General features: G+C 36.6%; 1 protein-coding gene and 1 pseudogene across 1 annotated transcript; one reads left to right on the top strand and one right to left on the bottom strand.

The window, feature by feature from the left end:
* Nucleotides 1-36,487: 36,487 nt before the first annotated feature.
* On the bottom strand, nt 36,488-99,321 carry LOC149197429 (uncharacterized; annotated as a pseudogene).
* Nucleotides 99,322-127,529: 28,208 nt separating this feature from the next.
* On the top strand, nt 127,530-127,955 carry LOC149197428 (B3 domain-containing protein Os02g0764100-like). The gene has a single exon (XM_089408685.1). The coding sequence runs from the start codon at nt 127,530-127,532 to the stop codon at nt 127,953-127,955; it is 426 nt and encodes a 141-aa protein (XP_089264811.1).
* Nucleotides 127,956-144,179: the final 16,224 nt, after the last annotated feature.

The raw sequence follows: 144,179 nt of genomic DNA, 5'->3' as shown, positions 1-144,179 counted from the left end.
TCTTTGTACTCGTATTCCTTAAAAGGTATGTGTTATACGAGATTTACAATTTCGGACAAAAGTATCTCCCCTAGTATCTCCCTCTCTATCTCTCTCCTTCCTATATTGCCTCCTACTCTCCTCTCTCCCTCACTTTCTCTCCATCGCTTCCTTGTCACCCCCCTCTCTCTCCACCTTTCTCCCTCTATGTTTTTATTGTTCCATCACTCTCCTGCCTCCTTCAATTCCATATCTATCTCCTCATCTTTCTCTTCCTTCTCCTCTCTACTCTCTCTCTCTCTCTCTCTCTCTCTCTCTCTCTCTCTCTCTCTTTTCTCCAACTCTATCACTATCTCCCTCCCCCTCTCCTTCTCTCTCTCCCCTCCATCTCTATGCCTCCATCTCTCTCCCTTCCCCTTCTCTCCCTATCTCTCAACTCTCCACTTTTATCTCTTCTCTCCTCTCCTCTCTCCCTCACTCTCTCTCCATCTCTCCCTTATCATCTCTCTATGTATTATGTTCCTCCCTCCCTCTCTCTCCCCCTCCAACCCCATGTCTCTCTCTTTGTGTCTCCATCTATCCTTCTCTCTTCCTTCCTCTCGCTCCCTCTCTCTCACCTCACTCTCTCTCTCTCTCTCTCTCTCTCTCTCTCTCTCTCTCTCTCTCTCTCTCTCAATTTTTTTCACTATATCCCTGCTCCCCTTGCCCTCCCCCTAAACCCGTCTTAAATTTTATCACATTGTAGTGTGTTTAAGAAATTATCTAAAAAAAAAAAAACTAAATTGTTTGTAAAATATTAAACCTATATTTTGGATCAATCATGTCAAACAAAATAAATAATGAAAAACTTAAAAAAAATCATGCATTATATTTACCCTATTATTGCTAGTCACTTTTCTTGTTCTCATCACTTGGATCCTTAGCTAAGATGGATATATGTTGGTTCTTTATATGTATTTAGCTAAGATGGATTTAGATGGTTCTTTAACTAGCATAGATCCATCTTAGCTTAATTTTATTAAAACCTTAATTTAATTTCTATGAGGATATTTTTAGTGGCCATGAGGATAGAGGGTCTAGATATATCTTAAATTGTAACATTTTCCCTTTTAGCTTCAATTAAAAAAATGTTATAAATTGAAATTAAAATAAAATATTTTTACTATGAAATAAGTTATGGTTTTTTGGCATGTGGTATTGATAAACCATGGTATTGTAACAACGCCTATTTACAACTTAATATCCATGGCAAAGTGAGGGTGAATATCCATGGTTAAGAATCTTGTCATCTTGTTATAAAATATTTTGATTGTGAAATAATTTATGCTTTTAGGGCATATGGTATTGATAATCCATGGTATTGACCCATGGTATTGTAACAAAGCTTATTCACAAGTTAATAACAAAATCAAAATATAATAAATTGAATTTTATTATTTTTATTAATTTAACTTTTTATTGTTAATTGAGTCAATATTTAAATGTTTACACTCATCCTCAATATCACTTTTAACTTCTTCTTCTTCTTTTTAATTTAGCCTCTAACACAAAAATAAAAATTCTTATTAAAAATAAATCATTTAACCCAATTACAATTTATATCTTTTATTTTTCTATTATAAATATTTCTTTTATTTCTTCCATTATAAATATTTCTTTCCTTTTTCATTTCAAGTTCAGTGTTGGGTTCAAATAAAATGTTCACGAGTTAGAACATCACATTATAGCACTGCATTTTTCTCTACCTTGTAGATATTGCGTGGGAATGCCATCACATACATATATATATATATATTTATATATTATATATATATATATATATATATATATATATAAAGTTTAGCATTGTGTTCAAATAAAATGTTCATAAGTTACGACTATCTTGATCTGGTTAGGAAGTATCTCGACAAGGTTTAAACGTTCACATATTTTGGGATCTACGAAAAACTTTTCGGTAATGGGGTAATTGGTGAAAGGCCACTAAAGTCCAAACTATGTGGATATCTGGAGATAGATCTATAAGGGTGGGATAAAGGAAATCTGGATCGGACTTCGTGAAGTCCTTTCTTGGAGGTTTCCTCCCTATGCTAGATCTCTCTCTCGCTCAAAACCCCAGATCCATCACCCTTATGAAATTTTCTTGTTTTAGTGTGCTTGAAAAATTTATGTGTGGAGAGATGGGTCTTCATTAGCATGAATATTCCCATTTTGATATATCACACTTTTGTAGTTGTAGATCTACAGTTAGCTCTATGCCTTTATATCCCATTTTGATATATCACACTTTTGTAGTTGTAGATCTACAGTTAACTCTATGCCTTTATAAACGTTAGTCGACTCAACCAAAAGTAGTGGGCACTCAGCTTGATTTAAATGGTAGTGGATTAAACATGTGAAAATATGTGGAGTTCTTGTAAGTGCTTTGGTTAAGGTTTCAGTTTCCTATACATATGTTAATTGTATAACTTCAGTCTCGGTAATTTTTTACCTTTAAAATTGTCAAATATGTAGAAGTTCCTTTACACGTAGTTTAGATGAGAAAAAATTGTCTTAATATAACATGTAAACTTTATATTACTTACAACTATGCTATTGTATCTTATTGTGCATATGTTAATTGTATAACTTCGGTTTCGGTAAATTTTTACATTTAAAATTGTTGAATATGTAGAAGTTGCATTACACGTAGCTTAGATGAGAAAACATTTGTCTTAATATAACATGTAAACTTCATATTACTTATAGTTGATGCATATCGTATATTATTGTGCTTATGTTGATCATATAACTTTAGTCTCGTTAATTCTTTACATTTATAAATTGTCAAATATGTAGAAGTTACATTACACGTAGCTTAGATGAGAAAAAGTTTGTCTTAATATAACATGTAAACTTCATATTACTTACATTTGATGCATATTGTATCTTATTGTGCATATGTTAATCATAAAACTTCAATGTGGGTAATTTTTTACATTTAAAATTGTCAAATATGTAGAAGTTAAATTATACGTAGCTTAGATGAGAAAAATTTTGTCTTAATATAACATATAAACTTCATATTACTTACAACTGATGCATATTATATCTTATTGTGCATATGTTAATAATACAAATTTAGTGTGGATAATTTCGTAAATTAAATTTGTCAAATATGTCGAAGTTACTTTACAGGTAGCTTAGATCCACACACAAATAAAATATTAGAAACATGGCAGGAGAATGAGTAAGAATTTTCACATTGGTTTAAAATTTCCCCTTGGTTGGTGAATAGAACCAATTCATAACTATTGCTATTTTTGGTGGAGTATTAAGTTGTTAACCCAACATAAAAAAGGTTAGTCTCTTAAATGATTGAAAAAGGTTATTTTGAATGTTATATAGAAGTTACATTTCAAGTAGTTATATATACCCTGACATAACTGTAATATTCCAATTCCATTTTTTCACACTTTTCAACATCTTAAAGGTTTGTCTAGTTTAGTGTGATTATGTAATTGAATAGTCGATATTGTTTAAGACATCTCCTATTTACAAAATTTTGAATTCTTAAGTGGGACCTTGGGTAGGTAGTTTTAACTAGATGGTGTTTTATAATTCAGGCAAGAGACTTTAGCAGCAATCTTGAATTGCATGCTTGTTTCCATTATGCATCTAATATTTGCAACTTTTTCCAGGTGAATAATCCAACATCCTGCATTGAACGTGAAGCAAGTACCTCAAAATTTGGGGAAGTTTAGTTATTCTATATCCAAAGGGGGATAGATCCAGAGAAGGCAATGACAACTATCATAAATCACTTTTGTTAAGTTGTATTTAATGAGATATCACTAGAATTTTCTACTGGAGTAAATCAATTAATGAGTTTGAAGCTTGAAGGTAGTGTTGAATAGGTGTTGCAATCTCTCTCTATAACACTATCTATCTACATGATTTTAATACCATGATATGGTGTTTCAATAACACTATTGTCCAATGTCAGGTGGTAGATGTAGATAGCTTTCTCATGTCCTACAGGTAAATCATATCATTATACCTTTTATGAGACCTCAGAATGTGTTCAAATTTTGTCTCAGATAAGGAAATATGTATGTACTCTTGAATTTATATATGTTGTAATAAGATCAAGAATAAAATTTTCATTGCAAATAATTGGGATCTACTATGTAAGTTTTTTTTACTACATGAAATTCTTGATTTGTTAGATCCCAACTAGTTAGGGTTGAATTTTTTTGGTTGTAGTGAGATTAAGAATAAAGTTGTCATTTCAATCACTCAAATCTACTTTCTAAGATTTATTCACTACATGAGATTTTTGATTTGTTAGAGCCCAACCTATTAGGATTATGAAGAGTCCTATTTCATGAGAATATTTATGAATTCTCTATTCTTTCTCAAAAAATTATAGATTAAAGAATGGTGGAAAATAAATGAGATGCAACTGAAGGGTTTATGTCTTAAATTTGTGGAGGGAGTGTAAAATAATTTTCAGTTTCCTTTAAATATTTTGGAGCACCTACTAAAGTGCTTCATTTTCCTCCCATTTAATTCCATTTCTACTATCACAATGCTTCTAGAATCCTTGATCTAAGGTGATCTCTTAACTATCTTGGAGGGAAAGTGATTACTTGATTAGAACCCACATATTACAACTTGATTAGGACCAAGTGATGATAAATCTTCATATTATTCGATCTCTTCACAATTTAAAATCATATCAAACAATTGCCTTATTGTTTAATTGATACGACAATCACTCCAGACATTTGTTAGGATTTTGAGACATTTTTCAATGAATTTGTTTCTTCTGAAAGTTGTGTTCTCAACTAAGGAAATTAAAGAAAATGTGAAAATGATGCAATGGAAGGATTTTTTGTTTTAGTGCCTAAGAATGCCTTGCTAATGTGAAGGGCTTGGTAATTTCTTGACTCAAGATCAGTCTCATTTGACTTCCTAGCATTCCTTTTAATTTCATTTTTGTCATATTTATATTGCTATCCTTGAAGTTCGTGGTCTACTATGTGTGTAATAGGAAGTATTAACTATTAAGAATTGTCAAAGGTGATATTGATGGATGACTAACTTTAAATGTCCCTACTTGACACTCTAGTATTACATGATCATGCAAAGAAATTATTAATCAATATTAAAGGGAAGATGATTGACGTGAAGTGTTTCTTGGCTTGGCATATAATTACTACATTTTGGTCCCCAATAATATATTTGAGGCTACTTATTGGTTGTTACTTGTTGAGCTTCCCTTTGGCTGAGAAAACCATCCAAGATAAATGTCTATTGCATTGGAATTGGAAATCATCAAAGAGGACTTCACCAAAAGTAGTAGAGGACATGGCATAAATTGGTACAATGAGCGGATAACCACTAGAGAAACATCGAGGCACCATAATTTATTGTGTATTTAGATTCACTCGAAATTAAATAGTCACAACATGTACTTTTTTTTGAATATTTTTGTGTATACATAAATACTCAAAACACAATTTGAGAACAATTACTAAAACTAATAATTATCTGATAGTCATAATTTTATAATTAAATAATATATTATGATTAATATTATAGGACACACTTATAAACTTTGACTATGAGGGGCATTATGACAACATATGTACACTTATCATTGTATTAGACAATAATATCTTAGAGTGTGATATCCATCCAATGAAATGTACTACTAGTGGCCATTGTGGGATTGAAATTTTTTCTTTTAGTGGACGTGGTGATATATTTTCTTGGGCCTTAGTGTCCTGCTTCCCTAAGGTTTTGACACCACTCATAGGTAGCACCTTCAGTCAACTATGTGTGGTACTCATCTTGGAAAGTTGAATCATTTTTTCTCCACAATCCAATATGATGTTTTATCAATCTCACGATCCTACAAGCATAATCATAATAGAAAAGAAATTTTACCGTGTGAAAAAGCATATCCAAATTTAAGGAACATGACTCTTTTAGGAAAACCAATAAGGATATTTTTTACACTGATTTTTTTTCCATTTGTTTTCACAAGTTATAATTACTGTCTGATCCGAATTGGATCCATCAGAGTTTCTATGACTGTTTCAAATTATGATAGACTTCAAAAACTTGTGAACAATGAGCCATCAAGAAATAACCTCTAGATAATGGTAACTTGAAGCCATCACAAAGAAACGAGGACCTTCGGTTAAAGCGCGCTGACCATTGGCCCATGAGGATTGTGCATGGCACAAAAATGGCAGTTAGGAGGCTCAAATTAGAAAATGGAGGCTGTTTTTGATGCACGATTAGCACAATCGCGCATCGTTGGGCAAAACCCTCAAGAAGGAAAAGCCTCGAGTGCACGGTCAAAAGGAAGCCAAAGAACTATGGAAAAAGAAATAAAATGATATGGGGGTCCTGCGCTCCAAAACTAGCAGAGTATCGAAGGTGTTTCAGGTGGTAAGCGGGTTTGTCAGAGGAGCCAGCGATTCCATATGTTGGATGATGCGTGTTCGGCGGATGAGAGAGAAAACAGCTCTCATCACAGGCTAACATTTGAGCAAGTCAACCATGTCATAAGAGCGATGATCATAAGATCTGGAGGCCCCAGATCTAACGGCGGAGATTGCACTCGATGGGAGACTGGATCTAGTGGAAGAATAAGCTGACGCACATGAAGGTTTGAAGTCTAATTTGAATGCTGAGTTGGCGAATGAATCATTTCGCAAAGTAACCGAAATAACAAACCATTTGAGGAAGAGCTGGCACTCATTTCATGAAGGGACAAGTGGCCACCTCCCTGGGAAACGTTACACAGTGGCGATGACACAGAATCAAGGAGTTCCAAGCGAACAGAGGTAGGCGAACCGAAGGGACGGAAGAGGAAGTGAACAATTAAGGGACAGATTGAATTTAAGCCATGCACAAACAGAAAACAAAAATAAAAGGAGACAGTGAGATAGAGGAGACAAAACAGAGAAGTGAAGAAAGAACCAGAGAATAGAGAGTCGAGCTGACCTACAAAGCTAAGGCAACATCGAGCAGACATAACCAAGCTTGAGAGGTTCAAGCAATCCATGCGAGGATATTTTTCGGGAACTGAGTACCATTGGACTCATCCCATCAGGACCATTTGAGGTTGAGACTTGGTAAGGGGGAGTTTGTGCACTCTGGTGACTTGGGGAATCCAAGTACCACCCTACTAAGCATCATCTGTTCCAGGAGAGTCAAATTGAGCTCCTCATTGTAAAAACTCTGCTTAAAGACACAATAAATAAGGCCACCATTGAAAGTTGTACCAGGAGACGTAGCCCAGAAGGATTGGGTGAACTCCTTATTAAATTGTTGTGCTTTTCTTTTACTTGCTGTGTTTCTCTTACTGTTTTCCAAGTGTCTGTGTATTTTGCAATCTTATTGATCCGTTGCCTAAGATAACATAGACACACACACCAACACATGAGTATGTAATACCTACATTAATTTATTAGCTGAGATCATTCATGAAGTGATTTTCAGATCAAGTGGTATCAAAGCTTTAGGCTGTTATGGTTAGACAAGCTTGTGTTGGATTTATCTGTTGAATGCTAACTAGATGAAAGCTCAAATCAGGACAAGGAGAGTTGGTCGAAACTAATCCTGAAATAGGAAGAGTCTACCCTTAGAAGACAATGTCAGAGGAAGGTTCTGTGGGGCCAAAACCTCAATTTATATATAGTTTCCTGGCCATAAGGTCCATGGTAGAGGAAATGTATAAGGACTTTATAAAACACAAGGATGATGATTCATCAGGCTCCAAACAAGATAAAGGAGAAGAAGAGTCTCTCCTCCATGACCACTCAAAAGGCAAAGGAAAAGAAGAAAGATTTCTCATGCCTCCTAATAGCCCTGAACATAAAAGGAAGACATCTTTGATTAAACTAGATGTTAAATTTGATTTACCAATATATGATGGAGAGTTGAATGCAGAAAAGTTGGACAATTGGATTAGATAAATTGATGTTTATTGCAGAGTGTAGAGTATTGATTCAGACAAGAGCAAGATTCAGCTGGCAAGCCTACACCTTGGAGGCACTACCTTGGTTTGGTGGGAAGGCAGGACCCAAGCTAACATAAAGAGACATGGTAAGACCATTTCTGTCTGGAGTGATTTTTTTTTTCAATCAAAATCAGTTCTATCCACTGGCCTACATGCAACAAGCCATGATGAGCTGGCAAACTCTTCGACAATTGAAAGGGAAAAGTGTACAAGGTTACACCCAAGAATTTAGGAAGAGAGCATTGATTCTAAGAATCTCATTAGACTCACCTGATACTTTGTCGAAGTACATTGGTGGTCTACACAGCTACATGAGACACACTATCCTCGTGTTTAATCCCACTAGTATATCTGAGGTATCTATTCAAGCTACTCATCTAGAAGCTAGAGGAAAGAATGGAAACCTAGAAGTTGGGGGATCATCCCAACCCACTGCAAGCAAGAATAAGGAGAAAAGAAAACAAAGATGGAAAGCAAGGAAGGCCAACACTGCACAGAAAAGTAAGGCTTCATGCACTTACTATAAGAAGGATGGGTATGATAATGAGCACTATTGGACTTTGCATCCAGAGCTGAGTGTCACATGGAAAGAGTCGTTCTTGTAGACAAGACCGACCTCACTAGTATCTAATGATATCTAGTGACAATCAAACCAATCAAACTCTATCTTTCACTAAATATGCAATTTATAAATAAAGGCAAACAAGTGTTTTAGGCCTACCTTGGGTCCAGAGCAAGTTTGTAGAAGCCAAGCTCCTTTGATCCAAATGAGCTCCTTTATGTAGAATCTGTAGACACAAACAAGAACACATATTAAATAGCACCTGAAAAGCCAATATAATAAAGCATATCCATCATAATGATCAAGGAATTTATGAAACAAATCACATAAGACAATTTGTTGAGAAAAATGAGTTTGATTGTATTAACTTAAATAAAGAAGAACTTTACAACCTGTGCCTTGATGCTGTACAAGTTCCTCCTAGGGTCCAGCAAAAAGTTTCCTCTACTTTGACAAGTTCACTCTCTTCCCAATGAAGCCAAAAGATATGTGATTCCTCCTCTCAAGCTTAACTAGGGAATCTCAATTCCACCAGCATTTACCCTTAAAAATGTTTAGCTTCTAACCTCTCTAGCAACCAACCCACTGCCTTAATTTATAGTGCAATGGAGGGAAGTTACTAGGTCCACCTTCAAAGGGATAAGCTCCTCCTTCAAAGGGATAACTCCTCTCATCAAGGGATTAGCTCCTTTAGTATTGGGATGCATGAACCAGCTAGGAGTGAAATCTGCACGTCAAGAATCCTTCTAGAATCATCCAGAATCAACCATAAGTAAGTTTTTTGAAGATAAACTTGCGCCTGTTTGACTTTTACAGGGGTCTGCACCCACCCCTTTAGAGACAGAGCGGGCAGGTTCGCAGGGAACACGAACAAGGGGTGCGGGACCGCAGACAATAGTAGGAGAAAATGCGGAACCAAAGATTTATTGTTTTTTAAAGGACTTTCTCTCTTTTTCAAAGCTTGACATGAAGAGCTGAGGTCTAAGACTTGCTAAGGAGGACAGTATGGATGATGATGGATCCGTACTGACTGCAAATAGTCATGGTGACAATATTTTGTGTAACAGATTGCCCCCTAAAGTGCGAAGTTTGTAGTAGATAAGGGTTTCATGTATCATCTAAATAGAGTGAAGTACTTTATCATTTCGAGGATTTTCTTGTGGAGATCCCGGTTGGAACCTTAAACATTCAATACAAAATATATATATGAGATCATATCATCGCTGAGGTAGGCGTTCCCATACTCAGATCAAACCTAACTAGCAAACTAACTACTGCTCCGATACAAGAATGATCTTGCAATACATCATAAGCATAGACACATGTAGACATAGTATGGATGCAGCCATCTGTTTGTAAATAGTCTATAGTATAATGAATACAAAATTCCTTGTAGCCTGGATGATGGAAACTAGATCCAGGGTCTTGATTTCTACTTCCCGAAATAGTACGATTCTATCCATGTGAATGAATGTGTCGAGGTCAAACATGGTAGAAACCACTTGATTACCAGTTGATGATGTAAACTGTTAATAAGTGTGAGAGAAACCTCCATTAATGTCAATGGCTCTCAAAGTACTCAGTACAATCCATGAGATGTGAATAGATGTGTTGATGTCGAATATGTCACAGAGTCCTTTGATCAAAGGTCAATGATGCAACCTGTTGTCGAATGTGAGAAACCTAGCATTAAGGCATGTAGATCCCAAGGTAATGACGATTTCTAGAGCATCTTTCTAGATAATGAACTGAAGTCGATAGAAAGCGATCCGTCATAGGTAAGCCCACAACATGAAATCATAGATCAAGTTTGAAGAAATATTGTTGCAAGGACTGACTCAAGGATGGTCAAGATGGATGACAGATATTTTGTAGATGAATGGCTTATTCGCACTAATCTCTTGAACACATAACGACACAGCAGATGGTTTGGTGATAATTGCCCAAATTTAATACCCAGAAACTGGCTGAAGACTTTCAATCATGGTTTGATCAACTGTTAGGCAAAGGATTTCCCAACCCAGGTGAATGAAAAGTGTCGTGTTTAAGAGTGGTTAAATGTTTTTCTGAGACATAAAGTATGAAAAACAGGTTCATTTTCCTCTCCTTTCCCCCACCATTTTTGGCAAGTACCTCTTTATTTTTTAACAAGCCTGAGGAGGATAACATTTGCTTGATTATAAGCTCATCCTTCGAATGAGTCCAACTTAGTTTAAATTCGAACCCTAAGAAGGAGTGGTCCGTTCCTGTTTGTAATTGAACATGTCCTTTACTCATAAATTTTAACGAGTCCAGTATAGGAGAAACTCGGTGTTTTTCAATTTTAGGGAGTCCGAAAAAACTTAAGAAAACTCCATGGTTGTCCTTTTTTGTAAATTTGTGTCTCCCAAGCTCGAAAAAGTATAAAATAATACTTGAGAGAATCGCTTGATCATTATGACGAAGGAGTACTTTTCATAATTAGTGTCTCTGATCTGAAAAAGTAAAAAAGTGATCAATGAAACGTCGTTTTATTACTAATATCGAATTTGAAACGACAAAAATCCGACAATATTTTCATGTTTTTATGGTTAGAAAAGGGTTGTAAGAGGACCGTCTTTTTAGTTCCATTTTAACGAGCTTAAAAAGCAAAACTCGGCAATCTTTTCATGTTTTAGGAGTCAGAAAAGAGCTTAAAGGTGACTCTAATGATTTTTCGTCAAAAATGATCAACTTTACCTGAAAAATCCGTTATCCTGCACAAAAGCCGAAACATTACTCATACCTGTTTGAAATAGATAAAAATGCTTCAAAAATTACCTTTTCAAAGTGAAAAATAAACAAATTAACAATTCATTTATCCAAAAAACTTATAAAAAGGGCTTTCATCAATTCATTTTTACCGTTTGACTTTTGAGGTGAGAAAAGAGGGCTTTTGGTCAGAAACTTCCCGTGAAGATTGCGGAAAATCCGACCATTGAAATCGAACATCGTCTCCTCTAGGTAATCCACATCATCCTACTCTTCAATTTCAACCATTTCAATTTGATTTTTAGGTCTTTAAATTGATTTTTTGGGAGTTTTTAGGTTTAAAAACCCGCGCGCGGGGGTCCGCAGGTGTAACACTGGGGACCCGCGGACCTCGACTTTTTCGCATATGGAAAAAAGTCGGGGGTCCGCACCTACCCTTAAGGCAGGGTGCGAAGCGTGCACAAAGGTTTTTAAAACCTAATAAACTCAAAATTCACCCAAAAATTTTAATTCTATATATTCTAATCCGCCTTTTTACTGAATGTAGGTTACACATCATGCTTGATTGGCGGGAACGAGAGCATGAGGACGTGGATTTGGCTGCCATTAATCATCAACCTTCGATTGATGCATTGAAGGCATGCGGGTTGTACAAATTCTGGGCCATACCTAGCATGAGGTCCCAGGTGGACTTCTTGCAGTCGCTGGTAGACAAATGGAACGTCCAGGACCAGTGCTTCTTTATAGGTGGTCACCAACTCGAAATGGAGCCGGAAGACATTTACTTCCTAATTGGTTTGCCCAAGAGAGGTGAACATTTGACTCTATTCGGTACTAGGCTAGGTGGCCAGTTGTCGATAGCCTCCAGCTAGAGTGGTGCAATGTCCAGACCAGAGACAAAGGGATAGATATCAAGACCATATCCCATCCTGAAACTATGGTTATTTCTTTTACAGTTACCAGGCTCTGCGGGAGCGCAACACTATATGTGGCCACTGGATCCCAGATGCGGATGGCAGTGGATTGCTCTCGAGGCACCATCTTCAACCAGTGTGTGGTTGTGTTGGCTAATATAAAAGGCCAACTGAACAGAGCCAAGAACGGACAACTAAAGACCTTTGGATATGGTGCTTTAGTCGTGAGCTTTGGTTTGGAGAGGGTCCCAATGTTGGTCCCGCGACATCTTACCATTGAGGTTGGGCTTCCTCGAGAGCCCAAACTGATGCGATGGGTCGCAGTTATGGCCTGTCATCCTGAGGAGGGAATGGAAGTTGTTCGATTTACTCCTGAGTACTTTCATTGGTTAGAGAACCAAATATTTGCTATTCAGGACTTTCCTTATGCCGGGGTAGATTTTCGAGGTGACCCAGACATGGCTCTTCCACCAGGAGAGCAATGGGATGACTCAGGTAACATCATTTTTGACATTTTCTAATTTAATAAATTTTTTTGTTTTTATTTCGTCCCAAAATTGATAGTAAAAATTTTCAAATGCAGATGTAGGTCCACAATGACCAGCCACTCTCCAGCCTTACGAGAGAAAACAACCAGTTGCAGCGGCACCAGCCCCACAGGATGAAGCCACAGAGACTTTGGCTGAGTTGGAGAGCCATCTAGAGCGACTGACAGGGACATTCCAAAGACCACTATAGATGACATTCCTCTCCGGCTGCAACGCTATGTGATCGGGGTCCCAGTACCTTTTAGGAGGTTCCTTTGTAGGGTGGCTCGTACAGTGGTGTCATATCGTGATCATCACCAGTGATAGGATGATCGCTTATTGTAGACACATATGACATTTTTTGCTTTTTGTACTATCATTTTTGCCGATCATAAGGTGTTTTTCAACCTATTATCGAAGACAATGTATATTTGAAACACTGCTATGGTATACTATATCATTATTACCGGCTTATCTTGCAAAACATGTTATGGAATGTTTTTAAATTTACTTGTAAGATTTATTGCAAATGTCTATTTAACATTCGAGAAGTAATTGCATATGCTAATGTGTTTAAATATCTAGGAATATGCTGGTATTCAATGTAATCAAACTCACGTTCCAAGAGACGAACTCTCAACAATAATCTCAATAATACTGGATTTCTAATGGCATATACTCTATTAAGCCGTAACACAACGAGTTCAGAATCTAACCTCATTATCAAACTCCGAATCCCAAATGAGATGTATTTGAATAATAACTCAATCACTGCACTATATTCTGCAATGTTGTTCGTTGTTTGACCGAGGCTTACCCCATGCATAGATACCAACTCATTAGAGGGCGAATAGATGACCCAAGCTGCGGAAGAAATGTTCCGTGTATTACGACAAGCACCATCAACGAAACCAATGCATGTTTGGAGAGACGTCGACATCTGCAATATCAAGAGTAAAATCAAGATAAGCAGGAATGATGACAAAAACATTCTCTAAGCTAAGCACACTTTTAATCTAAAACACACCAGCTATAAAGAAAACTAACCTAACTAAGATCTCCATACCCAAATTTACGCATAATATCTGTTCAGGTAAAGACAATTTCTGGGTTTACCTAAAGAGACCCCATCAAAGTCTACCAGTTCATAGGCCTCCTTTGCCAGCTTTCGCTTAACAACATAAGGACCATGCCACATGGGCACAAATTTTCCAGTGCCTAATTTATCATTTGCTTGATCGTACAATAAAACTAGGTCTCCTTCCGAAAAATTTCAAGGGGTAACATTTCGATCATACTGATCTTTAATACGTTTGGCATGAGCTTCGATTGCTAGTGCAGCATCTCGTCGACTCTCATCTAGCTGAGCTAAGTATAACAAATGCCTCTTCTCTTTGGAAGTGGTTGGAAGTAATTCGATGACCATTCGTGATGACGGGATTTCACATTCAATGGGTAACACAGCTTCCAAACCATAAAATAGTTGGAAAGGAGTGAAAACGGTTGACGTTTTTACTGAGGTTTGGTATGCCCAAAGCGCTGAAAATAGCATGTTAAGCCAATTCAACCTATGAATCCCAATGATTCGTCGGATCATGATAACTAAAACTTTGTTGATGGCTTCAACCAGACCATTAGCCCGTGGATAATATGGCGTTGAGCTATTGCGACACAAGCCAAGTTGGTCTGTAAGTTCAATCATCATAATATTTCAAAAATTACGCCCATGATTAGTGATAATTGGTTGTGGAACACCAAACCTAGCAATTATATGATTGAACAGGAAAATCGTAGCAGTTTTTCCGTCTGCCTCAAATGTATTCATCGCCTCGGCCCACTTGGTAAAATAATCTACCACAGGGATAATGTACGCATGCCCCCCGGCCGAGTGAGGGTTACATGTAATAAAATCGATACCCCATTTTGCAAAAGGACTGACAGCATTTATAGGGTGGAGAGAAGCAGGTGGAGTGTGCATCTTTCGATCAAAAATTTGGCAGATGTGGCATTTTCAGACCGCATTAAGACGATCTTTAAACAAAGACGGCCAAAAATAGCCAGTGCTCAATATCTTTTGCGCTGTGGAAAACCCAGACATATGACCGCCACATGCTCCAGAGTGGTAGTCATTTAGAACCCTTTCAGCTTCCTCATGAGTTAAGCAACGTTGGAAAATAGAGTACGCCCCACGACGATAAAGTGTATCTCCAATAATTTTGAATTGTTGGGACTGGAATCGTATTTTTTGATGCTCTGATCTTGAAATTTCAGGCTGAAAGGATTGGGTTTGGAGATAAACTATGATATCTCCATACCATGGATCTAAAGTGCTGATTAGAAATAAAGATTCATCCGCAATGGGTTCCTCTGCCACAATTTCCGTGTCAGCACGTGGGAAGTCACACATCAACTCTGCAAAAACTAAAGATTTCTTTGACTTAGACTTTTCAAATTCCAAGTCAAACTCCTGTAGGATGACAATCCATTTGGAGTACTTGCCCCCTAGCAATTGTTTAGTTAGAATATAAATCATAGGGTTGCAATCGGAAATTACTGTAGTTTTGTGTAGTAAAATGTAATGACGAAAACGTTGGACAGCTTGAACAACTGCCAGAGCCAATTTCTCCACATGTGAGTATTTTAGCTCAGTGGGATTTAAGGTCTGACTAAGGTAATATATCACATGTTCACTACCGAATTCATCTTCTTGAACTAGGACCATCTCGATGGTGGAATGCGAAGCAACGAGATATAAGAAGTAGTCCTGGTTACAGTTGGGACGATGCAACATGGTGCATGGGTTAACACGTGTTTTAAAGCATCAAAATATTTGTCAGCTATCTCATCCCAAAAGAATGGTGTATTCTGATTCAACAACTGGGTAAAACCCTTAGTGATCTCGGCATAGTTAGGAATGAATCGACGTAAAAAGTTTGCTTTCCCTTACAAACTTTGGAGTTGGCGAAGACTCGAAGGGGGAGGCAATTTGATAATAGCTTCAACCTTGGAGGGATCGACACGAATGTCGGCTTTTGAAACAGAAAACCCAAGTAACCGACTCGTTTCTATACAGAAAACACACTTATGTGGATTCAACCTATTTCGATAATGCCTACACCTCATAAAGATTGCTCGTAAATGGATGAGATGATCAGCTCAATGAATGAGCAGGTAAATGATCGAGATAGGGTTGCACAATGTGTTTAATGTCATGAAATGCGTAAGACATGGCTTTTTGAAAAGTTGCCCCAGCGTTCTTGAGCCCAAAAGGTAATTTGCAATAACCAAATGTCCCCCATGGACAAATGAAAGCCGTTTTTGGTTGATCAACAGGTAGAATATTTATTTGATTGTATCCGGAAAAACCATCCTTGAAGGAAAATAATTCACTATCAGCACAATCATCGATGATTTGATCGATATAGGGTGTTGGGTAATTGTCTTTTGGACAGGCTCGATTAATATCCCTATAATCGATACATATTCTTATTGTTCCTTGTTTTTTGTTAACAGGAACAATATTAAATACCCAATCCATTAACGGAATTGGATAAATGAACCCTGCTTTGAGTAATTTTTCAACTTCTGCTTTAATGGCAACAACCTTTCATGGGTGGATCTGACGCAAACGTTGCCGAACGGGTTTAGAATCCGGGTATGTTTTGATCTCATGAACAACAATTGCTAGGTCAATTCCTGGCATTTCCTCATATGACCAGGCAAACATGTCGCAAAATTCTTGAAATAGGGCCTTATATGTTTGAATTTCATCTTCCGTACAAGAGGCACCTATATGAACATTTTCAACAATTCCAGGTTTAACCGAAATGTCAATAGGAATGGTTCGAGAAATGTTTCCAAAATTTAGCTCAAAATCAGGATTTTTCATTGGATTCTGAGGTTCCTTGACATAATTGGTCGAAAAAATAGATGAAAAATCATTTTCAAAACGACCGATCTCAGGTAAACATGAAGATCGTTGATGAAGATATTCCCATGGTAAATCATCTACACACAGGATTTCACACATTTGCTCATCAGTGTGAACAGGTTCAGAAAACGTTATTGAATATGAGTTCGATGTTGAAAGTGATTCGTCATGGACCACATTCATTAAGTCATTTTTTGGTCGAAGAAGGGTCACAAAACAACTGTATAGCCTGATACGCAACTTCATATGGACTCAAAGGCATAGCATCACCGAATGAATCTATCTCAGATTCAGAGGGTATGATCCAAGGATCGTTATAAATAATAGTGTCCGATGAAATCATATGAATGGTTGCTATAGAAGATGATACATTTGGAGGAGGAAAGGAAAAAGTTCCCAGTAAACCGGAATCTTTAACTAGTCCTACTCCAACATCCTTATAAGGGATGGTTGTTTTACCGACATGTTGGATACTTTCAGAAGAGGCTGGGTCGGACGAAAAGTAAGTCAGCTGATCTATAGTTACGATCTTTCCATTATGAGGGAACTTTACAAGCCAGAAGACCGATGAAACAACAACTGTCATAGCGTAAGACCAACTACGACCCAAGAGAAGGTTGTAATCCAGAGGGGCATCGACCACTTCCACATCTAGATTAATAGTTTTGCCTTCAACCCCTATAGGTAAATCCTGTAGAATGCCAAAGGGATGGAACCCACGGCCATCGAAAGCCTTCAGAATCGTCGGGGATTGATTAAGTGTAGGAGAGCCAAGTGTCCTCCAACACTGAATCGACATAATACATGTTGAGGCTCCCTCATCAATCACAGTCCTATAGCAGGGCCTGTTTTTGACTAACACTGGAATCTGGAAAGCCATTTGATGAGGCAAGCAAGGTGTACTATTTTCTAGATCGAAAATTATAAGGTTAGAGTCCTGAACGTCAACAGCTCCTATAGCCAACAATAGCAATTTACGCTGTGCTAGACATGATTGCAGCACTTCCAAAGTTGATATTGCTGAAGGTGAAACAGCTAAATCTTCAACAATGTTATAGTTATGAGCCGCTCTCGCATGAGGATTGAAAGTTGACTTTCGAAGTATACCCTTGGTAGGTGGTTTGATTACTAAGTCTGGGTTAGGTTTCTCGCTTTGTAGTGGATCAGAACCGGGAGCTGAATTTGATGGATTCGAATTAGAAGATTCTTCTTCCTTACCACCAATAGGACTTTTACTTCCATAATCTTGTGATCAAGTCGCAATCCTAACATGGGACATCATCATTATGGGTTCTTCAGAGGCATTCAAGGAAGAACCTATCATCTTACTGTCTTGACTAGGAAAAGGATCCTTCAAAACAACAGGCGTTTGGGAACCTTTGACGATTTTCGCAACCTCAGCGCAATGAGGGAAGTCTCTTGTAAAATTCTCTTCTTCACAAGTGAGATAAGGATAACGAGGTTTGCGTTTCTCATCAGTTGATTCCATTTTTTCTGGTTTCTCTTTTGAATTTTTATCTGCTTTATTTTTCTTCTTCCCTTTCCTTTTACTGCCGGATTTTGATTTAGCTGTAGATGACTCTACAACATGAATATTGGCGGAAATTTTTGTGGAAGAATCTCCTGTCGGGGAATCTGGTAAGTTTATGATAGGAGAATAATTCTTGGAAGATTTCTTCTTACTTTTAGTGTTAACCGTACCAATCATACCATCAGCGGCATGAGACCCTGAAGGAGGCGCAACTATTTGATTTTGTTTGGGAAGATCAGGGATTTTCTCGTGTAACGTACCCGACTGAGTATAAACTAGGTCAAGGTACTAGGCTTGAGCAATTACTTGCTCTTCAGTAACTACTCCAGCCTTAGCTACATCTTCAGTAATTTTTGGTAATAACAATTTGACAAACCATTCAACTAAGATTTGATCCGGGATAAAAACTTTCACTAAATGCCATCAACATCTCCATTCATCAATGTGATCTGAAATTTCAGTGGATGTTGATTGTTTTAATGAAGTTAATAACTCTGTGCCATTGTCAGACTTGACTGGCAACTGAAAATGAGTTAAAAAAAAGTAGCTAACTGACTAAAGTTATAAAAAGTGGCTCGTGGTAACTCAATGTACCACTTGGCCACAAGACCAATTAGAGTGCGTTGAAAAAGCCTTAAACAGATTGAATCATCTGAAATGGAGTTAGAGGCACACCAGAGGTGATAGGTCATCACATGGTTTGATGGGTCCTCTCCTGATTTGCCTTCAAACTTAGGAATATCACTTGGCAACTTATTCGGCATTGGCGGCCAAAATGGAAGATAGTTCATTGGATCATTCGTAAGGCGCGACAAGTCAGGCAAGTCCAAAGTTGCGATAAATGGTAACTGACGATTAGGGTCCCTGAAACTGTGGGTCATTAGACCAGCCCCAGGAGGAGGATATCCAGGATAACTGGGAATTGGAATTGCATTTGGGATATTATATCCTCCCGAAAAACCAGGATTAACCAGACCATACTGGGGTTGTTGAGGTTGTTGATATGTATATCCAGGGTATGGTTGATACTGATAGACTGGTTGTTGCACAAAAGGACCGAATTGGTACTGTCCCTCGTACAGTTGATAAGTAAATTGAGGTTGACTTGTGACAACCGTACTTGGACCAAGTTGTCCTACAGGTATTTGAACCGAAGTCTGAATTATGGGGTCAGACTGAGGTAAAGATACTTGAGGAATTGATACAGGAACAGTAGAAACCGAGGTTGTAGATACTCCAGAAGTAGGTGGGGTAGATGGAACAGATGTTGCAGTAGTTGCAACAGTCGTTTGAGGCAGAGTTCGAGGTGAACTAGGCCTAGGCTGAGAAACTACAGAAGGTGCAGAAGTTTGAATAGTAGACTGGACAGGTTGCTGGACTGAACCAGATACTATGGGTTGTCTAGTTTGAGATGACAACTGCACTTGCAAGACCTGTTGAGATTGTGATGGATCCCACACTAAATTCATTCCGGGGTATGGACCCACAGTAGGTTGAGTATATTGAGGACCATAACCAGGTTGAGGGTAGGGTTGATAATTCAAAGGTACATTTCCAGTTCCTTGAACAAATGACTGACCGGAAGGTGGTTGGAAACCTTGGGTTTGGTACTAACCTTTGGGTTGATAACCCTAAGGCACGTACTGATACTGAGGTTGACCTCAAGGTACATATTGATACTGGGGTTGACCTTGAGGCACATACTGAGTCTGGGGTTGACCTTGAGGAATGTACTGTCCCATGGGTATGTATTGTCCTTGAGGTTGCCCCCCAGGGGCAATTGGGTACCTTGAGGTTGCCCCCCAGGCGATAATTGAGGACCTTGAGGCTACCCCCCAGGCGGTAACTGGCCACCTTGAGGTTGCGGATTAGGAGTAGTACCTGACATCATAAGAATATCTTCTACACTCAATGGTTTAGTTCCGTTATTACCAGTTAATAACCCTTGTTCAATAGGTTGAGGAGATGCTCCAGAAAAATTACCAGCAAGTGACTGATACCCAGAGGGAATAGAAGGACCGCCGTATAAAAAGGTTTCTGGAATTTGAGAAAACATGGACGACTGTCTCGACATATTTAATGGAAGATAATAACCCCTAGGTGTTGGGTGAAAAGGAATACAAGGTGGTGAAAAACTTAGTCTCGGGTTTTCCAAAAAATTGGTCAATGAAAGATACCAAGCATCACTCCTAGGTGGACTGTAAAAGATAGATTCACGCTCCCTAAGTTCTATAACTGGTTGATTTTCAGGGATAGGGATACCTTCCTCTTCTGGAGTAACAAGTTCTTCGATGGCAATAAGTCTAGAAGGAAGATTTTGGGTAATAACTCTTTCTACCCTAGGTGAACCAGGACCACTGGAAGCTGGAGAGGCTAACCCTGATGTTGGAGTAGCAGCAGGTTCAGTTTCAGGTTCAAATATTTCAGGTTCCTCGGCTAACTCACTAGTATATGAAAAACTACTAGTAACTTCGGAAAATGAAATAGACTGTGGATTATAATCTGCTACTAAAGCTTGGTAATCAGGATGTACAACCAAAGAAGACTCTCCTTCTTCAGGTGACCCTACTCTACTGTCACTAGGAGTCACAAGGGCTCGTATCCCTTCAAGCTGGCTCAGTGAAAACTCAGGAGGTTGGCCCCAAAGTCTACAGGACTTCCTCAGTAATTCAACCACGATTAAAAATTTTAACTACTTCACACGCAAACAAAGAAAAATTTCGATGAAACCCACCAAAAGCCTCTAAAGAACCAAACAATTTTGAAACAAACGTCCAAAGAATCTAAGAGGTCAAACCACACACAAACAATAACTTCCTGTACTGAAAACACTAGTTGGTGATGAAATCCAACATTGTAGAATTCAATACAGAAATGGCGGTTGGAATAGTTACCCCGACAACTTGCTTAATGAATAGACTGGCACAAGTTCCTCCAATAAACCGTCTCAAGTGAAGAGAACCCCCCAGAAAATCCAAGTGAGTCTAGCTGACGTCTACTCTAGGTACAGTGGGATCTTCCCTCCACCATCACCTCAGGAAAGAATCCTATAGAATATGGTCACTATGGTTACCAACAGAAACAAATATACCTTGGGGAATAATCTACGATCCGATATGCACGCAAGGTCTGAGTAACAAGCTCAATCCCCTTGAAGGCTCCTTGACATAATCCAAGGTTTACCAACAAGTGACCCCAGGCTTCTCGACAATGGTTAATCAGAGGTTTGCCATTTTTAATACATGAATATCTGGCGTCATTCCCAATGAAGAAGGATTGATTCCCTCACTGGTTCAGACACGATCTCGTGCTTCTCCTTTAAGAGGAGCTTTTCCAGAGCATAGATGTAACAATTAGATTTAATCCTACCACAAGATACAACTACTTGTTTGTTTTACTGTCTTGGAGTGTTAACTAAAACCTATTCCAAGACACTAGCCTAAGCTAGATTGGTGGAAAGAGCCCTAAAAAATAAAAAGATTACTAGATAGATTTTACTTTAAGCGTTAATTTTTATTGGTTTTTCTTTAAGTCAAGAGGTGCGGAGATGAAACTTGTGGTGTGAAGACTCGACTCGAAATCACTAAAAAATATGCACTTAAGATGAAAAGCAATCCTTTCCCTTCGATGAACTTCTAGCTAAGAGAGAGTTTGAGAATGCAAATACTTGTAAAAACAAATCTTTTCCTAACAACGAAATCAAAAGAAGAGCTTTTGTCTTTTCCAATGCACTCAAAATGAGACAACTAGTTATATTCACGAAAATTTCCTTTTTCTTGTCCAAAACTCAAATACTACAAAAACAAACTTTTTCTTCAAAAGAGATTTTTTTATATTTTTATAAAACACTCAAAACTATTAACAAATCTAATCTTGAGATCTATAAACCCTAAAAAATCTATTGAAGTAAAAGCTTTACAAGATATCTTTTCAAGGATGTTTTACTTAGCTATAAGCAAACTAAGGACTAATTTGTCCAGAATCACAAATCAGTCAAAAAACAATCAGCTGTTGTTTTCTTTTCTAAAAATGAAATCCAAACTTTGAACACAAGTTTTTCGAAGTTTCGCAAGGAGAAAAACAAGATGGATTCCTCAACAAGGGTAGACTTTACCAAATGGTCAAACTCATAAGAAAACCAGTAGAAACCAAGGTAATATGAGGTATTTAAGGCTTTCAAGCTACGAGCTACTACAAGACCAGGATGAAAATCAAAGCCCACACACAAAACTTCTAGGAATTTCACCTAAAACCCTAACGCCAATGGAATCAACCTAAGAAAAGTTCCTGACAAGTCATATGCAGGTCTGGGTAGTGGCTAAAAACATATAAACAAAACCTAAACTGACTGAAAGATAAAATTTCAAAATTTTCAAAATTTTGACAGGGTACGCAGGCACCCAGTTGACACAGGTGCGGTCCCGCTCTATGTGCAAAGCAAAAGTGCGGATAAGTCCACACTGTGCTACAAGCAGAGGGTGCGGTCCTCTCCCAAAAGTATGAAAAATAAAAAATAATTCAAGATCTACTAAATCTACCCAATTCCACACACATCAAGCCAAAAACTAGAAACAAAGACATAGTTTCTCAAGCCAAAGTACAAACAAGGAAAAAATCAAGTCCCCAGCGAAGTCACCATTTTGTCACACGAAATGAGTCGTTCTTGCGGACAGGACCGACCTCCCTAGCATCTAATGATATCTAGCGACAATCAAACCAATCAAACTCTATTTTTCACTAAATATGCAATTTATAAATAAAGGCAAACAAGTGTTTTAGGCCTACCTTGGGTCCAGTGCAAGTTTGTAGAAGCCAAGCTCCTTTGATCCAAATGAGCTCCTTTATGTAGAATCTGCAGACACAAACAAGCACACACATTAAATAGCACATGAAAAGCCAATATAATAAAGCATATCCATCATAATGATCAAGGAATTTATGAAACAAGTCACATAAGACAAATTGTTGAGAAAAATGAGTTTGATTGTATTAACTTAAATCAAGAAGAATTTTACAACCTGTGCCTTGATGCTGTACAAGTTCCTCCTAGGGTCCATCAAGAAGTTTCCTCTACTTTGACAAGTTCACTCTCTTCCCAATGAAGCCAAAAGGTATGTGATCTCTCCTCTCAAGCTTAACTAGGGAGTCTCAATTCCACCAGCATTTACCCTTAAAAATGTTCAGCTTCTAACCTCTCTAGCAACCAACCCACTACCTTAATTTATAGTGTAATGGAGGGAAGTTACTAGGTCCACCTTCAAAGGGATAAGCTCCTCATTCAAAGGGATAACTCCTCTTATCAAGGGATTATCTCATTTAGTGTTGGGATGCATGAACCTCCTAGGAGCAAACTATCCACGTCAATATTCCTTCTAGAATAATCCAGAATCAACCATAAGTAAGTTTTTTGAAGATAAACTTGCACCTTTTTTACTTTTATAGTGGTTCGCACCCACCCCTTTAGAGACAGAGTGGGCAGGTCCGCAGGTAACACGAACAAGGGGTGCGGGACTGCAGGCAATAGTAGGAGAAAGTGTGGAACCAGAGATTTATTGTTTTTTAAAGGACTTTCTCTCTTTTTTAAAGCTTGACATGAAGAGCTGAGGTCTGAGACTTGCCAAGGAGGACAGTATGGATGGTGATGGACCCATACTGACTACAAATAGTCATGGTGACAATATTTTATGTAACAGAAAAGTCTCTCCTCCATGACCACTAAAAAGGCAAAGGAAAAGAAGAAAGCTTTCTCACACCTCCTAATAGCCCTGAACATAAAAAGAAGACATCTTTGATTAAACTAGATGTTAAATTTGATTTACCAATATATGATGGAGAGTTGAATGCAGAAAAGATGGACAATTGGATTAGATAAATTGATGTTTATTACAGAGTGTAGAGTATTGATTCAGACAAGAGCAAGGTTCAGCTGGCAAGCCTACACCTTGGAGGCACTGCCTTGGTTTGGTGGGAAGGTAGGACCCAAATTGACATGAAGAGACATGGTAAGACCATTTCTGTCTGGAGTAAATTTCTTTTTTGCAATCAAAATTAGTTTTGTCCACTGGCCTACATGCAGCAAGCCATGATGAGCTGGAAAACTCTTCGACAGTTGAAAGGGCAAAGTGTACAAGGTTACGCCCAAGAATTTAGGAAGAGAGCATTGATTCTAAGAATCTCATTAGACTCACCTGATACTTTGTTGAAGTACATTGGTGGTCTACAAAGCTACATGAGGCACACTATCCTCATGTCTAATCCCACTAGTATATATGAGGTATCTGTTCAAGCTACTCATCTATAAGCTAGAGGAAATAATGGAAACCCAGAAGTTGGGGGATCATCCCAACCCACTGCAAGCAAGAATAAGGAGAAAAGAAAACAAAGATGGAAAGAAAGGAAGGCCAACACTGCATAGAAAAGCAAGGCTTCATGCACTTACTATAAGAAGGATGGGTATGATGATGAGCACTGTTGGATTCTGCATCCAGATCTGAGACCTAAGAAGTTTGAGGGAAAAAAGAAGAAGACTGCTACAACTATTCAGAAAGATTTGGGGTCAAACTCAGCAGATGAAACAACCATTGCAGCCATGGGTATAAAAGGTAAGAATTTCGAAGCATCTACTAGTAATTTTGCACAATCTACTATTGATGAAGAAAGTGAGAGAAAAAGACATGAGCTTTTCTATATTCAAGTTATTTCCAAACATAAAAAGATTGATATTTTGTTTGATAGTGGCTCACAAGTAAATTTAATTTCTAAAGCAATTGAAAAGAAGTTGGGATTATTGACTACACCTCACAAGAAACCATACCCATTAGAATGGTTAAATGATAAAGCACAACTACAAGTGACTAGACAATGTAAACTCAAGTTTTCTTTTGGGTCAACATTTGTAGATGAGGTTGAGTTAGACATAATTCCTTTGGATATATGTGGAATTGTTTTAGGAAGTCCTTACTTGTATGATAGAAAAGCTATTTTCTATAGAGCTGAGAACAAGTATCTACTTGTTAAATATGGAATCGAATACTTTGTAAGAGCTCATAAGCTCAAAAATAATTATACTCTCATAAACTCAGTTTATATGAAAAGAATGATAAATTCATGCAAACATTTTTTATTGATGGTTGTAAAGGAAAAGAAACCTGATAAAACCAATGTATTTGAGGGCTGTGATGCTAAACAAGAAGCTAATTTAGAAAAATTTGTTTCAGAGTATGATATACTTTTTCAAGAACCTAAAGGTCTGCCACCCAAAAAGGAAATAGTGCATGAAATTAATTTGCAGCAAGATGCTCCATTGCCTAACATTGGAATGTACAGGTTGTCCGCTTTAGAGAATGCAGAAATCAAGAAGCAGGTGTAGGAGTTGCTCGAGAAGGGGTTCATTTGTGAGTCAACAATCATTTTGGTGAGAAAGAAATATGGCTCGTGGAGAATGTGCATTGATTACCGAGCAATGAATAAGATAACAATAAAAAATCGTTATCCCCTTCTCCGCACAAATGATCTCTTAGATCAATTGAAAGAGGTTGTTTATTTTTCCAAGTTAGACTTGCATAGTGGATATCATTAGGTCAGAGTGGCAGAACAAGATGCATGAAAGACTGCTTTCAAGGCAAATAAGGGATTATATGAGTCGCTCGTTATGCCTTTTGGCCTAACTAATGCTCCTGCTACTTTCATGAGAATAATGAATGATGTACTCAGACCTTTTCTTGATAATTTTGTTATTGTGTATCTAGATGACATTCTGATATTTAACAAAGCATGGGAAGAACATTTAAAGCATGTTAAGTAGACACTAGATGTTTTAAAAAGAGAAAAACTTTATGTTAAACTCTCAAAATGTGAATTTGGCAAAACATCTTTGAATTATTTGATAGTAGGGGGTGGTGAATTGAAGATAGATCCCTCTAAAGTGGCAATGATTGTAAACTGGCCCAAACCTGAATCTGCTATAGAAGTTAAAAGCTTCTTAGGAGTAGCACAATATTGGAGAAAGTTCATTTCTAACTTTTCTTTAATTACAGCTCCCTTACATGCTTTAACAGGATTGAACAAGGTGTTTCAGTGGGGAGGCAAACAACAAAAAGCATTCGACACCTTGAAAGAAAAGATTAGTACAACACTAGTACTAGCACTGACTAATCTTCAAAGGCCATTTGAGATCCAAACGGATGCCAGTGACTATTCCATGGGAACAATGTTGACACAACACGGTAAACCCATATGTTATCATTCTAAGACATTTAATTCTGCAGTAGTTAACTATCCTACATATGATAAAGAATTGCATGCATTAGTACAAAGTGTGAAAAAGTGGAAATATTACTTAATGGGAAAAGAAACAATAGTACATACTGATCATCAACCACTTTAATATCTACACTCCTAAACTAAGTTGTAGCAATCAAGACACTATAGATGGATGGGTTTTCTACAACAGTTTCATTTAGTCATCAGATATAAAAAGGGCATACATAATAAAGTTGCATATATGTTATCTATACCCATTATAAATGCATCTACTATACTTAAGCATAATTTTGTGTTACATGAGAGCTACATTGAACAATATGCTCAAAATATAGACTTCAAAGATGTATATGCAACTTTATTTCAAGGCAAATGAATAGAAGAATTGGATTATCATGTAAAGGACCAACTCCTATATCATTGTGGGAAGCTATGCATTCGACAAACAGAAAGATTAAAGATAATTTGAGAAGCACACACTTCTCTAATATCAGGTCACTTTGGGGTAAGTAAAACAGTTGCACAACTGCAAAGATTTTGTTATTGGCCAAAAATGAATGAGACAGTTTCTAGATATGTAAGAGGGTGTACTATGTGTGCTAAAAGCAAGCCCAACAATAGAAAACTAGGCTTGTACACTCCATTACCAGTTCCTTCTCATCCTTGGGAAAGTGTTTCTATGGACTTTGTTGGAGGACTGCCTAAATCTAGAAAAGGTCATGATTATCTGTATGTTGTTATGGATAGGTTCATCAAAATGTGCATTTTGATACCTTGTAATAAACAGATTACAGCTGAACAAACTGCAAAACTATTTTTTAAACATGTATGGGTTCATTTCGGATTATCCACTTCCATTATACCTGTTCGAGACACCCAATTTGTTGGAAAGTTTTGGTCGAGTCTGTGGGAATTGATAGACACCAAACTGAAGAAGAGCACAATTTTTCATCCACAAACTGATGGCCAGACAGAAGTAGTCAATAAGACAGTGATCCAGTTACTCAGGGGATATTGCAGTAAGCATCCTAAGCTTTGGGATGAACATTTGTGTTATGTGCAGCATACTTACAACCGAGCAAAACATTCTTCTACACAGAGATCTCCTTTTGAGACATTTTTTGGTTTCACACCAAGGTCTCCTTTTGATTTTGTCTTTGGTAAGGACACAACAGTTGAGGGACACAATGATTGGGACAGGGCAACTAGGTTCATTGAACAAATCCAAGAGATCCACCAGGTAGTACAGGAACAGCTAGAAAAGAGCCAAGCCAAATACAAGGCAAGGCATGACAAGCATCGGATGGAGCATAGTTTTCAAGTTGGTGATCAAGTCTGGCTATATATCAGCAAGGACAGGATGCAAGGTGAAGGTAAAAAGCTAAAGCCTATTAGATATGGACCTTTCAGGATACTTGAGAAAATTGGTGAGAATGCTTTTCGCCTTGATCTACCAGCTTACATGCACATCTACTCAGTCATAAATGCAAATAGCTTGAGATTGTTTGAACCTTCACTAACTGAGGATCCCGAAGAGTAGAGTAAGTTGCCTTCTATTGATGAGTTGCTACTAAATATCTTAATGAATTGCAGGAAGACACAGTTCTGGACAGGAAAGTGATAACTACACGCAGGGGAGATGTTGAGTACCTCAGAATTGGGCTCAGGGGTTCAAAGCTGAGTAGTGCAAGATGGATAGAGATTGGACAAGTGAGACAATTGTATCCTCAGTTAGTCGATGCTTGAAAACTAACTTTTGGTGGTACAAAAGCTTTTTCAGTGGGAAGGCCATGATCCGAATTGGATCCATTAGAGTTTCTATGACTATTTCAAATTATGATAGACTTCTAAAACTTGTGAACAATGAGCTATCAAGAAATAACCTCTAGATAATGGTAATTTGCAGCGAGCAGAAAGCAAGGAGGACCTTCGGTCAAAGAGCGCTGACCGTTGGCCCATGGGGACTGTGCATGGTGAAAAAATGGTAGTTAGGAGGCTCAAATAAGAAAACGGAGGCTATTTCTGATGCGTGATTATCGCATTGCTGGGCAAAACCCCTCGAGAAAGAAAAGCCCTGAGCACACAATCACAAGGAAGCCAGAGAACCATGGGAAAAGCACTAAAACAACAGGCGATTTCTGTGCTCCAAAACCAACAAATATTTGAGGCGCTTCAGGCGGTAAGTAGGTTTGTCAAAGGACCCAGCAATTCCATACGTTAGATGATGCGTGTCTGGCGGATGAGAGAGAAAACCACTCTCATTACAGATTAACGTTCGAGCAAGTCAACCGCATGATAAGAGTGATGATCACGGGATCTAGAGGCCCCAAATCTAATGGCGGAGATTGCACCCAATAGGAGACCGGATCTGGCAAAAGAATAAGCTGAGGCACATGAAGGTTTGAAGTCTGATTTGACTGCTGAGCTGGTGGATGAATCATTTCACAAAGTAACCGAAATAACGAACCATTTGACGAAGAGCTAGTGCTAAGTTCGTGAAGGGACAAGTGGCCACCTCCCTGGGGAACGTTACATAGTGGTGATGACGCATAAGTAAGGAATTCCAAGTAGATAGAGGTAGGCGGACCAAAGGGATGGAAGAGGAAGTGAATATTCAAGGGACAGATTGGCTTTAAGCTACGCACAGACATAGAAGAAAAAAAAGGAGACAGTGAGACAGAGGAGACAGAATAGAGAAGTGAAGTAAGAAGCAGAGAACAAAGAGTCAAGCTGACCTGCAGAGCTCAGGTAGCATCGAGAAGACAGAATGAGGCTTGAGAGGTTCAAGTAATCCCTATGAGGATATTTATTGGGAACTGAGTACCATTGGACTCATCCGATCAAGACCAGCTGAGGTCGAGACTTGGTAAGGGGGAATCTGTGCACTGTGGTGACTTGGGGAATCCAAGTACCACCCTACTAAGTATCATCTATTCCAAGCGACTCAAATTGAGCTCCTCATTGTAAAAACTTTGCTTAAATACACAATAAAGAAGGTCACCACTGAAAGCTGGACTAGGAGATGTAGCCCAGGAAGATTGGGTGAGCTCCTTATTAAATTGTTGTGCTTTGCTTTTGCTTGCTGTGTTTCTCTTACTGTTTTTCAAGTGTCTGCGTATTTTTCAATCTTATCAGTCCATTGCCTAAGATAACATAGACACACACGCACACACACACACACACACCAGCACATGAGTATGTAATACCTACATTAATTAATTAGCTGAGATCATTCATAAAGTGTTTTTCAGATCACTGTCTGATATTCTTAGCATGCAACTTAGTTGGTATGATTGTGCCTAATCTTTTCTTAAAGGTTGAATACTAAGTTCCTAAGGTGTTATTTTCTATGGTAAAGGTTTATTTGCTTTGTTTATATAGGTCATCTAGTTGCATAGTGGCCACTATCGCCCAACTAAACACTATTGCCCAACTGAAGAAAATTTGTTTGAGTTTCTTACCTTTTTAGGGAAAAAATGGCATTGAAATTATTAATGTTGAGGTATATGTCGTATAAATCCTTTATAGTCTACTTTAGTTTATATTCCAATGTTCATCATCTTTGATGTATTATATTCTGCATTGTATCTTCTTTTATTTCCAGAAGATAAACTCAATAGTGATGGTAAGAAGCAAGAATTGAAGAAAGAGAACAATAACACTAGAGTGAAAAATGCAGAAGGGAAGAGAAGAGAACCAGTCTAGTGATGCCCTTAAAGCCAATATCTCATATGAGACACACACATACAGACTGATGGTTAAGTCTTTAGATTTGGTGAAAACACCTGCAATGCATTGGAAAAATAATGATAATGTTTTGAAGTGATGAAACACTATTTCATGTGTGAATTGTATTCCAACCAATATTAAGTTGAAAACTAGTATTGTAATACTTGAAATTTCATATAATGTAATTTACGTGGTTGTAATTATTTATAGTTGTATTTGATATTATTTAGTATTGTAATAAATATATGTAACTTTGTGTTTTCACATTACATGAACATGTTCATTGTATGGCATTTTTTTAATTTAGTCACAAAATCATACTAATTAATTTCTTTTGACTAATAATGAACACATAAAATCAATTTAAATCTGCTAAAGTAATAGTTCATATTGATTAATGATGAACACAAATAAAATTAATATATGACTAAATTAGTCGTTTATAATAATTATTATTGAAAGTAAATGAAATGAATATAAACTGCTAAATTAGTCGTTTATATAATGAACATGATTAACTTCCAAAAAAAATGAATACTGCAAATGATAAATTTGTGATTGCAAATGATGACTAAATTTTACATATATACGACTATTAGTAGTTAATTTACATTATCTTATAACACGATGAAAAATTAGTCATATTTTTTTGGTCATTAATTGGTTTCAAATGATGACTAAAATTTGCATATATATGACTTTTGGTAGCTAATTTACAGTACCTTATAACATGACCAACATTTTGGTTATATTTCTTTGGTTATTAATTGGTTTTCTCAGATGAACATATAGTAATATATTTTGTTGTATATTTGGTCATTAATTGTGACAATTAATGAGTAAATAAATTACTAAATTAATGACTAATATACTACTAGATGATAAAATTAAGACAACCAATTAATAACTAAGTTACAACCGACTAAAAGTTGGTCACGTTATAAGATACTGTAAATTAGCTACTATTGGCCACCGACTGAAAAATAGTCATTTATATGCAAATTTTAGTCATTTTTTAGTAACTAATTAGCCATTTTGTACTAGTGAACTGAATATATATTTAAAGGACAATTACCATCTCTTCCTTAACTTCTAAATATCTACCATATTAAATTTTTCAACCAAATCACTCTAAGACCTAGCCACATTCTCTTACTTGACTTCCATAAATGAAGTCAATCATTTTAGAAATAATGGTATGAGAGAAGTCAAGAGCCATGAACAACCACCTAATCTAACATATTTTTTGGCATGCCTTTTGTCTTGCAAAAGAAAAGTGAAAAACATGAATATTAGTTGGGTGTTATTGCTACAATTGTTCACAATTATGAGAACATATGCTGCCTCATGTTCAATAAACTATAACTACTCCCACCAACTTCCATGGGATGCCTCTTCTTGCAGTCAAGTGATATCAAATGATGGCAAGGAATGTTGGTAGACATTGTTGGGCTTGTTTACCACATGCCTAGCGCAACACCTTAAAGACTCATCCATGTTCAAGTTTTGCGATTATGTCTCCACCACTGCTTGCCTCAATGACTTCCAACAACAACTTTCTTTCATAGATACCACCGATCTTCCTTAAAAGTTAGTCATTAGTTGCTGCTTGTGACAAGTATAACATTGAATGAGTATCACATGAAATGAGTTATGCTTGTTGGCAATGGAGTATTGATAAGTCATAGTATTGTAATAATATCTATTTAAAAGTCAAAAATATCTATGATAAAGCAATCCATGTTATATAACAAATAAATATTATCAATAAAATAATTTTAATTAAAATTTAATTGATTTTTATATTTTTTAATCTTAACCACATGAAAGGTATGATAAATTGTTCTAATGATTATCTGATTATTTTACCAATAGTGCTAGTATTTCCTTTTGATTAATTCAAACTGAAATTGTCATGAATGATAGTTAGGATGAAATTCTTCTAAAACGATAGTTACGCCAAACGAGTTTTTCACTGCAGGCTTTGGATGTCCAAATATTATTTATTGCAACCAGTGAGTGAGCTTCATTTTTGTCGTTCTCAGCCAAATGAAAAATTGACACGTGGAAAAAGTTTGCTCTCAATCACCTCTAGGTTTCTCTGTCTTGCAGGAAAATTGGCTTCTCGGCGAAAACATAGCGAAGACATGCCTATAATAATTGCCCCTCACAAATTTCTGGAATCTTGTCTTTAGAATGTATTAACAATTAAACTTGTATCCAACACTTATGTTCCTTCCCCCACTCATCTCATCTGCAAAGCATTAAACTATTCAGTTGTGATCGAATTCAGTTATGTTTCTAATCATTCGAAAAGATGGTTCACAAGAAATATGAGCAACACCATCAGAAAAATCAGCAACCCCACCGCAAAGAGGTGGAAAGCAAGAATGTCCCCAAGTTTAATGAATCAGAATACGAGAAGGCAAGGAGAGACGAGAAGCATCATAAGTGTATGGAACTTTTGGGGGAAATGGGAGCAGCCGATGTCGAAGCATTTGCATTGAGCTACCTCATGCGGACTATATATATATATATATATATATATATATATATATATATATATATATATCTATATCTATATATATATATATATATATATATATATATATATATATATATATATATATATATATATATATATATCTACATATATATATATATATATATATATATATATATATATATATATATATATATCTACATATATATATATATATATATATATATATATATATATATATATATATATATATATATATATATATATATATATAATATCCAACCAAAAAAATCTAACACACAACCTATTTCTTTAAAACCAAATTAAATATTTTCGAAGATTTTTCAAAGATTTTATCCACAAATCAAAGAGTGCTTTTTAGTGGAGTTGGGATAGTTGAGATTTGAATAGAAGTAATAAACATTCTTTTTTGAATTTGTTTTTCTAAATATTAATTAAAAATAATTTATTCTTATTATTATTTTGGTAAGTACGGTGATGAAACAGATTTAAAATTGTTATTTAAAAGTAATTAAATTGATTTTATCTTTTAAATTCACAAGTTTATATTTAAAATAAGAAAATAATATAATTTTAAATGTTATAGTTTAATTGTTACATGTTTTGGAGGTTTTTGTTTTTCATAGTCAAATTTATGTAAAATTCATCAAGGATTTGTTAGAATTATAAGCTTAATCTATAAACTCTACACCATTCTAATATCTCAATTTTTCAAAGTACAAACTCCATCGAAGTATTTAAAAAAAGATTTTAAATAACAAAATAACTAATTTAACCAAAAATCATTTGTTGGATTCCAACCAAAATCTCCTTAACATAGGATCGTTAGACATCCATTTTAAACATTATTTCCATAAACACTTCAAGAATAAATTGAAAAAAACTATTGATTGGTTAGTTTCTTTTGGCCATAGTTTATCTATTAGAAATTTTGGAGAGTGTTTTTGGCACATTTTCAGGTCAAAGTTGCCCAAAATCAAGCAATGACTAGCTAAATCACAAGTTTGAGTTGTGAACTCTTGAAAATTGAGTTCCCTTAAACTTATTGAATTCATATATGCAATCAAAAACTCATTGCAAAATTGAATATTTGACCCAAAAAAGGAATTGCTACCAAAAGCTCTAAAAAAATTAATAGTCACCAATACATAATTGACTACTTCATAGGTCCTTGTTTAATTAATAATCATTTACCATCTTAATAGTTATACTATTTTACACTATATTTGTGTTCATTAGAGCTCCTTCAACAAACAAAATCATTAAAAAGTTAAAAAACAAAAAACAAAAAGTATGAAAAGTTTTACAAACGCCTAAATCTGAGGCACCTAAAATAGAGATCCAACTGCTTTTATGGATTGAAGAATCAAAGATCAAGAGAGGACATTCTATCCAAAGTAAAGATACCAGTAAAATGATGTCTTTTTTCTCCTAAATCTGAGAAACAAATACTATATATAGAGAAACTTTGTATCCGTGCTTTCCTCAAAGTATCCTCTTATTATTCGTAATCTTGCCTTCCACCATTGAAATATTATGCCTTAATGACCATATTGAACACTTGTGAATCCTCTCATTTCCCTAAACACTTTTGCACTCGGTTCTGTTGTTGTTCTTCCACGGTTGTTCACCAATTTATTAACTATGTAAGAGCTACTCAACACAACCTTCCAAAAAATCATCTCTTCTATCCAATTCCCTCACCACGCATTTGCTTCTTAGGTTAATAAATGGTGATTTGTTGTCTATCATAAATCCTGGTTACCATAAAATTATGATGTTGTCCATCCTGCTTCCACTTAAATGCAATTTGTTATTTTTTTCTATGGTCGGATATTTCTCATCTACGTATAAATAGACTCAATAAAATCTTATTATTTTAGTTCCAATTGAAGATGTATGCTTGAAATTGTATGACTAGATTTGAGTGAAAGGAACATTTTCTCAATAGTTAAATTGTGTATGTATAGAAGATTTCAATTTAGGTCATAAAAAATATATTTCACCATAGACATTAAAAGAGTACATTTTATTGATATATTGTTCATAATAAAAATTTATTATATAAGTTTTTAATGTGTGTGTATATATATATATATATATATATATATATACAACTAGTAAATTTCTTCCCTTTTTTCTGTAGAATTTACAAAGTGATAATGCCCAACCCCAACTATTTTATAATTATACTTTCCATTCAAAATTTACAACATAATATACACATATTATGCACATCTTATGGAAATGTAATTGAAGGATTAGACATTGGGTTTCTTTTCCTAGCCTATTTGACATTGTATGACTAGATCTGAGTGAAAGGAACATTTTCTCAATAGTTAAATTGTGTATGTATAGAAGATTTCAATTTAGGTCATAAAAAATATATTTCACCATAGACATTAAAAGAGTACATTTTATTGATATATTGTTCATAATAAAAAATTATTATATAAGTTTTTAATGTGTGTATATATATATATATATATATATATATATATATATATATATATATATATATATATATATATATATATATACAACTAGTAAATTTCTTCCCTTTTTTCTGTAGAATTTACAAAGTGATAATGCCCAACCCCAAATATTTTATAATTATACTTTCCATTCAAAATTTACAACATAATATACACATATTATGTACATCTTATGGAAATGTAATTGAAGGATTAGACATTGGGTTTCTTTTCCTGGCCTATAAGAAGAGCATCAAGAGGGCCTTTTCCATGAAAATCTTGGCTTGTATAGCCAGTGACATACTCCCCAGCTTTAATAAACTTGTACAGGCTAGGATGGGATTCATTGATCATTTTAGGGGCAGCAACAATTAACACATCAGTATGTGGCATAAAAATCATGATGATTGACATTCGACTCAGATTTGTATTGGCCACTACCCAGTGCTCGACACTCTCGTATTTCGATTGAATACTAATGCCATTAGATAATCCTTCTACCATTTTAGAAACACTATACTATGCAAAGGTTTAACTGATGCAACTATTCTAAGAGTAGTTTCTGGAGTTTAGTAGTTAGTTGGTATTAGGAGTAGAATTCATATTTATTCTTTCTCTTTATGGGATTTCCCTTTGTATCTGTTTAACTAAATGTTGTGTGGGTTTTTACTTTGTATCTATTTAGCCAACTGTTGTGGTTGGTTTCATTTAGAATCAGAATTTGTTTTTAGCCACTTAATGGCCCAGTTGTTTACTATTTTTCTTTTCCCAAAATAAAAGTGACTCACTCTCGAGCATTTCTACCAAATCGTATACAGGTTAATCTTCTAAATTGTAACCTTACTTAAAAATTCCAAAGTGCAACCCCTTATTGAGAATTTTGTTGTGTGTCAATATGACTATAATAACATTCAGAGAAGGTATTCGTGAGACTACCTGCCCCATTTACATGGAGCCACCTGCTGCCGCTTTTACTCAGCAACTATCACTTTGGAAAAATAATAATCAAGATGCATGAGACCATGGTGTTAGGCTCTAAAATATGCAATCATGTAAGTGAATTATGAGACGTTTAACAATTTTAGTGAATTCAAATATAAAACAAAAGTAAAATATGCTCAGGGGAGTATAGTGCATGAATTGTATTAAAAAAAGGACGCTTGCACATACACTCAATTTCTCTATTAGAGAAAGAAAGAATGAATTTTCTTCGATTCAACAAATTATGCTACATCTATACACGCTAACTTCTAAGTTTTACTTTTCTTGTATGGTTACCTATAACGTAGACTCGAATTCCAAACCCTCTAATAAGAGGACCTCAGTAAGTAGTTTGGAGTTGTGACGCTGGCTAAGTAATCTTGGAAAGGATCATTGTTGGAGGGAGGTTGTATTTGGTCTAACTATGGGAATGGGTTTTACAGACTCTTGAAGCCAAAGTTGAACATTGATTAGTTCAAACCAGCATTCTCCTCCTGTTGTTGCTGCTACAACATTAATTCATCCAACCTACAACTTATCTGCGCTTCTTCTTTAACATATTTAAGATCATGCAATGATTGCATGGAACAACTTGAATCAGTGAGAAGAATAGGAGGAATTAAATATTTTGAATCATAATTTGTCTTGTGATTAGTCAGAGAGTTGAAAAATCGAACAAGTTCTGGAAGGTCCATTGGAGCACTATCAGCATTTGAAATGTTGAAATTCTACTAAAAAATGGGGTTTGAGTTATAGCTCATGGATGTAATGGCAAAATTTCTTGAATCATGGTTAGAGATTGTTCTGTAATTCAGAGAGGGGGCAAATTTCATTGAATATTGTGAAGTTCTTTCTGAATGCTCAATGTTCAAGTTCATTATAGTATTCCCAGTGGGCAGTATTCCTGACATCTTTTCATCAATTACTTCATGGAATTGTTCCATTTCTTCTTCCAAGGACCACTCTTACTCCTTAGCTAACTTCTCTGTACTACTCTTCTTGTTGTATATTCGACAAAGTACGCAATCATCCAATTGCAACAAGAAGCAATTTCCTCATCAGAAATATGGATAACCCAAAAGAGAAAATAAATGATTTTAAGCTAATTTTACATCACTTAAACCCATTGCAAGCCCTCATTTTTAAACTGGACTGCAAGCCTATGGATTAAACTAGAAAGCCCTTGATTTCTATAATATAGAAAACAACCACCTGTTTCCCAAATTGATTTTTCTCAGATACATTCATCCTCTAGAGTCTACCTAGTGTGGGCCTTATAATCACTAGGCCATAATGGCATCCAACCTGATAGGTTTTTTAAACTAAGCAACACCTACAATGTCTATTGACATACATGAATATACATGAATAGAATCAGCAAGGCGATATTCATGCATAATCCAATTAGTCTTGTTTCCTTTAGGTTCTTATTTGACATATAAAACTAGAACATTCTTGATGCCAACACACCTATTTCTACCCTTAGTAGTGATGGGTTTATCTATAGTTGTGGCTTTCTAGTATCCTGAGCCAGCAACCCTGTTGGGGTGAGAACCACTTGGATACTTCCTGTCCCTGGGAGTGAAAAAATACCACTCCTTTTCTCTAAACAATGCCTTTTTTGCAAGAATTAGAAACACTTATCAAACCAAAACAAATAACAATTTCTGACAATTGAAAGAAAATAATAATGAAAAACAAAAATTTTCCATTGTAGGAACATGACATGGGCATAAATATGAAAGAACATTATAAATGAATTTAGTTTAAAACAAAAGAACACCCATGTCCATATAACATTATGTAGAAATTTTGAATAATAAACACATATTCAACAGAGATTATCTTGATTATGTACTATTGCAGAATACATACACAATACATAAGCTCCTCTACGTTGATCATCAATTTACAGATGCAGAAACAATAACATGCGCACATAGAAGCATCAATCACACATATCAACACAGTATTTTCCCGGGGAAAGCATCTCGCTAAAAGCCCCAACTATCTATATGTTATATTGATTGAGAACATGTAACAAACAAAGTACAATACTCCTCACAAGTATCTAGCACTATCTCCACCTGTTACACACAATACAGCTCAGATCTGATCTCCAAATCTCCCCCGCTGCTTGCCTGGCTCCACTGCAGAATACCTGCAAGAGAATGAATGAGAATGGATGATCCAATCTCGTTTTTACCTTGTGAAAGTCACTCACACTGGAAATCACATGAGCACAAGCTATATTTCACTTGGTATTGGCCCACAATGCGAATCCTCCTTGGCATTACTCAATCCATGCATGTGCAAAATCTCATGCACAACTGATAGCAATCTCAACCTCTAACACCTATCTCCACTGAACTGTACATGCACTGAGTGAACTGATGTATTCTTCAGTTGCATTATGAGTTAATAATTAGTGAATTAATTAATAACTAATTCACACAACTCATCACTTAGTCTATTGATCAGTTAGACCAAATACAACTAGTTCAACTAAGTCAAACTAAACACAACTCTAGTAACTGCTCATCTAACTCCACAGAACTCAATCACCTAAGTTCTAACTGAAGTCCTTCATGCAGTAGCTCATTCAACCCATAGGAAACTCGTATTTCCTTCTATCAGCTGCATGTGCCACATTCGTAGATCATCTTGAAGTGCTCCAAGAGAATACGATAATGTTTATAGTCCAAATATTATTAAGGGCTAATAATATTCGACTCTTCTATATTTAGACTAAGAAATCACTCCTGCTGTTGTCTAAAAATAGAAGTCCATCTATTTTTTCCAACTTGACCAATCATCCATAAACAACATCCTGCAACTCATAGACATGATCCATATGTCTAAAAATAGACATAGTCTAAAAATAGACATAGTCTAAAAATAGACATAGTCTAAAAATAGACTTTGCACCAAAACTTGCCTGTGGACCCACTTAGTGAAGGTGACTCCATTCCACTAAGCTCCATCATCTTGTTGAAATCTCAACAAGAATTCCTTGTTGCAAACTTTTCAAAACTCCCTCTCAAGAAGAAAGGCTTCCTCTCAAACCCGATCCTGTAACTCTGAATGTTCTACATGCAACACATTTGCCCAGTCCACCTGCTCTCCCAACTGACCACTCTGTTGGGCTAGGAACATACTCTGATGCTGAAGCTCTACCTACTGCTAACAAGTGCTCCCTCTCTGACATCTGCGCTACTGCAACATCTCCATGCATCTCGCACCATTGCACATCTCTCTCTGCCACCTAGCACTGTGCAAAACACTTGTGCCTCTCGCATTTCTGTAGCCTGCATGCTATGCGATGTCCTGGGATTCCCTACACTGTCGCTCTCTCTACCGCTCCATCTACATCTGTCTCTACCCAATCAGTCAGTTCCTGCTACTACACATCGGGGCTCCCGTAGTAAGGTCTCATCCAAGAGGTTGGGTACCTCAAGGATCCTACCCCTCCTCCTTGGGACGATCACTCTATATCACCCCACCTCCTACCTGGAGGTATGGCTACATGCGATCCCTCAGCCCACCTGGCTCAAAGTTTCCCCCTATTGGAGGTCTCTAGATTAGTAGATGTCTCTACTCCATCTCCACTCAGCTTCCCCTATTGTGGCTGCTCCACAACCTCTTGAAGCTGATGCACCAATCGTGGCTCCTCCACAATCGTCTGAGACTTCTTCTGGCACTGCATGTTGAGAGGTCATGTATGCTCCCTCTCAACCACCAAGTCTCCATGACAATGAAATCATATCACTTTTGATTTTTCAAACTTCTTCCCATCATTGGAAGAACAAGATTCGGAAAGAGAAACCTTCTCGTTCCCCTTCTTCACCTTACTCGTTAAGGCACAGTTCTCCTCATCCTGCATGGATGAAGAACCATCTCTGGTGCTCCGTCTAATATCCTCCTGCACAAGATCTGACCAAAGTCTCTCCCATCCTGGCAGTTTCTCCCTTCCATTCACCAAGTCTTGGTAGCTATGCCAACTCTTAGGAAGGTCAAGGAGTGCTAGACTCACCATACTCATCCGTCAGTCACCCCCACACTTCCCAGCTCATCGCGGCATTGGGTGAAATTCGTGAGATACTGGGGCATACTGTCTCCATTCTCACACCTAATGTTTCTGAGTTCCGCTCTTGCTTTGGAATTAAATTCGAATTCCACCAGCTCAAAACTCAACCGCTTTTGATCTAAAATTCGTGAGAACAAAGTATTTCTTGTACAGAGATCGACTATATGGGCATTCACCGGATATCTCACCTTCCAAAAAAAGGATGAATGCAGAGGCTACCTGGCCCGATTACAGACTCTGCCTAAAGAAATAAAATGTAAACACTTTTTGAATAATAGATCCGGTGATCAATATAGCACTGATATCATGTAGAACTTCTTCTACAAATCAACTCACTCTGATACCATGTAGAAATTTTGAATAATAAGCACATATTCAACAGAGATTATCTTGATCATGTACTATTGCAAAATACATACACAATACATAACCTCCTCTACGTTGATCATCAATTTACAGAAGCAGAAACAATAACATGCGCACATAGAAGCATTAATCACACATATCAACACAGTATTTTCCCAGGGAAAGCATCTCGCTAAAAGCCCCAACTATCTGTATGTTATATTCATTGAGAACATGTAACGAACATAGTACAATACTCCTCACAAGTATCCAGCACTATCTCCACCTGTTACACACAATACAGCTCAGATCTGATCTCCAAATCTCCCCCGCTGCTTGTCTGCCTCCACTGCACAATACCTGCAAGAGAATGAATGAGAATGGATGATCCAAACTCGTTTTTACCTTGTGAAAGTCACCCACACTGGAAATCACGTGAGCACAAGCTATATTTCACTTGGTATTGGCCCACACTGCACAATCCTCATTGGCATTACTCAATCCATGCATGTGCAAAATCTCATGCACAATTGATAGCAATCTCAACCTCTAACACCTGTCTCCACTGAACTGTACATGCACTGAGTTAACTGATGTATTCTTTAGTTGCATTATGAGTTAATAATTAGTGAATTAATTAATAAATAATTCATACAACTCATCACTTAGTCTATTTATCAGTTAGACTAAATACAACTAGTTCAACTAAGTCAAACTGAACACAACTCCATTAACTGCTCATCTAACTCCACAGAACTCAATCACCTGAGTTCTAACTGAAGTCCTTCATGCAATAGCTCATTAAACCCATAGGAAACTCATATTTCCTTCTGTCAACTGCATGTGCCACATCTGTAGCTCATCCTGAAGTGCTCCAAGAGAATCCGATAATGTTTATAGTCCAAATATTATTAAGGGCTAATAATATTCGACTGTTCTATATTTAGACTAAGCAGTCACTTCTGCTGTTGTCTAAAAATAAAAATCCATCTATTTTTTCCAACTTGACCAATCATCCATAAAAAACATCCTACAACTCATATACATGATCCATATGTCTAAAAATAGACATAGTCTAAAAATAGACTTTGCACCAAAACTTGCCTGCGGACCCACTTAGTGAAGGTGACTCCATTCCACTAAGCTCCATCATCTTGTTGCAATCTCAACAAGCATTTCTTGTTGCACACTTTTCAACACATTCCATACCCATATACAAAAATGAGTTGATTCATTTTAAGATTGAATGTTTCCATATCAATCAAAGAGACATATCCAAGTTTTAGTTCTAAGACATGGAAGGGAATTCATTTGCAGATTTGGGCAATTAGAGAATTCATTTTTGAGATATGTAGAAAAATCTCATACTTCTTATGTAATGCCCATCTTGCACTAGAAAAACCCCAAATTTAATAGTTTAGCCTTTACAGGTAGCGTAACATAAAAAAGGCTTGTTCAGCAAGAAAGGAACTCAACCAAAGTTGTATGTTTAAAAAGGGAACAACATCAAGGTCACAGTTCAAATAACCTCAATGAAAAACTCTAATCCCCATGGAAAGAAATGAAGTTGCAGTGCAAAATCCTACTTCTCTGGAATTGGTAGTGGATTGAAACAAAATATTCCCTCTACCTAAGTAAATGAACTATCACAAAGAATGATGAAACAAATCTCTTTAGAAAAAGTGGTATAAAATTAACCAAATTTGATACCTCGAATGTTTTATAGACCGTTACCAATTCCTCAACTTTTTGAGGGTCAAGGCAATATCTAGGTCAATGCTTCAAGACCTTTCCCTTCCAATAACTAGGTAAGAGCTAAGATAAGACTTTTCCCTTTCAAAGTAGGGTAGGACCTTATAACCTTTCAGAACCTAACTTCTTAGGACTGTAAGACTAGGGTGTACCTTTTAAAACTATAAATGGACACCCTTCCCCTTAGGACTTTCAGAATTCATTAAAACCAGTAACACCAAGGCCTAACTTAAGCTGACTAGCCACATCCAAACCTCAGTGGAAGTGCGGTCAGTCAAACTAACAACTTCATCACCTCTGTCACTATGGTGGCAATGGCTCTAATTTATCAGAACTGGTAAAAATAATTGTCCCTCACAAATAGAGCATACAATAGTAGTAGGTATTAGTACCATGGCAACATCATGTGCCAGTCTAACCATAACAGTACTGATTCGTAGCCTGTGTGTCTGTGCCATGTGCATGATGAAAGGGATTGGCCTCTGAGGCACACACGTTAATGGCTTAGATTCTACTGGATGTGGAAATGGAAATTTATAAATCCATCCACCTATATTCCTTGATATTATTCCAAGCAGTCCGTTATAGAAATTAGCGTTATCTTTGTGTTTAGTGAAATCATGGAACTCACATTTCACGAATTTATTGGAATTCATGCTCGCCATGACGTGAAAATGCACTAGATAAGATACGATAATTATATTTATGTCCAACTAATGACCATAAAATAGGTGAAAGGGATTGTTGAGTACAATCATGTCCATAAAATGCGGGAGAACCAAACAGTCTCCTATAAAAAATACAATGCATGAATATAAAAGGTACAATGTAGGAACATAAAAGATATAATGAATGGAATGTTCTAATGAAAAGGACCAGACCAATCTCTCCTAACATTCGAGACTAATTGAACAACACTAAAGGAAAATTCCATAAATTTTGTTGGCTCGATGAAGGATCCATAGGAGGTACAAACTCTCCACTAACTCGTTGTCTAGGGGAGTTTGTGCACTGCTAAGGCCTAAAGGACCTAGTATGTCTTCTAGGGACAAATCTGAGATGGTTTAGCTACTACAATCTCGTGTGGTGGGGTGAGGTCCCACTAATTATCACTGATCTAGAGTTTGGATATAATGAAAGGGTACGAATCATTCTTTGTGTGCCGCTATCTGTAGGTAGTACCCTAAATATCGTCGTGATCCTTTGTGTCGGGTCTGGTCTTATGGGATGCTGAAGAATATGCTCTGAGAACCTAATATCTTCCTACATATATAGGGCCAAACATCTCTAATCGGGATACCTGAAAAGGTCTGTGAGGGTTTGAGAGCCTCTGAACATGAAATGGAACCTCCCTCTAATCTCGTAGTAGATAGGGCATCCAAAAATAAAGTGCACCTCAGTCTCTACTTCATGTAAATGACATACCTGGCATATTTTGTCTGGCCTATCAATCTAGTGGTCTATCTCTACCTGAAGTCTACGAGAACCTACTCTGAACTGGCCTAGAGGAATGTGAAGAGCATGCATCTAGTGGTGAAATGTATATAAGGGTTGAATAATGAGCCTGTCTCTCAACTCAAAGAAGTTCTTAGTGTAGAAGGCCATCTTTGGGCATAACCCTCTTAGAGGGTTGACCCAGGCAACCTAGATGAACTGCCTATAGATGTCCTCCTTGATGATCTTGTTCAACTCTTGTTTAGTAGGTAGAATATGAACAGGAGCATCCAAGGAATATCAAAAAGGAGGGAGACGATCCAACTGAATTCCCACAGACTTTAAGAGATTTGAAACTCCTATAAAACAACATCTAGCCCGACCCGAGGGAGTAGAACAAGCAATATTCTTAGAAGAGAAATATGCCAAGTAAGGGTATTGGTCCATACTCTTTATCATAAATGTCAAAGAACCATCCATAGCCTTCAAGCATATGAGTTATAGGCCTCCCAGGACACTGTTCTCATTTATCTTCAAGAGAAAGATAAAAAAAGTCATGTGAAACCTGTTTCATAGTCTCTATCAATGACAAAGGTATGCCATGATTTATTATCTTCAAAACATTTGAAAACCCATGAAATTTGAAAGCTAAACAATAACAAAATTGGTTGGATGATCGATAAAGGAAAGGGAAAAAATAAAATCCCAAAAATGTGATCCCATACAAACCTAAAAGAAACCCCATTCCTAGGATGTCTGAGCTAATTGGCTCACAGTCTTGAAGTGTTGGTCGAGATCTTCTAGGCATGTTAGGTCAATGACGGGAAGAGAGTGTTGGACTTGAAGAGGACAAATTGGCCTCAGATCAAATGGAAGGATGTACCGTGCATGGACTTCCTCCATTTTCCTTATATGTAGTGTCTACGCAAGATCAATGGGTCTCTTAAGTCATTTAGACTGCCTTAGAAGATACTCCATGGCAGCAGATGAAGAATACATATTCATAGCAGGCAGTGGAATTGGAGTGATGTGAAACTTGGAATTGGATTTGAAACCTCGAAGACATGATTATAGGACCTCGGGCCCCCTGACACGCACAAATGTCCTTCTTGTGATCATTCTGGTGTCATCCATGTTCAGTGCCATAAACTCCATGAAAAATTCAAATGAATTCTCCTGAAAGTCCAATGTAAAAGACTCTGACGCACACAGATGTGAAGTGGAGAGAAAAAAGGCGGCTTAAAAATATGTGCACAATGCAAGACAAACATGAGATGTGTAGACTAAAATCAAAGTTCTATTGATTCGAAGGAAAGGCCTATTGGCGTAATTATACTTATAGGTGTGTTTATTTTGGAAAAGAAGTTTTGGAATTTTAGTTTAATTATTAATAATTATTAAATAGAGAGTATAAGTCTAATTTTCATAGAATATTTTAATAATTTTTGGTAATATATAAATTTTTTTGAGAATGACTTATGGTTTTTTAGGATATGGTATTGACAAACCATCATGTTGGACCATGGTATTGTAACAAGTCCTATTTCTAAATTATGAATCTCGTTCCATGTTATATATATATATATAGTTAATTATAATTTTAAAATTTTAAAATAAAGTTATGTGTTAGTTAGTTTTATGATTTTTTTTTTTTAAATTTTAGTAATGAGATGTACCATAAAGTGTTTAAAAGCTTATTATAGATTGATGGATATTGATGCCTACCAACCATTTAATTTTATAGTTACATTAGTTGAATTTGTTAGAAAAATAGAGCAGATTATGAAGACACAAACCATTTGATATCTTTATTCATCACAACATTTACAAATATATAAGACATGTAATATTCACTTTCTTGATCTCATCAAAATGGATGGAATCTGTCCATGGTATTTACGTGGTATTTTACCATAGCATCAACCCATTGTATTTTCCTTCGATTTTCAAGGAAAAATAATAAAATAGAGTCTTTAGAGAATCCATCGGTCTATAAAAGTGGATAGAAGCTAAGAATTTGGATCTTTTTCTATTTTTCTTAAGTACTTGGTGTGGCTAGTTCTAGTTTGATCATAGGGACAAAAACTTTTGTACCACTTCCTTCGGTTATTAATATAAATAAAGGTTGCATTTCCAAATCTTGTTGTGTTCAGTGTTTTGTTTGCAATTATTTTTAACTAGAACACATAGACATTCCAGATTGGTTTATTATTTCATTGTTCGGGATATTATAGTGGTATCAGCATTGTCTTGCCAACCTGAGGGTTTTATTAGAAAATTATAAATTATTTGTAGGGTTATTTGGAGGTTTCATGCAAGGAAGTTTGATGGAATATATTATCACCCTATCCATATTCAGTGGTATTCTGTATCGCACTAGTTGGTTTTATTTTTAGTTGATTGAAAGGAGAATTTTCTGCATTGGTTTGAGAGTTATTATTTTTCAAATAAAGAGGTCGATATTGATTGCTACATTCCAAATTGGGGGTCAAATTTTAGGAGGATGTGTTCATTACCTTAGAGGGTCATGAATCTTCTCTAATTGGTGTTAGATTACTAATCCTCAAGATTAACCTTGGGTTAGCTTGGGTAGTTATTGGAGTCCAAGTACTCCCGAGAACTAATTCAACGGTTTCCTATATGTATTTATACGTACAACCTGTACATAATTCCTTGAGATTTTTAATATACAGTTTATTCAGTTTCTAGTTGGATTGTCTTAAAATGGTATCAAATCCCCTGCTGTTGTTTATAAACTCTATGTTGGCGTTGGAAATGGTTTGAGTGCTAGTGTCTGGTGCGTAAAGCGAGAAGGAAAGAGCACTGGTATTTGGTGCGTAAAGTTGGTGCATCTGTTGGGAGGAAAGACCATTGAATAGAGGCCACCAACAGGTCATTGTTTGAAGAGGATGTTTGTTCAGATTGATGATGTAATCAGTTCTGGTAAGATCTGTTTTGCACTTAGTCTGGAGAAAATTGTGATGGTTGCATAAATAGTTCCTCAATTAATTTCATTCTCAAAGTATTGTTTTAACTTCCTCTTTCGACCTCCTCTACCAAATGTTTGTGGTTTCGTCACTGATCACTGGTCTTTAAACATAATAGTGTTGGTTGTTGTTTACTAGTTAAATAGACAAAATTGAAAATTCTTTTCATAGGTTGAATCTGAGGCTTCAGTTACAGTTGGTAATCATATCTTCAATGGTATTAAAAACAAAACTTTCAACAATTATGTTGCAGAGTATGAATGAGGAAATTCACTCATTCTGATTTCGAACCATAGTTATGGAGATGCACTATATTTTTCCATTCAGTCTCATTTTTTTTTGAATAGAAACTGAAAACGATAGTTTTAAATGCCATTGACATGGAAATATAACTTGTCATAATGGGTTTTGCATGGTAGGCATTCCTTTCAGTTCACAATAGAAACCCAACAACATCCTTATCATACATAAGCATAGTTTTCCTTGAGGGAGAAGGTTCCTCTGCTCGAAAAATATCCTTAAACTACAACATGAGGACCTCTCCAACTAGCATTCATTGAGTGGATTTGATTACACTTGTCCGGGTTTGATCTGTGGCAGTTTTATTGGTTGAAATTTTTTCATTCTACTTGCTGGCCATCTTATAATTTTAATTAAACGATATTCTTTTTGTTTTAGGGAAGGGGTGACCTTCCCCGCGATCCAAGCTTCCTTAGGCCAATGGTTTGTGTCTCTGCATTATCACTCTGCGTTTGGGTTGGAATCTTTGATTGACTGTTTTTTCATAGTTGATGATTGGTATAATTTTCAATTAAACGTCCACACACTGAAAATTTCACAACACGTCTCAGATCGAGTTGTTACCAGCAAGAAACAGTGAATGAATGGTAAATGTATTGCTCCAATGATTGTGACAAATGAGTGTATGGTTAACTGCACCAGATGGATGTTGAGGTGAGAAAGATTTTTATTATGTGCCTTATAACTTGAATAAGTTGAATCTAGTCAAAATGCCACAATAGATAATAAGTTAACATATTAAGCATTGATTATAGAAATATGCAATCAAGGAATGAAAAGTTGTTGTGGTCAAAAATAACTAATTTGGTATTTTAAAAATTACAAGGTTACAAGTTCAAATCTTTGTGCATGATAAATTTTGGAAGGACAAGTTTTGTGACTTAATTTAGGGAGGATGGTTAATTGAAAGAATGAAGTAATTATAGAGATGGTTAAAGGTGAAAGTGCATAAATACTTCAATTATTCAATAAGTGTGACAAAACATTGAGTATGACCAATAAACAAGATAATTCTGTAAGATAATTTTGTTACTCAGCGGAGATTGATTGTCATTGAGTATGACCAATACACAAGATAATTCTGCAAGCTTCGGTGGAGATTGATTATCATTGAGTATGACCAATACACAAGATAATTCTACAAGCTAATTTTGTTACTCAGTGGAGATTGATTGTTGCTTTATCTGTATGAGTGATTTTGGACAAAGTGTTATTTTTTAGGCCAATTGGTTGAAAAGAGTGATAGTAATGGAAAAGAACTTTTGTATAAGGGTGTTTATTCTCAACTTCCTCTCTCTAAATTTTGAATATTGTACAAGGTGTTATTCATCTTTTATTTGAATTTGTATTGTAGATGGGTGCATGATCGATTGAACCCAACACCCAGTTAAATCATCGTCAATTTGTTTGGGTGCATTTTCGGTGGTAGCCAACACCCCTTTTTCAAAGTTAATTGTTGAAGAACATGGAAAAAGTCGATGATTTGTTGTAGTTATTACACAATTTAATGTCATTCGGTGTTCATAACATTGTCCAAGTCAGCAAGGACATGCTCTTTGAGATCCAAATATATTTGTAAAATGCAAAAAGCAAAATTGATTTTTTGGAACTAGAATCCTAGTTTCAATGAGAAGAACTACAAAAGAAGAATTTTGAACTCATCCTTGTTCAAAATAATAGTGTGTTTGATCCCGATCATCACTCAGAAAATAGTTAGATTAATTTTTCTACAAGACCAGAAATTGCTCTTGAAGAGCCTGTTCTTGAGCCTATTTTTCAAGATGCGCAACCATCACAACCACTTCAGCAACTTCTGCGAAGATATACAAAAGTAAATGCCACTAAAAGTTCTTATGAGAAGCTTGATATTCCAAAAACTTTCATAAGGCCATGGGAAGAGATTAGACACAATAAACACAGAACTGGTTTGGGTTACAAAGAGGATATTCTGGATGTATCTTTTCACATACCATATTTTGCAAAACCGATACTATTACAAAGCACTGGATTCTTGGACAGTGTTGTTCCAGAACAATTTGATAGATGCCAAAAATGTAACAGGGTTGGACATGTGAAAAATCGGTGTTTTTATCTTCACCCATGTGAGCATTGCGGAAAGGAAAATCATCATAAAAATAGATGTTCCAGAAAGAAGTTTATTGCAAGAGAGAAGGTAAATTTCAGATGGATTGCTTCTTGGGATTGGACCAAAACTGCCAAGAAGATTTACAGGGCATATCAAAGAATATGTTCTAGAGTGATGAGCAACCTTGTAGTAATGAAGAGTACTTCTCACCTTGTATCCGACAGGGGGGAATGGTTGATGGTCTGCTATAGGTTCGAGTTCGAGATGTCAAGCGAGCCTGAGTCAGATTTAAATTGATTGAGTTGATTGAGCACTTCCATGTTTGGAATTGTTCAAGGAACTTTTATGATAGTTCTAGAGTTTGTGGTCACCATAAAACCACATTTTTTGTTGTTCTGAGAACCGCTATGAAGGTTCCAGAGTTGGTGTTGGTTGAGACCTTGATTTCTCCCATCTTGGTTTGTGGTTATCATTAAAAACCATTTCTTGAGAGACATTCAGCTCTTGGCTGAGATGCATTTCTGCATTTTGAGCTCTCATTATTGGAATTTGGTATATCCCTTCGTATTAAGGGGGGACTGTTAGATAACTAATACTCAAGATTAACCTTGGGTCAATTTGGGTAGTTATTGGAGTCCAAGAATTCTCAAGAACGAATTCAACTGTTTCCTATATGTATTTCCATTTACAACATGTACATAATTGTTTGAGATTTTTAATATACAGTTTATTTGGTTTCCAGTTGGATTGTCTTACAATTGGGTCAAGAGCAATTCTTACTAGGAGGCCGAGGTTGAATTTCTCACATATTGGGAGGACGAGTCTATCTAATTTTTAGAGGCGAAGGTCCAACATTATCACCAAAGATTGAGGTCAAATTTAGGAAACTTAGAATGTTTATTGACATAACTGTAGATAAGATTGAGGTCAAATTTAGGGAACTGAGAATATTTATTGACAAAAATGTAGATTGATTTCATTAGAGCTACAAGAGGCCAAATTGTATAAATTTAGAGGGAGGCCGAATGCACTGTGTTTAATATCTCACTGAGCTACATATCTATTAGGAATGAAATTTTCATCTAGATGGTGTGATGAAAGTGTTACTGAGCCTTGAAACAAGAATACGTAATTGTCAAGGCCATTCAGATTGAATTTAGTAATCACAGCTAGCAGGATTCGAACTGCAGATCTCCATTGAAAATATGGATTTTGAATTCTAGTTAGAGCCATTTGGATAGGGGTTCTAATAAAAAATATGTGATATGAAGACAGATAGTGAACATATTGATCATGAAATAATTAAGGTTGAAGATGTCCAAGAGACTCAGTTGATGGTGGAATATAGTCATCGACCCCTCATTGACCAAGTACGGTCCATGCTTGGAGTCTAAGAGCCAACAAAGGAGGAACTTTCGATTTTTGAAGGTCACGGGCCCCTCGTTGACCAAGAAAATTGTTGAGATGCGGCTGGAGGGTAGTGCCAACAAATCTAGACAATGCAGCTGAGGATGCAACATAGTCCTATGTCTGTTCAGTGGGTGCAGATGAGATTGAGAACATCATTGTTTGGGTGAAAGATGCCTATTCAACTCATTGCATGGCCAAGGGATATTTGACTTATTTTCTCCACACTTTGGACTAACTCCATATGGAGTGATATGGTGCAACAATTATGCATTGACAATTAAATTTGTGTATGTTGTGGGACACCCCCTGCAACTATTATAGATAACACGAGATCACCATCAGTGACATTGCCTGTATGTATTTCAAAATCCTTGTTTTCTTCTAACATAGAGTAGGCATATTCATGTTCGATTACAAGTAGGAGGCATGCAATACTACCAATACAAGTACGAAGGTTAGGGAGGAGTAGGAGCCATGCAATAATGGTAACTGCAAGTATGAATCTTAGGGAGGAGACCATGGTAGCATTGCAATTGATTATATCAGTCACTGGAACCCAAATGGTCTCTTAGATTGACATATGTATCAGCGAAGCAAGGCAAGGTTTCACTGGCCTATTCCAAGAAGGATAATCACTAGATTCAATTAACGAGACCCTAATGAGAAGTGATGGGCTCTTAGAGTAGGCTTAGGATTGTGCTGCAACCATTGGGATCAAGATTCCATTAAAGAAAATCTTGGTCTTAAGATTCAGTGGCAAATTGGATCTAGTACAAGCCTACAACAAGTTCAATTTTTCATGAGTTTTACCAGAAGCCCCAAAGTGACACGCTTTAGAAGCTTCGATCCTCCTTCAAAAAAAAAGATCGGAGGTATACTGTGGGAGGGACTCGATCCTGATATTTTCTTTTATCACAGGAACAATTTTGCTGAAGGCAGACAGAGCGGCCCTACAAATCATCATGCATCCTTTCCTCTTCTGTGGGTGATGTAATTTCCTTCAATAGAACACTGGTCAAATGCATTGGATAACAAGTTTATGTGGGGGTGAACCAACCAAAATTTCTGTTTGGAAAATTTTATTTAGAGTTAGGAGTTTATATACTTATTTGTATGGGTGATATAAGGGAAAATTTCTTGAGAAGGGGTGGCTATTAAAAAAAGAGAAAAGGAGAGTGGAGTAATATTTGGAGCATTGAAATTAACTGTGTTTTGGGGGAAATTTGTTTGATGCTATGATTTCTTCACCAACGATGGTTGCATTGGGTTATTATTATTATTTGCAGGTGTTCAATTTCCTTATGGAGGCTGAAGATTCAAGACTAGTATAGATTGATTTCTCAAAAGGGGTGTAAATCGACTTTATTGAAGAGGGACGAGGAGAGAGAAGAAAGAATAAGTATCAGAATCCATTAATTCCAAACCATAATGTCATCATTTTACTTTTGGAAGCACCTTAGAAATCATGGTAATACATGGTTTTACCTTTTTTATGTTTATATAACTGCTAGCCTACTTATTCTTAGACAAATCCATGTTTGGTTTCACAGCGTAGTGAGATCTTTGCACTAGTAGATTTTGTGGACCAAATCTCCACACTTAACATTGGCTAGTGAAATAAGACGCATAGAAAATGGATTCTAGTAGCATGGTAGCATGTCAAACAATGATATCATTGATGACAAGTTTTTCAAAAGCTTTGATTGCCAGTGACATAGATAGAAGGTTCAACTGCTTAATTATTCCAACTCATTCAGCCCGGAGAAGTCTGCAATTCTGCACTTCATCGCAAAAGCAAGGTATCATTGAAGGCGATGGATGCAGGATTTCGACACCTGATATGGATGATGATGATGGAAATATTTGAGGGCCAAGAATTAGATTTGAATTTTAATCTAATTCAAAGAAAATTGCACCTGTGTCTTGTTGACTTGTGTAGATGACTTTGAAGCAAATTTAATTTTGATTTAAAACATTATTTCTATGTATATGGCGGTCTTCGATGATATTATATATGCATAAGGTAACTTGTATTAGATTTGAATTTGAATCTAATTCAAAGAAGATTGTACCTGTGCCTTGTTGACTTATGTGGATGACTCTGAATCAAATTTAAATTTGATTTAAAATTTGATTTCTATGTATATGGGTGGTTGTTTATGATATTATATATGCATAAGGTATGATGTGTTATTAGCAATTTCCTCAAAATGTGTAAAGAGAGGCTGATAAAATTGTTAAATTAAAATTGTTGAATTGGAAAAAATATACTTTGATTTGAAATAATAATTGTTGTAATATATTTAGATTTTTTACATTTACATATATTCTATGGTATAGACATCATTTGGAAATCATTTACCTAAGTTTTATGGTTTCATCATTATTTAACAGTAAACTGAAAGAACATAATGCATGACCAAGAAATAAAAAAAAATTAAATTAAAAATTTTTAATAGTCAACCAAAACAATCTAACCCATAACCTGCCTTTTTAAAACCAAATTAAATATTTTCGAATATCTATTTTTTTAAATCCAAATTAAATAATTTTGGAATATCTCTGCCACAAATCAAAGAGTGCTTTTTAGTGGAGTTGGGATAGTTGAGATTTGAATAGAAGTAATAAATATTCTTTTTTGAATTTGTTTCTCTAAATATTAATTAAAAATAATTCATTCTTATTATTATTATTATTTTGGTAAGTATGGTGATGAAATGGATTTAAGATTGCTATTTAAAATAATTAAATTTATTTTATCTTTTAAATTCACAAGTTTATATTTAAAATAAGAAAATAATAGAATTTTAAATGTCATAGTTTAATTGTTACATGTTTTTTTTTTGCTGAAGCATGTATGGATCCTTCTATATCATTTAGGCAAAAAAATAGTGTACAATATATACAGACGTCCACCCAAAACCAAAGAAAAAGAAAAGAAATAAAAGCTTAAGCCTCCAAGAGCTCAACCTTACAGCTTTACATCTAAAAATTTGAGCCTAAGGATTAACTAACAAAACTAAAGTCTATCCCTCGGAAAGCTTGTGAACTTTCGTGCAGTCCCCATCCGGTAAACCCAAACCATTAGATCCTTCCCATAAAATCAAGAAGATCGACGATAGAGGAGAAAGATGCATAGCCAAAGAGACTGATGATTGACGGTCCTGCCCCACCAAGTTGCTCTATCCAGGTCAACCGTTGATTCACAACAACCAAATCCAACGGATGAGAATGATTTCATGTCGGAAAAGAAGGTGAAACTTTAGTCAGCAATGGAGGGTGGTTTTCGTAACCCCCACCCTGCCACGTGACACAGGATGAATGGGATCACTGCGAAAATGCCAAAACCATTACCACTTGAGAGCGACGCGAACAGTCGAAAACTGCTTGGGAGGTGGTTTTGCAAATTTGGACCCTGAAATCTAAAAACACCAGTTGCCGAGTAATCGGGATCCTCTTGCAAATGTTAAACTTCCTCGCCTTGATTTGGGATGTTGTGAGGGTAAGAGTCTTTCCATCGAGCAAAGACTTGAGGGAATCAAAGTGTTGCCCATGATGAACTGAGATCTTCATCATGCTTACTCCTTGAGTCTGGGCAACCAGACATGGTTCTTTTCTCTTCAGAGACCAGCAACTCAGAAATTGAAGACAGATGCAAGGGAAAATAAAATCGAGCTAGTCTCCATGGTTTTGAGTCTAAACACTTCCCTATCTTCTTCCGCCTGCTCGCAGCATAGAGCTCTTAGTCTGCTTGGTCGCAACTCCTGCCACTTCATCAACACATTATTCTCTATGCAACTAACTCCCTGGTTGACCAGAAGATCTGCCAGCTTATTTTCCTTTCTGCGAACATGGTGGAAACTGACAGAGCGCAGGCCCTGAAGATGGCTTTGAATTATTTGAAACACTCAAATTAATTTCCAACGCTTAGAGACTTTGTCCGGTGTAGTTCCATTATGTATTTTTTGCACTGAGTTGATAATTAACTCTAAATCTGCCTCTATCATGACATTGAGACAGTTGTCTGGCTTCAGTAAATCCAAGCATTGTTCCATAGCCATTAGTTTAGCCATGTTGTTGGCGGCTGTACCTAGGTGGCAATGGAAGATGAAAACAATAATTCCCTTTTCATTTCTGAGGACACCTCCATACCCTGTTGTTCCCGGGTTCCCTTTGGAAGCCTCATCAATGTTATATTTTAAATAGCCTTCTTGATTAATTGTTACATGTTTTGGAGGTTTTTGTTTTTCCTATTTACTGGACAAATTAGCGTAAAATTCACCAGGAATTTGTTAGAACTATAAGCTTAATCTATAAACTCTACAAAATTCTAATATCTAAATTTTTCAAAGTACATAACGCATTGAAGTATTTAAAACTAGATTTCAAGTAATAAAATAACTAATTTAACCAAAAATTATTTGTCGGATTCCAACCAAAATATCCTTAACATAGGATCATTAGACATCCATTTTAAACATTATTTCCAAAAATATTTTCAGAATAAATTGAAAAAAACTATTGATTGGTTAGTTTCTTTTGGCCATAGTTTAGCTATTAGACTCTTTGGAGAGATTTTTTGGCACATTTTTAGGTCAAAATTGCCCAAAATCAAATTGAAATCACAAGTTTGAGTTGTGAAACCTTGAAAATTGAGTTCCCTTTCAACTTAATGAATTCATATATGAAATCAAAAACTCACTGCAAAATTGAAGATTTGACCCAAAAAAAACTGCTACGAAAAGTTCTAAAAAAATTAATTGTTAAACAATACTGAATTAACTACTTCATATGTCCTTTTTTTAATTAATAATCCTTTACCATCTTAATAGTTCTACTATTTTACACTATATTAGTGTTCATTAGAGATTCTTCAATAAACAAAATCATTGAAAAGTAAAAAAAGAGAAGTATGAAAAGTTTTACGAAAGCCTAAATTTGAGGCACCTAAAATAGAGATCCAACTGCTTTTATGGATTGAAGAATCAAATATCAAGAGAGGAAATTCTATTCAAAGTAAGGATAACAGTGAAATATTATATTTATTCTCCTAAATGTGAGAAACGAATACTATATATAGAGAAACATTTTACCCATTTTTTCCTCAAACTATCCTGTTACTATTGGTAATCTTTCCTTCCAACATTGAAGTATTGTGCCTTAATGACCATATTGAACACTTGTGAATCCACTCATTTCCCTAAAAACTTTTGCACTCGGTTATGTTTTTGTTCTTCCACGGTTGTTCACCAATTAACTACTCAACACAACCCTCCAAAAAATCATCTCTTTTGTCTAATTCCCTCACCACGCATTTGCTTCTTAGGTTAATAGATGGTGATTTGTTGTCCATCATAAATCTGGGTTACCATAAAATTATGTTGTTGTCCATATTGCTTTCGCTTAAATGTCATATGTTATTTTTTTTCTATGGTCGCATATTCCTCATCTATGTGTAAATAGTCTCAATAAAATCTTATTATTTTAGTTACTATTGGAGATGTATGCTTGAAATTGTATGACTAGAATTGAGTGAAAAGAACATTTTCTCTATAAGTTAAATTGTGTATATATAGAATATTTCAATTTAGGTCATAAAAAAAATATTTCACCATACATATTAAAAGAGTACATTTTATTGATATATTGTTCATAATAAATATTTATTTCTTTTTCCCATAGGAACAATCGTAATTTCATTAATGAAGAGAAATTACATTTTGTATATACAACTAGTAAATTCCTTTCCTTTTTTTTTTTTTTTTTTCCGTAGAATTTACAAAGCAATAATGCCCAACCCAAACTATTTTATAATTATACTTTCCATTCAAAACTTACAACATAGTGTACACATCTTATGCACATCTTATGGAAATGTAATGGATGGATTAGACATTCGGTTGCTTTGCCTCGTCCATAAGAAGAGCATGAAGAGGGCCTTTTCCACGAAAACCTTGGCTTGTATAGCCAGTCACATACTCCCCAACTTTAATAGTCTTGTACAGGCTAGGATGGGCTTCACCGATCAATATTGGGGTGGAAAAAATTAACACATCAGAATGTGGCATAAAAAGCATGAGGATTGACATTCGACTCAGATTTGTATTGGCCACTACCCAGTGTTCAACACTCTTATATTTCCCACTTCTTACTTTCTACCATTAGATAATCCTTCTCCCATTTTAGAAAACATATACTATTAAAAGGTTTAACCAATGTAGCTATTTTAAGAATAGTTTCCAGAGTTTAGTAGTTAGTTGGTATTAGGAGAAAAATTCATATTTATTCTTTCTTTTTATGGGATTTCCCTTTGTATCTTTTTAACTAATTGTTGTATGGGTTTTTACTTTGTATCGATTTAGATGACTTTTGTGGTTGGTTCTTTCATAATTATAATTTGTCTTCAAGCACTTAATAGCCCAATTGTTTACTATTTTTCTATTCTGAAAATAAAATTGACTTTCTCTACAACGTTCCTGCCAAATTGTATACAAGTTAATCTTCTAAATTGTAACCTTACTTAAAAATTCCAAAGTGTAATCCCTTATTGAGAATTTTGTTGCATGTCGATATGACTATAATATCATTTAGAGAGGATATTCATGAGACTACCTACCCCATTTGCATGGAGCCACCTATTGCCCCTTTTCCTCAGTAACCATCACTTTGGAAAAATAGTGATCAAGCTACATGGCACCATTGTGTTAGGGTCTAAAATATGCAATCATATAAGTGAATTATGAGATGTGAAACAATTTTAGTGAATTCAGATATAAAACAAAATTAAAATATGCTCAGGGGAGTATATTGCATGAATTGCATTAAAAAAATGGAGGCTTGCACATACACTAAATTTCTTTGTCAGAGAAAGAATGAATGAATTTTTCTTTGATTCAACAAATTCTACTACATCTATACACACTAACTTCTAATTATTACTTTTCTTGTATGACAACCCGTAACTTAGAATCGAATTCCAATCCCTCTAATAAGAGCACCTCGATAAGTACCCTACAGATGTGAGGCTGGCTAAGTAATCTTGGAAAGGATCATGGTTGGAGGGAGGTTGTATTTGGTCTAACTGTGGGAATGGGTTTTGTAGACTCTCGAAGGCAAAGTTGAATATTGATTGGTTCAAACCATCATTCTCCTCCTATTGTTGCTGCTGCAACATCAATTCTTCCAACCTATAGCTTCTCTACACTTCTTCTTAATCAGATTTAAGATCATGCAACGATTGCATGGAACAACTTGAATCAGTGTGCAAAATAGGAGGAATTAAATATGTTGAATCATAATTTTTCCTCTGATTAGTCAGATAATTGAAAAATGGGACAAGTCCTGGAAGGTCTATTGGAGCAATGCTAGCATTTGAAATTTTCAAATTCTGCTCAAAAATGGGGTTTGAGTTGTAGCTCATGGATGTAATGGTAGAAGTTCTTGAGTCATGGGTAGAGATCATTCCACAATTTGGAGATGGGGCAGATTTCTTTGAATCTTGTGAATTTCTTTCTGAATGCTCAATGTTCAAGTTCATTATATAGTATTCCTCATGGGTAGTATTCCTAGCACCTTTTCATCAATTTCTTCACAGAATTTGTCCATTGCTTCTTCCAAGGACCACTCTTTCTCCTTAGCTAACTTCTCTGTACTTCTCTTCTTGTTGTATATTTGACAAAGTACCTAATCATCCAACTACAACAAGAAGCAATTTCCTCATCAGAAATATGGATAAACCAAAAGAGAAAATAAATGATTTTGTGCTAAATTTACATCACTAGAACACATCACAAGCCCTCATTTTTAAACTGTACTGAGGAAAGCAAAAATAATATTTGATATTTATAGCTTTCCTTATTGAAAGTCTTTGGATTAAATTAGAAAACCATTGATTTCTATAATATAGAAAACAACCCCCTGTTTCCCAAATTGATTTTTCCAGGATACATTCATCCTCTAGAGTCTACCTGATGTGGGCGCTGCAATTACGAGGCCATAATGGCATCCAAATTGATAGGTGTTTTAAACCAAGAAACACCTAAAATGTATATTGACACACAGGAATATACAGGAATAAAATTAGTAAGGTGATATTCATGCATAATCCAATCAGTCTTGTTTCCTTTAGGTTATAAAACCAAAGCATTCTCGATGCAAACATGCCTGTTGCTGCCCTTAGAAGTGATGACTTATTTGCAGCTGTGGCTTTCCAGTATCATAAGCTAGAAACCCTATAGGGGCAAGAACCATTTGGATACTTCCTCTCCCTGAGAGTGAAAATATACCACTCCCTTTCTCCAAGCAGTAACTTTTTTGTAAGAATTGGAAACACATATCACACCAGAACAAACAACAATTTCTAATAAATGAAAGAAAATAAGAATGAAAAAAAAAGAATTTCCCATTGCAGGAACATGACATGAGCATAAATATGAAATAAAACTATAAATGAATTTAGTTTTAAAAAAATAACACCCATGTCCATAAAACAGTCCATACCCATATATAAAAATTAGATGATTCATTTTAAGATTAAAGGTTGCCATATCAATCAAAGATACATATCCAAGTAATAGTTCTAAGACATGGAAGAGAATTCATTTGCATATTTGGTCAATTAGATAATTCATTTTTGAGATATATAGAAATATCTCATACTTCTTATGTAATGCCCATCTTAAACTAGAAAAGCTCCAAATTTAACAGGTTAGCCTTTATAGGTAGTGTAACATAAAAAAGGCTTGTTCAGTAAGAAACAAACTCAACCAAAGTTATCTGTTTAAAAAAGGAGCAACATCAAGGTCACAGTTCAAATAACCTTAATGACAAACTCTAATCCCCATGGAAAGAAATGAAGTTGCAGTGCAAAGTCCTATTTCTCTGGAATTGGTAGTCGATTGAGACAAAAGGTTCCATCTACCGAAGTAAATGAACTATCACAAAGAATGAAGAAACAAATCTATTTAGAAAAAGTGGTATAAAATTAACCAAATTTGATACCCTGAATGTTTTATAGACCGCTACTAATTCCTCAACTTTTGCAGGTTCAAGACAATATCTAGGTCGATCTTTGAGGACCTATCCCTTCCAATATCTAGGTAAGAGCTAAGATAAGACTTTTCCCTTCCAAGGTAGGGTAGGACCTTACAACCTTTCAGAACCTAACTTTTTAGGATTGTAAGACCAGGGTGTACCTTTTAAAACAGTAAACATAGACCCTACCCCATAGGACTTTTAGACTTCATTAAAACCAGTAACACCAAGGCCTAGCTTGAGCTTACTAGCCACATCCAAACCTCAATGGAAGTGTGGTCAGTCAAACTAATGGCTGCATCACCTCTGTCACCATGGTGAAAGTGGCTCTAATTTACGAGAATTGGTAAAAATAATTGGCCCTGCCAACTAGGGCATGCAATACTAGTAGGTATCAGTACCATGGCTACATCATGTGCCAGTCTAACCATAGTAGTATTGATTCCTAGCCTGTGTGTCTGCGCCACGTGCATGATGAAAGGGACTAGCCCCTGAAAATGCACTAGATAAAATACAAAAATTATATTTATGTCCAACTAATGACCATAAAATAGGTCAAAGAGATTTTTGAGTACAATCATGTCCATAAAATTCAGGAGAACCAAATAGTCTAGTATAAAAAATACAATGCATGAATATAAAAGGTACAATGAAAGAACATAAAATATATAATGAATGGAATGATCTAATGAAGAGGATCAGACCAATCTCTCCTAACATCCGAGATTGACCCAAGAGCACTGAAAAAAATTCCACAAATTTTGTTGGCCTAATGAAGGGTCAGTGGGAGGTACGGATTGTCCACTAACTCATTGTCTAGGGGTGTTTGTCCACTGCTGAGGTCTTGAGGACCTAGTCCGTCTTCAAGGGACAAATCCAAGATAGTTTAGCTGTTGAGGTCTCATGTGGCAGGGTGAGGTCCCATGGATTCTCACTGGTCTAGAGTTTGGATATAATGAAACGGTATCAATCATTCTCTTTGTGCCCTTGTTTGTAGGTAGTACCCTAAAAATTGTTGCGATTCTTAAGTGGGATCTTGGGTAGTTAGTTTTAACTAGCTGGTGTTTTATAATTCAGGCAAGAGACTTTAGGAGTAATCTTGAATTGAATGCTTCTTTCCATTGTGCATCTAATATTTGCAATGTTTTCTAGGTGAATAACCCAGCATCTCATGTTGAATATGAAGCAAGTACCTCAAATTTTGGGGAAAATTATTTATTCTATATTCATAAGGGGATAGATTCAGAGAAGGAAATGAAAACTATCATAAATCGCTTTTGTTGGGTTGTGTTTGATGAGATCTCACTAGAATTTTCTACTAAAGTAAATCAATTGATGATTTTGAAGCTTGAAGGTAGTGTTGAATATGTGTTGCAAGGTCTCTCTATAACACTATCTATCTACATGATACTAATACCATGATATGGGATTGTCTAGTGTCGAGTGGTAGATGTAGATAGATTTCTCATGTCCTACAGGTAAATCATATCATTTAGCTTTCTCATGTCCTAAATGTAAATCATATCATTATATTTTCTATGAAATCTCAGAATGTGTTCAAAGTTTGTCTCAGATAAGAAATATGTGTGTACTCTTGAATTTATCTATGTTGTAATAAGATCAAGAATAAAGTTTTCGTTGAAAATAATTTGGATCTACCATGAAAGTTTTCTTTACTACATGAAATTCTTGATTTGTTAGATCCCAACTAGTTAGGGCTGGATTTGTTTTTGTTGTAATGAGATTAAGAATAAAGTTGTCATTTTAATCACTCGAATATACCATGTAAGATTTATTCACTACATGAAATTGTTTATTTGTTAGACCCCAACCTATTAGGATTACGAGGAATCCTCTTTTATGAGAATATTTATGAATGCTCTACTTTTGCTCAAATAATTACAGATTACAGAAAGGTGGAAAATAAAGGAGATGCAACTAAAGGGTTTTTGTTTTAAAATTAATGGAGGGAGTGTAAAATAATTTTTAGTTGCCTTCAAATATTTTTGAGCACCCACTAAAGTGCTTCATTTTCCTCGTAGTTAATTCCCTTTCTTTATCATAGTGCTTCTATAAGCTCTTCTCAAAGGTGATCACTTAACTATCTTGGAGGGAAAGTGATTACTTGATTGGAACCTAAAGATTACAATTTGATTAGGGCCAAGGGATGAGAAAGCTTCATATTATTCGATCTCTTCCGCAAGTGAAAAGAATATCGAACAATTCCCTTTCTCTCTAATTGATATGAGAATCACTCCAGCATTTGCTAGGATTTTGAGACCTTTTTCAATGAAATTTTTTGAAAGTTGTGTTCTCAATGAAGGAAATCAAAGAAAATGTGAAAATGATGCAATGGAAGGATTTATATTTTAGTGCCTAAGAATTCCTTGCTAATGTGAAGGGCTTGGTATTTTCTTGACTCAAGATCAGTTGCATTTGATTTCCTAGCATTCCTTTTAATTTCATTTATGACATGTTTATATTGCTATTCCTGAAGTTAGTGACCTATTGTGTTTGTAATAGGAATTATTAACTATTAAGCACTCTCAAAGGTGATATTGATGGATGACTAACTTTTAACGTCCCTACTTGACACTCTAGTATTACATGATCATGCAAAGAAATTATTAATAAATATTAAAGGGAAGATGACTAACATGCAATGTTTCTTAGCTTGTCATATAATTACTGTATTTTGGCCCCAGATAATATATTTGAGGCTACTTGTTGGTCGTTACTTTTGGAGCTTCCCTTTGGCTCAGAAAAATATCCAAGATAAATGTCCATTACATTGGCATTGGAAATCATCAAAGAGCACTTCACCAAAAGCAGTAGAGGGCATGCGAGAAACTGGTACAATGAGAAGATAATCACTAGAGAAACAATGAGGCACCATAATTTCTTGTGCATTTAGATTCACTCAAAATTAACTATTCACAAAAAGTACCTTTTTTTCGAATATTTTCATGTATACATAAATACTCAAAACACAATTTCAGAGCAATTATTCAAACTAATAATTATTTAATAATTAAATAGTATAATATGATTAATATTATAGGACACTACTATAGGGTTCAGTTGTGAGTGGAATTATGACAATATATGCACACTTCTCATTGTATTAGACAATAACCTCTCAAAGTGTGATATCCATCAAAAGAAATGTACTACCAGAGGCCATTGTGGGATTGAATTTTTTTCTTTTAGTGGACCATGGTGATATATTTTCTTGTGCCTTAGTGTTTTGCTTCCCTAAGGTTTTTCACCTTCATTCAACCAAGTGAGGTACTCATCTTGGAAAGTTGAATAATTTTTTCTCCACAATCCAATATGATGTTGTATCAATCTCATGATCCTAAAAATATAGGTCATAATAGACATGAACTTTTATCATGGGCAAAAGCATCTCCAAATTTAAGGAACATGACTCTTTTAGGACAAGCAATAAGGAGATATTTTACACTAATCTTTTTCTTTTTTTTCAAAAGTTATAGACTATTATTTGATATTCTTAGCATGTAACTTAGTTGGTATCATTATGCCTAATATTTTCTTGAAGGTTGAATACCAAGTTCCTAAGGTGTTATTTTCTATGGAAAAGTTTTATTTGCTTTGTTTATATAGGTCATCTAGCTGCATAGTGTCCACTATCACCCAACTAAAGAAAACTTGTTTGAGTTTCTTAATTTTTTAGGGAAAAAATGGCATTGACATTATTGATGTTGAGGTATATGTCATATAAATCTTTTATAGTCTACCTTAGTTTATATTCCAATGCTCATCATCTTTGATGAATTATATTCTACATTGTATCTTCTTTCATTTTTAGAAGATGAACTCAATATTGATGGTAAAATGCAGGAATTGAAGAAAGACAACAATAACATTGGAGTGAAAAATGCAGAAAGAGAGAGAAGAGAACGAGTCTAGTGATACCCTTAAAGACAATATCTTGCATGAGACATACACATACAGAGTGATGGTCAAGAATTTAGAGTTGGTGAATTCACCTACAATGCCTTGGAAAAATAATGATAATGTAATTTTGAAGTGATGAAACACTATTTCATGTGTGAATTGTAGTCCAACCAATATTAATTTGAAAGCTAATATTGTAATACTTGAAATTTCATATAATATAATTTATGTTGTTGAAATTATTTATAGTTGTATTTGATATTATTTAGCATTGTAATAAGCATATGTAACTTTGTGTTTTCATATTAGATGAACATGTTCATTGTATGACATTTTTTAATTTAGTCACAAAATCATACTAATTAATTTATGTTGACTAATAATAAACACATAAAATCAATCTAAAACTACTAAATTAATAGTTCATATTAATTAATGATGAACACAAATAAAATGAATATATGACTAAATTAATCGTTTATAATAATTATTAATGAAAGTAAATGAAATGAATATAAACTACTAAAATAGTCATTTATATAATGAAAATGAAACTACCAAAAAAGATAATGAATACTACAAATGATAAATTTGTGATTAAAAATGACTACTAAATTTTGCATATATATGACTACTAGTTGCTAGTTTACAGTGTCTTTTAACATGACGAAAAATTAGTCATATTTCTTTAGTCATTAATTGGTTTCAAATGATGATTAAAATTTGCATATATATGACTATTAATAGCTAATTTACAATGTCTTATAACATGACCAAAATTTTGGTGATATTTCTTTAGTCATTAATTTGTTTTCTCAAATGATCATATAGTAATATATTTTGTTGTATATTTGGTCATTAATTGTGACAATTAATGACTAAATAAATTACTAAATTAATGACCAAATTTATGACTAAATATACTACTAGACATTAAATTTGAGACAACCAATTAATGACTAAGTTACAAAGGACTAAAAGTTGGTTGTGTTATAAGATACTATAAATTAGCTACTATTGGTCACCGACTGAAAGTGGTCGTTTATATGCAAATTTAAAAAAAATAGGAACTAATTAGCCATTTTGTACTAGTGAACTGAATAAATGTTGAAAGGACAATTACCATCTCTTCCCTAACTTCCAAATATCTACCATACTCAATTTTTCAACCAAATCACTCTAGGACATAGCCACATTCTCTTACTTGATTTCCATAAATCAAGTGCATCAAATCAAGTCAATCATTATGACAATGATGGTACGAGAGAAGTAAAGAGCCATGAACAACCACCTCATCTACATATTTTTCTGCATGCCTTTTGTCTTGCAAAGGAAAAGTGAAAAACATGAAGATTAATGGGGTGTTATTTCTACAATTGTGAGAACATATGTTGCCTCATGTCCAATGCATTATAACTACTCCCATCAACTTCCATGGGATGCCTCTTCTTGCATTCAATTGATATCAAATGATGGCAAGTAATGTTGGTAGACATTGTTGGGCTTGTTTATCACATGCCTAGTGTAACACCTTAAAGACTCATCCATGTTCAAGTTTTTCCATTATTTCTCCACCATCGCTTGCCTCAATGACTTCCAACAACAAATTTCTTTCATAGATACCACTCATCTTCCCTAGAAGTTGGTCATTAGTTGCTTCTTGCGACAAGTATAACATGGAATGAGTATCACATGAAATGTGTTATGCTTGTTGGGAATGGAGTATTGATAAGTCATGGTATTGTAAAATTGTCTATTTAAAAATTTAATAATATCTATGATAAAGTGTGGATGAATCCATGTCACATATTATATGTATATGTATATGTATATGTGTATATATATATATATATATATATATATATATATATATATATATATATATATATATATATATATATATATATATATTAACGTTTAATAAATATTATTAACAAAATAATTTTAATTAAAATTAAAATTTCATTGAATTTTATATTTCTTTAATCTTAGCAATATGAAATGTATGATAAATTGTTTTGATGATTCTCTAATTATTTTACTAATAGTGCTAGTATTTCATTTTTATTAATTCATACTGAAATTCTCACGAATGATAGCTAGGATGGAATTCTTCTAAAATGATAATTTCGTTGAAGGAGTTTTTCACTAGAGGCTTTGGATGTCCAAAGACTATTCACTGCAACCAATGAGTGATCTTCAATATTCTTCGTCCTCGACCAAAATTGACATGTGGAAAAAGTTCACTCTCAGTTGCCTCTAGGTTTCTTCTTCTTGGAGGAAAATTGACTTTGCATCGAAAACATCATAGAAGACTTTCCTATAATAATTGCCCCTCACAAAGTTCTGGAATCTTGTCTTTGGAACATATTAATAATTAAACTTGTATCCAGCGCCTATGTTCCTTCCCCACTCATCTCATCTGCAAAGCATTAAACTATTGTGGCTGTGTAGAAATGATTATGTGCAACAAATTCACACATTCATTTCTTTACAGGCCACAAATTCACACATTAATATATGGTTTATGTCCAGCACCCCCGCATAAATAAGCAGTGGCTCCTGTCATGAGCTTGCTACTTGCTGCGTCTCTTCGTTCGGCTTTTGATAGCCAACTCCTTGTGAACCAGTGGTGAACCTACTCAGAAATTTCACACTCTTACGGCCTCAACAATGGCTTCCTCGCCTAAAAACAGCCTTGGCGTCCCTTCGTTCCTTTGGAAAACTTCCCGCGAACTTCGGATGAAAGCACAGAGGAAACTACTACCGCAACAGATAATGCTAAAGCGCAGACAAGGTATTCAGATGCAGAATGGTGTACTCATTTTATTTCAGAATGGATAAACTGATTACAAAGAGATTCTTTACAAACATAGACTATCTTCGCATTTATCAGACTTTATGCCGTTCTCAAGGAACAAGCATTACCGACGGCTGCCTGGCGATAGATAGGCTCTGCCTCAGAATATGACATAACTCATTTATAGACTGGATGACTCTCTAAATGATTCGGCCACTTTAGGTTCTCACCAGTACTGATCACACTGATGCGCAGGCTCCCAAATCACCTAAGGACTTGAGTTCTTCTCATGTTGCAAGCAGATCAGACAGAATGTCCGTAGATGCAGAGCAGGAGAGGCACTCGACTCAAAACACACAAAGACTCTAACTGACTCAAAATGTGAATGCCCCAACATTGAGCCTTACCCTCATTATATAGGAAGAGAGAGGGGGGACAAAAATTACTGTAGGCCATCCATCAAAGGTGGATGGAATCATAACTTTTGAATAGTGCTAGGGCAAAGTCCGCGCAAGGATTCCAATCCGATGGATTGAATGATTGCTTTCGAGTAATGCAAAAGCAAATCTGATAGCAGATTCTCGTCCGAAAAGTAAATCTTACAGAAAGTGGTTTTGACAGAACATAGTGGATACTTTTATCAAAGCCCACGAGAAAAGATAGACCCGACAAGACAAAGTGGATGCTTTTCGTAAAAGCCCACGGGAAAATAGTGCATGAATTATTTACATAGTGGAGGCTTTAGTACAACAAGGCCCATGAGAAATCTGGTCACAATTAAGCCCTTGTGATTGGTACTTGTGTTTACAATATGGATACTTTTATCGGAAAGTCCATGAGAACCATCAAAATACTATTAAATCAGGGAATCTACCTCTTTTATACAACATTTCGTTGTAGTATTTTGTGTAAATCCTGCAGAAAATCATCAGTTTCCCTAGTACAATCTGGTATTGGACATTAGTTAATACAAGTCACTCCATATGTTCTCTCATATATTCTTCTAGGGATTTATTATAGGGAGATGACCTGTAGGTCGCCCATTCTCTTTCTGTCATCATGTTGGGTCCCTATAATACTAGTGATTACCCCATTAATATTGTAGTTATACCCCTTATTTATATTGTTATGCCCCCATTGCCCCCATATTGTTATTAATGTGCCCATAGAATCCCTCTATTGTTATTTTTGTGGCTTTATATTATTATTGTTAGGTCGTCTGGATTATATTGTGACTCCTTAGACTCCTATATATAGAAAGGAGGTTTTGTCATTTGTATCATCCAAGAATTGTTCATTTATGTAATGTAAAGGAGGTTTTCCCCTCGAAGAGGCTGAATTCTAAGGCGTTGATCTATCTTTTCTATCTTTTGTTGAGATGGTTTCATAACATTTGGTATCAGAGCTTTGGATTCTAGGGTTTCGCTGCTCCAAACAGGTCATCGTGGCATTTTCGCTATAAATTTTTTTCTGTGATGTTTTAGAAGTCGCAAAAAAACCCATTTGAGAAGAAATTGCGCTAAACCTTGGGTACGAATTTCAGAGCTTTTCGCGCGATATTTTCGGAGATATGATCTGAGGAAGTTGGTCTTTTTGCAGACTCCTGAATTACACTCAAAACAGGTGACCTGGGGAAATCGTCATAACTTTCTTTCTGAGCATCGGATTGAAATTTCGTAAGAAGGTACAGAAAGAGGACGGACTGTAGTTTCTTTTATATATTTTTCAGAGTCAAAGGTTGAAACAGTGACACGTGGCACTTCATACAAGTTCACTCTACTGAACTAGTCTATAATCAGGTCACTGCGGGAGATTGTGCATAACTCTTTCTTGGAAAATCCAATTTGGATCAGACTAGTGGCATTGGAAAGAGGACATAGAAGGCTACTACAGATCACAATTTTAGAACTGGATGATTCGAAATTACAGAGATACATCAGATTCAATATCAGGCTTCTACAAAGTAAAAAAGGTGTGTAGTTTTTTTTTTTTAATTTTTGCATAAGCTTGGTTTGAAGGAATTCAAAGGGCATAGTAAAGCATTATTATCGGTAACTGATGCCCCGAGGAAAGAAAATGCAAACACCTAGTAAGGAACCTGAAAGCTCTAGCATGACTCATGAAGAAGAGGAAGAAATGCTACATGATATATCAAAATTACAAGAACAAGTGCAACAAATGTCACGCTCACAAAAGCTAACAGATGCTAAGATAAATGGCGTGGAATCTAAGATAAAGGGCATGGAAGCTAAGATGGATGATCTGAAGGTAGATTTGAGGACAAATTTGAAGACAGACATGGCAGATTTGAAGACAGATTTGACAAATTTTCTACAAGAAATACTTACTAATGGTGAAAAGGTTGTAAAGGAAACTCATGATGTGAACAAAAGAAATGTTAATCATGATTCCATAGACTCTAATGTTGGATCGAAGACCCACCATATTCCAAAAATCGATATGAGGAAGTTTGATGGCAAGGATCCCGCCACATGGATATTACAGATGGAGCAGTTCTTCGATCTCAATAATGTGCAAAACACACAAAAGGTACGTATGGCAACTTTATATTTGGAACCAAATCAGTTTGTATGGTATCAATGGCTTTGCTCTCGTAAACAATTTATCACTTGGGCAATTTTTACGGAAGAATTGATAGCACATTATGAGGATACAAAAAGCAACACTTTTTTTAGCCAATTGATAAGTCTCAAACAAAAGGGTTCAATAATGGAGCACATTGAGGAGTTCCAAAAATTGAACATAAGGGTAAAAGATATTCCAGAGGAGCATAGGATTGATGTGTTCATAGGGTCTTTAAAGGATAATATCCAACATGATGTTCGCCTTTGGGAACCTGATTCATTAGAGAAGGCATTCAGGTTAGCAAGAAAAATGGAAAGCAAAATTATGGCAACCAGGAAGCATACCACTCACAACTATAAAGACGGAAGTGTTGTTGCCCCTAGTCTTCCACAACCTATAAGGTTGACACCACAACAATTGGAAGAAAAAAGAGCAAAAGGGCTTTGTTACAGTTGTGATAGCAAATACACTAAAGGTCATAAGTGTGCTGAGAAGAAATTATTCTACATAGATTGTGAAGAGGAAGAAGAAAAGGAGCAAGAAAGGTCAAAAGAAGAGGATATACTCCAGGAACAAAGCCTAGATGAAGAACAAATAAATCCGACCATATCTTGTAATGCATTGGCGGGAATTACCACTCCTCAAACCATCAAGATAGAAGGACAAATCAAGAAGAAAAAGGTAATAGTGTTGATTGATTCAGGAAGCACCCACAATTTTATTCATTGTAGGGTAGCAAAAGAATTGAATTGCTTCCTATATCCAGCACCAGAGTGTCAAGTGATGATTGCAAATGGAGGAACAATAAATTGCTCTGGAAAGTGCCATAATATCAAGCTATCCATGGGAGAATATGTATTGACTAGCCCAATGCTTTCCATTCCAATGGGAGGTGCTGATGTTGTACTAGGAGTCCAATGGCTACAATCCTTGGGTACAATAGCTTTTAATTTTCAAGAACTTTTCATCAAATTTTCTACGGAAGGAAAGGAAGTTGAATTAAGGGGTATTGCAGGGAAACCAGGAAAGATAATCAGCTCTAATGGTATGACAAAGCTTCTAAAAAAGGAGCAAAGAGGTGTAATTGCACAATTATGTTCGCTAGATGTTTCCACATTGGAATCATCTATTTCTCCAGATCTCCAAAAAGTCCTGGACAATCATTCCAAGGTATTTGAGACTCCCAAAGGTCTCCCACCTATGCGTGATCATGATCATGCTATTCATCTGATTCCAGGAAGTGTTCCTCCAAACATCAGGCCGTACAGATATCCCTATGTCCAAAAAAGTGAAATTGAACGTATGGTTGCAGAAATGCTAGAGGCTGGTATAATTCAACCGAGTCAAAGTTCTTTCTCTACTCCAGTAGTATTGGTGCACAAGAAGGATGGATCATGGCGCATGTGTCCGGATTATAGGGAGCTCAACAAGCTCACTATTAAAGATAAGTTCCCCATTCCTGTCATTGATGAATTACTGGATGAATTGCATGGATCAATTTACTTCACCAAGTTGGATCTTCGTTCAGGATATCATCAAATCAGAATGAAGATTGAAGACATTCCGAAAACGGCATTTAGAACTCATGAGGGTCATTATGAATTTTTGGTCATGCCTTTTGGCCTTACCAATGCACCTTCAACATTTCAAGGTTTGATGAATTCAATTTTCAAACCATTCCTTAGAAAATTTGTGTTAGTATTTTTTGATGATATACTAATCTACAGCAAGTCTTGGAAGGATCATGTTGAACATGTTGACAGGGTGCTACAACTATTGGAGGAGAAACAATTATATGCAAAAAGATCCAAATGTTTCTTTGGAGTCCAGGAGGTGGAATATTTGGGTCATATTGTATCTCATGAAGGAGTTAAGGTAGACCCTAGCAAAATTAAAGCCATTAAGGAATGGAAAATCCCCACATCCATAAAGCATCTGCGAGGATTTCTTGGGTTGACAGGGTATTATCGCAAGTTTGTTAAGAATTATGGGAGAATAGCAGCACCTCTAACAACATTATTGAAGAAAGATGCATTTTCATGGACTCCGGAAGCAACAAAGGCCTTTGAACATCTTAAAGAGGCAATGTGCCAAGCACCGGTCTTAGCTACACCGGACTTCACAAAAACCTTTATTGTGGAATGTGATGCTTCAGGAAATGGAATTGGTGTTGTTCTAATGCAAGATGAAAGACCCATTGCTTTTGAAAGTCGTCCAATCAAGGGAAAGTTTTTAAGCAAAGCTATTTATGAGAAGGAAATGTTGGCAATACTCCATGCACTTAAGAAATGGCGACCCTACCTAATGGGAAGACACTTCAAGGTAAAAACGGATCATGATAGCCTTAAATACTTTTTAGAACAAAGATTATCCTCTGAAGAGCAACAAAAGTGGGTCACAAAGATGTTGGGTTATGACTTTGAAATCATCTACAAAAAAGGGAAGCAAAATGTGGTGGCAGATGCACTCTCAAGAAAGGATGAGGATGTGGAAGCATTGTTGTGCGCCATTTCTATTATCCAACCAGATTGGATAAATGAAGCAAGGGAGGAATGGAAGAATGACGAAGAAGTGTGGGCACTTATTCGAAAGCTACAACAAGATTCCAGTACGTCTGATACATTTAGCTGGAAAAATGATTCGTTATGGTACAAAGATCGCTTATACCTCTGTAAGAATTCCCAGCTAAAACAAAAGATTCTTATGGAATTGCACACTTCTCCCTTAGGAGGGCACTCAGGATTTTTAAAAACTTACCACAGGGTTAAGAAGGAATTTTTTTGGGATGGCCTTAAATCAGATATTCAAAAGTTTGTGGCGGAATGTTTGGTTTGCCAACAAAATAAAGTTGAAACAATTAAGACACCGGGTCTATTACAACCTTTATCCATTCCAAGCCAACGTTGGGAGGAGGTTTCAATGGATTTTATCACAGGTTTACCCAAGTCTGAGGGAAAGAGTGTCATCATGGTGGTAGTTGACAGACTTACCAAGTATGCACACTTTTGTGCATTATCACATCCATTTAAAGCCAGTACAGTTTCTACTGCATTTATGGAAACAATTCAAAAGCTACATGGAAACCCAAAGATTATTGTAAGTGACAGAGATCCCATTTTCACTGGAAATTTTTGGACAGAATTATTTTCTTGTCTTGGTACTCAGTTAGCTCATAGCTCATCTTATCATCCTCAATCTGATGGGCAAACTGAGATAGTAAACAAATGTTTGGAAGGATATCTTCGTTGCTTTGTATCTGATAAACAGACACAATGGGTCAAATGGTTGCCTCTGGCTGAATGGTGGTATAACACTTCCTTTCATACAGCAACAAAAATGACCCCATTTATGGCACTTTATGGGTATCAACCACCATCCATCACATCATATTTAAGAGAAAATTCTAAGGTTCAGGCAGTGGAACATCACATCGAACATCAACAACAAGTCCTCCAACTCTTAAAGGATAACCTCGTGTTGGCACGGAATCAACAGGCAGATCAACATCCCACTGAAAGAAGTTTTGATGTAGGTGATTGGGTATTCCTACGGCTACAACCATATAAGCAAATGTCCCTCAAGCAAGCTAAGAAGGATAATAAATTATCACCAAAGTATTATGGTCCGTACAAGGTGTTGCAAAAGATTGGTACTATGGCATACAAATTGGAGCTTCCTGCAGCTTCTCGATTGCACCCAGTTTTCCATGTTTCATGCTTAAAGAAGGTTATAGGAGACAAGCTCCCAGTTCAAACAATATTGCCAGAACTTGACGAGGAAGGAAAAATTATATTGGAACCGGAAGCAGTTATAGAAACAAGAACTCGACAGCTACGAAATCGATCAATTTCAGAGTATCTTATCAAGTGGAAGAACTTATCCGCTGAAGATTCCACATGGGAGGATGAGAATTTTATGCAGAAATATCCAGAACTACTCAAGCGTTGAGGACAACACTTTTTTGAAGGAGAGGGGCATGTTGGGTCCCTATAATACTAGTGATTACCCCATTACTATTGTAGTTATACCCCTTATTTATATTGTTGTGCCCCATTGCCCCCATATTGTTATTAATGTGCCCATAGAATCCCTCTATTGTTATTTTTGTGGCTTTATATTATTATTGTTAGGTCGGCTGGATTATATTGTGACTCCTTAGACTCCTATATATAGAAAGGAGGTTTTGTCATTTGTATCATCCAAGAATTGTTCATTTATGTAATGTAAAGGAGGTTGCCCCCTCGAAGAGGCTGAATTCTAAGGCGTTGATCTATCTTTTCTATCTTTTCTTGAGCTCGTTTCATAACACATTTCTTTGATAGTATTGTAGGTAGGATGCATACATTCTATATTTTGATGATTACATATATTACAATGGGTCTTACAATATTTTTCATGTCATACTGGGTCCATTGCGGTCCTACTTACACCATAATCAGTCCACCAGTCTTTGAGCCACTTACATTGTTGATATCCTTGATAATGGCCAATGGCACTAAATTTTAATTTGGTGTAGTGGGTTCCTACCTTATCATCGACATTCAGGAAATCCCACCAAAGCTACTTGTATTCTGCAAAATTGTACACCGTGTCTAGAAAAATGATCTTGGGATCATTTGTTGTGTTCTGATATGTCCTAGCTCATTCCAGAGATCTCTTGTCCTGTATATGCTGACATATCTTTCATGAATTCCTATGCTGGGTCCACCATGGTACCAAATAGTGGCAATGTCATGAAAATTTTGCTCCAATGCCCATTGTGCAATGTCAACATCTCGTCTTGCCTTGTCATATATCATATCATGAATCCACTTGCCTCCTTTAGGGTACAAAGTGTTGAATGTTAGTATGAGGTTGTAAGTGGGCATCTAAGACCTTAGTATTCCTCAGCTGCCAGGTGGGTCTCCAGTTTCTTTTATATGTTTCCCAGTCTTGGTCATCCGGGATGGTCCTTAAGACTTCTTGTTTCTGGTGCTGGTCCCACTCGGTGATGATCATCATGACATGATCTTTTGATTCAATGTATTCTCTGCTTAAAAAATCAGGGAGATTGTTGTCTTTTCCTTTAATATGTTCTACCTAAAAATCAAAGTTTGCAAATAAAGCTTGCCATCTGGAAAACTTGGCTTCTCCAGCTTTCTTGATGTCTTTTGTTAACACCTTCTGCAGAGCAGATGCATCAGTCCTTAATAAAAAAGGTTTATTAATAAGATAAACTTCAAACTTACTGATGCAGTTCCATGCTGCCTTGACCTCTTTCTCTATTGTGGAGTAATTTAATTCGGCTGGGTTCCATACTCCAGAAGCAAACTGAACAACTTGTTCATCCTTTCCAACTTTTTGCTTCAAGACTCCACCCCATCCAATATTACTTGCACATGGTTCAAAAATTTTGTAAGCAATATCATTAGCAACATACGAGATAGGTAAGGATTTTACTTTTTCTTTGATATTCTAGACTGCTCTTGTATGGACTTCTCTCCATTTTGGAGGATTCTTCTTTAGCCTTTTGTTCAATATCCTTCTGTCACTGGCATAGTATTGGTAAAAATTACTGACATAGTTGAGGCAGCCTAAGAACCTTTGCAGTTGGTTCTTATCTGATATGACATCCAGAAACTTGTTTGCAAATTCTAAAGCATGTTTTTGCAGAGATATCTGCCCATTGCAGATTGTATGACCCAAAAATTTGCTAGTGGTCTGAAAGACCTCTATCTTCTTTTTGCTAAGCACCAAGTCATTGTGCTTAACTAAATTCTTAAATATAGTTACATGTTTAAAATGTTCCGGAATATTCTTGGAAAATATTAATACATCATTAATATATACAATTAGCCAGTTAAAGTATGGCTTGAAAATACTGTCCATTACCTTTTGAAATTTTGATGGTGTGTTCTTGAGCCCAAAAGGAATGACATTCCATTCAGAATGTCCCGTTGGTATACTGAAGGCAGTTTTGAATTTATCTTTTTCAGCAATGGATACTTGCCAAAATCTTGCTTTCAAGTCGAACTTTGAGAAGATATTAGCTCTAGCTATCCTTTTGATTAAATCTCCTTTGTGTGGTGTTGGATAAGTGTCATAAGCTAAGACTGAATTTAGGGGCTTGCAATTGATGACTAACTTTGGGATGCCTCTGATTTGTTTAGCTCTTTTGTTCACATAGAACCCATAACAGTTCCAAGGACTATCAGATTCTCTGATCAATCTTCTACTAAGGAGCTGCTGAATTTCTTTCTCACAGAGATTTCTGTATTCTTGGCTCATTGGGATAGCTCTGCTCTTACAAGGATTGCCAGCATATCCTTCCTTGTAAGGGAGTTCGATTGTGTGCTACTTCCTATGCCAAAAGGCATTAGGTTCCTCTAAGCAACATTCTTCCTCTAATTGTTTCTTCAATTCTCCAATTCTGGTCTTGACCTGGGGTGATTTAAGCTGTTATTCTACTCTTAGAGTTGATTTGAGATCTTTTAGATCTGTTAGTCTGGCTTCGGCTCTGTCCAAATCTTGCACAGTGTGTACCATTGTAGAAATTCTGGGATTAGAGATATATGGAAGGTCAATTTTCTTTCTTGTCCCTTTGGAAGTGGGGACAGAAATAAAATATCCAGCTTTTCCTCCTTTGAGTCTGAGTGATCCATGAGGTTCTACTGCTGCGAGAAAGACATTACCAAGTATGCAATCTACTGGAATGTCAGCTACTGCAAATTTCAAATAAATATAGTGGCTATCAAACAAACAGATGCTTTGGGTCCTTCATATCTGAGTCTTTTTATTACCCAAACCTACCACTTCTCTTTCTGCAGTCACCCAATATTTTGCTGGAATATTTTTCATATTTAGAATGTTAGTATCTACTCCTAAGACAATGAGACAATCATTTCAAACATTTTCCCTTTTATGCAGATATTTATCAAAACATCGTGCTGTTGGTATGAGATAGTTAATAGTCTCATATCTCTGAATCCAAAATTTGGACCTTTCATACCCTCAGCAATTTGAACTTCTTCGTTACTACCATATGTAGCAGTATTCCATGGTTGATCATCTTTTCCTTTTGCAACATGTTTTTCTTTTCTCATTTCTGCAATTTGAGTTTCTATTGTAGAAATTTCTGTCTTGAGATTATGAATCTCTCAACTGACTTCTCCTAGAGTAAGTGATCTTACTTTATGAGGTTTCTACTAATTCCTTTGAAATTATTTTGTGTTACGTTCAAAAGAAGCATCAACAAATAAAGATTTATTGCCTGAATAATTTGAAGCTTTTGCTTTGAGTTGATCCATAAAAGCTTTAGTCAGGTGGTTTTTCATCTCTCCATCCACCATGGCATAGTTTTGGGACAAGATCTTCAACTCTTTTTCTTCTGTTTTGGCCATAAGGACTTTTTATTTTTGGGGTTTAGGCTTTTCCCCTTCTTCATAACCGGACTCACTGAAATATTCAGACTCAGAATTATATTGAATTTGACAAGCACATTCGTCAGAGTCAGAACATAAACATTCTGAAGAACTAGAGTCTAAATATTTTTCTATAAAAGCATGGAGTTCTTCTGCAGATGAAGAACTAAAAGAATGATAAGAAGATTCTTCTATTTGATGCTACTGAGCTATATCTTTGATTGTGACATTTGGGCAGTGTTTTATGCTGTGAGCATTGTTACACAAAATATTGTCACCATCACTATTTGCAGTTAGTATGGGTCTATCATCATTCATACTCTCCTCCTTGGCAAGTCTCAAACCTCAGCGCTTCATGTCAAGCTTTAAAAATGAGAGAATGTCCTTTAAAAATCAATAAATCTCTAGTTCCGCACTTTCTCTTACTGTTACTTGCAGTCCCACACCCCTTGTTCATGTTACCTGCAGACTTGCCCACTCTGTCTTTAAAGGAGTGGGTGCGGACCGTTGTAAAAGTAAAAAAGGTGCAAGTTTATTCTTAAAAGCTCACTTGTGGTTAATTCTAGATGCTTCTAGAAGGATTCTTGACGTGGATGGTTCGCTCCTAGGTGGTTCATGCATCCCAAAACTAAAGGAGCTAATCCCTTGATAAGAGGAGCTTATCCCTTTGAAGGTGAACCTAGTAACTTCCCTCCATTGCACTATAAATTAAGGCATTGGGCTAGTTGCTAGGGAGGTTAGAAGCTGAACATTTTTAAGGGTAAATGCTGGTGGAATTGAGATTTCCTAGTTAAGCTTGAGAGGAGAGATTACATACCTTTTTGCTTCATTCGGAAGAGAGTGAAACTTGTTCACAGTAGAGGAGATTCTTGCTGGACCCTGGGAGAAGCTTGTACAACATCAAGGCACCAAGGTTGTAAAGTTCTTCTTTGATTAAAGTTAATACAATCAGATTCATTTTTCTCAAAAAATTGTCTTATGTGGTTTGTTTCATAAATTCCTTGATCATTATGATAAATATGCTTTATTATATTGGCCTTTTAGGTGCTATTTAATGTGTGTGCTTGTTTATGTCTGCGGATTCTTAAAAAGAGAGCTCTTTTGGATCAATGGAACGTGGCTTCTACACTGGACCCAAGGTAGGCCTAAAACACTTGTTTGCCTTTATTTATAAATTGCATATTTAGAGAAAGATAGAATTTGTTTGGTTTGCTTGTCGCTAGATATCAATAGATACTAGGGAGGTCGATCTTGTCCGCAAGAAAGAATTATCCGGCCGACAAAATGGCGACTCTGTTGGGGACTTGAATTTTTTTATTTTTCCTTTGCTTTTACTTTGGCCTGAGAAACTATGTCTTTGTTTCTAGTTTTTAACTTGATGTGTGTGGAATTGGGTGGGTTTAGTAGATCTTAAATTATTTTTTGTTTTTTATACTATTGGGAGAGAACCACACCCTCTGCTTGTAGCACAGTGTGGACTTATCCGCACTTTGCTTTACACACAGAGCGGTACCACACCTGGGTAAACTGGGGTCCTGTGTACCCTGTCAAAATTTTGAAAAACTTGAAATTTTTTGCTTTCAGTCAGCTTAGGATTTGTTTATATGTTTTTAGCCTCTGCCCAGATCTGCATGTATCATGTTAGGAACTTTTCTTAGGTTAATTCCATTGGTGTTAGGGTTTTAGGTGAAATTCCTAGAAGTTTTGTCTGTCAGCCTTGATTTTCGTTCTGGTCTTGTGGTAACTTAGAGCTTAGAAGCCTTAGAAACCTTAGATCACCTTGGTTTTTGTTGGCCTTCTTATGAGTTTGACCATTCTGTAAAATATGCCTTTGTTGAGGGATCCATCTTGTTTTTCTCTTTGTGAAACTTCGAAAGAACTTGTGTTGAGAGTTTTGGATTTCATTTTTAGAAAGGAAAACAAAATCTAGTTGTTTTTTGACTGATTTGTGATTCTAGACAAATTAGTCCTTAGTTTCTTATAACTAAGTAAAACATCCTTGAAAAGAAATCTTGTAAGATTTTACTTCAAATAGCTTTTTTAAAGTTTATAGATCTCAAGATTAGGTTTTTTAATAGTTTTGAATGTTTTATAAAATTTAAAAAAATATCTTTTGAAAAAGTTTGTTTTTGTAGTATGAGTATTTGAAAGAAAAGGGAAATTTTCGTGAGCATAACTAGTTGTCTCATTTTTTAGTGTATTGGAAAAGACAAAAGTTCTTCTTTTGATTTGATTGTTAAAGAAAGATTTGTTTTTACAATCATTTGCATTCTCAACTCTTTCTCTAGCTAGGAATTCATTGAAGGAAAAGGATTTCTTTTCATCTTAAGTACATTTTTAGTGATTTCGAGTCGAGTCTTCACACCATAAGTTTCATCTTCGCACCTCTTGACTTAAAGAAAAACCAATAAAAATAACACTTAAAGTAAAATCTATCTAGTAATCTTTTTATTTCTAGGACTCTTTATCACCAACATAGCTTAGGCTAGTATCTTGGAGTAGGGAGTAATTAACTCTCCAAGATAGTAAAACAAACAAGTAGCTGTATCTTTCGGAGGAGAAAATTTCCAATTGTTACATCTACGCTCTAGGAAGATCCTCTTATAGGAGTCAAGCACGAGATCGTGTCCGATCCAGTGGGGTAATCAATCCTTCCTCATTGGGAATGACGCTAGATATACACGTATTAAAAACGGTAAACCTCTGATTAACCATTGTCGAGGAGCCTGGGGTCACTTGTTGGTAAACCTTGGATTATGTCAAGGAGCCTTCAAGGGGATTGAGCTTGCTACTCTGCCCTTGCGTGTGTATCGGATCACAGACTGTTCCCCCAGGTATATTTGTTTCCATTGGTAACCATAGTGACAATATTCTATAGGACTCTTTTCTAAGGTGACGGTGGAGGGAAGATCCCACTGTACCTGCAACAGATGTCGGCTAGACTCACTTGGATTTTCTGGGGGGTTCTCTTCACTCGAGACGGTTTAGTGGAGGAACTTGTGCCAGTCTATTCATTAAGCAGGTTGGCGTGGTAACTGTTCCAACCGCCATTTCTGTATTGAATTCCGCGACGTTGGATTTCATCACCAACTAGTGTTTTCAGTACGGAAAGTTATTGTTTCTGTGTGGTTTGACCTCCTAGATTCTTTAGGTGTGTGATTCAAAATTGTCTGGTTCTTTAGAGACTTTAGGTGGTTTTCATTCAACTTTTCTTTGTTTGTGTGTGAAATAGTTAAAATATTTAACCGTGGCTGAATTACCGAGGAAGTATCGTAGACTTAGGGGCCAACCTCCTGAGTTTTCACTGAGCCAGCTTGAAGGGCTACAAGCCCTTGTAACTCCTAGTGACAGTAGAGTAGGGTCGCCTGAAGAAGGAGAGTCTTCTTTGGTTGTACATCCTGATTATCAAGCTCTAGTAGCAGATTATAATCCACAATCTATTTCATTTTCCGAAGTTACTGGTAGTTTTTCATCTACTAGTGATTTTGCTGAGGAACTTCAAATATCTTAACCTGAAACTGAATTTGCTACTACTCCAACATTAGGATTTGCCTCTCCAACTTCCAGTGGTCCTGGTTCACCCAGGGTAGAAAGAATAATTACCCAAAATCTTCCTTCTGGACTTTTAGCTATTGAAGAACTTGTTACTTCGGAAGAAGATATACCTATCCCTGAAAATCGACCAGCTATAGAACTTAGGGAGCGTGAATCAATCTCTTACAGTCCACCTAGGAGGGACGCTTGGTATCTTTCATTGACCAAATTTTTGGAAAACCCGGAACTAAGTTTTTCACCACCTTGTATTCCTTTTCACCCAACACCTAGAGGTTATTATCCTCCGTTAAATATGTCAAGTCAGTCATCCATGTTCTCCCAATATCCAGAAACCTTTCTATATGGCAGTCCTTTTGTTCCTTCTAGGTATCAATCACTTACCGGTATGTTTTCAGGAGCATCTCCTCAACCTATTGAACAAGGGTTATTAACTGGTAGTGATGGAACTAAGTCATTGAGTGTAGAAGATATTCTTATGATGTCAGGTACCATTCCAAATCCGCAACCTCAAGGTGGCTAGTTGCGCCTGGGGGTCAGCCTCAAGGTCCTCAATTATCGCTTGGGGGAAACTTCAAGGTACCCAATTACCGCCTGGGGGGCAACCTCAAGGATAGTACATACCTACAGGACAGTACATTCCTCAAGGTCAACCCCAGACTGAGTATGTACCTCAAGGTCAACCCCAGTATCAATGTGTACCTCAAAGTCAACCTCAATATCAGTACGTGCCTCAGGGTTATCAACCTCAAGGTCAGTACCCCACCCAAGGTTTCCAACCACCTTCTGGTCAATCATTTGTCCAAGGAACTGGAAATGTACCTTTGAATTATCAACCCTACCCTTAACCCGGTTATGGTCCTCAATATGTTCAACCTGCTATGGGTCCATACCCCAAAATGGATTTAGTGTAGGATCCATCCCAATCTCAACAGATCTTGCAACCGAATGTGCAGTTATCATCTCAATCTGGACAACCCTTAGTATCTGGTTCAATCTAGCAACCTGTCCAGTCTACTATTCAAACTTTTGCATCTTCTATAGTTTCTCAGCCTGGGCCTAGTTCACCTCGAACTCTGCCTCAAACGAATGCTGCAACATCCGTTCAATCTACCCCACCTACTTCCGGAGTATCTATAGCTTCGGTTTCTATTGTTCATGTATCAATTCCTCAAGCATCTTTACCTCAGTCTAGACCCACAATTCAGGCTTCGGTTCAAATGGCTGTAGGACAACCTGGTCCAAGTACGGTTGTCACAAGTCAACCTCAATTTACTTATCAACCGTACCAGGGACAGTACCAATTCGGTCCTGCTGTGCAACAACCAGTCTATCAGTATCAACCATACCCTAGATATACATATCAACAATCTCAACAACCCCAGTATGTTCTAGTTAATCCCGGTTTTCCAGGAGGATATAATATCCCTAATGCAATTTCAATTCCTAGTTATCCTGGATATCCTCCTCCTGGGGCTAGTCTTATGACCCAAGGTTTCAGGGACCCTAATCATCAATTACTATTCATTGCAACTTTGGAATTGCCTGACTTGTCACGCCTTATGAATGATCCAATTAACTATCTTCCGTTTTGGCCGCCAATGCCGAATAAGTTGCCCAGTGATATTCCTAAGTTTGAAGGCAAATCAGGAGAGGACCCGTCAAACCATGTGATGACTTATCACCTCTGGTGTGCGTGTAACTCCATTTCAAATGATTCAATCCATCTAAGGCTTTTTCAACGCACTCCAATTGGTCTTGCGGCCAAGTGGTACATTGAGTTACCGCGAGCCACTTTTTGTAACTTTAGTCAGTTAGCTACTTCGTTTTTAACTCATTTTCAGTTGCCAGTCAGATATGACAATGGCACGAAATTATTAACTTCATTAAAATAGTCAATGTCCACTTACATTTTAGATCACATTCATGAATGGAGACGTCGATGGCGTTTAGTGAAAGTTTTTATCTCGGATCAAATCTTAGCTGAATGGTTTGTCAAATTGTTATTATCGAAAATTACTGAAGATGTAGCTAAGGCAGGAGTCGTTACTGAAGAGCAAGTAATTTCTCAAGCTCAATACTTGGACCAAGTTTATACGAGAAAATCCCTCACCTTCCTAAGAAAAATCAAATAGTTGTAGCTCCTTTAGGGTCTCATGCCACTGATGGTATGAGTGGTACAGTTAATACCAAAAGTAAGAAGAAATCTTCCAAGAATTCTTCTCCTATCATAACTTTAGCAGATTCCCCGACAGGAGATTCTTCCACGGAAATTTTAGCCGATATTCATGTTGTAGAGTCATCTACAACCAAATCAAAATCTGGAGGTAAAAAGAAAGGGAAGAAGAAAAATAAAGCAGATAAAAATTCAAAAGAGAAACCAGAAAGAACGAAATCTACTGATTAGAAGCACAAACCTCGTTATCCTTGTCTCATTTGTGATGAAGAGCATGATACAAGAGATTGCCCTCATCGCGCTGAGGTTGCCCTCCTTCAGGGTCTCATGCCACTGATGGTATGAGTGGTACAGTTAATACCAAAAGTAAGAAGAAATCTTCCAAGAATTCTTCTCCTATCATAACTTTAGCAGATTCCCCGACAGGAGATTCTTCCGTGGAAATTTTAGCCGATATTCATGTTGTAGAGTCATCTACAACCAAATCAAAATCTGGAGGTAAAAAGAAAGGGAAGAAGAAAAATAAAGCAGATAAAAATTCAAAAGAGAAACCAGAAAGAACGAAATCTACTGATTAGAAGCACAAACCTCGTTATCCTTGTCTCATTTGTGATGAAGAGCATGATACAAGAGACTGCCCTCATCGCGCTGAGGTTGCGAAAATCGTCAAAGGTTCCCAAACACCTGCTATTTTGAAGGATCCTTTTCCTAGTCAAGACAGTAAGATGATAGGTTCTTCCTCAAATGCCTCTGAAGGACCCATAATGATGATGTCCCACATTAGGATTGTGAAACGATCGCAAGATTATGGAAGTAAAAGTCCTATTGGTGGCAAAGAAGTAGAATCTTCTAATTCAAACCCATCAACTTCAACTCCTGGTTCCGATCCACTACAGATCGAGAAACCTAACCCAGACTTAGTAATCAAACAATCCGCCAAGGGTATACTTCGAAAGTCAGCTTTCAGTCCACATGAGAGAGCTGCTAAGAACTATAACATTGTTGAGGATTTGGCTATTTCACCTTTAGCAATGTCGGCTTTGGAGGTGCTACAATCATGTCTAGCACAGCGTAAATCACTATTGTCAGCTATAGGAGCTATTGATATTCAAGACTCAAACCTTATAATTTTCGATCTAGAAAATAGTACACCTTGCTTACCTCACCAAATGGCTTTCTAGATTCCAGTGTTAGTAAAAAACAGACCTTGTTATAGGACTGTGATTGATGAGGGAGCCTCAACATGTATTATGTCGATTCAGTGTTGGAGATCGCTTGGTTATCCTATACTTAATCAATCCCCAACGATTATAAAGGCCTTTGATGGCCGTGGGTTTCATCCTTTTGGCATTCTACAGGATTTACCTATAGGGGTTGAAGCAAAACTGTTAATCTGGATGTGGAAGTGGTCGATGCCCCTCTAGATTACAACCTTCTCTTGGGTTGTAGTTGGTATTACGCTATGACAACTGTTGTTTCATCGGTCTTTTAGTTTTTAAATTCCAACCCAGCCTCTTCTAACAATATCCAACATGTCGGCAAAACAACCATCCATTATAAGGATGTTGGAGTAGGACTAGTTAAAGATTCTGGTTTACTAGGAACTTTTTCCTTTCCTCCTCCAAACATATCGGCTTCTACATCAACCGTTCATATGATTTCTTCGGACACTATTGTTTATAATGATCCTTGGATCATACCTTTCGAATCTGAGATAGATTCATTTGGTGATGTTATGCCTTTGAGTCCATATGAAATTGCGTATTGGGTCGTACAGTGGTTTTCCGAACCTTCTTCAACCGAAATTCACTTAATGAATGTGGTCCATGATGAATCACTTTCAACATAGAACTCAGATTCAATAACGTTTTCTGAGCCTGTTCACACTGATGAGAAAATGCGTGAAATCCTGTGCGTTGATGATTTACCATGGGAAGATCTTCATCATAGATCTTCGTTTTTACCCAAGATCGATCGCTTTGAAAATGATTTTTCATCTATTTTTACGACTGATTATGTCATGGAACCTCAAAATCCAATGAAAAATCCTGATTTTGAGTTAAATTTGGGAAATATTTCTCGAACTTTTCCTAATGACATTTCGGTTAAGCCTGGAATTGTTGAAAACGTTCATATAGGTGCCTCTTGTACGGAGAATGAAATTCAAACATATAAGGCCCTATTTCAAGAATTCTGCTACATGTTTGCCTGGTCATATGAGGAAATGCCAAGAATTGACCCGCAATTGTTGTTCATGAAATCAAACTTACCCGGATTCTAAACCCGTCCGGCAACGTTTGCGTCAGATCCACGCATGAAAAGCTGCTGCTATTAAGGCAGAAGTTGAAAAATTACTCAAAGCAGGGTTCATTTATCCAATTTCGTTAACGGATTGGGTATTGAATATTGTTCCTGTTAACAAAAAGCAAGGAACAATAAGAATATGTATCAATTATAGGGATATTAATCGAGCCTATCCAAAAGACAATTACCCAACTCCCTATATCGATCAAATCATTGATGACTGTGCTGGCACTGAACTATTCTCCTTCATGGATGGTTTTTCCGGATGCAACCAAATAAATATTCTACCTGCTGATCAACCAAAAACGACTTTCATTTGTCCATGGGGCACATTTTCTTATTGCAAATTACCTTTTGGGCTCAAGAATGTTGGGGCAACTTTTCAAAGAGCCATGTCTTACACATTTCATGACATCAAGCATATTGTGCAACCCTATCTCGATGATTTACCTACTCATTTATTACATCGAGCCGATCATCTCATCTATTTACAAGCAATCTTTATGAGGTGTAGGAATTATCGAATTAGGTTGAATCCACATAAGTGTGTTTTCTGTATAGAAATGGGTCGGTTACTAGGGTTTGCTATTTCAAAAGCCGACATTCATGTCGATCCCTCGAAGGTTGAAGCTATTGTCAAATTGCCTCCTTCTTCAAGTCTTTGCCAACTCCAAAGTTTGCAAGGGATAGCAAACATTTTACGTCGATTCATTCCTAACTACGCCGAGATCATAAAGCGTTTTACCCGGTTGTTGAAACAGAATACTCCATTCTTTTGGGACGAGAAAGCTAACAAATCTTTTGATGCTTTAAAACACGCGTTAACCCATGCACCGTTGTTGCATCCTCCCAACTACAACCAAGACTACTTCTTATATCTCGTCGCTTCGCATTCCACCATCGGGATGGTACTAGTTCAGGAAGATGAATTCGGTAGTGAACATGTGATATATTACCTCAGTCAGACCTTAAATCCATCCGAGCTAAAATATTCACATGTGGAGAAATTTGCCCTGGCAGCTGTTCAAGCTGTTCAACATTTTCGTCATTACATTTTACTACGCAAAACTACAGTAATTTCCGATTGCAACCCTATGATCTATATTTTGACCAAACAATTGCTAGGGGGCAAGTACTCCAAATGGATAGTGATCTTGCAGGAGTTTGACTTGGAATTTGAAAAGTCTAAGTCAAAGAAATCTTTAGTTTTTGCGGAGTTGATGTGTGACTTCCCGTGTGCTGACACAGAAATTGTGGCAGAGGAGCCCATTGCAGGCGAATATTTGTTTCTAGTCAGCACTTTAGATCCATGGTATGGTGATATCATAGCTTATCTCCAAACCCAATCCTTTCGGCCTTAAATTTCAAGATCAGAGCGTCGAAAAATACAATTCCAGTCCCAACAATTCAAAATTATTGTAGATACACTTTATCGTCGTGGGGCGGACTCCATTTTCTGACGTTGTTTAACTCATGAGGAAGCTGAGAGGGTTCTAAATGACTATCACTTTGGAGCATGTGGCAGTCATATATCTGGGTTTGCCACGACCCAAAAGATATTGCACGCTGGCTATTTCTGGTCGTCTTTGTTTAAAGACTATATCAACGAGGTCCGAAAATGCCACAACTGCCAAATTTTTGATTGAAAGATGCGCGCTCCACCTGCTCCTCTTCACCCTGTAATTGCCGTCGGTCCTTTTGCAAAATGGGGTATTGATTTTATTACATGTAACCCTCACTCGGTCGGGGGGCAGGCATATATCATCCTTGCGGTAGATTATTTTACCAAGTGAGCCGAGGCGATGCCTACATTTGAGGCAGACGACAAAACTGCTGCGATTTTCATGTTCAATCATATAATTTCTAAGTTTGGTGTTCCACAAGCAATTATCACTGATCATGGGCGTCATTTTTGAAATATTATGATGACCGAACTTACAGACCAACTTGGCTTGTGTCACAATAGTTCTACTCCATATTATCCACAAGCTAATGGTCTGGTTGAAGCCATCAACAAAGTTCTAGTCATCATGATCCGACGAATCATTGGGACTCATAGGTCGAATTGGCATAACATGCTATTTTCAGTGCTTTGGGCATATCGAACCTCAGTAAAAACGTCAACCGATTTCACTCCTTTCCAAGTAGTTTATGGTTTGGAAGATGTGTTACCCATTGAATGCAAAATCCCATCATTGCAAATGGCCATAGAATTACTTCCAGCCACTTCCGAAGAGGAGAAACATTTTTTGTACTTGGCTCAGCTAGATGACAATCGATGTGATGCTGCACGAGCAATCGAAACTCATGCCAAACGTATTAAAGCTCAGTATGATGGAAATGTTACCCCTTGAAATTTTTCGGAAGGAGACCTAATCTTATTGTACGATCAAGCAAATGATAAATTAGGCACTGGAAAATTCGTACCCATGTGGCATGGTCCTTATGTTGTTAAGCGAAATATGGCAAAAGGGGCCTATAAATTGGTAGACATTGACGTGGTATCTTTAGGTAAACCCAGAAATGGTCTTTACCTGAAGAGATATTATGCTTAAATCTGGGTGTGGAGATTTTAGTTAGGTTATTTTTCTTTCTAGATGGTGTGTTTTATATTAAAAAGTGTGCTTAGCTTAGAGAGTGTTTTTGTCATTATTCCTGCTTATCTAGATTTTACTCTTGATATTGTAGATGTTGATGTCTCTCCAAACATACATTTGTTTTGCTGATGGTGCTTGTCATAATACATGGAACATTTCTTCCGTAGCTTGGGTTATATATTCACCCTCTGATGAGTTGGTATCTAATCATGGGGTAAGCCTCGGTCAAACAACGAACAACATTGCAGAGTATAGTGCAGTGATTGAGTTATTATATGAAGCCATCTCATTTAGGATTCAGAGTTTGATTGTGAGGTTAGATTTTGAACTCGTTGTATTACAACTTAATAGAGTATATGCCATTAGAATTCCAGTACTATTGAGATTATTTTTGAGATTTGGTCTCTTGGAACATGAATTTGACTATATTGAATATCAGAATATTCCAAGATATTTAAATACATTAGCAGATGCAATTGCTTCTCGAATGTTAAGTAGACATTTGCAATAATCATACAAGTAAATTTAAAAACATTCAATAACATGTTTTACAAGATAAGCTGGTAATAATGATATAGTATACCATAGAAGTGTGTCAAATATACATCGTCTTCGATCATAGGTCGAAAAAAACCTTATGATCAGCAAAAATGATAGTACAAAAAGCAAAAAGTGTCATATGAGTCTACAACAAGCGATCATCCTATCACTGGTGATGATCACGATAATAAACCACTGTACGGGCCACCCTACAAAGGAACCTCCTAAAAGGTCCTGGGACCCCGATCACATAGCGCTGCATCCTAAGAGGAATGTCATCTATGTTGGTCTCCGAAATGTCTGTTGTCAATCGCTCTAGATGGCTCTCCAATTCGGCCAAAGTATTTGTGGCTTCATCCTGTGGGGCTGGTGCTACTGCAGCTGGTTGTTGGAGAGTGGCTGGTCGCCCTGGACCTACATCTGCATTTGAAACATTTTACTATCAATTTTGAGATGAAATAAAAACAATTTTTTTTTTATTAAATTAGGAAATCTTAAAAATGATTTTACCTGAGTCATCCCATTGCTCTCCTGGTGGAAGAGCCATGTCTGGGTCACCACGATAATCTACCACAGCATAAGGAAAATCCTGAATAACAAATACTTGGTTCTCTAACCAATGAAAATACTCAGGAGTAAATCGAATGACTTCTGTCCCCTCCTCAAGATGACGGGCCATAACTCCAACCCATCGCATCAGTTTGGGCTCTCGAGGAAGCCCAACTCCAATGGTAAGATGCTGCGGGACCAACATTGGGACCCTCTCCAGACCAAAGCTCACAACTAAAGCACCATATTGAAAGGTCTTCAGTTGTCCGTTCTTTGCTCTAGTCAGTTGGCCTTTTATATTAGCCAACAAAGCCTCACACCAGTTGAAGATGGTGCCTTGAAAGCAATCTACTGCCATCCGGATCTGGGATCCAGTGGCCACATGTAGTGAGGTGCTCCCACAGAGCCTGATAACATTAAAAGCAATCACTTTGAGTTCAGAATGGGATATGGTTTTGATATCTATCCCTTTGTCTCTAGTCTGGTCGTTACAGAACTCTAGCCAGAGGCTATCAACACACTGGCCACCTGGCCTAGTCCCGAATAGAGTCAAATGTTCACCTCTCTTAGGCAAACCAGTCAAAAATTAAATTTCTTTCGACTCCATTTCGAGCTGGTGGCCACCGATAAATAAGCACTAATTCTGTATGTTCCACCTGTCTACTAGCCACTGCAAATCTGGGCCCTCATGCCACGTATGGCCCAGAATTTATTTAAACTGCATGCCTTCAATGCATCAATTGAAAGTTGATGATTAATCGCGGCAAGATCCATGTCCTCGTGCTCCCGTTCCCGCCAATCAAGCATGATGTATACCCCACATTCAATAAAAAGGCGGATTAGAATATTTAAAATCGAAATTTTTGGGTGAAATTTGAATTTTTTAAGTTTAAAAACCTTTGCTGCGGAGTTTGCACCCTCTCTGTTAGAGACGGTGCGTGGGTCCGCATACTGCCTTAAGGGTAGGTGAAGACCCCTGACTTTTTTCCTTATGCGAAAAATTCGGGGTCCACGGGTTTCCTGTGTTATGCCTGTGGACCCCCACGTGCGGGTTTTTTAACATAAAAAGTTCCTAAAAAACAAAATAAAGCCCTAAAAATTAATTTGAAATGGATGAAATGAAAGAGTAGGATGATGTGGATTACCTGGAGGAGACGTCATTAGATTTCAATGGACGAATTTTCTGCAATCTTCACGGGAAGTTTTTGACCAAAAGCCCTCTTTTCTCACTCTGAAGTCAAACGGTAAAAATGAATTTACAAAAGCCCTTTTTATAAGTTTTTTTTGAATAAATGAATTGTTAATTTGTTTATTTTTCACTTTAAAGAGGTAACTTTTGAAGCATTTTTATCTATTTTTAAACAGGTATGAGTAATGTTTGAGTTTTTGTGCAGGATAACGGATTTTCAGGCAGAGTTGATCATTTTTGACAAAAAACATTAGAGTTACCTTTAAGCTCTTTTCTGAATCCTAAAACATGAAAAGATCGTCGAGTTTTTCTTTTTAAGCTCGTTAAAACGGAACTAAAAAGATGGTCCACTTATAGCCCTTTTCTGACCTTAAAAACATGAAAAGATTGCCGAATTTTTGTCATTTCAAATTCGATATTGGTTATAAAACGATGTGTCATTGATCACTTTTTTACTTTTTCAGATCAGAGACACTAATTATAAAAAGTACTCCTTGGTCGTAATGATCAAGCGGTTCTCTCAAGTATTATTTTATACTTTTTCGGGCTTGAGAGACACAAATTTATGAAAAAGGACAACCATGGAGTTTTCTTAAGTTTGTTCAGATTCCCTAAAATTGAAAAATGCCGAGTTTCTCCTATACTAGACTCGTTAGAATTTAACAGTAAAGGACCTGTTCAATTACAAACAGGAACTGACCACTCCTTCTTAGGGTTCGAATCTAAACTAAGCTGGACTCACCCAAAGGATGAGCTTATAATCAAGAAAATTTTATCCTCCTCAAGCTTGTCAAAAATAAAGAGGTACTTGCCATAAATAGTGGGTGAAAAGAGAGGAAAATGAGCCTATTTGTGATACTTTATGTCTCAGAAAAACATTTAACCACTCTTGAACATGACACTTTTTACTCACCTGGGTTGGGAAATCTTTTGCCTAACATTTCATCAAACCATATTGAAAGTCTTCAGTCGGTTTCCGGGTATTAACTTTGGGTCAATTGTCACCAAACCATCTGCTGTGTCATTATGTGTTCAAGAGGTCAGTGCAAATAAACCATTCATCTGCAAAATATCCATCACTCATATTGACCATCCCTGAGTCAGTCCTTGCAACTATATTTCTTCAAATTTGATCTATGATTTCGTGTTGTGGGCTTGCCTACGACGGATCGCTTTCTATCGACTTCAACTCATTATCTAGAGAGATGATCTAGAAACCGTCAGTGCCTTGGGATCTGCATGCCTCAATGGCAAGTTTCTTGCCTTCGACGACAGGTTGCATCATTGACCTTCGATCAAAGGATTTTGTGATATGTTTGACATCAATAGATCTATTCAAATCTCATAGATTATACTGAGTACTTTGAGAGCCATTGAAATTACTGATGGCTTCTCTCACACTTGTTAACATTTTACATCATCGACTGGTAATCAAGTGGTTTCTACCTTGTTCGACTTCGACACATTCATTCACATGGATAGAATCATACTATTTCGGGAAGTAGAAATCAAGACCCTGGATCTAGTTTCCACCATCCAGGCTGTGAGGAATTTTGTATTCATTATACAGTGGACTATTTATAAACAGATGGCTACGTCCATACTATGTCTACATGTGTCTATACTTGTGATGTATTACAAGATAATTCCTATATCAGAGCAGTAGCCAGTTTTCTAGTTAGTTTTGATCTGAGTATGGGAATGCCTACCTCAGCGATGATATGATCTCATATATATATTTTGTATTGAATGTTTTTATAGGTTCCAACCAAACTCTCCACAAGATGATCCTTGAAAAGATAAAGTACTTCACTCTTCTTAGATGATAAATGAAACCCTCATCTACTACAGACTTAGCACTTTAGGGGGCAATCTGTTACACAAAATATTGTCACCCTAACTATTTGCAGTCAGTATGGGTCTATCATCATTCATACTGTCCTCCTTGGCAAGTATCAAATCTCAGCTCTACATGTCAAGCTTTAAAAATGAGAGAAAGTCCTTCAAAAATCAATAAAGCTCTGGTTTCATACTTTCTCTTACTGTTACCTGCAGTCCCGCACCCCTTGTTCATGTTACCTACGGACCTGCCCGCTCTGTCTCTAAAGGAGTGGGTGTGAACCCCTATAAAAGTCAAAACGGTGCAAGTTTATTCTTAAAAACTCACTTGTGGTTAATTCTAGACGCTTCTAGAAGGATTCCTGACATGGATGGTTGGCTCTTAGGTGGTTCATGCATCCCAAAACTAAAAGAGCTAATTTCCCTTGATAAGAGGAGCTTATCCCATTGAAGGAGGAGCTTATCCCTTTGAAGGGGGACCTAGTAACTTCCCTCCATTGCACTATAAATTAAGGCAGTGGGCTGGTTGCTAGGGAGGTTAGAAGCTAAACATTTTTAAGGGTAAATGCTGGTGGAATTGAGACTTCCTAGTAAGCTTGAGAGGAGAGATTACATACCTTTTGGCTTCATTTGGAAAAGAGTGAAACTTGTTCAAAGTAGAGGAGATTCTTGCTGGACCCTGGGAGGAGCTTGTACAACATCAAGGCACCAAGGTTGTAAAGTTCTTCTTTGATTAAAGTTAATACAATCAGATTCATTTTTCCCAACAAATTGTCTTATGTGGTTTGTTTCATAAATTCCTTGATCATTATGATAAATATGCTTTATTATATTGGCTTTTCAGGTGCTATTTATGTGTGTGATTGTTTGTGTCTGCAGATTCTTTACAAGGGAGCTCTTTTGGATCAACGGAGCGTGGCTTCTACAAACTTGCAATGGACCCAAGGTAGGCCTAAAACACTTATTTGCCTTTATTTATAAATTGCATATTTAGAGAAAGATAGAATTTGTTTGGTTTGCTTGTCACTATATATCATTAGATACTAGGGAGGTCGATCTTGTCTGTAAGAACGACTTATCCAGCCGACAAGCATGAGAACCACATTTCATGCACATGATTGGTCTTCTTCCTTCCTGTTTTACTTGTTTGTTTCTTTGTGCAAAGATTTGGGATTTCTTTCCCTTGTTTAGCTTTGAATCTTCACCCTCTGGACATCGGGAGGAAGTGTGTCCAGTTTTCGCACATAGCCAACAAGTAATTTTGTTCCATTTTTCCTGATTATTAGTGTGCAGGTGGATGTCAAAGGGATTGTAATAATGTGTTCTGGGAATGTATTTATAATACCCTCTTTTTATTCTAGAGGCTTGGCCTTGCCTCGGCTTCGAATATCTCTTTTTGGTCTTTGGATAATTTGTTCGGTTTTTGTAGAAAGTTGCTTTGAACTCTCTTTTGGCTCTTTTCTTAGCCTTCCTTCATTTTACCAAAGGATCATCCAATGTTAATCCATACTTACTGCAGATGGATTTATTGTCAGGCAGTCTAGAAAGTTTTTCCAGAGACTTATTTACCTTTGAGCTAGTACAAATACTAACCAATGTTTTTGTAATGAGAGCACATATCTCTCCCCTTGTATATGACTCAAAGGGTAATTATAAGACTTCTTGCAATCTAATGTAATCAACAAATCTAGAAGGCAGGGCTGCCAGGTATACCTGTTTCCATAACAGGTTCTTTGAATCTTTTACCTCATAGATTCTCTGCATCCAGTCTCTATGGAAGTCTTCATATTGGGACATTTTATGGCACTTTAGATTCATCAAAATAACTTCATTTTTATCAGCAATTTCTGTTTCACTTCCACACCAATGTTCCAGAATCATTGATGTTAATGCCCCTATCATGTTGTTGATAACTGATCCATCAGAATTATGTATTACATCTCCTTTCTCATCTTTAAGAACTTCTGCTTCCATTGTTTCTATGAGCTTTGGAGATGATTCTGTCTCCCACCACCTGAGGAGTGTTCCTGTAAAACACTGAATAATAGTCCTGCAAGCATCTATTTCAGATTCCCCCCTGAGACACATGAGTTTATATTCTGTATACATCATGTCAATCATTTGGCGTATTTGGCCAACACTCATGCTATCTATATTCCATTCTCTATGGGAATCTGCAAAAAATGTGTGTGCTTCAGGAAGCTTTCCTTTTCCTTCTATGTCAGGTGTTGGATATCTGGTGAACCTATGTTCAAGAGGTTCATATATGGGAAAGATCTAGGTATCTTGATTTTTTTTCTTTCCCTCTATCGGATTCTTCATCCTTAAACAAGGATGCAATAGTGATTTTATTTGTAGCCTCCGAATTTGAAGATGTGGCTACTTCTTTTGGAAATAATGTTGGGAATTTATCTACAGATTTTACAAGATCTTGTATTCTTATGCTTCTTCTTACCAGAAAGGAGTTTGGCACTGGTTTCTCAATTTTAGACAGATTCAACTTTTTGACTTTGTCTACTAAACCAGTTATAAGTTTTTTAGTTGTATCCAAATGATCAACTAACTTTTCTTCAACTCCTTCTATTTTATTGAAAGAATCTCTAGCATAAGAACGAATCATACTAGATTCAAATTGTACATTGTTCAAACATCTATTTACATAATTAATTGACACTTGGACAGTATCAATTTGTTCCTTGACTTCTACTGATTTTGCAACATTCATTTCTAAGCCTTTTACTATAGTATTTGTCTAATTTATTTGTTCGCTGGCTTTTTGTATGCGGCCATCAATGCCTAAAGCATTGTCATATTTCTGCACCAATGGGATGGGTTTGGCTGCATTTTGATTTTCCCCTATAACAATTCCTTTGTAAGGAGGAAAGGTTGTAGGAGTTTCAAACTTGGATCCATCTAATGTAGTCCAAGCATGTTTACTTGTTGTAGTATTGGTAGAACCAGTAAAGACATTTAATGGAGCAATATTATCTTTCCATGAATAGAAAGATATCCAAGTGTTATTTATCTCCATATAGTGTTTCCAATATTTAGCAAACTGTTTCTTCTCTATGGGTGTAAAATTTTGATCAAACTCATTAGCCTGAGGATTAGTGTATAGATCCCAATTTAACATAGCTTTCATCCATTGGGCACTAATCTCGGATTTCAATCATCCATCCATAAGAGAGAAAAATTTATGTATCTCCATTACTACAGGATTTTTGCAGTCAGAAGGAACAGGGTGAAATTTTCAATATGGAATCAGGCCATGTTCCTGCTCAAGGTATCCCAATCCATATTTGGGCTTGGCTGGTCTCATTGAATACATCATTTCAGTCATCCTTGGATGTTCCCCTTCCATAGTAACAATTTCCTGCATCATGAGCACATGATCAACATCTGGTTCATGCGGGAAAGGGATGTCTGAACATTTGGGATTTGGCCATGAATTTACAGATGTGGAAGGTGGGGCTATACCAGTTCTTGGATTATGATTTTCATGGATGTCAAATTCTACCAGAGTAAACAGATTTACGTGTTCTTGACAATCTGGGAATTTGACCTCTAAAGAACAATAATTTACAACATGGGTTGATTCATACAAAGAGTTATGTCTACAAGAAGATGAAGTAGAACAAGCAATATGTATAGTGGAAGGATCTTTGTAATACTTGGATTGTTTATAGGCCAACTCTATACATCTCCGGTAAATGGTAGATCTTCTGGGAAAAGAAACAACTGCAGAAGATAGGTTTTTTATGATATCAGTGGAGGTGATATTTTTCGGAATGAGAGGCTTGGGATTATTTACAACCCAGTGTTCTGAAAACATCAAGTCTTCCCAATGGATGGTCTGATGCTCAATCTTTTGGTTCTTGGCATATGTGAGGACAACTATGCTTGACTTTGAGTCTCTGCTGGGTGTATGGCGGATCGCTGGCCAAAGGGTATTGGTGTGACAGAAACAACCTTTGGTCTGGATGGCAATATTATTTCTCTTCTTTTTCATATCAAAAACAGTAGTCTGAATTTGGAGTTACAGAATTTGGTCTATGGTTTTGTCAAAGGTAAAAATAGAGAAATTTGGGTAACAGTCGAAATAGACTGGTCCATCAGAAGGAGGAGCAACAACCCTACCTATTAAGGAATCTGTATACTTATTGTATGTCATATCTCTGACAGTTGCTAGCACAAAAGTATTTAGGCCTTTATGAGTTAAGGCATTGATTCCTACTCGAATACATCCTAAAAGCAAATAATTTGTCTTTAGTTTCTTTGCCTCTACTTGTAATTCTTTGGGTTTCAACAGAGATATAGTCTGTATATTATTTGAATTTTACTATATTTGGCTTACAGACTCTTTACTGCTAATTCTAGTGGCTGCTATCAAATGAAAAGCTGAAAGGTCACTATACACTTCTGAGAGAGCTACAGCTGGTAGTTCCCATCGGGCCAAGGATGGGGTTCTTCATATGAGAGTTCAACAGAATTTAAAACTCTACTGGAACTAGTAGCAAACATTTCCTGTAAAGGGTTTTCTTCAGCCTTTGAATCTCTTTCTTCAAGCTCTCAGAAAGAAACAGACTTTCTGAAAGATTCCATTCTTTATGAGTATTAATATTTGAATACCAACCTCAAGAACAAGATGTTACTGGCTCTGATACCAATTTTAAGCAGGGGCTTTTGTCACGGGCTTCCTACTTGCTGCGTCTCTTCGAACATGTAAATATATTTAAGAATTTAGTTAAGCACAATGGCTTGGTGCTTAGCAAAAAGAAGATAGAGGTCTTTCAGACCACTATCAAATTTTTGGGTCATACAATCTGCAATGGGTAGATATCTCTACAAAAACATGCTTTAGAATTTGTAGACAAGTTTCCAGATGTCATATCATATAAGAACCAACTACAAAGGTTCTTAGGCTGCCTCAACTATGTCAGCAATTTTTACCAGGACTATGCCAGTGACAGAAGGATATTGAACGAAAGGCTAAAGAAGAATCCTCTAGAATGGACAGAAGTCCATACAAGAGCAGTCCAGAATATCAAATCAAAGGTAAAATCCTTACCTATCTTGTATGTTGCTGATGATCTTGCTTACAAAATTGTTGAATCAGATGCAAGTAATATTGGATGGGGTGGAGTCTTGAAGCAAAAAGTTGGAAAGGATGAACAAGTTGTTTAGTTTACTTCTGGAGTATGGAACCCAGCCGAATTAAATTACTCCACAATAGAGAAAGACGTTAAGGCAGCATGGAACTGCATCAGTAAGTTTGAAGTTTATCTTATTAATAAACCTTTTTTATTAAGGATTGATGCATCTGCTCTGTAGAAGGTGTTAACAAAAGACATCAAGAAAGCTGGAGAAGCCAAGTTTGTCAGATGGCAAGCTTTATTTGCAAACTTTGATTTTCAGGTAGAACATATTAAAGGAAAAGACAACAATCTCCCTGATTTTTAAAGCAGAGAATACATTAAATCAAAAGATCATGTCACGATGATCATCACCAAGTGGGACCAGCACCAGAAACAAGAAGTCTTAAGGACCATCCTGGTCGACCAAGACTGGGAAACATATAAAAGAAACTGAAGACCCACCTGGGAGCTAAGGAATACTAAGGTCCTAGATGCCCACTTACAGCCTCATACTGACATTCAACACTTTGTACCGAAAAGGAAAGTGTACCCTAAAGGAGGCAAGTGGATTCATGATATGATATATGACAAGGCAAGACGAGATGCTGACATTGCACAATAGGCATTGGAGCAAAATTTTCATGACGTTGCCACTATTTGGTACCATGGTGGACCCAGCACAGGAATTCATGAAATATATGTCTGCATATACAGGACAAGATATCTCTGGAATGAGTCGGGACATATCAGAAGACAACCTACTTCTAGATGGTCAAGAAATGATCCCAAGATCATTTTTCCAGACACGGTGTACAATTTTGCAGAATACAAGCAACTCTGGTGGGATTTCCTAAATGTCGATGATAAGGTAGGAACCCACTACACCAAATTAAAATTCAGTGACATTGGCCATTATCAAGTATATCAACAATGTAAGTGGCTCAGAGACTGGTGGAATGATTATGGTGTAAGTACGAATGCAATGGACCCAGTATGGCATGAAAAATATTGTCAGACCCATTGTAATATATCTAATCATCAAAATATAGAATGTATGCATCCTGCCTACAATACTGTCAAAGAAATGACATAAAGAGAATGGACTACCTACAGGTCATCTCCCTATAATAAATCCCTAGAAGAATATATGAGAGAACATATGGAGTGGCTTGTATTAACTAAAGTCCAATACCAGATTGTACTAGGGAAACCGATGATTGTCCGCAGGATTTACACAAAAGCCTGGGACAAAATGTTGTATAAAAGAGGTAGATTCCCTGATTTAACAGTATTTTGATGGTTCTCATGGGCTTTCCGATAAAAGTATCCATATTGTAAACACAAGTACCAGTCACAAGGGCTTAATTGTGACCAGATTTCTCATGGGCTTTGCTGTACTAAAGCCTCCACTATGTAAATAATTCATGCACTATTTTCCCGTGGGCTTTTACAAAAAGCATCCACTTTGTCTTGTCGGGTCTATCTTTTCTCATGGGCTTTGATAAAAGAATCCACTATGTTCTGTCAAACCCACTTTCTGTAAGATTTACTTTTCAGACGAGAATCTGCTATCAAATTTTCTTTGGAATTACCCGAAAGCAATAATTCCATCCATCGGATTGGAATCCTTGTGCGGACGTTGCCCTAGCACTATTTGAAAGTTATGATTCCATCTAGATTTGACAGATGGCCTACAGTAATGTTTTCCCCCCCTCTCTCTTCCTATATAATGACGGTAAGGCTCAATGTTGGGGCATTCGCATTTTGAGTCAGTTAGAGTCTTTGTGTGTTTTGAGTCAAGTGCCTCTCCTACTCTGCATCTGCGGACATTCTATCTGATCTGCTTGCAACACGAGAAGAACTTAAGTCCTTAGGTGATTTGGGAGCCTGCGCATCAGTGTGCTGGGCACTAGTGAGAACCTAAAGCGGCCAAATCATTTAGAGAGTCGTCCAGTCTGTAAATGAGTTGTGTCATATTCTGAGGCAGAGCCTATCTATCGCCAGGTAGCCTTCGGTAATGCTTGTTCCTTGAGAACATCATAAATTCTGATAAATGCGAAGATAGTCTATCTCTGTAAAGAATCTTTTGTAATTACTTTATCCATTTTGAAATAAAATTAGTACACCATTCTACATTTGAATACCTTAACTGTGCTTTAGCATTGTCTACTGCGGTAGTAGTTGCCTCTATGCTTTCATCCGAAGTTTGCATGAAGTTCGCCAAAGGAACCAAGGGACGCTAAGTCCGTTATTAGGCGAGGAAGCTGCTGTTGAGGCCATAAGAGCATGAAAGTTCTGAGTAGGTTCACCACTGGTTCACAAGGAGTTGGCTATCAGAAGCCGAATGAAGCGACGCAGCAGGTAGCAAGCTAGTGACAGGATCCCCTGCTTAAAATTGGTATCAAAGCCAATAACGTCTGGTTCTTGAGGTTGGTATTCAAATCTTAATACTCATAAAGAATGGAATATTTCAGAAAGTTCGTTTCTTTCCGAGAGCTTGAAGAAAAAGATTCAAACGCTGGAGAAAACCCTTTACGGGAAATGTTTGCTACTAGTTCCAGTAGAGTTTTAAATTCTGCTGAACTCTCATATGAAGAACCCCAGCCTTTGGCCCGATGGGAACTACCAGCTATAGCTCCCTCAGAAGTGTATAGTGACCTTTTAGCTTTTCATTTGATAGCAGCCACTAGAATTAGCATTAAAGAGTCTGTAAGCCAAATACAGGAAAATTTAGATAATATACATAATATATCTATGTTGAAACCCAAATAATTATAGGGAGAGGCAAAGAAACTAAAGACAAATTATTTGCATTTGGGATGTATTCGAGTAGGAATCAATGCCTTAACTCATAAAGGCCTAAATACTTTTGTGCTAGCAGCTGTCAAAGATATGACACACAATAAGTATACAGATTCCTTAATAGGTAGGATTGTTGCTCCTCCTTCTGATGGACCAGTCTATTTCGACTGTTACCCAAATTTCTCTATTTTTACCTTTGACAAAACCGTAGACCAGATTCTGTAACTCCAAATTCAGACTACTGGTTTTGATATGAAAAAGAAGAGAAATAATATCGCCATCTAGAGCAAAGGTTGTTTCCGTCACATCAATATCCTTTGGCCAGCCATCCGCCATACACCTAGTAGAGACTCAAAGTCAAGCATAGTTGTCCTCATAGATGCCAAGAACTAGAAGATTGAGCATTAGACCATCTGTTGGAAAGACTTGACGTTTCCAAAACACTGGGTTGTAAATAATCCTAAGCCTCTCATTCTGAAAAATATTACCTCCGCTGATATCACAGAAAACCTATCTTCTTCAGTTATTTCTTTTCCCATAAGATCTACCATTGACTGGAGACGTATAGAGCTAGCCTGTAAACAATCCAAGTATTACAGAGATCCTTCCACTGTAGATACTGCTTGTTCTACTTCATCTTCTTATAGACATAACTCTTTGTATGAATTAGCCTAGCTTGTAAATTATTGTTCTTTAGAGGTCAAATGCCCAGATTGTCAAGAACAAGTAAATTTTCTCACTCTGGTAGAATATGACATCCATGCAAATCATAATTAAAGGATTGGTATAGCCCCACCTTCCACATCTGTAAATTTGTGCCCAAATCCCAAATGCTCAGACATCCCTTTCTCGCATGAACGAGATGATGATCATGTGTTAATGATGCATGAAATTGTTACTATAGAAGGAGAACATCGAAGGATGACTGAAATGATGTGTTCAATGAGACCAGCCAAGCCCAGATATGGATTGGGATACCTTGAGCAGGCACATGGCCTGATTCCAGATTGCAGATTTCGCCCTGTTCCTTCTGACTGCAAAAAGCCTGCAGTAATGGAGATACATAATTTTTTCTCTCTTATGGATGGATGCTTGAAATCCGAGATTAGTGCCCAATGGATGAAAGTTATGTTCAATTGGGATCTATACACTAATCCTCAAGCTGATGAGTTTGATCAAAATTATACACCCATAGAGAAGAAGCAGTTTGCTGAAGATTGGAAACACTATATGGAGATGAATAACACTTGGATATCTTTCTATTCATGGAAAGATAATATTGCTCCATTAAATGTCTTTACTGGTTCTACCAGTACTACAGCAAGCAAACATGCATGGACTGCATTAGATGGATCCAAGGTTGAAACTCCTACAACCTTTCCTCCTTACAAAGGAATTGTTATAGGGGAAAATCAAAATGCAGCCAAAGCCATCCCACTGGTGCAGAAAGATGACAATGCTTTAGGCATTGATGGCCGCATACAGAAAGCCAGTGAACAAATAAATTGGACAAATACTGTAGTAAAAGGCTTAGAAATGAATGTTGCAAAATCAGTAGAAGTCAAGGAACAAATTGATACTGTCCAAGTGTCAATTAATGATGTAAATAGATGTTTGAACAATGTACAGTTTGAATCTAGTATGATTCGTTCTTATGCTAGAGATTCTTTGAATAAAATAGAAGGAGTCGAAGAAAAGTTAGTTGATCATTTGGATACAACTAAACAGCTTATAACTGGTTTAACAGACAAAGTCAAAAAGTTGAATCTGTCTAAAATTGAGAAACCAATGCCAAACTTCTTTCTGGTAAAAAGAAGCATAAGAATCCAAGATCCTGTAAAATATGTAGATAAATTTCCAGCATTATTTCCAAAAGAAGTAGCCACATCTTCAGATTCAGAGGCTACAAATAAAATCACTATTGCATCCTTTTTTAAGGATGAAGAATCAGATATAGGGAAAGAACAAAAACAGCAACAAACCCAGATCTTTCCCATATATGAACCTCTTGAACATAGGTTCACCAGATATCTAGCACCTGACATAGAAGGAAAAGGAAAGCTTCCTGAAGCACACACATTTTTTGCAGATTCCCATAGAGAATGGAATATAGATAGCATGAGTGTTGGCCAAATACGCCAAATGATTGACATGATGTATACATAATATAAACTCATGTGTCTCAGGGGGAAATCTGAAATAGATGCTTGTAGGACTATTATTCAGTGTTTTACAAGAACAATCCTTAGATGGTGGGAGACAGAACCATCTCCAAAGCTCATAGAAACAATGGAAGCAGAAGTTATTAAAGATGAGAAAGGAGATGTAATACATAATTCTGATGGCTCAGTTATCAGCAACATGATAGAGGCATTAGCATTAATGATTCTGGAACATTGGTGTGGAAGTGAAACAGAAATTGCTGATAAAAATGAAGTTATTTTGATGAATCTAAAGTGCCATAAAAAGTCCCAATATGAAGACTTCCATAGAGACTAGATGTAGAGAATCTATGAGGTACAAGATTCAAAGAACCTGTTATGGAAACATGTATACCTGGCAGCCCTGCCTTCTAGATTTGTTGATTACATTAGATTGCAAGAAGTCTTCTAATTATCCTTTGAGTCATATACATGGGGAGAGATATATGCTCTCATTAAAAAAACAAAGGGGAATACTAGCTCAAAGGTAAATAATTCTCTGGAAGAACTTTCCAGACTGTCTGACAAGAAATCCATCTGCAGTAAGTATGGATTGGCAGTGGGTGATCCTTTGGTAAAATGAAGGAAGGCTAAGAAAAGAGCCAAAAGAGAGTTTAAAGAATCTTTCTACAAAAACCGAAGAAATTATCCAAAGACTAAAAAGAGATATTTAAAGCCGAGGCAAGGCCAAGCCTCCAGAATAAAAAGAGTGTATTATAAATACATTCCCAGAACACATTATTACAATCCCTCTGACATCCACCTGCACACTAATAAGTAGGAAAAATGGAACAAAATTACTTGTTGGCTATGTGGGAAAACTGGACACACTTCCTCCCGTTGTCCAAGGGTGAATAGTCAAAGCTAAACAAGGGAAATAAATCCCAAATATTTGCCCAAAGAAACAAATAAGTAAAACAGGAATGAGGAAGACCAATCGTGTGCATGAAATGTGGTTCTCATGCTCACAGCACAGAACGTTGCCCGAATGTCACAATTAGAGATATAGCTCAGCAACATCAAATAGAAGAATCTTTTTATGATTCTTCCAGTTCTTCATCTACAGAAGAACTCCATGCTTATATAGAAAAATATTCAAACTCTGGTTCTTAAAAATGTTTATGTTCTAACTCTGACGAATGTGCTTGTCAAATTCAATATAATTCTGATTCTGAATATTTCAGTGAATCCAGTTATGAAGAAGAGGAAAAGCCTAAACCCCGAAAAGAAAAAGACTTTATGGCCACAAAAGAAGAAGAAGAGTTGAAGATCCTGTCCCAGATTTGTGCCATGGAGGATGGAGAGATGAAAAACTGCCTGACTGAAGCTTTTATGGATCAGCTCAAAGAAAAAGCTTCAAATAATTCAGGTAAGAAATCTTTATTTGTTGCTGGACCCTGGGAGGAGCTTGTACAACATCAAGGCACCAAGGTTGTAAAGTTCTTCTTTGATTAAAGTTAATACAATCAGATTCATTTTTCCCAACAAATTGTCTTATGTGGTTTGTTTCATAAATTCCTTGATCATTATGATAAATATGCTTTATTATATTGGCTTTTCAGGTGCTATTTATGTGTGTGATTGTTTGTGTCTGCAGATTCTTTACAAGGGAGCTCTTTTGGATCAACGGAGCGTGGCTTCTACAAACTTGCAATGGACCCAAGGTAGGCCTAAAACACTTATTTGCCTTTATTTATAAATTGCATATTTAGAGAAAGATAGAATTTGTTTGGTTTGCTTGTCACTATATATCATTAGATACTAGGGAGGTCGATCTTGTCTGTAAGAACGACTTATCCAGCCGACAAGCATGAGAACCACATTTCATGCACATGATTGGTCTTCTTCCTTCCTGTTTTACTTGTTTGTTTCTTTGGGCAAAGATTTGGGATTTCTTTCCCTTGTTTAGCTTTGACTCTTCACCCTCTGGACATCGGGAGGAAGTGTGTCCAGTTTTCCCACATAGCCAACAAGTAATTTTGTTCCATTTTTCCTGCTTATTAGTGTGCAGGTGGATGTCAGAGGGATTGTAATAATGTGTTCTGGGAATGTATTTATAATACCCTCTTTTTATTCTAGAGGCTTGGCCTTGCCTCGGCTTTGAATATCTCTTTTTGGTCTTTGGATAATTTCTTCGGTTTTTGTAGAAAGTTTCTTTAAACTCTCTTTTGGCTCTTTTCTTAGCCTTCCTTCGTTTTACCAAAGGATCATCCAATGTTAATCCATACTTACTGCAGATGGATTTCTTGTCAGGCAGTCTGGAAAGTTTTTCCAGAGACTTATTTACCTTTGAGCTAGTACAAAGACTGACCAATGTTTTTGTAATGAGAGCATATATCTCTCCCCATGTATATGACTCAAAGGGTAATTGTAAGACTTCTTGCAATCTAATGTAATCAACAAATCTAGAAGGCAGGGCTGCCAGGTATACCTGTTTCCATAACATGTTATTTGATTCTTTTACCTCATAGATTCTCTGCATCCAGTCTCTATGGAAGTCTTCATATTGGGACATTTTATAGCACTTTAGATTCATCAAAATAACTTCATTTTTATTAGCAATTTCTGTTTCACTTCCACACCAATGTTCTAGAATCATTGATGTTAATGCCCCTATCATGTTGTTGATAACTGATCCATCAGAATTATGTATTACATCTCCTTTCTCATCTTTAAGAACTTCTGCTTCCATTGTTTCTATGAGCTTTGAAGATGATTCTGTCTCCCACCACCTGACGAGTGTTCCTGTAAAACACTGAATAATAGTCCTGCAAGCATCTATTTCAGATTCCCCCCTGAGACACATGATTTTATATTTTGTATATATCATATCAATCATTTGGCGTATTTGGGCAACATTCATGCTATCTATATTCCATTCTCTATGGGAATCTGCAAAAAATGTGTGTGCTTCAGGAATCTTTCCTTTTCCTTCTATGTCAGGTGTTGGATATCTGGTGAATCTATGTTCAAGAGGTTCATATATGGGAAAGATCTAGGTATCTTGATTTTTTTTTCTTTCCCTCTATCGGATTCTTCATCCTTAAACAAGGATGCAATAGTGATTTTATTTGTAGCCTCCGAATTTGAAGATGTGGCTACTTCTTTTGGAAATAATGTTGGGAATTTATCTACAGATTTTACAAGATCTTGGATTCTTATGCTTCTTCTTACCAGAAAGGAGTTTGGCACTGGTTTCTCAATTTTAGACAGATTCAACTTTTTGACTTTGTCTACTAAACCAGTTATAAGTTTTTTAGTTGTATCCAAATGATCAACTAACTTTTCTTCAACTCCTTCTATTTTATTGAAAGAATCTCTAGCATAAGAACGAATCATACTAGATTCAAATTGTACATTGTTCAAACATCTATTTACATAATTAATTGACACTTGGACAGTATCAATTTGTTCCTTGACTTCTACTGATTTTGCAACATTCATTTCTAAGCCTTTTACTATAGTATTTGTCTAATTTATTTGTTCGCTGGCTTTTTGTATGCGGCCATCAATGCCTAAAGCATTGTCATATTTCTGCACCAATGGGATGGGTTTGGCTGCATTTTGATTTTCCCCTATAACAATTCCTTTGTAAGGAGGAAAGGTTGTAGGAGTTTCAAACTTGGATCCATATAATGTAGTCCAAGCATGTTTACTTGTTGTAGTATTGGTAGAACCAGTAAAGACATTTAATGGAGCAATATTATCTTTCCATGAATAGAAAGATATCCAAGTGTTATTTATCTCCATATAGTGTTTCCAATATTTAGCAAACTGTTTCTTCTCTATGGGTGTAAAATTTTGATCAAACTCATTAGCCTGAGGATTAGTGTATAGATCCCAATTTAACATAGCTTTCATCCATTGGGCACTAATCTCGGATTTCAATCATCCATCCATAAGAGAGAAAAATTTATGTATCTCCATTACTACAGGATTTTTGCAGTCAGAAGGAACAGGGTGAAATTTTCAATATGGAATCAGGCCATGTTCCTGCTCAAGGTATCCCAATCCATATTTGGGCTTGGCTGGTCTCATTGAATACATCATTTCAGTCATCCTTGGATGTTCCCCTTCTATAGTAACAATTTCCTGCATCATGAGCACATGATCAACATCTGGTTCATGCGGGAAAGGGATGTCTGAACATTTGGGATTTGGCCATGAATTTACAGATGTGGAAGGTGGGGCTATACCAGTTCTTGGATTATGATTTTCATGGATGTCAAATTCTACCAGAGTAAACAGATTTACGTGTTCTTGACAATCTGGGAATTTGACCTCTAAAGAACAATAATTTACAACATGGGTTGATTCATACAAAGAGTTATGTCTACAAGAAGATGAAGTAGAACAAGCAATATGTATAGTGGAAGGATCTTTGTAATACTTGGATTGTTTATAGGCCAACTCTATACATCTCCAGTAAATGGTAGATCTTTTGGGAAAAGAAACAACTGCAAAAGATAGGTTTTTTATGATATCAGTGGAGGTGATATTTTTCGGAATGAGAGGCTTGGGATTATTTACAACCCAGTGTTCTGAAAACGTCAAGTCTTCCCAATGGATGGTCTGATGCTCAATCTTTTGGTTCTTGGCATATGTGAGGACAACTATGCTTGACTTTGAGTCTCTGCTGGGTGTATGGCGGATCGCTGGCCAAAGGGTATTGGTGTGACAGAAACAACCTTTGGTCTGGATGGCAATATTATTTCTCTTCTTTTTCATATCAAAAACAGTAGTCTGAATTTGGAGTTGCAGAATTTGGTCTATGGTTTTGTCAAAGGTATAAACAGAGAAATTTGGGTAACAGTCAAAATAGACTGGGCCATCAGAAAGAGGAGCAACAATCCTACCTATTAAGGAATCTGTATACTTATTGTGTGTCATATCTCTGACAGTTGCTAGCACAAAAGTATTTAGGCCTTTATGAGTTAAGGCATTGATTCCTACTCGAATACATCCTAAATGCAAATAATTTGTCTTTAGTTTCTTTGCCTCTACCTGTAATTCTTTGGGTTTCAACAGAGATATAGTCTGTATATTATTTGAATTTTCCTGTATTTGGCTTACAGACTCTTTACTGCTAATTCTAGTGGCTGCTATCAAATGAAAAGCTGAAAGGTCACTATACACTTCTGAGGGAGCTACAGCTGGTAGTTCCCATCGGGCCAAGGATGGGGTTCTTCATATGAGAGTTCAACAGAATTTAAAACTCTACTGGAACTAGTAGCAAACATTTCCCGTAAAGGGTTTTCTTCAGCCTTTGAATCTCTTTCTTCAAGCTCTCAGAAAGAAACAGACTTTCTGAAAGATTCCATTCTTTATGAGTATTAATATTTGAATACCAACCTCAAGAACAAGATGTTACTGGCTCTGATACCAATTTTAAGCAGGGGCTTCTGTCACGAGCTTGCTACTTGCTGCGTCTCTTCGAACAGGTAAATATATTTAAGAATTTAGTTAAGCACAATGGCTTGGTGCTTAGCAAAAAGAAGATAGAGGTCTTTCAGACCACTATCAAATTTTTGGGTCATACAATCTGCAATGGGTAGATATCTCTACAAAAACATGCTTTAGAATTTGTAGACAAGTTTCCAGATGTCATATCATATAAGAACCAACTACAAAGGTTCTTAGGCTGCCTCAACTATGTCAGCAATTTTTACCAGGACTATGCCAGTGACAGAAGGATATTGAACGAAAGGCTAAAGAAGAATCCTCTAGAATGGACAGAAGTCCATACAAGAGCAGTTCAGAATATCAAATCAAAGGTAAAATCCTTACCTATCTTGTATGTTGCTGATGATCTTGCTTACAAAATTGTTGAATCAGATGCAAGTAATATTGGATGGGGTGGAGTCTTGAAGCAAAAAGTTGGAAAGGATGAACAAGTTGTTTAGTTTACTTCTGGAGTATGGAACCCAGCCGAATTAAATTACTCCACAATAGAGAAAGACGTTAAGGCAGCATGGAACTGCATCAGTAAGTTTGAAGTTTATCTTATTAATAAACCTTTTTTATTAAGGATTGATGCATCTGCTTTGTAGAAGGTGTTAATAAAAGACATCAAGAAAGCTGGAGAAGCCAAGTCTGTCAGATGGCAAGCTTTATTTGCAAACTTTGATTTTCAGGTAGAACATATTAAAGGAAAAGACAACAATCTCCCTGATTTTTAAAGCAGAGAATACATTAAATCAAAAGATCATGTCACGATGATCATCACCAAGTGGGACCAGCACCAGAAACAAGAAGTCTTAAGGACCATCCTGGTCGACCAAGACTGGGAAACATATAAAAGAAACTGAAGACCCACCTGGGAGCTAAGGAATACTAAGGTCCTAGATGCCCACTTACAGCCTCATACTAACATTCAACACTTTGTACCGAAAAGGAAAGTGTACCCTAAAGGAGGCAAGTGGATTCATGATATGATATATGACAAGGCAAGACGAGATGCTGACATTGCACAATAGGCATTGGAGCAAAATTTTCATGACGTTGCCACTATTTGGTACCATGGTGGACCCAGCACAGGAATTCATGAAAGATATGTCTGCATATATAGGACAAGATATCTCTGGAATGAGCCGGGACATGTCAGAACACAACCTACTTCTAGATGGTCAAGAAATGATCCCAAGATCATTTTTCCAGACACGGTGTACAATTTTGCAGAATACAAGCAACTCTGGTGGGATTTCCTAAATGTCGATGATAAGGTAGGAACCCACTACACCAAATTAAAATTCAGTGCCATTGGCCATTATCAAGGATATCAACAATGTAAGTGGCTCAGAGACTGGTGGAATGATTATGGTGTAAGTAGGACTGCAATGGACCCAGTATGGCATGAAAAATATTGTCAGACCCATTGTAATATATGTAATCATCAAAATATAGAATGTATGCATCCTGCCTACAATACTGTCAAAGAAATGACATAAAGAGAATGGACTACCTACAGGTCATCTCCCTATAATAAATCCCTAGAAGAATAGATGAGAGAACATATGGAGTGGCTTGTATTAACTAAATTCCAATACCAGATTGTACTAGGGAAACCGATGATTGTCCGCAGGATTTACACAAAAGCCTAGGACAAAATGTTGTATAAAAGAGGTAGATTCCCTGATTTAACAGTATTTTGATGGTTCTCATGGGCTTTCCGATAAAAGTATCCATATTGTAAACACAAGTAGCAGCCACAAGGGCTTAATTGTGACCAGATTTCTCATGGGCTTTGCTGTACTAAAGTCTCCACTATGTAAATAATTCATGCACTATTTTCCCGTGGGCTTTTACAAAAAGCATCCATTTTGTCTTGTCGGGTCTATCTTTTTTCATGGGCTTTGATAAAAGAATCCACTATGTTCTGTCAAACCCACTTTCTGTAAGATTTACTTTTCAGACGAGAATCTGCTATCAAATTTTCTTTGGCATTACCCGAAAGCAATAATTCCATCCATCGGATTGGAATCCTTGTGCGGACGTTGCCCTAGCACTATTTGAAAGTTATGATTCCATCTAGATTTGACAGATGGCCTACAGTAATGTTTTCCCCCCCTCTCTCTTCCTATATAATGACGGTAAGGCTCAATGTTGGGGCATTCGCATTTTGAGTCAGTTAGAGTCTTTGTGTGTTTTGAGTCAAGTGCCTCTCCTACTCTGCATCTGCGGACATTCTATCTGATCTGCTTGCAACACGAGAAGAACTTAAGTCCTTAGGTGATTTGGGAGCCTGCGCATCAGTGTGCTGGGCACTAGTGAGAACCTAAAGCGGCCAAATCATTTAGAGAGTCGTCCAGTCTGTAAATGAGTTGTGTCATATTCTGAGGCAGAGCCTATCTATCGCCAGGTAGCCTTCGGTAATGCTTGTTCCTTGAGAACATCATAAAGTCCGATAAATGCGAAGATAGTCTATCTCTGTAAAAAAATCTTTTGTAATTACTTTATCCATTTTGAAATAAAATGAGTACACCATTCTACATTTGAATACCTTATATGTGCTTTAGCATTGTCTACTGCGGTAGTAGTTGCCTCTATGCTTTCATCCGAAGTTTGCATGAAGTTTGCCAAAGGAACCAAGGGACGCCAAGTCCGTTATTAGGCGAGGAAGCTGTTGTTGAGGCCATAAGAGCATGAAAGTTCTGAGTAGGTTCACCACTGGTTCACAAGGAGTTGGCTATCAGAAGCCGAATGAAGCGACGCAGCAGGTAGCAAGCTAGTGACAGGAGCCCCTGCTTAAAATTGGTATCAAAGCCAGTAACGTCTGGTTCTTGAGGTTGGTATTCAAATCTTAATACTCATAAAGAATGGAATCTTTCAGAAAGTCCGTTTCTTTCCGAGAGCTTGAAGAAAGAGATTCAAAGGCTGAAGAAAACCCTTTACGGGAAATGTTTGCTACTAGTTCCAGTAGAGTTTTAAATTCTGCTGAACTCTCATATGAAGAACCCCAGCCTTTGGCCCGATGGGAACTACCAGCTATAGCTCCCTCAGAAGTGTATAGTGACCTTTTAGCTTTTCATTTGATAGCAGCCACTAGAATTAGCATTAAAGAGTCTGTAAGCCAAATACAGGAAAATTTAGATAATATACAGAATATATCTATGTTGAAACCCAAAGAATTATAGGGAGAGGCAAAGAAACTAAAGACAAATTATTTGCATTTGGGATGTATTCGAGTAGGAATCAATGCCTTAACTCATAAAGGCCTAAATACTTTTGTGCTAGCAACTGTCAAAGATATGACACACAATAAGTATACAGATTCCTTAATAGGTAGGATTGTTGCTCCTCTTTCTGATGGCCCAGTCTATTTCGACTGTTACCCAAATTTCTCTATTTTTACCTTTGACAAAACCATAGACCAGATTCTGTAACTCCAAATTCAGACTACTGGTTTTGATATGAAAAAGAAGAGAAATAATATCGCCATCTAGAGCAAAGGTTGTTTCCGTCACACCAATATCCTTTGGCCAGCCATCCGCCATACACCTAGCAGAGACTCAAAGTCAAGCATAGTTGTCCTCATAGATGCCAAGAACTAGAAGATTGAGCATTAGACCATCTGTTGGGAAGACTTGACGTTTCCAAAACACTGGGTTGTAAATAATCCTAAGCCTCTCATTCTGAAAAATATTACCTCCGCTGATATCACAGAAAACCTATCTTCTTCAGTTATTTCTTTTCCCAAAAGATCTACCATTGACTGGAGACGTATAGAGCTAGCCTGTAAACAATCCAAGTATTACAGAGATCCTTCCACTGTAGATACTGCTTGTTCTACTTCATCTTCTTGTAGACATAACTCTTTGTATGAATTAGCCTAGCTTGTAAATTATTGTTCTTTAGAGGTCAAATGCCCAGATTGTCAAGAACAAGTAAATTTGCTCACTCTGGTAGAATATGACATCCATGCAAATCATAATTAAAGGATTGGTATAGCCCCACCTTCCACATCTGTAAATTTGTGCCCAAATCCCAAATGCTCAGACATCCCTTTCTCGCATGAACGAGATGATGATCATGTGTTAATGATGCATGAAATTGTTACTATAGAAGGAGAACATCGAAGGATGACTGAAATGATGTGTTCAATGAGACCAGCCAAGCCCAGATATGGATTGGGATACCTTGAGCAGGCACATGGCTTGATTCCAGATTGCAGATTTCGCCCTATTCCTTCTGACTGCAAAAAGCCTGCAATAATGGAGATACATAATTTTTTCTCTCTTATGGATGGATGCTTGAAATCCGAGATTAGTGCCCAATGGATGAGAGTTATATTCAATTGGGATCTATACACTAATCCTCAAGCTGATGAGTTTGATCAAAATTTTACACCCATAGAGAAGAAGCAGTTTGCTGAAGATTGGAAACAATATATGGAGATAAATAACACTTGGATATCTTTCTATTCATGGTAAGATAATATTGCTCCATTAAATGTCTTTACTGGTTCTACCAGTACTACAGCAAGCAAACATGCATGGACTGCATTAGATGGATCCAAGGTTGAAACTCCTACAACCCTTCCTCCTTACAAAGGAATTGTTATAGGGGAAAATCAAAATGCAGCCAAAGCCATCCCACTGGTGCAGAAAGATGATAATGCTTTAGGCATTGATGGCCACATAGAGAAAGCCAGTGAACAAATAAATTGGACAAATACTGTAGTAAAAGGCTTAGAAATGAATGTTGAAAAATCAGTAGAAGTCAAGGAACAAATTGATACTGTCTAAGTGTCAGTTAATGATGTAAATAGATGTTTGAACAATGTGCAGTTTGAATGTAGTATGATTCGTTCTTATGCTAGAGATTCTTTGAATAAAATAGAAGGAGTCGAAGAAAAGTTAGTTGATCATTTGGATACAACTAAAAAGCTTATAACTGGTTTAACAGACAAAGTCAAAAAGTTGAATCTGTCTAAAATTGAGAAACCAATGCCAAACTTCTTTCTGGTAAAAAGAAGCATAAGAATCCAAGATCCTGTAAAATATGTAGATAAATTTCCAGCATTATTTCCAAAAGAAGTAGCCACATCTTCAGATTCAGAGGCTACAAATAAAATCACTATTGCATCCTTTTTTAAGGATGAAGAATCAGATATAGGGAAAGAACAAAAACAGCAACAAACCCAGATCTTTCCCATATATGAACCTCTTGAACATAGGTTCACCAGATATCTAGCACCTGACATAGAAGGAAAAGGAAAGCTTCCTGAAGCACACACATTTTTTGCAGATTCCCATAGAGAATGGAATATAGATAGCATGAGTGTTGGCCAAATACGCCAAATGATTGACATGATGTATACATAATATAAACTCATGTGTCTCAGGGGGAAATCTGAAATAGATGCTTGTAGGACTATTATTCAGTGTTTTACAAGAACAATCCTTAGATGGTGGGAGACAGAACCATCTCCAAAGCTCATAGAAACAATGGAAGCAGAAGTTATTAAAGATGAGAAAGGAGATGTAATACATAATTCTGATGGCTCAGTTATCAGCAACATGATAGAGGCATTAGCATTAATGATTCTGGAACATTGGTGTGGAAGTGAAACAGAAATTGCTGATAAAAATGAAGTTATTTTGATGAATCTAAAGTGCCATAAAAAGTCCCAATATGAAGACTTCCATAGAGACTAGATGTAGAGAATCTATGAGGTACAAGATTCAAAGAACCTGTTATGGAAACATGTATACCTGGCAGCCCTGCCTTCTAGATTTGTTGATTACATTAGATTGCAAGAAGTCTTCTAATTATCCTTTGAGTCATATACATGGGGAGAGATATATGCTCTCATTAAAAAAACAAAGGGGAATACTAGCTCAAAGGTAAATAATTCTCTGGAAGAACTTTCCAGACTGTCTGACAAGAAATCCATCTGCAGTAAGTATGGATTGGCAGTGGGTGATCCTTTGGTAAAATGAAGGAAGGCTAAGAAAAGAGCCAAAAGAGAGTTTAAAGAATCTTTCTACAAAAACCGAAGAAATTATCCAAAGACTAAAAAGAGATATTTAAAGCCGAGGCAAGGCCAAGCCTCCAGAATAAAAAGAGTGTATTATAAATACATTCCCAGAACACATTATTACAATCCCTCTGACATCCACCTGCACACTAATAAGTAGGAAAAATGGAACAAAATTACTTGTTGGCTATGTGGGAAAACTGGACACACTTCCTCCCGTTGTCCAAGGGTGAATAGTCAAAGCTAAACAAGGGAAATAAATCCCAAATATTTGCCCAAAGAAACAAATAAGTAAAACAAGAATGAGGAAGACCAATCGTGTGCATGAAATGTGGTTCTCATGCTCACAGCACAGAACGTTGCCCGAATGTCACAATTAGAGATATAGCTCAGCAACATCAAATAGAAGAATCTTTTTATGATTCTTCCAGTTCTTCATCTACAGAAGAACTCCATGCTTATATAGAAAAATATTCAAACTCTGGTTCTTAAAAATGTTTATGTTCTGACTCTGACGAATGTGCTTGTCAAATTCAATATAATTCTGATTCTGAATATTTCAGTGAATCCAGTTATGAAGAAGAGGAAAAGCCTAAACCCCGAAAAGAAAAAGACTTTATGGCCACAAAAGAAGAAGAAGAGTTGAAGATCCTGTCCCAGATTTGTGCCATGGAGGATGGAGAGATGAAAAACTGCCTGACTGAAGCTTTTATGGATCAGCTCAAAGAAAAAGCTTCAAATAATTCAGGTAAGAAATCTTTATTTGTTGATGCTTCTTTTGAACGTAACACAAAATCATTTCAAAGGCATCAACAGAAACCTGATAGGGTAAGATCACTTACTCTAGGAGAAGTCAGTCGAGATATTCATAATCTCAAGACATAAATTTCTGCAATAAAAGCTCAAATTGCAAAAATGATAAAAGAAAAACATGTTGCAAAAGAAGAAGATGAAGATCAACCATGGAATACTACTGCATATGGTAGTAACTAAGAAGTTCAAATTGCTGAGGGTATGAAAGATCCAAATTTTGGATTCAGAGATATGACACTATTAACTATCTCATACCAACAACACCATGTTCTGATAAATATCTGCATAATAGGGAAAATGTTTGAAATGATTGCTCTCATTGACTCAGGAGCAGATATTAACATTCTAAATATGAAAAATATTCCAGTAAAATATTGGGTTACTGCAGAAAGAGAAGTGGTAGGTTTGGGTAATAAAAAACTCAGATATGAAGGACCCAAAGCATTTGTTTGTTTTGATAGCTCCTGTATTTATTTGAAATTTGTAGTAGCTAACATTCCAGTAGACTGCATACTTGGTAATGTCTTTCTTGCAGCAGTAGAACCTCATGGGTCACTTAGACTCAAAGGAGGCAAAGCTGGATATTTTATTTCTGTCCCCACTTCCAAAGGGACAAGAAAGAAAATTGAACTTCCATTCATCTCCAATCCCAGAATTTCTACAATGGTACACACCGTGCAAGATCTGGATAGAGCCGAAGCCAGACTAACAGATCTAAAAGATCTGAAATCAACTCTGAGAGTAGAAGAATAGCTTAAATCGCCCTAGGTCAAGACCAGAATTGGAGAATTGAAGAAACAATTAGAGGAAGAATGCTTCTCAGATGAACCTAATGCCTTTTGGCACAGGAATCAGCACACAGTCGAACTCCCTTACAAGGAAAGATATGATGGTAATCCTTGTAAGAGTAGAGCTATCCCAATGAGCCAAGAATACAGAAATCTCTACAAGAAAGAAATTCAGTAGCTCCTCAGTAGAAGATTGATCAGAGAATCTGACAGTCCTTGGAACTGTTATGGGTTCTATGTGAACAAAAGAGTTGAACAAATCAGAGGCATCCCAAGGTTAGTCATCAATTACAAGCCCCTAAATTTAGTCTTAGTTATGACACCTATTCTAGTTATAAATTCCAGTTTGAGATTTTATTAAGAGTGAGTAAAAACAAAGTTCAACTTTAAAACAAAAAAACTGCATAACAACAGGTTTTTGTATCAGTATTTTAAGAAGGTTTCACGAATATTTTATTAGTGTTAAGGATATTTATGGCAAAAAATAGTTATGCTAATTTTATTTTAATTTAAAATTAACTAAAATAAAAATATGAAAAATATTTTAATTATAAAATAATTTATATTTTTTTTTTGCATACATTATTTATTACTATCCCTAGCGTAATGCAGGTATTACACATTTAATAATGTATTACACGTTTAATAATGCATTGAATATGAAATAGTTGTTCGTTGACCAAAAACAATGGTAAATTTGTAATGCTAACTTTGTAAAACAGATTAATTCACTTTTTAATTATATTAAATTTAAAATTTTCTGAATTGTCATTGGTGAAGGGAACTTAAGTCTTATTTAGTAATGATGTCATTGTTGCCAGATGGTTTGTTGTACAACTACCGCTGGATCGTTTACATTACAACTTCACCTCATCCATTGCATAGTACACATCTTGTTTTCCATGTGGCTATAGGTTATTAACTTCACATCGACCATTGCAAGGTACAAATTTTGTTTTCCATATGTGGCTACAAGATAGTTTCCTCATAATGTGCAGTTTGTTTCTTCTTCGTATCACGCTATTTCAAATATGCACCTTGAATTTAAATTGACCCACTTGGGAAAAGTGACTGCAAAACAATAAATTTGGTGCATGTATTACGTCACAAATAACATTTTATGTTATCCCATCTCAAGCAAAGTACATAATGTGTATTTAAGCTTTTCCGTATATAAAAATCCAATTTATTGCTTATAGAGTGACCACATTAGTTTGTGGAATTTGAAGTTCTCCAATCAACTTTCACTAACACCAAAATATATTTTCATTGGTCTGTCTATTTTCATTGCCTCTAGTGTAAAAATATAGAAAAAAACTTCATCTAATCTTCCAAAAAGAAGTGAATTGTGGAAAGTAGACAGCTACTGCAACCAAAAAATAGAGAATCCACGTACTCCACAGAGGGTAGAGATTCATCGCCACTTAAAATATTGCATATTACAACTATGCATATGATGAACCATAAGATTTTGTTGATGTAGGCATGTATAAGATCCATAAGATCCAATATAATATGACATAAGATAGAATATTTGGCTTACCACTAGATTTTACTTTACTACTACAATATTTCTTAATGTAATTGAATATTGATATTTTTATTACTTTATTATTAATATATTTAATATTTAATATTTTTAAATATTTTTGTAATATATAATATGTTTTACATATTTAAGTACAACTTATTTTTTCAATCTCTTGACCAACTATACATACAAATTTTGTTTGGTCCAAACACAAATATACAACATCCCTCATCCTATAAAACAATAAAAATATGCTCTCATATTTAGTGACTCTTCAACCTAAATGTTATATCACACTCTTGGTACTTAAAACATGGTATATATCACATTAATTATTAAAAAATATTGTTTAATTATATGACTCCTGATCATGGAGAGCAAGAAGGGGCATGGAGATTTGTTTATTATCTCAAAATTATAAAAGAAAAAATGTGTAAGGAATTTTAAGTTTTTTAGTTTTTTTTATTAGATATTAATATAATTATAAATTTTAATAATAATGAGATAGAGTTTGATACATTAATTATTAAAAAAATATTTAATTATATGACTCCTAATTATGTAGAACAAGATGAAAAAGATAGAAATATATTACAGATGATGAGAATCATGGAGATTTATTTAAGATTTAATTATTTCAAATTATAGAAAACCATGTAAGATATTTTAAGATTTTTTAAAATATGGAAGCCATTACTCCATATTACTTCTCTGTTCTAACTCGTGATAAATATCTTACTAAATTCATCATCATATTGTAGATTCAAATCCTGATTGCATTTATTTTCGTATTATAAATTCAATCTCACAACATTTATTTTCACCAAACTCTCACAACTTGATTTTTTATTCAATGTGTAAATTCAACCTCACCACATTTATTTTCACCAACCTATCACGCCTTGATTTTTTTATTCAATGTGCAGGTTCTAATAGTATGTACACAAAACCATAAAAACAATGATCTGAAATGCTTGAAAAACCAAACATGTGCACATACGTATTAGTATGATGTAGTAAAGTGCACAAGCAATGGCTAAGAAAATCTTCCTAAATATAAACCTCATAGAACGTATATCTAATATAGAATTTCAAACTCCCCATTCAAGGTCATAGTTACATTACATCAATGAATTTCTGAAATCTCGCTACGTTTCTTTTTTCATCTGGTACATCCAATTTCTATTATTTCCATGATACTCTTAAAAAAATGCTTTTACATTTTCCTTCAAGAGAGGTTGTTGTACATTGAACAATTAATATTCAACCTTCTATTATCCCAATTTTAATTTAATTAAACCATATATACGTTTTAATATTTTAATTATATTTTCTCACATGTTATTTTAATTAATAAAAGTTTTAATTTAATGAGAATTTTTTAGAAAGTTATTGTTTATTTTATTTTATTTTATTTTTGAAAAATTCAATTATAAAATCTTTAATTTAATATTTTTTAACTTGTTTTAAAATTATTTACATCACTAAAATTTAAAAATAAGAAATTTACATTTCAAAAAATAAAAAAGGTTATTTAATCAATTTAAATAATAAAGAAGATTAAGTAAGAGTAGACATTTTATAAGGCATAAGAGATGTTGTTATGTTGTTTGGGTTTTTTAACAATTAAATATTTCTTTAAAATATTAGTTATATTGTTTTATTGATATATTTAGTGTAAGATCTTGGTTATATTGTCAATTTGGTGTCAACTTTACATGTTATTCTTCTTTTTTATATTTAATTTTTATTTTCCATAATTTTGTTAACTGTTTTATTGTTTGTGATATTATTGATTATTATTATAAATCATTTTAAACTTATTTCTAGTAATGGTTTTGTGACATTATCTTTAGTAAAAAATTGGCTCGTAGTTACGTGTATATTTGCGTTGAAATATTATTTTTATATGTTGAATTATAAAAGTTTCTCTATAAATAAAATGATTTAGGGAATTCTAATTGAATAGCTCATATAGAGCAATACTTGCAATGATTTTACAAATGGGGTAGCAAGTTAAATATGTTTGAGTATCAAAAGAACTTCAAATTTAAGTGCACTTGATCCAAAGGAGTATTGAGATGGGTGACTTACCAGGATGTCCTAGTCATAAGGTGCAAGTCCCAAATGTGATGATCAATGCTGCATTATTTATTTTTCTACTTTGAATATCACTTCTTCACCCTTGTGAGCATCCCTCATTCAATCTGTGCTAAAAGGACTGTTCAAAATCATGAGAAATTGATCATTTGCAACTAATATCGATGTACACGGGTCTTAAATTCATGACTTACTCTATGTATATAATCTGAAAAATAACATCTCATATCATTCCAAGTTACTATGATTTTTTTTCTAGTGTAAATTCATGACTTACTCTATGTATATAATCCGAAAAATAATATCTCATATCATTCCAAGTTACTATGATTTTTTTCTAGTGTCTATTTCAAACGAGTGCACCATCTTTGATTTCCATTATATCCTTATTATTTTGTACTTTAATTTAACTATGTTAAACTAAGCCCCTTTTGAAATCTAGGAATTTGTTCATACCTTTCAAGTTCAATTATCAAACTAAGAGGCAAAGAACGCTAACTATGCGGCGTTGTTTAAAAGTTATAATATAATAATATAATATTGGTTTATCATATTATAATAAAAATTATCAGTATATTGTGTTTTAATATTTATTGTTATTTTAATGTGTTATCACTTAGGTTGTCTTTAAGCTCCGGAAAAGGATACGGCCGAGGTAACCACAAACCAACTTTGGAGTGCAGGTTCTAGCCAACCTGCACTCAGAGAGGGCTCTCTCTTTAGATTTAACTTTGTTTGAAAAGGATTTTAGGCTAGTTATTGAGTTCAGGGGTTTTTGTTTTGTTTTTGGTGGGAGGGAAGATGTCTCAAGTAGAGAGGCAAAACATAGTCTGGTAAGTTTCAAACCATTGGGCGTGGAGTCAAGGAGTGGGACTGCTGGTGCGTTTTCTTGGTCACAAGAGAAATAAGGAGCAAGGTAGCTGCTCATGAAACAACACTTAAAGCTTAAAAGGATGGAATGAGGGATAAGAAATGAAAGGCAATAAAGAATCTCTCACTCGGCTTAAAAGGGGGAAGGTGAATGAGCTCTGTCTAGGAGCAATTAAGAATTCCTAGACAACTGTCAAATATGAAGGGATTAGGTGAAACATGAGCCATATGGAATTCATATTCATTACTAACCCAAATGAAAACATACAGAAATAGCAGAAAATGAGCATAGAGGGCGTTTAAACCAATTCTAGACTATTATTTCTTTCTACTATTTTAGACAGTATATCAATGGAAAAACAGAGGTAGGAAAACTTATTGAGACATGTTGCAGCACAAGAATTCCAAATTCACTTCTTCAAAACCATTAGACATAGAGCAGACAGTCTTTCCTCCAAGCCTTTCAGCAGTCTTTGATTACAGAAACATATCAAGTATACAATGCGAGTCTCAACTGAAGACCATCAACCAACCGACCCTTAAAACAATATAGAGGGTGGTATATATAGGGAAGATTTATCCAAAATTTATCTATTGCAGCCGACCTAACAGGTCTTACAGAAAACTGATTGATTTAACCTAATCTTATCCAGAAATAAATGCCAGAAAAATATCTTTGAGTTCTGCTGGGGGCAACTGTAACAAGATGAGTTGACGTCTATCCTGGTGGCTATGTGCTGTTCATCTCTTATAACTGTGCATTTGTCTTTGCATCCTTGTTGTTCGGCGGCATTGAATGCTTCTGACTGTGATTTGAGAGCTAGGACGGGCTTACTATTCTTGTTTTTGACTTTCTGGGGGGCTCATCAGTGTTCAGGTACTTCGAGCCTCTCAAACATCTTTGGCTGATACTCTTTGGCTCTCCTCATTCCTCTGATACTCTTTGGCACTAAATTGATGCTGTTCTGGCGTGCTGTGGGTCTCATTCACAAATTAATGGCCGCTGTTCGGCCTCTGTTTTTTTCAAAACTATTTTCTGCTCCTTCCGGCAAGATTTGTGAAGCAAAATGGGTCATTCGGTGCCTTTCGGGCTTGCTGGGGGCCGCAGAATGAAAAGATTCTCTGAAGATTCCCTATTCAGACCCAAAAACTGCCTCAGAATTGGATTCCGGGGCCCCGAAGTGCAATTTTCGCCTCTGCGCCAAAAACTGATGATGACGTCAGCATGACGTGACATTGTACGGCGGGTGACGTCAGCGATGACGTCAGCATGATGACGTGGCAGGATGATGTCAGCATGATGTCATCATGTACGGACGGTGACGTGGCATGACACGTGGTAAGGGGCCACCCGGGCAGATGACTGGACATGTGACTGGGAAGAGGGGGTGACGTAAATGGTGACTGTGCAGGGGGTGACGTATGCGGTGACTGTGCAGGGGGTGACGTATGCGGTGCCGTCACCGGGCAAGAGGTGGTAAGCGGTATTGTGGCGTACCACCTTTGGGGGAGAGTGGTTTCGTGAGGGGGGCCTCAGCCACAGCCCAGGAGCTGAAGCGTGGCGGGAGTACGGCGGCAATACCGCCCATCTCCCGGACGCTAAAGCTTGGGCAGTTCAGGGATGGGGTGGCCCACCCACCGTTGATCTGCGGGGCGGGCGATCCAACGGTTGGCGGGAGACGCGAGGCGGCGGCGGGTTAGTGGGCGGGGATATTCGCGGGAATATTCCCAAAATATAGCGTGCGGGTGGGTTATGACTTAGGGAAAAGTGGGTTATAGGTTTAATAAGGGCGGGGTTAATATTTTACACGAAAAATTTTGGGTTAGGGGCGATGAAAGGGGGTTTGCGCGCGGTTGAAGTATTTACAGCTAGGACTTAGGGATGAGGGGTAAAACGTGGGTTTTTGAGGGTTTTAGGGCTAGGGGAGAGGTTGTTAGCATGACCAGGTGTCATCTAACCCCTGCTATGACTCGGATGGGCTAAAAACAACCCCAGATGGACTATTTTTCCCCGGACTTTATAAAAATATGGCTAGATTGCCAGGGAGGGGATATTTACATAGGGGAGTTATATGTACATAGCTTTAGTAGGGGAATGGGAAAACTGATAGGGAGTTATATAATACCGTTAGTGGTTAATATGAAGGTGACTAGCAAGTGCTAAGGTCAGGGACCTTAGGCTATATTTGGGGAAAAGAACTTGTAAAGAACTGAGATCCTTGAGTGAAGCAGATCTTCACCAAGGCAACTGATATGGAATATGATGAGACTAAGAGGCTCAAGCAGATCTTGACCTCTTTGGGGAGTTAGTAAGTGACTTGGGAAATTAGAAGAAGGGGGAAGTTAGTGATGTCCAGCTCTGAGCTCCTTTGAATAAAACTGCTTGCACTGATCTGAAAAGATAAAACAGTTTGAAACACAAAATTGATCATCAATCATCATTCTGCGACCACAGCTACCTACCCAGCCTACTCACCTAACATTTTTTTCTTTTTCTTTGTGTGCACTTAGACTTGCAGACCCAGATTTACAATTTTCTTTTGAATTCCTCCTATCTAGATCTACACTTATTTCTGCCAGGGCCTAGATTAAACAGTTGGGTCCCTTTGATTCTCTACCTATCTACAAATATGCCAAGATTAAACTGTTTGGACAGATATTATTCTCTATATTCTAAGACAGGAAATTGAAACCTAGGGAGGCCAGGATTTAGCTGTTTGGCCTTCCCTTTACTGAAAACCTCAAAAAAAATGGAATACAACAGTGGCATTTGGACCAACACACTTTCATGGCTTCTTGTGGAAATATGGAACACTACAGCTTGCAAAGTATGACATATTTGGCATGTAAAAATGTCAATCATGAAAGATGAATACCTGTTGCAGCAGGAGGCTAACAGTGGCGCCACTTGGGGATGGCTTTTCCTTGTGAAAAGCCAAGAACAGCAGATCAGACTGCCTTGTATTCAATTGCTGCTGTATTCTGCAAAATTTGCTTGGCCGGCTGCCTTATTTATCCTACCTACCTACCCTAACCAGCACTTACTTTGTCGTTAGGTGTAATGAAATAGCCAATGCATCCACTTAAGCATTACGAACATGAATGGCTTCTGCTTCTCGTGCTTGTTGTTACTTGAAATGGAGATCTTGCAATCTGATATGGCTTTGTTGATCTTTGAGAAGGTCAGGTAACTGCTGACCTTCTTTGCTGAAATAAGAAACTATACAAAAGGGTCCTGTAGCATATATACAGTATTGCTGGACTGAACTAAAGAACTGTACAAAATTTTGGGATAGCTATCATGCTTTAGAATTGGGGGATCATCAACCACTTGATACTGTGGTTCACAGCCTGCTAGCAGAGAAGAGCAGTGTTTTACCTCATCACACAGCTTACCATCAGATGAATTCTGCAAAACATGGGATGGTACCTGTAATTCTTTGAAAGCTGGCTCAGATGGCACTTGACAGATTTGCGCTGACTGTTCTTTTTCTTCTTCAAATATCTCAGATGGCTGAAAACCCAATGGCAGGGAATCCAATTGGATTTTTTGGTCACATGATACTGCTTCTGAGTCTTCCTCAATCTGACATTCACTGGCACTTTGGGGCTGCAAATCTAGTGGTGATGCTTTAGGAGCAGGGCCTGGATTTTCCTCTAGCTGATCAGTAACAGAATATGGTGACACTTGATTGTTAACGGCATGATAATTATCCCTAATAAACTGAAAAGACTTGAAACAAAATGGTAAAGCTCCTTCACTGAATTTAAAATTTTCTGCCTTTTCCTCCCTTTCTTCATAGCTGAAATGGGCATGTTGATCATTGTTTTCAGGCAGCTGATCCTGAACTGTGCTCTCTGCAAAAATAAGATGTGACTCTTCTGCAAGACTGATTTGGTCGTTAGGCTCACAGTCATCATCATACTGATCATATTTGGGCAGACAGTTGAAAGAAGAGAAGCTATTATATTCATACATTATATCAGGAGACTGCTCCATCATGTATGGCGGTATGAATATGTCATCTGTTTTGTAGGTGGTTTGTTTGTGAATATCATTACCTTCCTTTTGCAAAACAGATATGTTCTGGCGCTCTAAACATTCAACTTCTATTGTGCACATCTGCTTTAATTCCTCTGCTTTCTCTAAAAAGATGTCAAGTCCATCCTCTTTTTCTGCTTTCAACTTCTCCTCCCTAACTTTCAGATTAACCTCTACATCTACTGCCATGTTCTGCATCTATTGCATAGTAGAGGGGCTCCTTTCTCTCAGATGAAATTCCATTTTTGGATCAAATGCTGCTGGATAATGTAATAGGGCCAAATCAGGGGGAGTTCTTATATTCAATGGTATCGAATGATAAACTTGATTGAATCGGTCAGAAAACTGTTGAACAGATTGATTTGGAATTCTTTTTAACTGATTATATTCTTCTATGAGCACGAAGAAATTGACTTTGATCATCCATCTATCAAGGAAGAGTTTGAATAATTGCTGGAGATTTGAGATGCTTGCCTCAGGCAATGCTTTAAACCAAGTCCTAACTTCACTTTGCAAAGAAAGGGCAAACAGCCTAACACTAACACCCTCATCCTCCACTTCAAAAATGTTCAAATAATCTTCAAAGGCCTGAATATGCTTTTGAGCGGTAACTCCACTCTCTCCATCAAATATTGGGAGATACATGGGATGATTTTTGGGCAAAGGATTAAGCACGGGAGGTAGAATGAGTGGTTTATATCTATCAGGAACTTTACGAGGCACGGGATTGTGCACAGGGACTAAATGACTGGGTTTGGTATGAACAGGGATAAGATGATTTGTTTTGACAGTAGTGTCCTCCTTGACTACAAGGTGAGCATTAGCAGCATTCAAAGAATGCTGTTCGGATGTGCAAGGAGGGCTTTCTTCAACATTTTCTACGGGAAAAACATAAAAGTCAAGTTCAAACAATATGTACAACAAAACTTTATGGAGGAGAAAGAACACGACCTCTTGGATAATAATCCAGGTCAAAATCCTGATCTGCTCATAAATTTCTTTTGGGTTCATTTCTCCAGTGGAGTCTTTATTATGAGGATGATGTGGAGTTGCCAGGTGGACAAATCATTTTTGAGGTGTCTGATCTATGTCCACCATCAAAGACCAGAACATAAACTTTGGAAAAGTAGTTCTGAAGGTCTAGGTCTTCCTAGTGGAGCTTTCCAACTTTCTTTGTGAAACTATCTGAGGAAGGTCCCCAGTGGAGTCGCCATTATGTTATCACTCAGGTTGTCCTTAAGCTCCAGAAAAGGATACGGCCGAGGTAACCACAGACCAACTTTGGACTGCAGGTTCTAGCCAACCTGCACTCAGAGAGGGCTCTCTCTTTAGATTTAACTTTGTTTGAAAAGGATTTTAGGCTAGTTATTGAGTTTAGGGGTTTTTGTTTTGTTTTTGGTGGGAGGGAAGATGTCTCAAGTAGAGAGGCAAAACATAGTTTGGTAAGTTTCAAACCATTGGGCGTGGAGTCAAGGAGTGGGACTGCTGGTGCGTTTTCTTGGTCACAAGAGAAATAAGGAGCAAGGTAGCTGCTCATGAAACAACACTTAAAGCTTAAAAGGATGGAATGAGGGATAAGGAATGAGAGGCAATAAAGAATCTCTCACTCGACTTAAAAGGGGGAAGGTGAATGAGCTCTGTCTAGGAGCAATTAAGAATTCCTAGACAACTGTCAAATATGAAGGGATTAGGGGAAACATGAGCCATATGGAATTCATATTCATTACTAACCCAGATGAAAACATAAAGAAATAGCAGAAAATGAGCATAGAGGGTGTTTAAACCAATTCTAGACTATTCTTTCTTTCTACTATTTTAGACGGTATATCAATGGAAAAACAGAGGTAGGAAAACTTATTGAGTCATGTTGCAGCACAAGAATTCCAAATTCACTTCTTCAAAACCATTAGACACAGAGCAGACAGTCTTTCCTCCAAGCCTTTCAGTAGTCTTTGATTATAGAAACATATCAAGTATACAGTGCGAGTCTCAACTGAAGACCATCAACCAACCGACCCTTAAAACAATACAGAGGGTGGTATATATAGGGAAGATTTATCCAAAATTTATCTATTGCAGCCGACCTAACAGGTCTGACAGAAAACTGATTGCTTTAACCTAATCTTATCCAGAAATAAATGCCAGAAAAATATCTTTGAGCTATGCTGGGGGCAGCTGTAACAAGATGAGTTGACGTCTGTCCTGGTGGCTGTGTGTTGTTCATCTCTTATAACTGTGCATTGGTCTTTGTACCCTTGCTGTTCGGCGGCATTGAATGCTTCTGACTGTGATTTGAGAGCTAGGACGGGCTTACTCTTCTTGTTTTTGACTTTTTGGGGGGCTCATCACTGTTCAGGTACTTCGAGCCCCTAAAAAATCTTCGGCTGATACTCTTTGGCTCTCCTCCTTCCTTTGATACTCTTTGGCACTAAATTGATGCTGTTCTAGCGTGCTGTGGGTCTCATTCACAAATTAATGGCCGCTGTTCAGCCTCTATTTTTTTCAAAACTGTTTTCTGCTCCTTCCGGCAAGCTTTGTGAAGAAAAATGGGTCAATCGATGCCTTTCGGGCTTGCTGGGGGCCGCAGAATGAAAATATTTTCTGAAGATTCCCCATTCATGCCCAAAACCTGCCTCAGAATTGGATTCCGGGGCCCCGAAGTGCGATTTTCGCCTCTGCGCCAAAAACTGATGATGACGTCAGCATGACGTGACATTGTACGGCGGGTGACGTCAGCGATGATGTCAACATGATGACGTGGCGGGATGACGTCAACATGACGTCATCATGTACGGACGGTGACGTGGCATGACACATGGCAAGGGGCCACGCAGGCAGATGACTGGACATGTGACTGGGCAGAGGGGGGTGACGTAAGCGGTGACTGTGCAGGGGGTGACGTATGCGGTGACTGTGCAGGGGGTGACGTATGCGGTGACGTCACCGGGCAGGAGGCGGTAAGCGGTATTGTGGCGCACCACCTTTGGGGGAGAGTGGTTTCGTGAGGGGGGCCTCCGCCACAGCCCAGGAGCTGACGCGTGGCGGGAGTACGGCGGCAATACCGCCCATCTCCCAGACACTAAAGCTCGGGCGGTCCAAGGACGGGGCGGCCCACCCACTGTTGATCTGTGGGGCGAGCGATCCAACGGTTGGCGGGAGACGCGAGGCAGCGGCGGGTTAGTGGGCAGGGATATTTGCAGGAATATTCCCATTTTTAGATATAGCGCATGGGTGGGTTATGACTTAGGGAAAAGTGGGTTATAGGTTTAATAAGGGCGGGGTTAATATTTTACACGAAAAACTTTGGGTTAGAGGCGGCGAAAGGGGGTTTGCGCGCGGTTGAAGTATTTACAGCTGGGACTTAGGGATGAGGGGTAACACGTGGGTTTTTGAGGGTTTTAGGGCTAGGGGAGAGGTTGTTAGCATGACCAGGTGTCATCTAACCCCTGCTATGACTCGGATGGGCTAAAAACAGCCCCAGATGGACTATTTTTCCCCGGACTTTATAAAAATATGGCTATATTGCCAGGGAGGGGATATTTACATAGGGGAGTTATATGTACATAGCTTTAGTAGGGGAATGGGAAAACTGATAGGGAGTTATATAATACCGTTAGTGGTTAATATGAAGGTGACTAGCAAGCGCTAAGGTCAGGGACCTTAGGCTATATTTGGGGAAAAGAACTTGTAAAGAACTGAGATCCTTGAGTGAAGCAGATCTTCACCAAGGCAACTGATATGGAATATGATGAGACTAAGAGGCTCAAGCAGATCTTGACCTCTTTGCAAAGTTAGTAAGTGACTTGGGAAATTAGAAGAAGGGGGAAGTTAGTGATGTCCAGCTCTGAGCTCCTTTGAATAAAATTGCCTGCACTGATCTAAAAAGATAAAACAGTTTGAAACACAAAATTGATCATCAATCATCATTCTGCAACCACAGCTACCTACCTAGCCTACTCACCTAACATTTTTTTCTTTTTCTTTGGGTGCACTTAGACTTGTAGACCCAGATTTACAATTTTCTTTTGAATTCCTCCTATCTAGATTTACACTTATTTCTGCCAGGGCCCAGATTAAACAGTTGGGTCCCTTTGATTCTCTTTCTATCTACAAATTTGCCAAGATTAAACTGTTTGGACAGATATTATTCTCTATATTCTAAGACAAGAAATTGAAACCTAGGGAGGCCAGGATTTAGCTGTTTGGCCTTCTCTTTACTGAAAACCTAAAAAAAAATGGAATACAACAGTGGCATTTGGACCAGCACACTTTCATGCCTTCTTGTGGAAATATGGAACACTGTAACTTGCAAAGTATGACATATTTGGCATGTAAAAATGTCAATCATGAAAGATGAATACCTGCTGCAGTAGGAGGCTAACATAATGTTTACCAACTATTTAGTTTGTGATTGTATATACTAATAACATCTCTTTTAAGAACCAACCTCTATTTGAATATAACATGTGAGAATACAGATTAGATAACTCTAAAAAAAATCAATTAAACTTATATCCAAAAAGTTACCAAGGAGCATGGCTAAAGGGACATGAATAAAAAAACAAGCTTAGAGACATGATCCTAAAGGCATATGAAAAGTACCTAATTAGGGAGAGGTAATGTATTATTTTCCTTTGTTAAGTTTTTACTTCATAAGTTTATATTTGATGATAATTAGATTTTGTAGATTTTGTGCACCAAATCTCTAGACGCATAGAAAATGGATTCTAGTAGGATGCTAGCATGCCAAATGTTGATATCATGGACGACAGGTTTTTTAAAAGCTTTGACTACCAGTGACACAAATAGAAGGTTCAGCCGCTTAATTATTCCAACTCATTCAGCCCAAACATGTCTGGAATTCTTCACTTCATTGCAAAAGCGAGATATCACTGAAGGCAACGGATGCAGGATTTCGATAGTTGATATGGATGGTGATGGCAATGGAAATATTGGAGGGCCAAGAATTGGACTGACGTTCAAGCGATGGAGAAGCAGCGGATCTTTTGTGTTGATCGAGGGTTGGACGGATTACGTGGCAAGCAAGAATTTGAGGGAAGGCGATGTTGTCATATTCTGGTGGGATTCTGCCCATTCTACGTTTTGCATCGCTTACCAGAGAACACAGGCCGAAGCTGTTGCTTGATACAGCCAGCTGTTCTGTCAGCAAACTGATCTCCCAAGGGATTTTTTTTTTTTAAAAAAATCCAAAATGTGAATTTAAGTATTGCATGACTTAAATTTAACGACCAGCGATTGCATGACTCATCAAGTATTTGTTTAAATTTAACTTTTGCATGACCAGTGAATTAACTCTGGTTCTATTGCTGCAATTTTTAATATTGGTTATAAAAGGAGTTGTTTTTAATATAGTTTTTTTTTTGGATTTTTTGATGCTTCAAATTTTAAGTGAAATCTTAATTTGTGTCAGTTAAATTGTTTATCCATTTTTAATATTTGTTATAAAAGGAATTGTTTTTAATGTAGTTTTTTGGATTTTTTTTGATGTCCCAAATTTAAAGTGCAATTTTGATTTGTATTATTTAAATTGGTTTTTTGATTCTATATATAAATTCCAAAAAAAACTCTGAAGCACTTCTATTATACAAAAGTTACTCATCAAACTTATGATTTCAAGATTTTAAAAAAAATTAAACAGAAAACACTCCCATGTCTGGATTCCATGAGCCATGTCGTTGCATCTCATCTCACCGACGATCTATGGCCTCCATTTAATGATGTATCTCGGATTCAATGGCATTTCTATGATTACAAGTGAAATCCATGTGGAATTTGATGATATTGAGGTGATTAATGGGCAAAAATTAGCTGTGTGTATTTATTTTTTTCCCTTCCTTATATAAAGTTGGGATATAAGCGAGCCCTATTGGGGAAATGTCCTTTTGGAAGAATTGTTTGGATGTTTAAAAGTGGTTAGAATTTTGATTAAAAAAATTTAAAAAGTTTTACATTAATAGAGTTTGAATTATGTTTTTGTTCATCAATTACCTTTAAAGCACCCAAAACTTTGTAATTTAACAATTATAATTTAGATTTTATGAAAATCTAAGGGGAATTTTCATAATTTTAAACAAAAGCAATCGAGTCAAACTACCTAGAAACAAGTGGTTAACAAATATTAGATTTGAATTTGAATCTAATTCAGAGTTGACTTGTGTGTATGACTTTGAATCTAATTCAAAGCAGACTGCACCATGTCTGCTTAACTTGTGTGAATGACTTTGAATCAAATTTAAATTTGATTTAAAACCTTATTTCTATGAATATGGGCGGTCGTGGATGATGTTATATATGCATGAGATATGATGTATTATTATAGTTATACGTGTGTTTATTTAGGGAAATAATAAATAAGTTTTAGAATTTTAGTTTAATTATTAAATGGATAGTATAAATTTAATTTTTATATAATATTTTCATAATTTTTAATAAATATATAAATTTTTTAATATGATTTATTGTTTTTAGGATATGGTATTGACAAATTATAGTATTGAATCATGGTATTGTAACAAATCTTTTTTTTTTTATTATGAATCTTGTTCCATATTTTATATATATGTTTAATTTACATATAAATCTCTTTTATAGTTAATAATAATTATAAAATTCTAAAATAAATTTATGAGTTAGTTAGTTTTATAATTATTTATTTATTTATTTTAGCAATGAGATGTATCATAAAATAAGTGTTTAGATTCTTATTATAGATTGACGGATATTGATGCCTGCCAACTATTTAATTTATATAATTGCACTAGTTGTATTTGTTAGAAAAATAGAGAGAACACATTATGACACACACAAATCATTTGATACATTTATTCATCACAACAATTACAAATATATAAGACATATGTAATATTCCCTTTCTTTATCTAGTCAAAATGAACAAGAACATGTCCATGGTATTTACTGTGGTATTTTCTTATGGTATGAGCCCATGGTATTTTCCTTGGGGAAAATAATAAAATAGACTATTTAGAGAGTCCATCAAGCCTATAACAGGGGATAGAAGCTAACCATTTGGATCATTGGAGTTTATTTATATTGTTCTATTTTTCTTGAGAACTTGGCCTCTCCTGCACTAGTTTGATCCAAGCGACGTCTGGCTCGAGTTCGATCCCATGGACGAAAACCCCCTAGCTGTTATTTTGTCTGGTGGATCCATCTAGGGTCCATGATCATGCTTCAATGCATTTGTCTTCTCTTTTAATAAGTAGTCGTGCATGCCATTATAGGGGCTTGAAATTTCTTGTATGGACATGTACCCTTTCCTTTAGTTATTAATATAAATAAAAGTTGCATTTCCAAATCCCATTGCATTTAGTATTTTGTTTGCAATTATTTTTAACTAGAACACTTAGATGTGCCATATTTTGATTATTTTGTTGTTTGGGATATTACAATGGCATCAAAGTTTTGCATGCTACCAGCGTGAGGATTTTATTGGCAAATTCTAAATTATTTGCAAGTTTATTTGGACGTTTTGATGCAGGGAACTTTGGTGGAATTTATTTCCAGATTGGGGGTCGAATTTCAGGAGGATGTGTTCATTCCCTTAGAAGGTAGAGAATCTTCTCTAATTGGGTCAAGAGCAATTCCTCCTAGGAGGCTGAGACTGAATTTCTCACATATTGAGAGGACGAGTCTGTCTAATTTCTAGAGGCCAAGATGTAGCATTACGAGCAAAGATTGAGGTCAAATTTAGGGAACTGAAAATGTTTATTGACAGAATTGTAGATAAGATTGAGGTCAAATTTATGGAACTGAGAATATTTATTGACAGAGGCTGAATTTCTCACATATTGGGACGGCGAGTCTGTCTAATTTTTGGGAGGATGAGTCTGTCTAATTTTTAGAGGCCAAGATGCAACATTATCACCAAAGATTGAGGCCAAATTTAGGGAATTGAGAATGTTTATTGACAAAATTGTAGATCAGATTTTTAGAGGCCAAGATGCAGCATTATCACCGTAGATAAGTTTTTTAGAGGCCATGATGCAGCGTTATCACCAAAAATTGATGTCAAATTTAGGGAACTGAGAATGTTTATTGACAGAACTTTAGATTGATTTCATTGGAGCTACAGGTGGCCTCTTTGGCCAAATTTAGGGAATTGAGAAGACAGAACTGAGAATGTTTATTGACAGAATTGTAGATTGATTTCAGTGGAGCTACAAGTGGCCAAATTGTATAATTTTAGAGGGAAAAAAACTGAGAATGTTTATTGACAGAACTGTAGATTGATTTCATTGGAGCCACAAGAGGCCATATTGTATAATTCTAGAGGGAATAGAACTCAGAATGTTTATTGACAAAACTGTAGATTGATTTCATTGGAGCTACAAGAGACCAAATTGTATAATTTTAGAGGGAACAGAACTGAGAATGTTCATTGACAGAGCTGTAGATTGATTTCATTGGAACTATAACTGCGAATGTTTATTGACAGAACTATAGATTGATTTCATTGGAGCTACAAGAAGCCAAATTGTATTGACAGAACTGTAGATTGATTTCATTGGAGCTACAAGTAGCCAAATTGTATAATTTTAAAGGGAACAAAACTGAAGATGTTTATTTTCAGAACTGTAGATTGATTTCATTGGAGCTACAAGAGGCCAAATTAGGCAATTATACTAGGCAAATTGTATAATTTTGGAGGGAGGTGAAATGTATTTACAGTGTTTAATATCTCACTAGGGTACAATCTCTATCAGGAATGCAATATCTCACTATGCTACAATCTCTATCAGGAATGAAATTTTCATGCAGATGGAAGCAAGAATACATAATTGTCAACGCCAGTTAGATTGAATTTAGTAATCAGAGCTGGTAGGATTCGAACGGTAAATCTCTTCTAAAAGAATGGATTTAGAATTCTAGCTAGAGCCATTTGGACTAGGATTTAATAAGGATGCAACACAGTAGTTCCAGCCAATCTAGACAACAAAGATAAGGACGCAACACAGTTCGAGGTCCGTCCAGTGGGTGCAGAGGAGCTTGAGCGCATCATTGTTGTGGGTGAAAAACGTCTATTCAGCTCGTTGCGTGGCCAAGGGAGATTTGACTTAATTTCCCCACATTCTGGACCAACTGCTTATGGAGTGATATGGTACAGCAATTATGCATTGACAATTAAATTCATGTATGTTGTGGAATTTCCCCTTCAACTATTACAGACAGTGCGAGATCGCGATCAGTGACATTGCTGGTATGTATTTCAAAATCCTTGTTTTCTTTTGAAATAGAGTAGGCATATCCATGTTTGATTGCAAGTAGGAGGCATGCAATACTGGTAACTGCAAGTATGAATATTAGGGAGGAGGAGGAGGCATGTAATACTGGTAACTACAAGTACAAAGCTTAGGGAGGAGGCCATGGTAGCATGGAAACTGATTATTCTAGCCACCAGAACCCAAATGGTCTCTTAGATCGACAGATATATCAGCGAAGATCGACAGATATATTAGCGAAGCAAGATAAGGCTGGACTGGTCTATTCCAAGAGGGATAGTCACTAGAGTGAATTGACGGGACCCCAATGAGAAGTGATGGGCTGTTACAGCAAGCTTAGGCTTGCGCTGTAACCACTAGGATCATGATTCCATTAAAGCAAATCTTGGTCTTTAGAGCCAACGGCAAATCAGATCTAGTACAAGCCTACAAGATGTTCAATTTTTCATGGGTTTTACTCCAGAACCCCCAAAGTGACACGCTTCAGAAGCTTCGATCCTGCTCTAAAAAAAAGGAGGATTGGAGGTATACTGTGGAGGGAACGCGATCCCGATATTTTTTTATCTCGGGAACAATTTTGCTGATGTGGGTGATGTAATTCCTTTCAGTGGAAAACTGGTCAAATGCATTGGGAAACAAGTTTATATGGGCGTGCATCAACCACAATTTATGTTTGGAAATTTTTATTTGGATTCAGGAGCTTAGATACTTATTTGTAGGGAGATATAAGGAAAAAATTCGTGAGAAGGGGTGGTTACTAAAAAAAAGGAAAGAAAGAAAAGGAGAGTGGAGAAATATTTCGAGCATTAAAATTAATTGTGTTTTTTGGGAATTTGTTTGAGGTTTTTATTTCTTCACCAACGATCGTTGTATTGGGTTATATTATTATTTGTAGTATTTAATTTCTTTATGGAGGCTGAAGATTCAAAACCAGTATAGATTGATTTCTCAAAAGGGGTGTAAATCGACTTTATTGAAGAGAGACAAGGAGAGAGAAGAAATGCTAAGTATCATAATCTATTAATGCCAAGCCATAATTTCATCATTTTACTTTTGGAAGCACCTTATAAATCAACATGGTATACATCAATTGATCCTCTGGGCTACAATACTTCTACGGATAAAAAATGGAAACAACTTACAAATGAGAAGCAAGAACATAACAACAAGCCTTTCTATCGAAAGGTTCATGCTATCCTTCAACAGTTAAAGGACATCAAGAAGGAATATGTAAAAAGCAAGCGTCTCTTTGAACTTGGATCGAAATTGCAGTATACAAACTCTGAAGATATACTCTTATGGTTGGACACATTAGATATAATGATGTCCTTGATAGAGCAATCAGATTGGAAAAGGCCAAGTTGGGCCTTGAAGCCATCAATGATTGCTTTGATACAACCGATGTTCTTGGAGCATTCTTGTGGAAGGGTTAGACTCATAGTTACCTCTTGTCTCAGCAGGATCATAGCTTTAACATCGCGCTACCACCTTACAACAATGATATCATAAGGGATATATTGTAGCTGATTATAGAAAGCCTTCAAGGGTTCAACAACATCATGCTTCCTACCTTTCAAAAGCTGCAAAAAATTCTAGAACTGATGGTAGAGTTCAAATTTGCCACATTCATGCCGAATTTGGAGTGTGATGAGTTGATCTTTTAGTGGCTAGAAAACTTATACACCAGTATTACATCTTCTCACTCAGACCATGTCAAGACATGCATGAAGAATATTGTGTCCTTGGTCTTAAAAGAAGATGCCAACGTATGCAAGATACTAAGATCCAAATTGTTGACCATTTGGAGAAACGAACCAATGGTATCATGAGCTGCCTATGATCTAGTCGAGAAGTTGGTAAGACAAAACATAAAATTGCTCAGAAGGGTGCTAACTAGGAAGGAGTTCAGAAGGATTGATGGAGAAAGCAAGAACAAAACCTGCAACAAGAATGAACTGAGGAGGAGAGGACTATGCTTTATCTGCAAGGGACCTTGGGCCCTTAAACATTCATGTCCAGGTGATAGGAAAGAGGCAACAAAGACAGAAAAAGAGGAAATTCATTCAGATCATGGGGAGCCTTTAGTAGTTGGGTCTATTGATCCTCAGGATGGTGAGCAACAAGGTGATATTATTCAGGGAGACTTGCAGGATGACAAGTAATCGGAAGTGCATGAGGAATTCTACCTAATGGTATTGATGAGGTATATTGCTATACAAATGAGTCCATAGGTATCGAGGGGGACATACATAAAGAATATGAACAATCAAGTATAGGTAGCAGTCCACTAGTGAATCTTTATTCGACAATTAGAGAGGATGAACAACATATTGTCTTCACAGATGGAGGACGCCAGGGAAATTTGAGTGAGGAGTCGACATTAGTGAACCAGCATGATGAGAATGATCATGAGGAGCAACATGATAGACATAATGTGAAAAATGAACCATACCAAATGGTCGGTCAAAGGTTCAAGTTTAAGTTGTCGTCATGGGGAATCTGACGCGGACATATACAAAGACATTTAGTAAGGCACGAGAATTTCTAGTAGATGACTTTTGGGAAAGGATCATGCATTTCAAGATATATCTTATGATGTTGACGTAGTGAGTCTGGACAGTCTGAGACAATATCTTACAAGAGAATAGAAAAATTGAGGAGTTCATAGGGGTTTGTACCAAATCAACGACCCAATTATCTAGTGTTGAGGAATGACTGAAGTCCCTCACAAGGAAACAAGAGGAGTACATTTGGGAGTTCCAAAAGAGCCTTCTACAAGAGTACATAGATAAGTCTTGCAACACCACCAACCCCCCTTTATACATTGGGAAGAGCAGGGCAAAGTTCTCCAAATGCATTATGTTGGTTGACCAAGTGGAATAGCATGAGTTGAGCATTGAACAACATCAACATAGTAGATTTGCAGGTATTCAACCTTTCCAAGGCATGGATTGGCGAGAAATTATGAGTTGGTACTCTATCGATGGGTTGATTCCTAGGAGGACACTCAAAGCAAGGGCATATTGTAGCTTAGGACCTTGGGCTTGGGCAGTGATGGAGGGCTGAGATGGTACCATAACCCACAGGTCCTAGGACTGAGGTGGTATTGGGATCCAGGAGAATCCATTAGGGCCATGATTGGTCGGAGGATTGTTTTGGATTTGGATGAATCTATCGAGGGAAGGATTAGTAAGAGGATTGTTTGGGATCCAGGTACCAAAGGATCCATTCGAGATCATGTAGCATGGAGGTATGGAATAACACACTAGGTTGTATGGGATCCTGGTATCAATGCTTCTGTTGAAGATATCAGTGAATTGCTTGAGGGTAAGAAATCTTTGGGCAGGAAGATTTATAATATTCCCTTTCTTAATCTGCTCAAAATTAACGAATATGTCCATGGTATTTACCATGGAATTTTCCCATGGTATCAACCCATGGTATTTGGCTTCGGTTTTCAAGGGAAAATAATAAAATAGGGTCTTTAGAGAGTCCATCAAACCTATAAAAGGGGATAGAATCTAAGCATTTGGATCATTCGGGTTTATTTATCTTGTTGTATTTTTCTTAAGAACTTGGTGTGGCTAGTTCCAGTTTGATCCCAGTGACAAAAACCCCATGGGTGTTATTTTATCTGGTGGATCCATCCAGGGTCCACGATTGTGCTTCAGTGCATTTGTCTTTTGTTTTGATAACCATTTGTGCATGCTATTGCAGGGGCTTGAAATTTATTGTATGGACATGTACCATTTCCTTCAGTTATTAATATAAATAAGTGCTGCATTATAAAATCCCCTTGTGTTCAGTGTTTTGTTTGCAATTGATTTTAACTAGAACACCTAGGTGTGCCAGATTGGTTGATTGTTTCGTTGTTCGGGATATTACAACATAACACACTGACTTTGACACTTACAGATCATGACTCCAACTCATAACATATGAATCAATCGCTTCTAGACTAACGCTTGACAACTCACAATGACAACTCACAACACATGGAAGCATTACTTCCAATACCCTCCAAAATGCTTACATGGAAAACATTGAAAACACATATTACAACAACAAGGATAATCTTTGTAGGACTGCTCTTCATTAGCTCTCACATCCACTTTCGAATCTCGCAAACAATGCTCTTTCACCACCACAAATTCGAGCTATCACTTGACCTCCATTTAAAATGTAACCACCTCTAACCATCATTGATGAACTTCGCAATATTACAATATTGACAACTCGGTTCGTCAGGGCTTCCGTGATAAGAGTCATCTAGCAATGAGCCATCATATGGACCAACCACCATCTATCAAATATTTATCTTTTGTCTATCCGTCAGTTGCTAGGATGGATGTCTGGACATTAAATGTGTTCAAAAGTTCATCAAACAACTTGACCTTACTAACGCACAAGAATTGATGTTTCAGACATTGGGGCTTCTAGTTTAAGAACCACCACCATTTTATAACCATAATTGAAGGAAATAGAAAACTACTTGACAAAGACATCTCATCAAACTATTAACTGTCATCCAAGCATAGAAAAGTCAGCAAGTCCCTCATTCACACATGTCAAAAGTTGTTCATCTAATTCAATATTTATCTTGGATTTTTTCCTCTTCACAAAGAATTTGTTAGAGTGTTCAATTCCAACAAATTTACACTCACATATTGAGTTGACCAACCTCAATCTGTTTAAAATGCAACCTCCATAATTTGAGATCGAAACAAGATTACAATAGAAACATCCGACACAAAGATCTCTTCCCCGTGGAAGCGAAAAATTGAGATTTGCCTCCAATTTTAACACTTTTTACATATATCACTGGCCACTTGAAACACCCCCACACCAGATCTCATATCCATATCTAAAGTTCAGATCTGTGTAGCAGCATGTATAGTTCGTCGGCGTGATTTTTCATATGTATAATATAGCAGTGCACACAATTTTGACAAAACCATCAAGGCATGAATTTAACTCCTTTACAGGTTCCATTCAGATAAGCACAAAAAAACTTTACAGATAGCAAGATGACGGAAGGATCCCACAATGCTTGAAGAAGTTGTAAACAACAAACAAATCTACACAGGATAAAAAAAAAATCACATACTAAAAATAAACTCTCACACATCTATACTAATATGTATAGAAACAATAGGGGGGTGGGTGAATCAGTATTAGCAATTTAAAAATATTTCATTCCCATAAACAGATTCATATAAGCGACTTCTATTAATGAAATTTGCGTGTATACACAACTGTGTTTAGAGCAACCGGCGTATACCTTGCAAACTTATAATTTAGTTAGTTGATCTTTAATCTATGTATCAGAACCATATAACCATTAATCGGATGTAGTAAACAGAATAGGCAATCACACACATGAACACAAGATATAAGGTGGAAACCCAATGTGGGTTAAAACCACCTGCTGCAATCGTCTCTATCTTTCTTTAATAAGAAACTTCTTTTTACAAGTTTTGTACTAGTGCAGCCTTATACAAGTATGCAGGCTTCTTCTTGTAGAAGGCTAAAACCTTCTCTCATTCTCCATCTTTTCCTGGAAGGGAGCTACAACCCCTTTAGCACTTGTACTAGTTGATGTGTTTACTAGTATGTAGGTGCTGACCCACAGAAGGCTACAACCTTCTATTTTCTTCCAGGGACCATGTTTCATAAATTTTCAGACTGGATCCATGAATAAAATCAATCAAACATCAAATATATCTACATTAACCAATCTCCTTTGCACCAACCAAAACTGAATCAAACAATCACTTTTATAAATGTTGTAACCAGACTACAGTAATAGTAACCAGAACCCAATCCAGAACCCAAAACATTGCAACAATAAACAGAAGTAGCTAAAACATATTTTATGAGACGTATGCTACTTCAATGTGTCGAACCTGCATTTATACGTTGTTATATGAAGAAAAACCTGCATATACGTTGTTTTGAATTGCCGAACCAGTGTGTATACACACCTTTGCTCTCCTGAACCTACGTACAAATCTGTAAAAGATGATTTAACCTTTACAACTATTCAGACATCGGTTATACCTAGATCATTAGATTTACATATTATGACATGCGCCAATAAAATATCAAAACCACACAAAGATACTTCTCTTCAAGCCTTAAGATCTTGACCCATCAATAGAACTTATCCTTATTCAAGTGCTCAGGTTCCTCCTTGATTCATTTCTAGCTATGCACCATAACCCAATGACCAATATTCTAGATCTTTCTCTTCATTATATATTCAATACTTGAGTGCTTTTTCCTAATGATCTCCTTCTCCTTTTATAGTCTTAGGCCTTACTCAATACCATGGTCCAAAACCACTTAGAACCAATACCTTGGACCAAATACCTGGAGTCAACACGTCAGGCAAGATACCTTGGACCAATACCATGGACCAAATACCATGAACCAAAACCAAGTTCTCCAACATGTATGTGCCTTTCCTTGCGTGAAAGTGTGTGTATACACATACACACCTCTCCTTGCGTGAAAGTGTGTGTATACACATACGTGCCTTTTTGGTTACCAAACTCGCATGTATACGTGACTTGGTTAAGGGGAACCTACGTATATCTCGTTTTCCTTCATTTTGAGAGCTTGAACTGAGAACTATCATCTGAGTGAGTTGCCATCAAGGACAACACCTGTGTCATAGCGCCAAACCTGTGTCATAATGCCAACAATCTCCCCCTTTGGACTTGATGTCAACCCCAAGTCACTCTCCCCCTTTGTCATCAAGGGAAAAACATTATGCTCCCCCTGAGTACATGTTGAATTCTCTGACATGTTGAAGTGTGTTGTTCATGCTCCCCTGATTGTAAGCAAGGTCTGCAAAAAGATGTTCTATAAGAAGAACATGACTCTATACATCATAAATGACCTTCCTATCACCAAAGACTCATACATACATCCATATCCCAACCAAGTTGGGATATACCAATATTGACTCATCCACCCAACCAAGTGGGGATACACCAAAAGTTTATACATGATAAAACAAGAACATTACATCATCCATCCCAGGCATAGTGGGGAAACAAAATAGGTCATTACATGACCTTGATAATAAAAGATATACATGACATAGAGACAAAATATCTAAAATAAGACTATGATAGTTATCAGCAACTATCATCAGCAACATCTATCAATCACCATCTAGACCAGCAACCATGATCTCCCTCTACACCTATTCCACCTAAATAAAAAACAACTGTTAAATTGTACCAAGATCTTCTAAGGTAATGCCAACAATGCATTATTAGAAGTATGTGCTCCCCTTGAACCTGTGCTAGATGGTTTCTATCAGACCCATATTAGACTCTTTTCATCATGAGTCTGGCCCACTAATATGCTTCAAACCAGCATATACATGGTTGTATCCACAGAAACTTGCGTATGTACACGGATACGCTTCATGAAACTCGCGTACAACCACTGTTATTTGAAACAGATAAAGGTCAACGACAAGATGATGCATAAACTACTCCCATCTTCTGTTTGAGGTATTCAAATGTCTCTTTGGGCAGTGGTTTGGTGAATATATCAGCCACCTGGTCCTTGGAGGGAACATACTCCAATTTCACCTTTTGTTCAAGCACTTGTTCCTAGAGAAAATGATATTTGATAAGTATGTGCTTGGTCTTGGAATGCATGAATGAATTCTTTGAAATATTTATTGCACTTGTATTATCACATAGAATAGAGATGGGTGGAGTACATGTGATTTGAATGTCTTGCAATGTTTACATCATCCAAAGGAGTTGTGTGCAGCAAGATGCAGCTACCACATATTCTGCTTCAGCTTTAGATAATGCAATTGAACTTTATTTCTTGTTGAACCAAGAAACTAATCTAGAACCCATATAGAATGCACCACCACTAGTGCTTTTCCTGCCATCCACGCTTCATGCCCAATATGCATCTGTGTATGCATGAAGTGTAAGATCTGTATCTCTAGGACACCATAAACCAAAGTTTTGTGTTCCTTGAAGATATTTGAAAATCCTTTTGACTGCTTGAAGGTGTGTTTCCTTTGAATTGGCTTGTAATCTTCCAACGATTCCCATTGCATGCATAATGTTTGGTCGGGTACCTGTTAGATAGAGCAGACTATGAATCATGGATCTGTAGGTTGGTTTATGTACTGCTGCTGATTCATCATTTGTGCTGAGGCTGCATCCTGTTACCATAGGGGTACATACTAGTTTATAATCTTCCATGCCATATTTCTTCAAGATCTGCTTGAGGTACTTGGTTTATGATAGAAAAATACCATCTTTATTTTTTTGAACTTGTAAACCAAGGAAATATGTGAGCTCACCAAGTAGGAACATTTCAAATTCTTTCTACATTACCAAAGCAAAGTTTTGACTCATGGCTTCTTCATTGCTACCAAATATGATATCATCAACATACACAACAAGTATTAGCAATTTATCATTGTTAATTTTTATATACAGATTGCTATCAGTTGATCCTTTTGAAAAACCTTGTTCATGAAGGTATTTTTCAAGATGATAATACTAGGCCCTTGGAGCTTGTTTTAGACCATAGAGAGCCTTTCGGAGTCTGCATACAAGTTTTGGATCATTTCCAAGGATGAATCTGTCTAGTTACTCAATATATACTTCTTCTTCTAGGTCTCCTTTGAAAAAGGAATATTTCAAATCCATTTGATATACTTTCAACTTCTAAAAGCTAGAAAGAGCAAGGAGCATTCTTATGGCTTCAAGTCTAGCAACAGGTGAAAAATTTTCTTCAAAGTCTATACCTTCTTGTTGAGCATACCCTTTACAAACAAGTCTGGCCTTCTTTCCAATAACTTCTCCATTTCCATTCAGCTTGTTTTTGAATATCCATTTGGTTCCTATGAAATTCTTATCATTAGGTCTAGAAAGCAATTCCCAGGTATTGTTCTTTTCAATCTGCTCAAGTTCTTCATTCATCACCTTGACCCAACATTCATATTTGCATGCTTCATTTACATTTTTCGATTCGATGAAGGAAAGAAATGCTAAATAGCTTGAAGCTTCTGTAATAGTTCTTCTTGTCTGCACATCTGCCTCTTTCTGCCCCAAAATTTGAGTCTCTGGATGATTCTTATGAACATACTTGGATGGAATCTTTTCTTCTATGCTTATCTCTTCTTCTGGTGCCTCACTAGTTTCTTCTTCAGAATTAGTTTGATTTGGTGTGGAATGATAGTCCTCATCTTCTTCATAATCTTCGATTTTTACTCGTTTTGGATTTTTGCCTGTTTCATCAACCACAACATCAATACTTTCAATAATTTTCCCAAGGCTTTTATTATAACTTATATCCTTTACTTCGGGAAGAGTAACCAAGGAGAATCCCTTCATTTGGTCTAGGTCCAAACTTGCCAAGTTTTTCATCAGTCCATTTGATGTAACATTTGCTTCCAAAAACTTTGAAGTATTTTACAGTAAGAGTCTTACCATACCAAAGTTCATGTGGAGATTGAGTGTTATTTACCTAGACATATATTTTGTTGAGAATAGTGACGGCAAAAAATGCAGCTTCACCCTAGAAGGTTGCAGGAGTTCCAGACTCATCTAGCATAGCACAAGCCATTTGTTGAACAGTTTTGTTCATCCTTTCTACCACTCCATTTTGCTGAGGAGTTCTTGCAGTAGAGAATTACCTTCTTATTCCATGTTCTTCACAGAAGTCGAATAATTCATCCGAGGTAAATTCCCCTCCTCAATCGAACCTGAGGCATTTGATTTTGCGATTTGATTCATTTTCAACCAAAGCTTTGAAAGCTTTGAGCTTTTTGAATGCTTTGTCTTTATGCTTTAGAAGTCTTATCAAACACATTCTTGAAAAATTGTCAATGAACAATAGAATATTCCTCTCCACGAGGTGACGTTTTCCTGGATGGTCCACATAAGTCAGTATGAACAAGTTCAAGAGGCTTACTAGCTGATCCTTCCTTTTCAGGGAATTGCGTTCTGGTTTTCTTACCAAATTGACATGATTTTCATATTGTATTTTATGGAATGCGGATATTCGGAAGATCACGAACCACCTAGTATCTGCATGCTTTTCTCATTTGAGGGAATCTTAGATGCCCCTGCCTTCTGTGCCATAGCCAATGTTCATCATTTTTGCTCACATAGAACTGTTGTTGTCCTCCCTTGATTATGTACAAGTTGTTTGGAGTTCTTACACCTTTGATCACCGTTTCTCCTGTATCTAGCTCACGAGCAAAACATCCATTTGATCAAAATACTAGTTCATTTCCTTGATCACACATTTGACTGACACTTAATAGGTTATGCTATAGACCATCAACATACATAACATTCTCAGCTTTAACATTTTCTTTTAAGAGAACAAAGCCTTTACCTTCTATGACTGCAGGAGTGTCATTACCAAATGAGACCTTCTTTTCCTTTTCTAAGGCATTATATGATTCAATTTTTTCTTTATCACCTGTCATGTGTTTCGAGCATCCACTATCGATATACCACTTATTTTCTTGTCCTTCTACATACAAGGCTATTCCACATATTTCTGTTTGCGGTTCTTTCTTTCTCCATGTTTTGGGACCCAATGAAGCCTGCTCCCTCTGAGATTTTTTCCGAAATTTACTCCTACATTCAAAATCTTCATGACTGAAGTTGTTACAGATAGAGCATTCTATTTCATTTCCAAGAGCAGAAAGGTTATTGTAGGTCATTTTCATGATCCCAGTCACATTCCTTTGATTTTGTGCTTCTCTAGTCATGATTGTCTTCTAAGCAATACATTAAGCAGCTTTGTGTCCAAAGTTGTGACATGAAAAACATTGGCCATTAAAGAAATTCCTGCGATTATCAAATCTATTGACCTGATGATTGTAGTTTTCATTGACATTCATTCTTGAAGCAAATTGAGACTGATTTACCTGTGGTTGTTTATAGCTTCTGTTCATCCTTGAAGTAGATTGAACCCGATTTATCTGATGATCTGCTATATGCCTTTGCTGACGATTGTCAACCTATTCACTTCTCCTTGCTACATCAAAATAGCTTTTGGAGGTCGATGGCTTCTGTGCTTGAGATGCTTCTTTAGTATATCCAAGACCTGTCTTTATCAGAGGAGAACACTGCACTTTGATAATTTCATCTAAAGCTTCTGATCCTTTCACAAATCTAAGATTGAGAGCTTTTGTTTTCTCAATATCTTTTCTCAGACCCACAATTTCACATTCTAACTTTTCATTATGTTTTTCCCTTTCAACAAGTTGGAATGTCAGAGTATCCATAATCATACTTTTTTCTTCTAAACATATTTTAAGTTTAGAAATTTATTCATAGTGACCATATTCATCTAAAGCACCCAAGAAATAATCATCTTCAAAAGCCATCAAAAGTCTATAATCATTACCATATTCATCTTCATCACTATTTGATAAACTATCGCTATCGTCATGCATATAGTGGCTCTTTTTACTTACATTCTATTTTCTATTCCATTTTTTCAGTTCCTTATCTTTATCAAAATTATCTTTATGAGGACATTTGGTTGCATAATGACCGACTCTTCCACAAGAAAAGCATTTGAAAGGTACTTTACCTCTGAATCTTCCAGAACCTCGTTGAAGGTTTTTGACAAAGTTTACTTCTTCCTCTCCTTCTGAAATGTGTCCTAATTCATTGAGCTCTTCTCTTCCTAAAGCTTTGAATGCGGCTTCTCTCATATATGACAAAACTCCTTTTCTCATTTCAACAGTAGTTAGGATTCTGTGCAGTTGTGTCATCGTAATACTCTGAAGATCCTGCTTTTCTTCTATGGTAGAAACTTTTTATTTAAACTTAGAAGACAAGGATCTTAAAACCTTTTCAATTAAAGTAACTTCTTTTATCTCTTCACCCAATTTTTCACGCAATTAACAATCTCATCTATAAGTAGGAATTAATGAGCTATACTTTAATCATTGTGCATTTTGAAAGTTTGATATTGAATTTTGAGGGATTATAGTTTTGCACGTTTTTCCTGATTGTCTTCTTCATAGCTTAGAACAATCTTGTCCCATATTTCTTTGGCTGTTTTGAGCTGCATAACCTTGACAAATTCTG

The sequence above is a fragment of the Pinus tabuliformis genome, chromosome 2_2 (genome assembly GCF_031772625.1).
Source record: "Pinus tabuliformis cultivar Carrire ecotype Pingquan chromosome 2_2, CPIR1, whole genome shotgun sequence".
In the NCBI taxonomy this organism is placed as follows: Eukaryota; Viridiplantae; Streptophyta; class Pinopsida; order Pinales; family Pinaceae; genus Pinus; species Pinus tabuliformis.
The sequence above is the reverse complement of the archived record's forward strand: the minus strand, read 5'-3'. Positions and strand labels throughout refer to the sequence as shown.

Coding starts and splice junctions, on each gene's coding strand:
- LOC149197428 (XM_089408685.1), top strand. CDS start 127,530: ATGGATTCTAGTAGGATGCTAGCATGCCAAATGTTGATATCATGGACG.